This window comes from Zalophus californianus, chromosome 9, assembly GCF_009762305.2.
Source record: "Zalophus californianus isolate mZalCal1 chromosome 9, mZalCal1.pri.v2, whole genome shotgun sequence".
Lineage (NCBI taxonomy): Eukaryota > Metazoa > Chordata > Mammalia > Carnivora > Otariidae > Zalophus > Zalophus californianus.
Window position 1 is genome coordinate 15,692,007 of NC_045603.1, and position 119,710 is coordinate 15,811,716.

General features: G+C 40.0%; 1 protein-coding gene across 10 annotated transcripts; it reads right to left on the reverse strand.

Moving 5' to 3' along the window:
• Positions 1-14,096: 14,096 nt before the first annotated feature.
• On the reverse strand, positions 14,097-119,497 carry RIC8B (RIC8 guanine nucleotide exchange factor B). 10 transcript variants are annotated; one of them, XR_003519680.2, is made up of 13 exons: positions 118,959-119,497; positions 109,783-109,830; positions 83,628-84,236; positions 65,831-65,925; positions 55,762-55,990; positions 54,917-55,012; positions 49,530-49,674; positions 39,288-39,432; positions 31,771-31,890; positions 28,519-28,602; positions 24,154-24,292; positions 23,333-23,509; positions 17,235-17,486 (listed from the first exon to the last, which is right to left on the reverse strand). XR_003519680.2 is itself a non-coding variant. In XM_027592062.2 (11 exons), the coding sequence occupies exons 1-10, from the start codon at positions 119,040-119,042 to the stop codon at positions 28,563-28,565; spliced, it is 1,611 nt and encodes a 536-aa protein (XP_027447863.1). In that variant the 5' UTR covers positions 119,043-119,497; the 3' UTR covers positions 17,369-17,486; positions 28,519-28,562. The 10 variants fall into 10 exon arrangements, 5 of the variants coding, with proteins under 5 accessions (XP_027447861.1, XP_027447865.1, XP_027447863.1 ...); XR_003519681.2 differs by having other exon boundaries at positions 17,353-17,486; positions 23,333-23,472; XR_003519682.2 differs by lacking the exon at positions 24,154-24,292 and having other exon boundaries at positions 17,353-17,486.
• Between the last annotated feature and the right edge of the window lie 213 nt (positions 119,498-119,710).

The following is a 119,710-nucleotide window of genomic DNA, read 5'->3' on the forward strand; positions in this document are numbered from 1 at the left end:
TATTAAGCACTAGCACCCAGACTGTATGAACATAGACTAGGGCATAGTACAGGTATGGGATAGTTTTTATTCAGTGTCAATTAAGTGAATGAATGACCCGAATGATACCACGTATACACACGGGGTGATAAAATAGCCATGGAGTCAAAGGACTGATATGCTTTGATGAGACACATTGTCAGAGCCTCAAGTGTAACTAGTCATGTAGAAATGTGATGCCCTAAGTGGTCCCTTAGAAAATATAGGGTTACTTACTGGAAAGCAGTTTGGCTGGATGTAACCAAAGCCCTAAGAATGCTTATTCCTTGTTTCTAGTAACTCCACCTCTAGGAGTCTACACTAAGCAAGTAATAAGAGATACAAAGATTTTCTTGCAGAGCCATTCACTGATGCCATTACAATAAGGCCCAAATAATAAAAACTTAAATAGTAAGTAAATGGGGGGGTGGGGGTGCTTAAGGGCAGTCCAGCCGTGTGAAGCAATACTATGCAAGTGACTAAAAAACCAAGTGTTTCAGAATATGCTATCACAGAGAAGAGGGTCATGTTATTAATAATAAGTGAAAAAAGTAGATAAAATTCTATGTAATATGATCACAATTATAAAATACGTTTAAAAAAAAACGAGGAAGTCACACTACACTCTTAGCTGTGATTATCTTTGGTGAGTGGGTCAGTGGCACTCGGGTCAGCCCACCAATGTTCCCATCCCTGGGCTTGGCTCCTTGGTGCCATTCAGCCGGCCACAAGGGTACCCTGAGTGTCAGCTCTCGGACGCACTCTTGAGACTGGAAGGGACTTCTGCCAAACCACAGTGTGATTCTTCCAGAAGAAGACTCATGCTGAGGATGGCAGCCTGGGGGAGAGGGCACAGCACTTGGGAGTTAGAGAATCTAAATTTAATCCCTGGCTTGTCCACAAAATAGCAGTGGGATTTGGGCAACTTCCTGTAGCTCTCTGCACCTCGGTTTCATCATCTGTAAAATAAGGAGAGTGGACTGAGGTGGTCTCCAAGGTACCTTTAGGCTTCAAACCTCTGCTTTCCTTTCATTTGACAAGGATTTGTTGAACCCTTTCTCTGTGCCAAACACTGTTCCAGAGACTGGGAATAAATAGGGAACAAGGCAAAGGTCTGTTCTCTTTCTAGTAAACTCTGTAAATCATAATAAAGTTTGAGCAGTATTTTTTGACTCGTCACTTCCTAAAATGAGTTTTTAAGTACTCCTGCCTTCCCTTCAGCTCTTTTCGCCTCACTTCCACTTTTCAAACTTTTATCCTCATATCGTCAAGACTGATACATCTAAATTCTGTTGGGTAATGATATTTACATTATAAGTAAAGTAAACTTTACTTTGTCTATGTGTTGATTCTAAAAATTTTGTATCAAAAACTATTCTTCATCAGGGTCAAGTCCTTGCCTGTGATTACATTTCCCTTTGTGAATAGCTTTTCATTTCCTGGAGTTTCTGATTGCCTTTTTTTCCTTATAAATTTGCCTGTCTCATATATTCAATTTCAAAGAAAACAAAACAAAACAAAAAAAAGAAAACACTTTCTCATGGCAGGTATGGCAGTTAGGGTTGGATGAGGGAGCAGAAGCTCTGTGCGGGTCATGTGAGACAGGATTTATTATAGAAGCTGCACCACATTCTATCTCTAGATCTGTCCCTACCACATGTGGGAAAACCAGCTCCCACGCGCACACAAACCCCAAATGTCTCTCAAATTCCTCCAACTTCTGCATTCTCCAAGACCTAGAGCCTTGCTACTCTAAGTGTGGTCTGCGGACCAGCATTGTCGGCTTCACCTGGAACTTTGTTAGAAATGCAGAATATCAGCTCACTCAGTCTCACTGAATCAGAATCTGCATTTTAGCCAGGTTCCCAGGGCATTTGTATGTCCGGGGAAGTTTGAGAAGTACTGGTCTGGGTTACTTCGTGGAGCCTGCCATTTTCGTCCTGCTTGCTCCAGTTCATTGCAGTAAAGTCTCCGGCCACCAATGTCCCTACCACTGTTAACTGTGCTGCTGAGGCCCTTCAGAGTCAATACTGTGCCTGAGAAGGCCCTTTGTTGTTATCAATGATGATAATAATACTAATAGATACTATCTATTGATGACTTACTATGTGCCTGGTATTGTGCTGTGCATTTTATTTTTTAAAGTAGGCTCCATGCTGGGCCCCAACACAGGGCTTGAACTCACAACCCTGAGATCAAGACCTGAGCTGAGATCAAGGGTCAGACGCCCAACCAACTGAGCCACCCAGACACCCCCGTGCTGTGCATTTTATATGCATTGTCTCATTTCAGGCTCACAAGCCTCTATGGCGTGAGAAGTATAATTATCCCACATACTAGATGAAAAAAGGTTCAAGAAGTGAAGTTACTTGCCCAAAGTCACACTGCAAGTAACTGATGCATCAAGGATTCTGTTCCAAGCTTGTATGACTCTAGAGTCTGTACCTTTAAACCAGGAGGACACACGTACACATACGCATGCACACACACACACACACGTACTTACATACACACAGGCATGCGCATAAATGTACAACTGCTCCTCCAGCCCTTTGCATGCTCCTTTCCAGGCACCAGCCTTGCAAGGGTAATTTCTACCCTGACTGACACATGTCTCCACAGGTAGATTAGTTGTCTGGTTTTGCACTTTATATATATGGAATATAACATAGGACATTCTCTTTTGTCGTAATAGAACTGCTGAATCAAGCCCCTTGGACTTCCAATTTTTGTGAGACGCTACACTCCCTGGCTTCTTTTGTTCTGCATTATGTGTGTGAGATTCACACACATTGTTGCATGTGGTATGGATTGTCTGTTCTCATTGCTGTGTGAATACACCACAATTACTTACCTGATCTACTGCTGATGGGCATTTGGGCGCCTTCCCAGTTTCAGGTGCTTATGAATACATGAACAGTCTAGCGCATGTCTTACAGTGAACACATGGGTACATTCCTAGGAATAGAATTGGTGGGTAATAGAGCGCACGTATATTCAGCTTTAGTAAATGCTGGAGTGGATGTACCACTTACCCTCGCATCAGTGGCTTATGAGAGATCTGGTGCTTCCCTCCTTTCCCAACTTACCTGGTCTTTTGGCACTTTTCATCTTTTTTCATTTTAGCCATTCTGGTGGCTGTAGAGTCAAGGCCCATGGATTTCTTAGACCTCTTTGGTGGATGCATTTGTTTAGTGGTCACTCCTGGTTGCCTACCCAGAATTCATTTTCATCCCCCTCTTTCCAACAGAATCCTATTTTTTTTCTCCTGTCTCACCTCCTAATCCTGTTTACATGTCTAGGCTTTATTTAACTAAGGGTAATTCCTCTCCCCTTAATAATGTCAGTTCAGGGATGGGCAGGTGATCTGATTCCATCCAAAGAATCTTCAGGAGTTTTATTGGGAGGATTTGGGAAGTCCCCTTACCCTTAAGAAGGAGGCACGGGGCTAGATGATCTTACATACTGTCGTGTCTGGGTGTGACGTCTGGGACTTCTGCCATCTGACAACTAACTTTGAGGTGAAGCAATGTTCTTTGTAACATCATGGGGCTGCTGAATCACACACTTTGGACCTCAGTTTGGGTGCCATAATACATTCTCTTTGTGAAAATAAAGGAAACCTCATTTAAAATGGAGTTGGAACCCTGAAGGGGGCGCTCTCAGGCAGGTACTCCCCCATAGCCTGTGTCACCAGCTGGAAGAAGAAAGATAAGAATTATTTTGACAAGGGAGGACATTTTTCACATAGGGATTTCATCTTCTGCCTTTTTTTTTAAAAGATTTTATTTATTTATTTGAGAGAGAGAGAGATTGCACAGGCAGGGGGAGGGGCAGAGGGAGAAGCCGACTCCCTGCTGACAGGGAGCCCAATTCAGGGGCTCAGTCCCAGGACCCTGAGATCATGACCTGAGCTGAAGTCAGATGCTTAACTCACTGAGTCACCCAGGCGCCCCTCATCTTCTGCTTTTAAGAAAAAGAAGGAAGATCCCTCCCTGCCCAGCAACAACGCATTACCCACCACTGGCAGCCAGCGAGAAATCACCACAACCTCCAACTCTTTTCCCACGAACTTTTATTCAACGCCGCCCCCCCCAACCAAGTTTCCTCCAACAACCTAATAAAAGCTGACCTTCTCTCTGTCTCTTCAGAATAGCCTGTGGTTCACCCTAGCTTGCTTGTCCCAAGTGCAATTCCTCTGCTATTCTCAAACAAACTTGTTTTGCTAGTAAAATCACTGGTTAATTTATTTTTAACCAGTTACTTAAGCCAAAGTGAGGAGAAGTTTCTGTACCTTGAATCCTAATGGATACAACTTGTTTTAAAGTTAGTGCCCACCAACATCTGTGCAGAGCTCGGTGCCCAGAAAACTCAGCTCCTTCCAGGAGGCTTCCCTGGAGGGAAATGTGTCTCCAGCCACTGAGGCAAACTGCCTGCCCAGGCTCACAGGAACGCAGAGAACGAGCATCTACTGTTGATGGGCATTTTGGCGCCTTCCCAGTTTCAAGTGCTTCAGAGGCCAAGGCTCCTGGCTGGAGGTGAATCCTAACCCCCTCTAGCTGTTCGAGTGTGTCCCTCTGCGTGCTTCACCTCTGTGAACCTTAGGGGTTTTTTGTCTGTAAACTGGGGGCTGGGAATCCGCGCGGGCCTCCCAGTGTGTGGGTTGCAATGAGAACCTAGAACGGAAAGTTGTCCTAAGCAGTCAGGGGCCGCACAGGCCTGGCCGCTCCCCGCAGACCTGCTCCGCACTTAAGCCAGCCGGGGCCTGAGCTGGGACGCCACCCGGCCTCCTGACACCCCCAGGGCAATGTTTTCTTTACCCTACCGTGACTCAGCCTCTCCTCGGAGGGGTCATCTCATGCTTTTCTGCCTCTTCCCTAAAGGCAAGGCCTCAGTGGGTCCTGGAGTAGGACCGGGTCATACTCCTGGGGCATTTCTCTCCACTAGCCCCCCCACCCCCGCGGGGCTCCCGCCAACCCAGCTCAGCGGCGCCTGGCCTCGCGCCCGCGGTGGCCGGTGGCCGCCTGGGGCCTTTGTTGGCCGCACAGCCTCCTCCCTCGCCTCGGGCCACTTTCGCTCCTCTCTCTGGGAGCTGCCTAGCTGCAGAGAAAGGCCTTCGGAGCCCTTCTCTTTTCAGCCAGCCTTTATTGAATTTCAGCTCCATTTTGTTTCCTTTGCAAACAGGAACATCATTTATCTTGGACTTCACGTTGCAGAGGTCTCCAAGCGCTCTCTCTTGCCCGGCGACGATTGTTGACGCACAATCTGTTCCCTGCCTCCCCTCCCCTCCCCCCAGGCCGGCCATGAAGTGTCCGCAGCTGTGCCCTTGATTACCCCGCCTTTTCTGTGCCCGCGCCCGGGACGAGCTGCCGTACAGCGCAGCCATTACCGCCGACGAAAAGGGACAATTTTCAAACGTTTTTGCTTTTCATCAGGGAAGCCGGCGGCACAAAGAAAGTGCATCATTTTATTCTAAATGCTTTTTAAATATGGGTCACTTGGCCATAATCAGCCCCAAAAGCTGGAGAAGTTCAAAGCCTGAAAGCAATCACACAGATCGGCAGGTTCTTTTTCTCCCTTTTAAGTTATGTGACTTGACACCAGGAAAAAGGGGGCGGGGGCGTGTGTCTCCAACCAACCCACGTCCCCCCCTCCTCCCGCCCCCCGCACCTCCCTGCTCTCGCCACAGTGAGTGGGGAGCGGGGAGATGTTCGCCCGGCCAGGAATGGCGGCCTGCGGGCCAGGAGCGCCTTGGCACTTTTTGCTCCTGTTTCGGGAAGTTGTGAGATCAGGGGGCTAGCGGTCCGGTCCTTCGGGGCCGGTGGCTTTCCCAGCCCGCGCGGAGAGGAAGCCCCCGCGGTGTTCGCGGAGGCCGCGCGGGGGAGTGTGCCCGCAGGGCTGCGTCCCGCCTGGGCGGGGGTGCGTGGAATGGGGGCTCCTTGGCCGGCCGCGCCCCTCTCAGCCATCTTAGATGCGCGGCCCCGCGGGGACGGGGTTGGGGCGGCGCCGGCCAAGGAGGAGACCCGTATCCGGAGGCCTGCGCTCGGGTCCCCGGGGGCGGTGGGTGTAGGGGTGGGGGGGAGCGCGCAGCCGTGACTAGGCCGGTCTCCGCGGCCCGGGGGAGCGGTTGCTGGAACTGACGCCGAGCCCGGAGGTGGCCCCAGGAGGGTACCTGGGCTACACGAGGGCTGGACAGTTTCCCAAGACACTCAGGCTCGAAACTAGAGATGGTACAGAGGGGTGCGTAGCCTCCCTAGATGAGATGCGTAAAGAAGAGGCGGCTCCCCTGGAGGGCATGGCTTAGGGTCTGCCCCTGCCTTTGAGCCCGGTTCCACAGCCAGCTAGCTAAGGAACCTAAACTTTGGACCCCCATTTCCTGTCTGTCAACTAGGAGTCATAATAGTGGCTTCGCCTTAAGGTTGTCTTGGGGACGGCAGTGAGAATGAAGGCAGGTCCATCTTTGTCAGTTCAGGTGAAAGAATGAGCGCTCGAGGTCATATCTCGGCCCCCAGGCACGCCGGACCAACTGAGGCCCCTGTAGGAATGCAACCCCACTAGCTTGCAAGTAAAGACATTTTTCAGATTCCAAGTCTCTTGAGTTGGAATAGACCTCTGGGGGACCAGACCAAGTGGCACCAGAGCACCTGGCCTTTAGTCAATGGTGAACACCTTGGGGACCCCTGCCCCGAATTTTGCCCTTAAAAGCCCTCACCTGCAAGCCATTGGGGAGTGGGGACTTTGGAGCATTAGCTCCCAGTTCTCCTGGGTGGTGCCAAACCAATAAATAGCCTATCTTTCTTCACTGCAAAAGCTAGGTATCCGTTCTTACTGGCTTGCGGCATAGCTGGGTGGGCAAACTCCCACTGGGTTCATTCTAGGTGATCATAACAAAGCCCTTGGTGTCCTAGAGTGAGTATTTACTACACTGAGTCTAATTATTCCTGAGCATTTAGAGGTGACAAATGGAGACTGGTAAATGATGGCTTCCCTTCCCTCTCTTCTTTCCTTCCTTCTTGCCCCCCAGACACAGGGAAGAGAGCCATTATTCAGCGCAGGTTTAGGGAGCAACTATAAATCAGTTGTGGTGTAGTTATGTATGTAAAACTCTATTTGGTGGTCATACACATAGACACGAAGTCCTTGCTCTGCCAATCGCAGCTTTGTAACATTGGACACGCTACTTTTATCCTTCTGAGTCTCGGTTTTCTCATCAGTTAAAAAAGGTATGCGAATCCTGACCTGCTTGTGTAGTGAGTGAGGTAACGCATGTAATGTTTACTTCTACCTTCTTTCCCAGGGGTCTTCCTATCTTGCATTTCATACTGGAGAAAGTGACGGTGTGCAGTATATCGGGATTCCGACATGGGGGCGGGGTAACAAAAGGGCAGGCTGGACTGGACTATAATACATCTGAGGACCTCTGTGGTTTAACTGCGGGAGAATTTCCGGGGGAGGGAGTTACTACTAAAGAACTTGTAAGGCTGTCCCGATATTTTTTAATTTGTATTTTTCTATTTTTTTAAAGATTTTATTTATTTATTTGACAGCGAGAGATAGCGAGGGCAGGAACACAAGCAGGGCGAGTGGGAGAGGGAGAAGCAGGCTTTCCCACGGAGCAGGGAGCCGGATGCGGGGCTCGATACCAGGACCCGGGGATCATGACCTGAGCTGAAGGCAGATGCTTAACGACTGAGCCACCCAGGTGCCCCAAGGCTGTCCCGATTTTGACCTTCACGGAGCTTCTCACAATCCGGTTCCTGCTGTTAATCACTTTGCTTGATGATGAGGATGGTGATAGCAAGCTGTGATATGATTCATAATAAATATTTGGTCTTTCTCCTGGTTCCTGACTCACAGCTCCTAAAACCCTTGGAATTTCCGAAGGGAGCTAGGGGTGTCTCTTGTTATGTTAATGAGGGGACCGATGGGCCAGCACCTACAGGCGGGGGCTGGCTGCGGGGAATCCACCGGGTGATTAGAGGGTCGGAACTTTCAGACCCACCTTCCTGACCGCCGGGGAGGGGACTCAGGTTGAATCACTCACCAATGGCCACTGATTTAATCAATCGTGCCTGTGTCATGAAGCCTCCAGAAAACCCACAAGGACAGGTCCGGAGAGCTTCCGGGTGGGTAAACACATGGAGGTTGGGGGGAAGTGGCGAGCTCCCTCGGAGAGCATGGGAGCTCCGCACCCCACACCTTGACCCGCGTCGCCTCCACTTGGCTGCTGGTGACGCGTGTCTTCTAGCAGGCGGGTGACCGAGTAAATAAAATGGTTCTCTCAGTTCTGTGAGCTGCCCTAGGAACTTCCCGGCACCCCAGGAACGGGCGTCGTCGGACCCTCCCGTCCACAGCGGCTCGGTGGGCTCGGGAGGTCGCTGGGGTGACAACTCAGAGCTGTGACGCAGTGGGGGCGGGGCAGCCTGCGGGCGGCAGGGGGCCGGAGCCCGGGTTGGGTTGGCGCGCCGCCGCTCGCGCAGCCTTGCGGGCGGTGGGGAGGCGGCCGCACGCGCGGGCGTCGGGAGCATGCGCGTGTGGCAGTGCGGTGGGTGCAGGGGACACGCAGCGGGGAGGCCTGGGGTTTCCTGCTCACCCGCATTTTGGCACAAGCTTAGGAACCGCCCCCCTTCCTGAGTTCCCCTAAGTACAGTGAAGACTGGTGAGAACTTAAAAAACCCACCTCTTGAAGAGCCCGGGAAAACCACGTGGCCGCGGACGCAGGACGTGGGAGAAGCTTCGGTGTCCCGACCCTCTGCCGCTGGCTTGCCCCCAGCTCTAGTTCCCGCCAGATTTGTAGTGTTTATACCCTGGGTCCGGCCCCCTTATGTCCTCGGTTTTTGAGTAACCCGAGTATACTGAAAAACAGAGCGTCTGGCTACCACGCTTACTGCTCATCAGCTGATTTTACCTTATTATAGTCTTCTGTTCTGGATCTATTTATTTTTGGTTATTGCTTAATCTCTATTCTGATAATGGAGCTGAAGTCTGTAATGATAATCATAGTTTTGAAGGAGTTTTGTTTGGCTCCCCGCTTTTCTGTTTTGGTCTGTTTTTCATGTGAGGGTTTCCTCAAATCTCTATTGACCCTTGACTGTCCCTTCATGTGGCAGAGCGAGGCCGTCACCGCCCAGCTGCAGGCTCTGCGCGAGCTTTCTGTGCATCCTGGAAGGCTCCGAGCTCTGGCCTCGCGGTCTCTCCGACTCTCCCCTTTCTCCCTCCTGCCCCGCTGGGCTCCCATCAGTTCCCCAGGCACATCGGCTTTGTTGTTGCTTTGCGGCTTCGGAATTGCTGTTCCCGCTGCCTGGAGGGACGATCCCCTGGGGATTCCCTTGGCTTATTCACCTCTTTCAGGTCTCTGCTCACATAACCCTCTACCACAGAGGCCTTCCCCGACGCCCTGTATGAAACTTCTACCTGGGCTTTCGTCAGCTTTCCTTTCCGTGGGCCGTAGGGTCCCCTGACATGGCAGCACGTAGGGTACGCTGGGTCGGGTTTACCCTGAGGCTGTATTTGTGTGAGGCCCGGTCCATGCAGTCAGGGTTCTTTATTTTGTTCACTGTGTGTCTGCTGCACCTGAAGCAGTGCTGGGCACACATTAGTATGTATTTAATGCGGGTTTGATGCAGGAAGGAAGGAAGAAGTGGTGGCTTCACTGAGCGTGGAAGGGCCAGGACCTGGCCATTCACTGAAGATCCCTAACCTTCAGTCTCTCTAGATCCTTCTTTTGGGTCAGTTTCTTCAGCCACGGGAGTCCTAGTTGCCAGTGTCCTTGGAGTTGACTGGGAGGTCTTTTATCTGATCCTCCCGTTTATGGCAAAGTACCCCTGTCTTCTGAGCCCTTTGAATTAACCTATGCTGGGAGCCAAAATAGCAACCCCCTAGTTGTGTATGTAGGGGCGGGTGGGGGAGAGGAGCCGGACTGACTGCCACGTCTTAAGCCCTACCCACACCCTTAATCTCAGAAGTACCCTGCATCTCTGATTCCTAAACCCTCTGGGGTTCTGCAGGGTTTATCACAAGTATGTGCTGGTAACTGTTTCATTGGCCCGCCGGGGAGGAAAGCCCTAGTGAGCAGTGTTGGCTCCTTGCCGTGGTGTAAGTCCTCCCACCATAACTGGACTTAAGCTAGCGTCATGACATCACTGAACACGGACTTGGGAAGAAATGCACAATCGGACACCAGTGTTCCACCTTCTAGACACATTAGATGTGAATGACTTCAAGAGCGTAGATAATAAGACCTAGTAACATAAGAGGGAGGTGAAGACTTTTGAACAGCTGTTAACTTTGTTTTATTAAATATAATTTGAGGTTTACAGAATTTTTTTTTTTAAGATTTTATTTATTTGACAGACAGTGAGAGAGGGAACCCAAGCAGGGGGAGCGAGTGGGAGAGGGAGAAGCAGACTTCCCGCCGAGCAGGGAGCCCAATGCGGGGCTCGATCCCAGGACCCCGGGACCATGGACCGAGCCGAAGGCAGACGCTTAATGACTGGGCCACCCAGGCGCCCCAGAGGTTTACATAATTTTTAATGATGGTTCTTTTTAACCAGCTTGTAAATTTCCTAAAAATTTGACAGTCTGCTCTGGTGAGCTGCTGTAAGCTGGTTCTAGCATGTACCCTCTTGCTTTTGGATTCCCTTACTCTTGCAGGCTTTAATTTTTTGATATGTGGTATCTTCTTTCTACGTCCGTTATCCCTGGTTCATCTAATTTCCAGTTTCTAAAGTTTTGTAATGGCTCTTTTCCACTTGTCCTCTTCTTGATTGACTTCCTTCTCACTGTCCTATTGGGCTTAAGCCTTCCTGAAAAACATCCTTTTACTTCCATTTTCATGGGTTTCCAAAGGCAGTCAAGGTAAATGCAGGTGTTCGAAGTGCTTTGTTTAACCAGAAGTGTCTGCAATTAGAATAACTTTGAACTTATTGCACATGCTTTCTGACTATGTTCTTTGGCTTATATGGATTCTTTTTTTGACTGTTGAATGGTTGGTAACCTTCTATGGCTCACATAAACTTTTAGTATGAAATTTACTTCATTAATTTCCACTGCTTACTGTGCTTTTGGTATGAGAATGGGTTCATTATAACACCACAGGAGTAACTCTTTTAACCACCTAGAAATCAGACATTAAACAGTCAAGTTTTTATTTTCAAGGGTCTTTGTTTTGAGTAAAATGAGGCAGTGGTTTTTAAAATCTATCAATATGTATTTTTCTTTCCTGAGTTTGACTTTATTCCCAGCGAGCTTATCTATCTTGAGGTAGAGGGTAGAGAAGGAGGGAATTAGAAATGTTACAGCAGGAAAGAAGAAAATTCGTGTTGAGGTTTTTTTCACTTTGAAGACAAAATAATAGGCTTAAAAGTCACTTACTGTGAAAAAAGGATTTTATAAATTCCTTTATCTCCTCCTGCACTATAACAAGACTCGGATGTTGGTTGTAACTGAAACCTCACTTCGTCTCCATTCTCTCCACAGCTTGGTTGTTCATGCCTCCTTCCTTTAACAGAAAAATACCCTAGTGTTCTTCCACTACTAAGCTAGTTTGAGTTTCTGTGACTTGTTGCTAAGGGTTCTAAGTCTTCTCAGTTACGAGAATTTTTTTAAAAGCCTGAACTTTGTGGGTCTCCGCTCCACACGATAACTGTTTTATTAGCAGTATTTTGACTGAGAAAATCTAGCCAACACAGATCGACGGGCAGAAGGATACAATGAATTCAGTAATGCTTATGAATGAATTTTATTCATCACATCAAGATGTATATATACAATATTTGTAAAATGGGAGTGCCTGCAAGTCTAAGACGTTGTTTATTCAGTGTATAAATGATGCTTGGGGACCACAGGGATTTGTAGATTCCTTGAAATAACTTGTCGCTCTACCTGCCTATTCCCAGACCCAGAGATGCTTCCTTCACAGGTTGGCAGCCACTGCTTTAGATTACCTTCTCCCCAAAGTCCTTCTCATCTGATTTGAAATGAGCGCTTTCCTGCCTTTCTCCAAGACCCCATTGGATTTACTCCAGCTCGTAAGTACCTCTTGACCCCATCCCACGCTTCTACACCTGCTGCCATCCGGGCCCCGCTCGCCCTCACGGGCACTGATGCAACAGTCAGTCTACCTGGTCTCTCTTCAGGTCTGTTCCTCTCCAGTCCGCACTCTGTACTGCAGGTGTTTCTCATTGTATCCTTGCTGGAAACACTGCTGCTCCTGTGTCCCAGCAGGACAGCCGGGATACCTTTGTTTCCGTCCCACTTAACTGCTCGTGTTCTGCAAACGTGTCTTGTGCCTTTTGCTTATGAGCTTTTGTTTGAACCAGTTCTTCCGGCTAGAACAGTCTTTCTCCTACACATGGCAAGTTCATGCTCAGATGTCACCTATGAGAGTCTGTCAATCAACCCCCACAAGCCTCCTGGTCCGTGGTAGCCATACCTTTTCCCGGCATCCCGTAAGCACCTTGGTGCAGGCTTTGGTGAGGGACTTCTCGCCACGTGGGCACTGTGGGGAAAGGAACAGTTAGTCACATTTCTATCTCCGAGCACTGCAGACAGTGCCTGGTGCATAGCAGATGCCCGATAAGTGTTTACTGAACAAACTGATGTGGATTGGTACGCTTATGAGTACTGGTCTCTTGGAGACTAGCTCCTGAATAAGAGTCAATGTTATTTTATTATAAAGCCATGGAGATGGAACAAGAAAAACCTGTTAAAATTTTCCCAATTGTTTTTTCCCCATTTCAGTCTCTTTTGACATTTTTTCCTCCCCAGTAAGACTTCATTTCGTCCGATTGCAAAAGCAACACATAGTTTAGTATTTACAAGGACATCAGGCTCGCGTTCAACTTTTGCTACTTCAGTGGCTGTGTGCTTGTACACAGTACTTATCTCTTTATGCCTTCATTTTCTCATCTGAATAATGGAGGTTGTTGTAATAGTTCTTCCTAAGACAGTCATGAAGATGAAATTAGTGTACGGAAAAGCCCAGCACAGTAACCCGGCACGTGATTGCTCCATAAATATGCACAGCTGACATTATGGTCAATGCAGAAGAAGTAGTCTGTGAGAGCGGGGATACAGCTGGAGTCTTTGGCCCAGGATCTTCACTGCACTGCATTAAAAGAAAACATAAATCTGACTCCAGAAGCCTTGGATAAGAATCTTTAGGACAGCCTTTCTCAACCACGGTTCATGTGAACCACAAAGCTCAAAATGACCAAGTGACTCTTTTCTCCCCTGAGGATGCTACATACGAGCACCATTCTAGATGCACACGAGAGCTGGCTGACGGTATGCAAAGCTTGATTGAGGACACTGGGGTGTAGGCCTCCTCCCCAACCCCCCCCCCCCCCCGCCCCCCGGCCTTCAGAAAAGCCGCTCTGCTGCTTCTTAAAGACCTGGGGCAGAGGTCAGCACAGTGCTGCTTGTCTTCCGTGGAAACCTCATTTTCTCCAGCCTTCTCAGGATAGCTGATAAAAATCTCTCCCTCCGCACCTCCCTCACCCATGTGATAGGTTCCCAAAACCCCATTCATTTGTTCTTAGTCCACATGGTGCTCACCACATAGCCAGTAGTTCTGACAGGTGTCCCCTTCTCTTGAAAGAACCTGTGTCTCCCGACCCTTGTGTGCCCTCCTTCCTCGGAAATCGCTGTGAAGAGTGTCGCCAAGAAATGCATGTCCATAACTGGACTCTACAGCAGGAAACACTGACATTTTCCCCTACACTTACAGACTTCTCAAAGTCCTCTGGATACCTTGCCACTGCCAAATTCCTCTTCTTGACAAAAACTATAGAATTCTCTGGGCACTTAATCTAAGCGCGTCGTGATTTGTGCTGCTGAGGCTTCCAAAGATGGGTGCTGTATGGCAGAGCAAATCTGCCCTTTTGGAGCCATTCCTACGTCCCGTTGCTCTTCAGTGCCGACAAAGCTCATGCTGCCTCCCAGGAAGGTCCCAGGCAGCTTTCTTGCTGGGGAGGGCCACGAACAGTGGATGGAGGAATAATCCTGGGTAGGCAACTAGCACTGTCTACAATCCATATAATGGAATTATCATATAGCCATTACCTTTTGAAGAATATTTATTGACATGGGAAAATGCTCACAATATATTAAAGCAGGATACAAATCTGTAAATACAGTATGATCCCAGTCTTGTAATAAAATAAATTATATATGCATAGAAAAAATACAGGACAGAAATACACTAAAACATTAACAGTGATTATCTCGGTGCTGGGATTTGGGTGACTTAACTTTAACTTTCTGCATTTTCCAAACTTTTCCTAATGAACATATATCCATAGGTTACTTTCATAATGGCGGGGGTGGGGGAGAAGTCCATACAGGTGACACCGGACACCTAGTATTGGGAGGCAGTGAGACTGATGTGGTGTTGAGGAACTACTCAGTACTTGCACCGCCATAGGCGGTGTCCCCCTTTATAAAGGAGGGAAGATAACACCTCCCAGGACCACGGGGGTGGGAAAGGGGCCCCGCACGTCTGTCAGCTGTACTCAAGTGCCTTGTAGTACTTGCATGCCCTGTGTCGGGGCAGGAGGGCTACGGACACGCGGGCCATCTGTATGCTCATCCCGGCTGTCGGCCGTCGCGGCAGGCATCCATCTGGGCAAGCCTGCAGCCCTGGTCTCCGACCTCAAGGATTCCAGGTCCTTGTTTGAAATCCAATCCTGCACAGGTCTTCCACTCACAGATCCACTGCAGGTCACCTCCCTGCTTATACTGTTCCTTAAGCTGGTTCTGCTGGAATGGTTATTGCTTAAAATGGCCTGAGAATGCCCGCCTGCAGCACTCCAGAGTCCTCGGAGGCCCCAGGTAGGGTGGTGAGGGGAGGGAGGGAGGTGTTGGGAGTCAGGCCAGCCAGACTTGGACTCCTTTTTGCAGTGACACTGGGAAACTGAGGCCTGCGGGGATGGTCTCTATCAGGAGATGCGACGAGGTTACTTGCGGTAAGAGACCTGAAAAGCCCAGCACATAGTAAGGACTGAGCAGACGTTAGTTTTCTTTCCAGGGGCAAAATGAGGTCCTTCCTCTCCCCCTGCAAATGCTCTCTTCAAAAACAAAGCCTAGCTAACTAAGTACTAATACTTAGTGCCCGGTGCAGGGAAACGCTGAGTGAAACACACTCCTTGAAAGCAGGAGGGCGCAGCTACTTAAGCAGGACTAAGGCTTCCTGTGCCGCCAAGATGCTCTTTCGGTTAACATGTCTTCACGTAGGCTCATGCCAACGCTATTTGCTTGTAGAAATTATAAAAATACTTTAGAAACGCATTTGTAGGATGATGTAACAAAAATATTTTTTCTAAACTTTTTTCACCCAATCTAAATTTATGAATTGCCGAGTTTCATTTTATTTACTGTTAAAACATGGGTCACCCACCACTTCTCCAACTATCTGGATGAAAATTCTGAAGTATATTGTATTCTTCCTAGCCTTTCACTCCGGAGTATTCTGGACTTACTCAGTTTGGTAAAGTACAGTCCGAGTCCTCTCTCTGAGAATTCGTGTACGGGCCATGCTATTGGTACAGTGCTTTCTGGGTCCACCAGGGTCCTTTGGGAAACAGACTGGCCCAGACCTGTGAGGCCGGTGTGGATTTCCTCCTCCTCCCTGCCTCCCTATCTGGTTTTCAGCGGGCCTTCAGCGGCTTTCGGTAGACCTGCCTTCTATTGAGCAGCCACCTCCTCTGCTGCTTTTTTTTTTTTTTTTGAGTTATCTGGCTTTCAAGCCCACTAAAAAATCTGTTAGAAATGTATGCAAATTTTAGTAAAGAGGTAAAAGAAGAGATTCTTGAGGATCTCTCCTATGAGTAAATTGCAAGAAACTCTAGTGACTTCTTTGGCAGCTCAAAGGCCTTTAAAAACTACATCCTTTTACTGTTGTTTTGTCAGAGAAGGGATCTCTGGGTAAATGACATTTTCCACCAACACTCCATGTTACTTTACCTATCCTTAGAAGGGGTATTATGGTAAGTGAGATAAAGGATGTGAAAACACTTTAAAAAAGCATAAACTCTGAACTATTGTTTGCCCCATGTATCTGTAAAGAAACACACACAGATGGCTAAATTGAATCAACCCCAATGTTTTATTTAATTTAAAGTTTTAAAAGGCAGTGGTTAAGCACATTATCTATGTGTATATATGTACGCATGTATGTACATGTACATACATATATACAAGGGAACCAACCCCTTTCAGCTTTAGCCACTGATTAACTAGGCCCACTGTCTATTGCAGGATCCATATTCTACTTCTTCATATGACCAATTCTAAAAGTAAAAATAAACAGCCTTAATCAGTTTAACAGTAACTATTTGTGTTTCTTTTTTTTTTAAATAAATAAAGTTACCATTAAACTGATCACATATGGTAGAAAGGTCAAACACACACACAAGCGCACACACAGTCCCAATGTACAACCTGTGACCTATGAATGACCTGTATGTACAAATGGGTGCTGCTAACCCCCTCCGCCCCCAGCAGAGGCCACGAGAGAACTCCCAGCACTCCGGGAGTCCCCATCCTCTCTGCTGGGTCGGAGGACGTGTGTTGCTGGCACCCCGCGTCAGACCTCAGAATGCATGCTCCCATGCAATGATACAGATGGGGGTTCAGTTCTATGGTACTAGTGTTAAGGTACGTAAGAGAATAAATAGGCATCTGTAGCTGCCTCAGAACTAAACCATCATTTATAACCCTTTAGAGGGAGAAATGTATTCTGAAGTTCTCGATAAGGGACCTACAAACTTTTTAGAATGTAATCAGTTTGCAAGTCTGGGGCTGTGTGTGTGCGTGTTTGTGCATTTCCACATATTTGTACAAAATTGAAGAGTGGGACTAGGTTTATGGAGCAGCTGCTTGGCTTCCATGTAGTCAGTCCTGATCTAACAAGTCACTTGCCTCAGCCCTTATTTAGCGGCTCATTCTGCTTCTCATGTGGCTCCGTCTGCTGGAGAGGTTCAGAAGGGGCAGCTTTCACAGGCGAGAGAGGAAGGCCACGACTACATCTTCTAAGAATCTTGGCAAACAGAACGGCCAGATTCAACCAGGGCTGCTTTATAGGATGAAGTCCTTCAGTTCCATCCCGATGAAATGGAATTCCTCTTCTTCTGTGGTTAGCCCCTGCCACTCCATCTAACTGCAGCTCTGTACGAACGCCTCGGTATCGTGAAAACACAGGATCACCTCTTAAATATGCTGGATTCTCAACGAGTAAACCAGTTAATGTGTTTCTAGCCAAAGCAAGGGCATAAATGTTTTAGAGAAAAGACTCCCCTGGAGCTACAGAGAAAAGATGCTGATAAAAGCAATATTGAGAGTTGGGCAGGTGACGCTTTTAGTCTGTGTCAGAGCTGGTCTCTTCGATGACAGAGTACTGGTTGAGTGCTTCCTCCAAAGGCGTTATTGTCCCATCAGGTTTTAGTCCCATTGGTTTAAGCAACTCCTCTCTGGAAAAAGAGATAAAAGAGAGAAAAAAAAAAGTATTCACCAGCATCACACACACACCCCTCCCCCCGCCCAAATCCACATCCTTTTAAAAAGAAAAGTCTTTAAAAACCAAAGTATTTTTCCTCAAGCTCTCTGTGTGTTTGTAACAGGAAAGATGAAAGGGGCATGGAAAGAAAAAGAGGGAGATAAAAGACTTCATTCACACAGGCCAAACCTACTAAGCCAATTAAAAGTATGAAAAGTCAAGGTCTAAATGGGCTCAGGACAAGGAGCAGGTCTCTTCTGTTTTTAATAATTAACTTTTTTTCCTTTTGTGGATTCGTTGTTTTAGTGAAGTTGAAGCTGCCAAAATTTCACGGGTCCCAGTGGGCCAGGCATACAATCAAGTGCCTGATTTGATACGTATGGATTTCGTTCAGTGGAATAAATGTCAGATTTGATTTTGCCTCTCCAACCTCTAGCGATACATAAGTACTTCTCGATTCAATCCAAGTCAACTGGACTTCCCCAACTTTCTCCCTCCCTTTTATTTCCTTCTCTCTCTCTTTCCTTTTTTTTTTTTTCTTTTTTAAACACCATTGCTTTTGTTTGTGGCAGTTTAATTATGGGATTGACAGCCATTTTAATCTCTTCAAAGCTCCCCAACTGCCTCTTTTCAGCTAATCCAATTATATCTACTCCACAAGTTACAGCCTCATCTAAAGATGATTAATTATTGATTAAGTCAATCAAAAAGCATTAGGAAAGATTTATTTAATCTTTTCATAGGCTCTTATTTATTACATGGAGATTATGGCAAATGTACCTGTTGAGTTGCTAACTCTAGTCCTCTTCCCACCCCCAGAATGTCAGCAGTGTACTTTAAGAGTAGCCTCAAAGAGGCACATGAGCTGCTTAAAATTTATTTCTCAAGGAAATGGGCATCACCCACTGAGAACATGTCTATAACCAGGAAGCCCCACGGCAGCAGCTGTAATGCTGGTGGGATCTGGAGCGGAGGGGACACTACAACGGCTCTCCCTCTGCCTCCTTGCTGTTGTCCCGGAGGGCAGCACAGAGAAGGGCTCCCTCCTGGGCGGGGCCGGCCACACAGCAGTGTGATGTGTGAGAGGCGCAGTGAAACTCCTGGGGAGGGGTTAGAACAGCTCAGTGGTCCCTGGCTCAGCCAGCAGGAGCCGAATCGAGCAGCTCTGGCTAGCACCAGAGGACTATTTGAGTAATGGGATGGCTGCCTGGCTATGTTGAGGCTCCTGAGTTATAAAGGAGGAGATGTGGTTCCTGGTCCAAGAAATGGGGTCAGAATCATAGAACTTGAAGGGGCCTCAGAGATCATATAGTCCAACCCCCTTGTTTACTAAATGAGACTGAGTGACTTACCCAAGGTCACACACCTAGTGGCAAGCTGGACCTGGGACACAGGTCTCCTGCATCCCATGCTAGCACTCTTGGTGGTGTACCACCTCTGGATTAACTGCTCTAACTGCACTGCAGGAGCACACTGCATTCAGCTGTTCAATGTCTGTTCAACTCCTCCATGCCAGAAGCTAGGCCATACACTAGGCAGGGAAAGGAAGAGTGGGCACAACAGTCCTCAAGGAGCAGGTGAAACATATATGAAAAATAACTCCAAACATAATGGGGTAAATGCTGTCCCAGAATCACGAACAAAGAACTGGCGGCTCCAGACATGAAGCACAGACCGAACTGCCTGGGGAAGGTAGGGTGACATCACAAATAAGGTATCCAAGGCCGAGCAAAGAAGGCACAGAGCATCTGAGGCAAAGGAGACCAACGGGCTCTGTATGGTCCCATCTACTTGTGTGTTTTGTATCCCTTTTTGGACTGTGTCCATTTCTTTCTCTGTGCTCCCAGGAAGCTGTGAAAGGGCCCAGTGTTTGCCGAGGGGTGGGTTCAATGAAGGAATGGCAGGAGGTAAGGCTCAAGGGTAGTTTGGGGTCTAGCGGGTAAGTCTGGGTTTTGCTCTGTAAGCGATGTCACATCTGTTTTATAAGGCAGTGCTCTGGCAGCAATGGGGAAGGCGCACTGGACCAGGGAGAACATGGTGGCAGACAGAACAGTCATTAGAATGTCATGGTACAGTGTGTGTGACAGGAGACAGGATACTGGACTTGGGCTGTGACCCGCTGGAAGGGGAGAGGGCTGCTGAAGGAGAGACTGGGGGAGGGGCAGAATGTCCCTGTGGCCTCCGGCTCAGATGACCAAGAGGATGGTGATACAATTCACTGGAGCAAGAACACAGCAGATGAAGTAGATTTTGGTGGGGAGATGCTGACATCTCTCAGGACATGAAGAGCTTGAGGCCCTTGCATGACAGCCAGGTAGAAATGTTTAGGTGAAAGCTAGAAACAACCTGTTTCCATGAAAACTTCCCTCTAGCACTGATATATACCCCATACCTACATTTTTACAACACAGTTGCCTTGTTCCAACTGCTTGTGCTAAAGGATTTTGTGATACTGGACACTACTTACTAATGACGTAAAAGGACAAGGGGCTAACCTGCTAGGAATAAAACACTGAGGGACAAGAAAGTTGAAAGGTCTAAAGGGGCCTGTGGAAGAGGGTACAGTAAGATGGGGTAGGCAGCGAAGGGTCGGGGTAGATAGAAGCGGAACCCTGGATGGGACCAGAGGAATTCTATGGAAATGGCGATGAGACGCTGCGTGGACAGGCCCCTGCCCTGCCCCACTACCAACATGACTCCACTTCTGTGACAACAGGATGATGCTGGGCTAGCTACCAGCTGTACAAAGTAGCTACCACCTTCTCCAAATCTAGGGGGAATATTTTCAAATCAAGTCCATTGGTTTCATCCCTACTCCAATTTCATGATGGAAATAATTAAGAACATTACAGAAGTCTCATGGCCAAATTACAGGAACTTGTCTATGGGATAAAGGGGCCCATATTTTAATTCTCACCTGTGAACTATTCTTCTCAAGCATTTATTTTTTGGGTCCTTTGTATCACCCTCTTAGGGCTCCACAGGATGCCTAGACTTACGGGCACCTCTGTAGGAGAGGTGTCAGTGCTAACTGGCCACATAATTATGAATTTGTGCAAATGAATTAAGATAGCAATGTGATACAGTGTACAAAAACATCTGGAGTTAGGAAGTCTGTTTGGAGCCTTGGCTATTCACTTACCAGTTGTGTGATCTTGGGCAAGTCTGAGTCTCAGTTTCCCTGTCTGTGAATAGGGGATAATGCTAATATAGTTCTACCTAATTCCTAGTGATGATGTGAGGAGTAACCAGAAGAGAACCAGTGGTGGTGGCAATAACAACGATGTAGATCATGGAGTTCTATGAACTGCAAACAAGTCCTAAATATTAGTTATTATTGTGGTACAGTGAAAAGCACACACAGGTTTTGGAGTCGGACAGACCTAGGTTCTAATCCTGGGTCCACCAGTCACTAACAGTAAAACCTGGAACTCTTTGAACTTCAATTTCCTTATCTATAGAATTGGGATAGAAATACCCACCTCACTGAGTTGTCATTAAGGCAAAAGGTCACTATACATATAAACTGTAGTGTAATGGTTGGAATGTAGGTGGAACCGCAAGTTGCATTTCCTGTCTTTATGTGCTTATGGGAGGCTTCCCCAAGCTGGGTAGGGCACTCTGGGAGTAAGTGGGTGGGGGGGGGGATGAATATGCAGAAGCAAAAGACATGGTCCCTGTCCTCAAGAAGCTTTTAGTCAGTTCAGAAGATAAAACACACACACATTAAACAATATTAAAAGAATTACAGAACAGCAGATCAACAAGCTTGAGATGATTAACAGGCAAAGCCCTGCTTTCCCTAGCTTGACAGTTCATCAATATACTCTTACTGTAATTAAAACATATTTAAAGGAACTTCTTGTCCTGTTTGGGAGTGGAAGGAGAGAGGATCTCTCACAGCTATGTGACTGTTTTTTCTGCTGGACTCCAGCCTTACTCGTCACATTCCCATCCCAACGTTTTAAATCTTCCTCTCTATCATGCAACTAACAGCCCACAAATACCCAAATGAAATCTTTGATATAAAGACTCACTCCTAAAAGGTCTGATGAATGACCTGGTTATACTACACTGTTTTATTTAATAAGATGTTATATCTAGATATCTAGATCAGAAAGATGTGGACGGAGAATGGGAAGCATTAACGAATACCACAGAAAGGTTATTCCACCATCATCTGGGTTAGGTACATGTGGGAGGGACACAGGAGGAGGTGGGGATGCTGATCACAGGCTCCTTGCAGGAGACGGACTCAGGGCCAGACTGTGATGGCAGGGACGGACATGGATTCATGGGGAGAAAGGCATCCTAGGAGCAGAAGAATTAGTCAAGCAAAGGCGCAGAAGCAAGAGTTAGTTGTGTGCAGAGATTGGCAAGCAGGCTGGTTTGGCTGAGGTAAAGGAAAAAGAAAGCTCAAAACAGATCTGGGGTACAAAAGAGGATCTGAATGGAGACTTTGAAATCCTAGGCTGGCAAGTCTGGACTATAGTTACAGAGGTATTTTTGTCTTCTATTTCATCTAAGTAATTATTAAAAATAACTCTCATTACAAAGTTTGAAAGCTATGAAACAGTATTGTCCTGACATGAAAAAGAAAATGTTCTATGCTATAAGTATTCAATTTTCATACCCCTATGTGTCTAGCACAGCGCCTTGCCAACAGCAGATCCTGTGTAAGTGTTTATGGACTAAACTGAGTTGCAGTTGATGTTATCTTGTACTTTCACAGAAAGGGAAAGTATAGTGTTTTATGGGACTCCTAATAAATAAACCATGATCAAGAGAAAAGCTAGATCTTTGGGTAGAAAATTCATTTTCATCATCAAGATCTACAAAGTTAGGAAAGATATTAGCCTTCTACAGGAAATTCTGCATAATACTTTCCAAGGATTTCTTGTTCTCTGCTAGACTGTGAGTAACTTGAGGACAGAGTCCATGTCTTATCTAACTGTGATCTGCAGTATCTAGTATAGGCTGGGGACACACAGTAAGTGCTCAATAAATGCTTATTAAGAGGCTATAATACATGGGTCATGGCATAAATGGAGAATGGTAGAGAACCATTTGTCAAGAATCCTTATATTATTTTAGTTATTATTTCCCTGATGAGTCAATGTCATTAGACATTCTGACAGTGCAGCAGAAGTCAGGCCCCCTTTGTACCACACAGCCTGGAATTCCCAACCACTAACTGGTGTAGACTCAGCTTCTTACACATTGGGGCATCGGGAGGTCTAGATTCTAGTCTCAGATCTTCCTCTAACTTGCTGGGTGTCCTTGGGCAAGTCATTTCCTTCTCAGGGCTTGAGTCTACCCATCTATAAAATGAAGGGGTTGGACAAGATGATCCCCAAGATTCTATTCTAAGAGTCTAAATATTAGGCTACTAAGTAATTTTGTTCTATTTAAAAAGCTGCTAGGTTTTTAAGACACTAAAACTCAATACTGCTAAGCCTTTGTTTCTAATCAAGATATATATTCTAAGCCTAAGAGTCAAACATAGCATCCTACCTGTAACTGACCGACACCAAGACTGGAAATCCTTTCTGCAAAACTACTGGCAGATGATTAGAATGATTACAAAAGTAAATCAAAGCAATGGCAAGTGTTACAAAGGAAGGATCTAAATTCAATCATGGCCCTCACTAAGCAGGCCATTTCATGAAGAGTTACTGGCCCTAAATATATGAAGGTCACATCTAAAAAGGATGGCTAGGTGTCAGATAATATGTACATCATGGTTAAACGGAGATACTGTATATTGAAATGTGCATCAGGATTAAGATATTCACATAGCAACAACTCCTTCATACTTACCTTTAATGCTATACACAGGCCTTAACACAAGTTAAGACTGCCCTCGTTATCATCAAAAAGTACAGTGATGTCTACTGGATAAAGAGCCCATTCTAGGCACTGTGACAGTATCATGGCGGGCTTCTCATCTGATCAGGCATCTGGCCAGGGAAGAGATAAGCCTCCAAGAATGTTCAACTGGAACGAAACATCATTTAGAAATTTGATCTTACTAAACGATAAGGAACCATAATCTATAAGGGCTTGGCCAGGCATGAGGACATAGATAAAGCACGTCCAAGAAAGGAAACCCTATTTTGCCCCAGCCTAACCCTTGGGACTGCTAATGGAAACCAAAAAATACTTTCTTAAAGATTTGGGGGGGGGTGGGAGATTATGGGATTTATACCATATTTAAAATTTTTTTTTCTTCCCCCAGATATATTTTAACATTTTCCTGAGCCACCATTTCCCTGTAAGGGTGGTCCTCTGGGATGCCTGGGCTTACACAATTTCTCAGAACCTTAGAGAAGGTTCCATTTCTTAGGGCTTCTGGTTCCTATGTAAGTCTTTCCCCCAGAAATGACAGTGCAATATTGGGGCTCAGATACTAACATACCCAATCGCACATTATAGAATAGGCCAGATGTATATGTGTATAAAACACCTTACTTGACCTGGAAGCAAGAGAATACTCTTGCCCACAGCACATGTTTTTGTGCAATACAAACAAAGCATTCAATTCAAGTGTACTTTTTGAAAAACAGGACATAATTAAGCAGTTGGTAAAATGCATTCTTGTTTCCCACTTGCAGATCTCCCAAGAGTCCCTTCGAATTTACCTATACGAGTTTCAGCTTCCCGCTTGCCACTTAGCTTGATAACGACTCAAAAATCATTCCCTTGTTTTCAAGGGCTCTTCTTTCTTGTCTGCTCTGTGTACTACAGGGCAGTATTGACACATGGAATTAATGACAGGGTCTGTAATGAAACAACAGTCATGCAAACACCAGTCTGCTCTTTTGATAAAACAGCATGTTAGAGACCTATTCACCTCCCTCTAATTGAGTACTGCATAATAGTTCCGATCCTTTTATGTAATATATTTTGTTCTATGATTAGAAAAGAAGAAAGGGGGAAACCTGTGAGGCATTGCTTCCTTCAATCGCCCCTGATTAATTCTCTGTTTCTAATGAGGGCGGCTGCTATTTAGGCAGGTTCTGTTACATAGTTGTTTTGTTGACTTCTGTACAATGTATAACAAAACCCAAGACGGGATAATTGGGAACCATTTCTGTGGCACAGGGATTCCTGCTCTTAATGTAAGGTTGGCTTGGAAAAAAAGAACCCTCACATTTTAAATTAGCCATTTCATATTTAACTCCTCTTCACATTTGAAAGATAGGATGAGAAACTGGTAAATAAATAAAACATTTTTAATAAACACAGAGCTTTTCCAAAAACGCCTGCTAGAATGGAGCCTGTGCTAGCCCGGAGAAAGCAGCTCTGTAATCTGCTCTAATTCCAAGTCTTAGAGTGCATCTTATTTCAAGATTTCAGCATCACTGGAATAGTCCATAATCCACCGAAGTACAGTGGACTACCTAATAATTTGTTGATATCTTACAAGTGTTTATAACCCCTTTTTCTCATAGAAAAATATTATAACTTTGGCCATGGCTTAACATGTTCGGTTACATGCTAGGCAAGAATGTCCTTTGGGCTTGGACCCTGATCCTTCATCTTTCGTGATTTCCCATCTAATGGCTTCCTAGTGCTGACTGGGTACACTGATTTCACTAAGCCACTAACCCAGTACACTTGGAGGGGTACGGTGGCTTTTCCATAGGAAATTTGAGGTCTTCAGGCTGCCTCTTTCAAAACAATTCTGAGATCTTCCCTCAGACCTCACCATTGTGCTTTGGGACTGGGTACAATTAGGAAGCTAAATATGTAGCATAAAAATATTTCCATGACAAATGGATATGGCATATTGTCCACTACTTTGGACTACTTTCTACTTTATAAAGGTAATTGGCAGTTGCCTAAATAGTCCCACTGGGAAGTCTTTTTAAAGTTAGATTTTCTTAATATGATTGCATTAAATATAAGAATTTGTTAGAAGACCTGTAATCATTCTCTTTTTAAAATAATTAAAATAACTCATATTAACACAGAGTCATAGCAATTTTACTGGGTCTGTAATGAAACAAGTGTGTGTGTGTGTGTGTGTGTTTGATATAAACTATTTATTTTAGCACCTCACCTGATCTTTGAGAAGACCTCAACTATGAAATGAAAAAGCAGGAGTGCATGTCTTCCAGATCTTAATTCTCTTTTCAGGTAAATATGCTTACTGTCTGTCTTTGTGCTTTGCATTTTCTTAAAATTTAGAACATCTTTTTTAAAATCAGACTGACACATTTTTGAGAGCTGTTGGTCATTTTTCAAAATAACGTAAGATCTGGAGTCTTACAACTGAGAACTGAGTCCTGACTATGTCATTAACCAGGTGCCTGATCTTGGGTCAGTCACTTAATGATTGGTCCCATTTATTCTTCAGTGAAACACTCCTTGCCCTATCTAATTCAGAGGGCTGCTTCACTGATCATTAGAGATCATATATATATATGGAAGCGCTTTTTAAACTTGAAAGCACTATATAAATATTAGTCCTTTATCCTTGTTTCTGTTAGAAGATCACATGCAAAGCTTCTAAAAATTTGTTACCTACCTCACATTAAACAGCATGGTTAAAAAAATATGTAGAAAGAGGTTAGGGACAGTGCTAAAGAATCAAATTTAGTTTTATCCTAAAACTAAAGTGAAAGTATTCTTATTTCTTGGTAAATTTTCTACAGAATTTTTCTATCCTGTTGTCCAAATTAGCAAAATAAATATTAATAAGAGATCAGCATGCCAATTGACACTGTTGAATAAAGCAGGAGAAATAGAAGTTCTTACATGCTTTCCCCAATTAGAAAGACTTAAAAGTTGAAGGAGGGTAACTAAGAGCACAAACAGGGGACATTTTTCTTACTTGATGTTTCTCTAACAGAAGCCATTTCAGCTAGTGCTTAAACTAAGAGCTCAAAGTAGTCATTCCTACTACTGAGGTTAAAGAACAGTGACTACCAACAGGCAATACAAAGGTCACATGACATCCTACTTAGAGGTGTCTAGCCAGTGGAAGGGCCCTCTATAACCTAAAGATACACAATATCAAGTTTCTCAAATTAATCCTCCCTTGCTATTTAAGGGTATATTAGTTTAACCAGATCCAAGTTCCCTTAATTGAACTTCCGGGCAACCTTACAGTGTATTTTAACGATGTAGAATAGTGCTGCCACATGTAAATATAATGTAAGCTACAAATGCAAGCCATAGGTGTAATATTAACTGTTCTAGTAGCCACATTGAAAAAGATAGGTAAAATTGATTTTCATATATTTTGCTAACCCAGTATATTAAAAATATTATTTCAATATAAAATCCATATTAAATAATTGAGATATTTTATATTTCTCTTTTTATACTGAGTTTCTGAAAGCCTGAGTATTTAACCCTTATAGGACATCCCAATTCAGACTAACCGCATTTCAAGTGCTCAGTAGTCCTATATGGCTTGTGGTTACTGTATTGGACAGCACAGATCTAAAAGATTTTCTGATATAAACAATTAAGATCTTTACACTTTTGTACCTACAATAGATCTCACAATGCTTTAAAAATTGGATGCTTTTGAAACATATCTGAAAAACATGTTCTCGACTAACTTATCATAAAGGTGGGTGTGATCACAGCTGTTGATATTTTTGTAAGCAGAGTAACTTATTCATAGGGAAAAAAATTACATATTCTCAGTCAGCCCATCCCAGCTTTAGTAAGTCTAAAAATAATCTCTGGGTTAAAGGGAACTATTCCCATATTTGGAACTTGCATTTATTAAGAAAGCCATGTCCCAAATACTGCACAATGGCTGGCAAATATATATATATATAATAGATAAGGAAGAAATGGGAAAATAATTAAATGTAAATTTTAGATTCTGATAGAATGTATAAGCAAAATGGCAATGTACCTTGTTAAATGTGACTGGGGTGGGGTGGTGGGGCAGGGAGGGATGGCAGTAGAAGATTAATCAGTGCCTGGTTCCAATTAAGGAAATAAAGGGGATTAGAAAAGTCAAAACAAAATGAAACTTGAAATATTATTTCCTTTGGTTAGTTTAAGCTTAAGCCAATCAATCCTCTCTCCCTCCTTCTGGAGGAGGCTGCGTTATTATACGTGAGCTGTGTGCGGTAGCTAAGGCGAACGCAATTGTATTAGCCGCACTGGAGCTGCTCAACCACACAGCCCCCATTCTAATCTCCCACTTAAGTTGTGGGGGCTTATTTTTTTCCAATTCAAAGAAGGAAAGAGGAGGTGGAGAGGGAGGCAAATTTCATCCCCTCTTTCACCTCTGCTCTCACATAGAAAGCTTCATTGAACATTTTTAATCTCATGCCTCAGGCCTTAATGCTTATGCTATATATTACAATGATCACTTTAAAGAAATTATGTGCCCCAATATTTAAATGAGTCAGTCATGGGCCAAAGTACCTTTATGGAATTCCTTTCCAGCCCTGAATTTTATCATATCTGGCCAAGAAATGGAACTGACAAAGTATAAAGTCTTAAACCATGTAGGCTATTTTACAGAGCAAAAAACTGGCCTACAGATGTGGGGATCAGCTGTGTGCTCATTTCATCATCACACACTAGGGGAACCACAGGGTACAAGGCACTGTACTAGCTAGACATGATGGGATTTATAGGGTTCAGATTATTTTCAAACTCTTACGACCTCCAGGTCCACTGCCAATCCCCTTACCTACATCTGTCACAAATACAATCCTGATACACACACACACACACACACATACACACACACACACACACACTCACTCACTCACTAGGAATACTACTAAGTCAGTTGGTATTCAATGGGAAGAAAATGTTTGAGCATGAATCTCTCCGGTGTCCTTGGAAATATAGCTACGATAAAGCTGCCAAGGTAGTGAGCTCCTTGCAGCGGTCGCCATGCCCAGCATGGAGGCAAAGTGGAAATGTAACTTTAATTTTTGTATTGGTGGTTTTATAGTTTTGGTAGTGGATGACATCTATACCCTACACCAGGCTCAGTAACAGTACTTGGCATGACCAACCTTAGTCATCACTTTGGTAAGTGCTTTGGCACGGGCCACTGTTGCTAACCACCATCCTGGTGCACGTCCTTCACATCTGCTCTCCTATGGATGGAAAAAAGGAAGTGTCTAGTGTCCATTCATTGGCCACGTCACCTCCAATCTAGCCTTTACTCACATGCCTTTCAATTCAGGCCCAGGAGAAAATGATTTCATTTTTGAGAAGAAAAGTTAATCAGACAAAGCTACAGTACACTCTTAGCACAATAAAGACTTGGTGGGATGAAGAACATCCTCAGAGTGACAGTTGAGGGAACTAACCAGTAGCACAATGCTGAAGAGGATGATTAGGAAGTGTTCTGGCAAACACTGACTCTAACAGACAGACACAGTAGCACAGTGGACAGAGCAAAGGTCTTGAGTTCTGGAAAATGAAGTTCCTAGTCTCACTTTGGTATGAAGCTAGAAAGAGAATGTATGTGGAAGTGTTCTGTAAACTGTTGAAATGGAGTATCACGTCATTAGCTTGGAAATGTTTAGGGCAATTCTTTGGGATTCCCCCAATTAGAAATCTGATAACAGATTATATTAATCAAATAATGATAAAACAACCTGAGCTTTTTGGAAGAAAGATGCAGTATATGAATACCAAAGGTTTATCTTATTGACAGTAGATTTCCCTCTACTTGGAATGAATGGTCATTTCTCCACTTATCTATTAAATACCTTTTAAACTTCAAGAAATCAGCACAAATGCTATCTTCCCTGTGAAATCATCCCTGATTCATCCAGACAGAATGAACTGCTCCTTTTCCTGGGTGTTTACAGTTTAACATAGACCTTATTTTGTCATTATTTCCATCTACCTTGTATTTTAGAACAGATTATAGCCATTTCCTTCACTAGAATGTGAGTTTTCCAAAGGCAGAGCCTGTCACATTCTCTGAATCTCCCTCATCTTCCTAGCACAGTGCCTTGCACAGAGTAGCTGCTTAATAAATGTTCCCTGAACTGTACTGAACTTAGTCTACTCTGGCTCTATGCCATCTCTTCTTCCTCAAAAAAACCAAAAACCAAAAATCAACAGTGAAGAGAGAGAAGAAACTTAAGACAAACATGTAAGACGCATAAAGAATGGCTTCATTCTTTGCATTCCTGCTTTGGAATGCCCACTACTGATCTCCATACAGTTTTGTCATTGATTATTAGTGAGAGCAAATGTTAGAAAGCACACACACAAAGGCAGACAATGTAAAAAACCCACCACACGTCATGCAAAAAATCTGTGATTTAGGACTATTTTTAAAGTTGCCTTTAGCTTCAATTTTAATGGCAAAATCGGTACCATCAAAGCCAACAGAAGACGTATTTGCTCTGTTTTATACATGCAAAAATCAGTATCACCTTCAGATTGAGTTGGGCATCTGCTGGGTGTTTCTGGGTGAGTACACATTTTCTTTGAGGCATAGTTTAAATCAAGTGGAAGCTTGGATATTTCAAACTTGACATTTGTGTATTTATTTGTTGGCAGCTTCTAGAATATGTGGATTCCCCTGGGATTAAAAGAAGGACCTAGCACTGTTTTCTGTCCCTTGTATAGGGATGCCTTATGAAATGATCTTATCTCTTTCAGTAAGTCAAGTATCTGGGTTATACTGTTAGTATTTTAGGCAGTCTTTCCCCCATCTCCCACTTCCCTAGTTTGGAGTTTACTCATTCAGGGATATAGGCAGTTGAACAGCATCTGTGTTCTCTTTTAAGGGCTCATATTATTGGAGTGAAATTTATGAAACTTGTTTACTGTCCTAACACACTGATATGCTCCACATAGGTCGTTATTAACACTTCCCTCTCCAGCTTCTACTAGATGGACTCTGTTGGTTCTCATCCTAACTTTTATACTTACACCACTGTTTCATTAGCTACATCAGATCCTTTCAGAAGTAGCCAAGCACAAATCTTAGGTTTATATATTCATTCAGAGCTTGTAATTCTGCTTCCTGTAGGTTTGCCTACAGTATTTTCTCTTTGACTATAATTCCTTTGGTAAAGGAACATGTCAGTTCTCTATGAAGGTATGGAGAATGTCATTTGCAAACAAAGGTCATTTGAAGATTGTGAGCATAGTTAGCTGTAGATTCTAACCTCTTTGTGAAAGGATGGAAATTCAAAAGGACTAGCTGGAAGTCACTAAATTCTAGTCATACTAGCTTTGTGGATGTGATCTAGATGATGAAGCTGTTTATTTCTATATAACTACTACCACATTACCAGCATCATTTGAAAAAAGCTCAGACTCTGCCGTGTCTCCCTGTACTTGTTATACTCCTCATGTCAGTCAGCCTCCTGCTGTGCCCTAACCTCTACTTGTTTCTTTGTACCACCTTTCCCTATAATGGTTGGCTTTCTGGCTTTCCCTGGATTCTCCTGACTGAGGTATACTGGCCTTTACATAGTTGCTGTGAAAAAGGAGATGCTCAGAAGAAATACACCTTTAAGTGGCAGCTGCCCCAACACACAGAAGCACTCACTCAAGATGGCTTAAAGGAGACAGGGACTCAATGTATGACTAGAAAATAGAGCAATTCAGGCAAGTGTGAAAGGAATTAATATTTTCTAGTAACCCCTCCAAGATGACTAGTTGCTGATTAGTATATATTTGACTTAAGTATTTTCAAGACTGGCTATTTCCGGAAGGGAAGGCGGTGTGAAGCAAGAAGGGAAGGGGAGACTGTCTTTAGAACCCCTAATTAATACAAGCACTTGCTTTCAGAAAACCCTTAATTTGAGCTATTCCTTTTCACTTTTTCCTGTTGGGTGCATGACATTTTAGAATTCTTGGTAACAGCAGCAACCCAAAAAGACAGAATTGCCAACTTGCACATCAAAAACGAGGGGGAAAAAAAAGCATAATGATTTGGAACAAAAACCAAAACAGACTAAAACAAAAAATACAAGAAGCAGCAAAATCATTGAACCTAACTCATAGCATCTTTTTGAAGACAGGGAGGTTAGTTGGTTAAATATCACAGTGATCTAGTAGTTACTGTCCTAGCTTTGAGAGTTTAAATGTTTAAGAATGCACATCCAGAAGCGGCACATGTAGAAAAAACCATGGTAGCCAAGAGAGATCTGACCTACTGCTGCCCGGGCCACCCTGTTCCAATTAACATGGATTTCCAGAGTTGCTGTTCCATGATAACTCTCAGTAAGAGAGACAGAGAAATAGAACATTTTTAGAAACCAAGCAGAAAATGGATGGGAATACAATACCTGGAAAGTTTATCAAGCATGTTGACAAGTTTCATGGCTTCATATTCTTTTTGTTCTTCTGTCATTTCATCTATGGGATTTGGCATTGGTTCCTCTAAATGACCAGTGATAAGATTAATGCTACAAAAAGAAAAAAAAGTTATGCTGTATGTTTTAAAATTATGCTCTTTCTATACTTTCTGGTCCAAGTTATAAGTTGTAATAAGAAAGAGTATAATAGCCAAAAATTGGCAGTAATAGCAATTTTGTAGTATAGAACTACTATAGGAATTTTAAAAAATTTGCTTCTTGTACTAATTTGCTTTGGGAAATGGGTGATAGTTTTACTTAAAAAAAAAAACAATAGCTGACTTGCCAACTTTTTTCTAAAGGCATGGCTGCTTTTTAAAAATATGAAATTTGGTGCCGTTAGGATAAATATCCTTGGATGCATAGTTTATTAATTTAAGGGGACAAATGATTTCAGATAGGAGAAATCCATTTTGTGATACAGCATAAAACACATGTGTCAAAAAAACTGGAAAAATGATGGCAGAGAGGCTGAAATCTGAAAATGAAAGCATGCCAATTTATCATCTCAGGAAATTAGTCCATTAGTGAGACCACAGAAGGCAGTGAGTGTTCAAATAATAAAAGATAAAGCAGAAGAACAATTTTAATCAGATTTGATCTGACCTAGATTAAAAAAAAGAATGAAATCTAGCCTACGAAGAGACAGGTATACCATCTGACTTTCTGGAAATAATAAAGTACTTAAAATGTGTATGTCCCATAAACTTGTATGAAGTTCTAATACCAAACAAGCTATCCTCTTAGATGAAAGCCATACTTTTTTTTTTTTTTTAAGGAGATGAAAGAAAATTCTTCAATGGCTGCTAAATATCTATAACTTAAACATCTTTCTGGAAAAGTAGACAAGAGGTTACGGCATTTTGTTTCAGCCAAGTATGGACAGTTTGCAGGGATATTTCATTTGATCATTAAAAACAAACAGCAAACTGCTAATAAATTGCTTTCTAGGGTCTACAAACACAAATGCTTTCAGCGGCCAGGCCTGCAGGATAAGCGAATGAGTGAACTGGTCAACTATAAACAGTGTGGAGTTTTGGGGACTGGAGTAAACTTGAGGACAGTGCCAGTCTAAAGTGGCAGGAGGTAGAATCCTGTGGGCCAAAACAAAGACCTTGTGATCAATTAGGTCCTCTGGAGGCTAGCGTGCAAGCCCTGCTTTAGACTTTGACTTGGGCAGGTTAACTTTCTTTACTGACCAGGGATTTTTCATTTGAGTAGTAAAAGGGCTAGGTCACTAGGTACTATTACCTATTACTAAAAGATTTCCTTTTCTTTTTCTACATTCCTCAGGGGGTACATGATATTCAGATTTTTGTGGTAGGACTCAGTGCTCAGCATCCTCAAAAGCCAGATCTAAAACATCCGTTTTAACAGTCTTAAGACCTACATCTACAGCCATGATTAAAAAACTTTTTTTTCCTTCAAAGCAGTGGATTGACCCACCCACCTCCCCCTGCCTTTTTTTAAACAAATGAAATCTACACAGAAAGCCCATATATAAAATAGACAAAGTGGAACGGCTCAAGGAGAAGAGGGGATGGGGTGGCCAAGCAGAGTGGAGGCCTAAAGCCCCTTATGTTTGTCTGTACTTACTCGCTTCCTCTTAAGTTTGCCCCTGAGGTACTTTTAGGAACTCTGGGAAATGGTCTGAAAACTCACAGACTTGTCAGTCATTCTTAGCTTAGGCTGCACATTAGAATCACTTGGTAAACTTTAAAGAAAAGGCTTAGGCCTCACCTGAGACCACCTAAATCTATGTATTTTTTTTCCTGGTGATTCTGATACACAATGAGGTTAAGAACCACACAGGGCTAGAGTGCCAACTTCAGACCCTCATTGTGTGCTAGTATTCCCTCTTTTTGTTGTTTTGTTTTTTAGGTGCTCATAAAAGAAGAGAAAAAGGCCTCTAGTTAGTGGTCATTAATAAATACACTGAAATGGGGTCATCATAGTTCCCAAAGTCAAGAACAAAGGGGACCTAGACAAGGCTTCAGAGAACTACAGCGTTTTTAAGATGTATCCAGATGCCACACTGAAAATGTAATTCCACCACCTATCTATTATTTGCTTAGGCTTATAACAACAGAACATTTTCATTGGTTTATTTTCTGCCACCTGCTAAATTAGAAAAACGAGTCTTATAAATAAATTAGTAAAGGTATTTATTATAGGCACATACTACTTCCCAAGCAGACAAAGGAAATCAGGCCTTAGAATAAAGGACAAGGGAAGGTAGATGTATTAACTATGTAAAACATGTTCGATTTGTCTCTTGAGAGAAGGCGCCTCTTCTCAAGTTCAGTGGAGGGGTGATTTAAGAAATCAGATCCACAGACTGTTTTAGAATATAATGACATTAGCACAAGCCATCATTTGCCTTGTGGGGGAAAATGTGTCAGGAGGATACACTGGTAAGCTCTGTGGTATCCCCAAGGTAAAGTCAGGACATGAATTTCTGAATCAGGGCACATTTGATTCTTTTTTTGGTTCTTTAAAGGGCTTAATAGAAATGATGTCCATTTTCCACAAGCTGACCTCAAGTCCTCTGCTGCCAAAATGATTTAATGACTTGCTCCGAAATTAGCTACTAAAAGTCACAAAATCCTTTGCTCACTGAGCATAAAAGCAGTAGGCAGAAATTCATTCTTACAGAGTAAGAATTTACCATCCTTTACTCATCCAATACCCCCCACCCCCAGTATGCAGAAGAATGTACACAGTATCACAGAAAACACAAGTTGGGGCTCTGAACTGTGCCACTCATAAGAAAAATGCCAATGTGCTTGGGGTCAGGAGGCAGACTTGGAAATTGTCTCCCCTCCTGCTCCCCACTTCAAACCAGACTCCTGTGGTTTCCCTACCCAGAGAGGAAAACAAATAAGTCACTGTAACAATGATGTGAGGTTTCATAAAGTAGATTATTTTCAGTTGAACAATCACTTGCCACCTTTATAGAACCTCAAATAGTACAGTCTAAGATTTAACTTTCTGGGTTTCAGGATCTTAACACTGAAATTCTGGGGTTAGTTTAAGACAAATTCTGGGGTTAAGTTTAAGTAAGTCAAAACTTACCCTGGGGTAAGTTTTTAAGACTCTGAGTCTTAAGATGCTTTAGGTACACTAACTGTGGCGGATACTATACTGGGTAATTTTATGGTATGATTTTGTCTCACCCTGTCTGTTCCCCTACCCCATCTTTCCAGCACTCCAATTCTATGATTATATATGTCTTTCAGTTAGGTGACAAGAATTATTTAAACTCATTTGTTAGTGTATCATTGAGCATTTTGTATTATATAAGGTCATTATATGAACTGACCACAGTTATGGGCCTGGTGATGAAGGGATCAAGACATAAAAAGGTATGGGCATATGAATATATATGTAAAAGCTGAAATATATTTCAAGACTTCTGCTTTTCAAACTGTTGCTATATTTGGCCAACATCAACAGTACCAGGTCACTTAACAAGAAAGCTATTAAAATTTCCCTGAGCTATATTAAAGTTAACTTCAATCTCTAAAAAGTGGGGATTAAATTTTACTCAAAGCATTCTGGTTAAAGAAGGGTTAGCAATAAGGGCAAATCTCTACAGAGGCTAAGCAGGTAGGATGAATGAAAAGGATCCGCTGTTAAACCAGAAGAGCTTATGCCTGGTATGACGGGGACCGCCGCCACTCAACTCCATCAGCCAGCTGCCTGCCATGTGAAAATGCAGGCTTAGTGTTATTAGAACTTCTTCAAAAGAAGTTAGACATCCAAATTTCCATCTGAAATATCTGAATTCTAAATGTTGGCAAGTAATTCAGAAGTACTATGTAAAACAGAAAATAAAAACACAAAACTAAATAACCAATGAATGCAACATCAAGTAAGTCAAACAGAACCTAACTGTGAGCTACGCCAAGCCTATGGGTGGACAATTTGCAACCTCTAGGAAAGGATCAGTGTTTTCAGGAAAAGCTATTTGTGAACCCAGAGCCAGGACAGGGGGAGGTGGGGTGGGAAAGGAGAGGTTCTATGCAAATAAGGCTAGAAATGTCTTTCCAGGAAAAACTCCCCAGAATACTTGCCCCCTAACAAAACAATAAAAAGAACAGAGTGGAAATTTACTATATCCTTGTTCATTTACTTCAAGAAATATTAAAAATACAGATTTTTTGGCATAGCTTCAATAAGGGTGACGATTACAATGGGACTTAAAGCAACAGAACAAAATCTTGACAAAGAAAGTCTCTTTGTCTCATGCTGGAGAAATTATACAGCTGCTGCCACAGCTACTCCTGAGAGAACGACAGCCAAGAAGGAAACACCCCTGAGTGGCTTAGTACAACGATTTTAAGCTTCTCTATGTGATTATGAACTAGTGTAGGGTATTGAGAGTATAAGGAGGTATCCTAGAGTTCTGCCCACCTTGGCCATCCCCTCCTTCTGCCCTCCGTTTAGCAGACCTTTAAAGATACCTTTTGGACCCCTAGGCTCCTATATACCCAGCCTGAAAGCCACTGGTCTAAAACGAGCCAAATGTCATTAGGTACACATCTTTCAATTGATGTTTGGAACGATGTACAAAACCATATTAGTTATACTATACCACCTGTATAGGCAAGGGGCCTCCATGCTCAGAGGCACAAAAAAAACTGGTATAAAAGTTAGAATTTAGACATTTTTCTTTCTGATACAGGACCAAAGTTTATCTGAAAACTTAACAAACATGGCTAGACTTACACCAAAAACCTGTGTGGCATGTAACTTGATTCTATGAGTATATTTCTGCTAATTGCAGAAAGCCATTTCCAGTCCATTAAATACACTTACTTTGACACAAAAAAGATTGTTGTGAAATTAACAGTCTCCCATAGCCTGAATGTAAGCTCCACACAATTGTTGGTTTCAGATTCCACTAAAGGATTATAGGTTACCTTGGTGCATCAATCACAATCCACTTACATTTTTGACAACGGGACTAGGGCCAACTGGATAAAGGGTAATTTCTCTGCTTCTGCCAATACTAGCAACTGTTGTGAATAAATGCATCATAAGAAAAGCATACTGTGATCTTGAGAACACTGATTGGTGAAGAGTAATCAGAGGGTAGGGAAGAAAGCAATCCTTTCAGAGGCTGAGTTTATAAGCTGGACTAGATTGGTAAAAAGTTTTCATAATTTTTAGGGAAAAAGTTCTTTGAGAGCTACAGATCACTCCCCAAAGCACAAAGGGTTCTCTTGCTTGCAAAGTACTTTGTTTACCACCACTTCCACAAGGACCATTTGAATAAGCATTTCATTTTTTTTTTTTTTTTTTAAGTAGGCTCCACACCTAACGTGGGGCTTCAACTCACAACCCTGAGATCAAGAGTCGAATGCTCCACCAACTGAGCCAGCCAGGCATTCCATGAATAAGTATTTTAAATTAACAAACATCCCACTACAGTGTTTCACCTGAAAGAGGGAAGATGTAAGAAAAAAACAGACGCAAATCTATCTGAAGGGGAAAGATGTAATGCTATGTGAGAAACACAAATTTATACTTATCATGAGCAACGTTTAAGAAACACAACAAGGTTTCACAATGGTGACTATTCTGACCACACTAACACTCCATTCCTATGAACAGTATAGGCCAGGTCCAAAGGCTGAAGAAGATTCCAACTAGGGATGTAATAAGGTCTAAGTACAGAATCTTCCTAGCCAAGACAATAACAATACCAAACATCATGGTCCTTGATTTAAACAAAAGGTGCTCTCCTGAAATCTAACCTCACTTTCATAATCTAACACATTTCTGTTTTCCATTCTACTAGGAGAGACCCAGCATTCTTATATTTTCTCTGAGCAATTTCTTGTTATAGTAGCATTCTGGTGCCTAAGATATGTGATCATTACCACTGGTAGAAGTCATCTACCAAACGAAATCAACAATACACACTGAGATATAACGACATCAAGTATCCAATAAGTATTTAAGAGTTTTTTTTAAATCTTAGTTGACTTGTCCACGTAACTTGGGACACAATATATGCCTAATATAATTTCTACTTTCATTTAAAAATATGAAAGTATACCTCAAGTGGTATACTTTAATTTCTCAAATGGAGAGAGATAAAATATTAAACTGATATGAAAATATAGTTTATGGAATAGAAAAATCAAAGCTAGCAAGACTAATTTAGAATGATGACTTCTATAATTAGGGAAAGATTAAAGTATGATTCCTCTATCTAAGCTTCAATTACATGATAGAGATGCCCAATTTATAACATCTAAATGGTGGCAGTCTTAAGAATGTACTGCTTAGAGTCACTGCTAGCTTTTTTCCCCAAAAGTCTTTTTTTTCTAAGACAGACTCTCCAAGATCCTGCTGAGGCTGAACTGGAGATACTAAAAGTAATGCTACCTACCCAGGCCTGATTTGCCAAGGAATACAGGCCATATAAGTCTTGTCTAATTAGGGAATGATCTTTGCTTTTACCTTCTGATAACCTAGTACTTTCATGTTAACAGGGCACAATCTACCCTTTTAAAAAAAAAAGCCTAATTTTGCAGATGATTTTCTATCCTTTATCAACTACCACATGTTCCTCATTACATTCTAGAAACTGTCAGTAGAAAACCTAGCATGTCAACATCATTGATAATGCCAAAAGGAAAGGGCATACCCTTTTAACATTCAGTAACGGAAACCAGAAAATTGAGCTCAAATAACTTCTATGAAGTGGAACTAGGAAATTGACCCGGGATGGGGGTTTAAGAAGGGGAAAAAAAGGATGGGGAGGAAACAGAAGAAAGTAGAGGTGGTCTGTTTTGGGATAAGAGAAGACTTAGTGTCTTTGATTTCTAAGCACTGATTCAGGGAAGACTCGATAGAGTCTCTGGTTAGCCTACTCAGTGCAATAATGTATCTGTTAAAAGATTATTACCCAAGCGTTTGATTAGAATTTACTATGGAGCTACACTTCTTTCCTTTTGCTAGTAATGTACCATTTTACTGACTCATATGGCTTTTATGGAAGAGGGAAGATCAGAATTCATGGAACCTATGTTTAGATTTCTGAGAAAGACTGAAGCATCAAATAACCAACTTAAATACTTGATCTCGGTTATACCTTATAAAATCTCAACCTTATGGAAAAGAAAGCAAAAAGTGGGCAATAATCCTTTTTAAGTATATGATGGTATACATCTAAAAATACCATCTCTCCAAATACTTAGGATAATGAGCATGCAGCAGAATATTTCTCACAATATTATCTTTCCTCAATCACTTGAGGTCACTTTTTAAGCCACCAGCTATGAAACTGCCTCTAAAAACACTATTAAATGGAAAGCTTCCAAATCCACAAAAGAAAAGAAACACTTGAAAAATGAGAGACGAAAGAAGTGAAAGTCAAATAACCAAATCAAAGGCACAGACATAGTTAGGTGAAAAGAAACTTGATACTATACTTTGGTTTTGCATTTTTGTACTCCTCAGTGTCTGTGTCCTCGTCCTCTGAGTACCAATTATCTCCTCTTCCTCCGGCCAAGAGGCCCCTGGCCGCCAACAGTCCTGCAGCATTCCCATAGCCAGTGTATTTCAGCAGGCTATCCACTGCAAAAACAGAAGAGGTTTTTAGACAGGAATCCTTGGGTGCTCACTGTCATTACCAACTATTCACCAGTACAGGGAAGTGTGGGGATATATACCACAGCAATAAACCTTAAAATTGAGAGGTTTTCAAAGTGTGGTAGAGGTTATACTGAACTACCTACCAATTCTCCTACATGCTCTGAGGACCAGAAGCCTTTTTTCAGGTGTCAGAAATTCAAGCAGAGCTGTGTGGAATATACTTTGTGGCAGGAATGGAGCCTCTGTGACCACAGGGTCATCGCTAAGGGTGGTGTTTTAGGTTTCTGGTCACAAAGCTTTTCATTCAGTTTTAGAGAAAGGATGACTAGACTAGAATTAATGAAACCCAGACTGGAATTTTACCAACACAGTCATTATCTAAAATCTTTCTTGTACCCTTTATAGGAATGACAGGGAAAGAGTACCAGAAATCACAAAACTTAAGGATGTTTGCAAAAAGGATAGCTAAGTTACTTTTCTAAAAAAGTAAGCAACAGTACATAAGTGCATGATACCCACTGAGAAGGTAGGTCCAGGAGTTAGACTGGCTAGATTTGATTAATGGCTCTACCACTTACTAGCTGGTTGACTTGGGGAAGTTATCTTATAGCGCTGTACCCCACTTTTTCTAGTCTGGAGAATTGAAATAATAATCTACTTCACAGGTTTATACATCCAAAGCACTTAGAAAACTATCTGGCACAGAATAAATACTCTTTCTTTTTCCCCTGGTGATAATTAGGTAAATTGAGTGTGTTAGGCTTCTCTTAGTCAACAACAACAGCAACAGCCCAATGAACCATTTGGTGCGGGTCAGTATTACCTTGTCATCAGTGCAAGGTGATAACTCTAAGATAAGTGGACACATAAAACTTTTGCAGGGAACCCTGAACTGTAGGAATTCTTTGTGTGTGTGATTTATAAGAACCTTTAAGGAAGGTACTAAACAATCGTTAGCTTTATTTAAGAGCACTTTCTTTTCCTCAGGTACAGTTTCAAGGTAAACACTAAAATATTCAATCTAAAGATAAAAATTTTAAGGCTTTCAATAAAACGTAATCCTAAAGACAACTATAGGAAAGAAACCTAACACTGTTTTATTCACCTACACCTATTCACTTTAGTAAAACCTACATCTGAAATACTACTGTAATTCAGACCACTTACCTCAAAAAAGACAAAATAAAGCTGGAGAAGATTCAGAGAAGGGCAATTAAAATGACTTTGGGGTCTGAAAGGGGCAGCAGATAGGGAAATAGGAGGGTAAGGAAAGGGGATATATATGATCAGAGTATGAAATCATCAAAGGCATGGATAGGATGAATAGTCCAGGAGAGAACTGTTCATTAAATTTTCAAGTACTTGAACTAGAGGGTACCTTCCTTGACATTGAAAATAGGTACTTTAGGGACAAATAAAAGGAAGTCCTACTTTCAAAGGATATAGCAGACTGGTGACATCTGTGCAAAAGGAAACATGGATTAATAATATAAGTAGGTTAAAGTTTATTCTCTTTCAACTATTTTCTACCTTAAAACCTATTGGTAATTGTTGTCTCTTTGGTAATAATTCTCAGTAGATGCTAGATAGAATCATATTAGAATTTAATGAGGGATCATGGTGGTATAATTTGAAAGCCCTTGGAATAAATGTGAATATGCACCCTCTTGCTCTCAGTGCCTCTGCAAGACTGGAATGGTTTAGATAAATTAATGAATTCTTAAAGGATAATTAGGGAAGTGAATATCCAGTCCATACAGATATTCTTAATATTCATGGAGGTCAGACATGACTTTAATGACATGGTCAGACACAAAGTCAGTGAGGCAAAGGATCATAAATCTGAACCCACATGGCACTGATACTCTCATTGTAAGCATTTCTGATAAGGCTTATTTTTTTTTAACAAAGAGGTTTAGTAGTTCCAGTAAAAAAAATTCACTAAAATTGTAAAAGTGTAAGTTGAGATATGAATATACTTAAAAAATAACAATAAAAAAGACAAAATACAAAGAACCACGTACAATGGCTTAACATTAAAATAGTTTAAGAATGCAGAGTTTATGAAAGGCCAAAATAGGTTAAAAAGAAGTAAGCAGAACATAAAATAATGGGCTTTCTTAAGGAGACAATCCTCCTGGAAGCTAGTTAATAGTAAAAAACACGTGGCACTTTTATGAAAATAATGCAGTTAAGTCCATTCATGGGAACAAATGTGTCAACTCTGACAGTTTGGGTTACAAAGGCTATTTAAGACACATCTTGCCTTCAGAACAGATAAGGCTATAGCCAAAAGTTTTAAAATCAAATGAACTTCTGTTAATGGGATAAAATACTTAAAAAATGGGGGTGGGGGTAGGGAGACAAATGGACTACGAAATCTTCACAGTGAGAAACATTTTCTTTGTGAAGTTCTGATTGAGATTATTTGGCAGAGTGTTTTGAGCTACTTTTTAATCTATTTTCAAATACACTGTACAATATTCTGTCAGTACTGGGAAGGTAATAAAAGGAAAATGGACTGAATTTGGATGTTAAAGTGAGTTGCTAAGGCAAGGAAAGGTTTCCCGGGTGGCCCTTAAAAACAAAAAGAAACAATATAAAAATATTTATTTTTCTGTCCCAGTAATCAACCATGCAGTTACGTAAAACTGCTACAGAAATGAGACAAATCAGCAGTCAGAAAGTTGCAAAAAATCTTTCACCATTATTTTATCAAGATGCTGGAGGGCACCATGAACAGAGGGAAACAACCACAGAAGCACACTGCAGTTAGATGTGCACTGCTGGTAAAAATACCACTGCTTACACAAACGTGGGTTTTATCCTACTCTATCATGAAAACAAAAAGGGGTTCTGCTCTTTACCAAGGAGGAAGAATGGCAGAGCCAGATTCTACCCAGAGACCATTCCCCTTTCTCTGTTATGTAGAGAAGGCTTTAATCCTTTTCCTTCCAAATAGTGCAACTTTTAGAAACTTTACACTAGCAGCTTCCTCTAACTAGTACTCTCCCTATTTCCCGCCTCACATCCTTCTATTCCTTGTTTCATACAACTGCCTCATAGATCTTTGTAAAGCAAAAATATGGTGTTATCACATTCCCGGATAAAACCTTTAAGATCTGCCATGAAGGCTAAGGATGCTTCATTTTCTGGTCTCTGCTGCCTTTTCCAAGCTCACCTCCTATTATTCCTGCACATCATAGATTCTTCACATCTTGAACTAGTCTCTTTCTTATAAATACCAGGGCTGTTTCCCATTTTTCTGCGAAGACTTTCTCTGACTGTGTCCACACTACCCAATCATTCCCTCCTTCAGGCTACCACAACACCCGGCACATTCCTCTCTTACAGTGTACTGATCATTCCTTTATATGGAGAGATCCACAAGACCATATATTGACTACACTGCATTCAGACAGCAGAAATTTTTTATAACCATTTGTAAGGTACTTTGTTAAAACTAGGTATCCAAAGATGAAGAAGACATGATCTGACGTAATGAAACTCAATTTGTTGAACTTGCATTCTAGACATTAACTGAGGGTGAGAACATAGCAAATGGCAAAAGCACTAAAAACAGATGTTAAGTAAAAATGGTACAAGGAAGAGAGAATGATTAACTCTGCCTCCATGATCAGACAAGTCTTCACAGAGAAGATACTTAAGCTGATCTTCAAGGATAAATAAAGCTCACCACGCTAACAAAGATATTCCATGCAAAGGGAACAGCATCTGTCAAGTTGTGGAGATAATGCCAAGAAATGGTACAGTATAATCCGGCAAGAATAAAAAAAATTAGCATGACTAAGCAGAAAGTATATAATAGTAAATTGAATTTAGAATATAGAGGCAGGCCATGAAGGTATCTAATAAAATTTGGATTTTACCAGGTGTCAGGGAGTCACTGAAAGCCTTACAAGATGGTAATGACAAGACTGTATTTTAGAAGACTCCCTCTGTTAGCCATGTGAAAGACAGACTGAAGAAAACCTGACCAGAAACAGAGGGCTATGATTATTTTAAGATTTTATTAAGAGAAACACAGATTTTGGAATCTCCAGCAAATAGGCTGAAGCAGAAGCCAAGGGAGAGGATGAGATCACTCAGGAAGCAATGTAAAGTGAGAACAAGGGTCAGATGAGAACTCTAGGGAACATTGGCAGTTAAGTGTGGGCAAGGACAGTTGTCAAGTAAGACTGAAAAGAAAGGTCCGAGGAAATCCAGCAGTGTACGGTAGCACAGAGACAGAGAGTGGTCAATAGTAAGATAAAGGCCAAAAAATATCCATTGCTTTTGAACATCAGTTACCTTGTGAGCTTATGGAGAGCACTTCCAGTGGGATCTGGGAGGTAGGGAATGGCAGTGGAAAGCCTAACTTGGAGCAAGTTGAAGCCTGAGTGGGTAGTAAGGATACTAAGAGGAAAACCAGATGAATCTTTCAAGATGCTAAGATATGAAGGACAGTGACATGGAGATGTATATAGGTTGCGGAAAACACAAAGGGACAGTTAAAAACCAAAAGAATAGAGGGTAACTACTTTCTGAGAAGATGAAGAGAAAAGAGCAGCAGGGAAGGAGACTTTAGCTTCAAGCTAAACAGACACTTCTTCCTCGGAGACTGAAATAAAGGAGATGAAAGCAAGCTCGCAGTTGTGGGGCTGCGTGCTGAGTGTGTTCCAGCCTTATTTCTGTGTGATTCAGCCTCAACCACAGTGCCTAGCATATGCTAGGAATGAATGAATGTGTTAACAGGGGGAGAGTTGTATTATAAGTTATTTTCTTTTATTAGACGATGTAAGGCCTCTGTTTTAGGCCCCTGGAGAAAGTATACAATTTTCAGAACAGGTAATACAAGTTTAGATTTGGCTCAACAGAAGTTGGTAGGCACCAGCACAAGGTAACCTGTGGGCCACTGTCCATTGGGGATACAGTTTTAGCCTGGCACAGACGGGTATTTAAGGCACTTAGATGACTTTTTCTGTGCCAAATCTGCCATGAAATTTTGCCCTTTGTATCTCGTACCATCTCCATATTCATTCTTAATTTGGTCTCTGTGTTCCTAACCCAATTTGATTGCTGCTTGCTGTGTCCACTTAGTGGTGTGACTTTTGAGCCTTGATCATGGTACCTCCACCTTCAAGCTTAGCTTTGAATGTCCTTAAGAAGAAAGTTCAACACTGATGAATTATTGGAAATTTATCTCATTTTAATATAGTTTCCCTCCAAACCTAACCCTAACTCCAAAATCTGATGATTTACAAGTTGAATGTAGACTACAAACTTTTTTTTTGGCCAGATGGTTTTAAATTAGAATTAGTTGACAGCATTTAAAAACTGGGAGATTTTATGTAAAAATTCAGAGTCCTGGTTTCTCTTGAAAAATCTGCAAGATTTGGTAACATTGGCCATATGTTCCTTCATGGCAACCATCAGTTGGAGCTAAGTAGCAGCAATGTCCTCTCTCTAATCCTGCATCATCCCCCCTGTTCCCCTAATCCCAACCCACCGCCTTCCCAGCAATGAGTTAAGTGTCAGTTTTCATTTATCATCTTATGTCCAGTCCATTTTTATTACCAGCCTGGCACCTGTAGGCATGTAAGTTTGTAACCCTTGATAAGAAAGTAAGTAAGAGGAGAGCAGAGACCTTGTTTATCTTTATACCTCTGTATTCTCTGGCTCTAGCTCAAAAGTTTTTTATTGAATGGGTAAATTTTTATTTCAGAAGAATATATCTACTAAACTTAAAATCAAATTGGAAGGAAAAGTGGATGAGTATATATAGAATTGTTAAAGATAAAATGAAAATGATACACTTTTGCTAATATGGGTAGGCTTTGGGCTCAAAGGACTATAAAACTTCAAATAGACTAAGAGAGAACAAAGCTAATCCTTTCAAATGGAAAACAATGAGCAAATTCATTTATAAATGCATATACCATATTTGCTATCACTAACACATTAAATGTAAGGTGATTATATTTAGACATGTAATTTATGTATTTAGATATGTAATTATAGAAGAAATACTTTAGTTTTCCTCTTTAAAAAAAATTTAAAAGTAAACAAGAAATGCATGCTCATTGTAGAAAAATTATAAAATACACAGAACTAAAAAAAAGTTACCAGTCATTCTACTACTCAGAGGTAACAATGGATAAGATGTTAGTGTATATTTTGATAAACCCCTTTTGACTGATAGATACAGATGTGTGATTCAGATTTATGTATACATACATAATTATACTTTACTTTAAAAAACAGCTTATTTTGGGCAGAAGACATGAACAGACATTTTTCCAAAGACATCCAAATGGCCAACAGACACATGAAAAAGTGTTCAACATCGCTCGGCATCAGGGAAATCCAAATCAAAACCTCAATGAGATACCACCTCACACCCGTCAGAATGGCTAAAATTAACAAGTCAGGAAACGACAGATGTTGGCGGGGATGCGGAGAAAGGGGAACCCTCCTACACTGTTGGTGGGAATGCAAGCTGGTGCAGCCACTCTGGAAAACAGTATGGAGGTTCCTCAAACAGTTGAAAACAGAGCTACCATATGACCCAGCAATTGCACTACTGGGTATTTATCCCAAAGATACAAATGTAGGGATCTGAAGGGGTACATGCACCCCAATGTTTATAGCAGCAATGTCCACAATAGCCAAACTATGGAAAGAGCCTAGATGTCCATCAACAGAGGAATGGATAAAGAAGATGTGGTGTGTATGTGTGTACACACACACACACACACACACACACACACACACACACACACACTGGAATATTATGCAGCCACCAAAAAAGCCACAAAATCTTGCCATTTGCAACGATGTGGATGGAACTAGAGGGTATTTGCTAAGCAAAATAAGTCAATCAGAGAAAGACAAATATCATATCTCACTGATATGAGGAATTCTTAATCTCGGGAAACAAACTGAGGGTTGCTGGAGTGTTGGGGGGGTGGGAGGGATGGGGTGGCTGGGTGATAGACATTGGGGAGGGTATGTGCTATGGTGAGCGCTGTGAATTGTGTAAGACTGATGAATCACAGACCTGTACCTCTGAAACAAATAATACATTATATGTTTTTTTTTAAAAAAAGAAGATAGCAGGAAGGGAAAAATGAAGGGGGGGAATCGGAGGGGGAGATGAACCATGAGAGACTATGGACTCTGAGAAACAAACTGAGGGATTTACAGGGGAGGAGGGTAGGGGGATGGGTTAGCCGGGTGATGGGTATTAAGGAGGGCATGTACTGAACGGAGTACTGGGTGTTATATGCAAACAATGAATCATGGAACACTATATAAAAAACTAATGATGTAATGTATGGTGACTAACATAACATAATAAAATCAAATTAAAAAAAACCCCAGCTCATTTCTGATCTTGGAGAAACTGATTCAATTCAGCCAGTATTTACAGATTGCCATGTGCAAAGTACTATACCAGTCACTTAATTCCAAAATACTACATCAATCTTTTTTCAAAATCATGAAAGAATTGAATTGTTTAAAAGAGCAGATGTGAGAACAGTTGAAGAAAATTACTGTAAGAGGAAATGTGGCAGAATGGAAAGAGGACTCAAATTTGGGCTTTAGTCCTCAAGCAACTGTATGACCTTGAATAAATTACTGAAAGTGCCAGGTTAACTCATTTATGACCTTGGAAGGTCCTTACAAGAATTAAATGAGATTATGGCATAGAATGTTTGGAACATGATACCCACATACATAATAGTTGTGTTTATTATCATCATTATATTGATCAAATTATGTTGTTAATATACCATCTTAATAAGAGGAACTAAAGCAGAAATAAAGTTTAAGAATTCAATGGATACAACTCAATAGCAAAGACCCCAAATAATTCTATTAAAAAATGGACAAAAAGCCTGAAAGACATTTCTCCAAAAAAACATACAAATGGCCAAAAGGTATTTTTGTGAAAAGGTGCTCAACATCACTAATCATTAGGAAAATGCAAATCAAAACTACAATGAGAGGGGCGCCTGGGTGGCTCAGTCGTTAAGCATCTGCCTTCGGCTCGGGTCATGATCCCAGGGTCCTGGGATCGAGCCCCACATCAGGCTCCCTGCTCCGTGGGAAGCCTGTTTCTCCCTCTCCCACTCCCCCTGCTTGTGTTCCCTTTCTCGCTGTGTCTCTCTCTGTCAAATAAATAAATAAAATCTTAAAAAAAAAACAAAACTACAATGAGAGATCACCTCACACCTGTTAGGATGGCTTTTACCAAAAAGATAAGAGATGGTAAGTGTTGGCAAGGAAGTGGCAAAAAGGGAACCCTTACATACCACTGGTGGGAATGCAAATTGGTGCAGCTACTATGGAAAACAGTATGGTAGCTACTCAAAAAATTAGAAAAAACTACCATATGATCCAGCAATCACACTTCTGGGTATATATCTGAAGCAAACGAAATCATTATCCCCAAGAGATATCTACACTCCCATGCTCACTGCAGCATTATTCACAATAGCCAGATACGGAAAAAAGCAAAGTGTCCACTGACAAATGAATGGATAAAGGAGATGTATATATGTATGTATGTATGTATGTATGTATGTATGTATGTATGTGTGTGTGTGTGTGTATTTATTTATTTCAGCCATGACAGAATGAAATCCTGCTATTTGTGACAACAAGGATGAACCTAGAGAACATTATGCTAAGTGAATAAGCCAGAGAAAGACAAATACTGTATGATCTCACTTATATGTGGAATCTTAAATAAAAAAAAAAATTAAGCTCCTACAAGCAGAGAGTAGAATGGTGGTTGGGGATAGGGGAAATGAGGAGATGCTGATCAAATGCTATAAGCCTTCAGTTATAATAAGTTCTGAAGATCAAATGTACATCATGGTGACTACAGTTGATAGTATTGTACACCTGAAATTTCTAAGAGTACGTCTTAAGCATTCTCACCACACACACACAAAAACAAAAAGTAACTATGTGAGGTGGTAGATGTCTTAATTAACCTGTGTTAATCACTTCTTCAAATATATACAACTTCACTTGTCAATTAGGTCTCAATAAAGCTGGGTAAAAAAAAGAATTAAACTAACTTAAGATTTTGAGGGAAGTGAGTTTTCTACCTCCAAATTATGTCTCACAAAACTGAGGTACTTTAAAAAAGTGGAATACAAAATCTGCTTAGATGGGATTTTTATACCAATACATTTACAAAACTAGGAACTAAAGAAAGAAATAGTAAAAATATCCAGATATCTTGAAGTTCCTTGTTTGAAGAACTTGCTTTTGCAAGAGCTTTGCCCATATAATTTTAAGAAATATTTGAAATGGTTAGATGTTATCTTGGAAGACAATCACTTTATATATACTTACAGAATGGTGTTTATTACATTGTAGTATAATTATTTTAAAATTTCTCTCTACCTCTATCTTATCCTTATCTCAAGGGTAAGGGGTTGTTTATCTTAGGCATTTTTTGCACTTTCCATCCTCCTTTTCTCACTTCCATAGTATGTTACGTAGCTCACACTGAATAATTATTTATTGATAAAATAACTTTGTGAAGAAACCAAGACTCCTATAGCTTTAATTCCAAGAGGAATTAAAAAGGGGAACTAACCCAGGCCTGTGTCTGGTTATCAAAATAGTAGCACCTTGGGGGACCCGGCTGGCTCAGTTGGTACAGCGTGTGACTCTTCATCTCAGGGTTATGAGTTCGAGCCCCACACTGAGTGAAATTACTTATAAAAAATAAAATCTTAAAAAAAAAAAAAGTAGCACCTGAATTACTTAAGTGGATTTTTCATAGTGACTCCAGGTCCTAACTCATCAAGATTAAGAAGTGTGGGCTAAGGATACAGAAGGCAAAGTTTAATATGAGTGTGTTTGCACATCTCAATGAATTCAGAAGCATATAGAAAATGTTTTTAAATTATTAATTTTTAATATCTCCTCAGGCCCTCTAATAGAAGACAGGAGCAAGCTCTGAAAAGAGTGGAATGATATGGCCACTATTAACCGAAAGATCTTTCAAATTCCCTCTGAAAAATAAAAAAGAGAGCAAAGAGAGTTTAACCTACCTCTCTCTTTGCAAAGGACAAAAAGGAATTCAGCAGCAATTTGCTTGACTCCAAGGTCAACATGTGTCATGAGGCGCACCAGCTTATTTCTCACAGTTGAGCCAACTTCAGGTCGATTTGTCACATCCCTCAATGGTGGTAAAACCTAATGGCAGAAATGCAAAAACCATCATCAGTCGTGGGGTACTAGAGTAAGTGAGGATGGTATCATGCAACTGGTCAGTCTTATAATGTCTATGAGCTCAGTTTTGTAAGAGTGGAAAAAGCTTTTAAAAACTAAATAGGTTTGCTTCCAAATAAAACAAAACAAAACAAAACCCTCAAATGATTTCATGCTTGTAATGAAATTTCATTTGAAGAGAAACATCTCTTCACTGTACCACCATGAAATACTCTAATTTGAGTTTTTAATCACCAAAGCATCTGGAATGCCTTTGCCTGCCTCTATCAAAATCCATTTTAAAGTCAGGGTCAAGTTTCTCCTTCCACAGGGCCCTCCTTAATACTTATACTCCTATTGATTTTCCCCTTCTTGTAATTCCTGCAGCATTTTCAGTATTTACTAAAAAAATCTGTACTTAGGTTTTCTTGTTTTATTTTATAATAAAAAATGGCTATTAATTATTGAATACTTTCTAGGTGCTAGTTGCTATAATAGAGGATATACATACATTCTCTATAATCAATCTCCACAGTAACCTTGCAAAGGAGGTAGTAACATCACTATCATCCCTATTTTATCGACTGATCCACAGAGGGCTTAGGACACTTCTTGGTTTGTCTGTTTTTTTGCTCACTCACTCACCTAGTCATCCACCCAGACCCCTCCCTCTTCAGGGTCTCCTCCTATTTCAATTGGTTGCTTCATCTCAGCATCTTCTGCCAATTCTCTTTCTCCTCTTGTTTTCTAAGTATTGGAATATTCAAGGGTTGAGCTCTTGGGCAACATTCTTCACTATTTTCACTTAATCTACTGGTGATCTTATCCAGTTTTATGGCATTATATGGTCTCTATATACTAAGAACTCCCTGAGTTATATTTCTATTTTGATTTCTTTACTGACTTCCAGACTTTTATAGGCCTCTCAAATTTAGCATGTCCTAAACAGAACTCTTGATGCTCCCACCAAAGCTGTTCCTTCTTAGTTTTCCATCTCACTAAATGGTAAGTCTATTTTTCCAACTGTTTAGTACACACACCTTGGAAATAGCCTTTTCTCTTTCACACCCCATAACTAACCACAAGCAAATGATATTGTTTCTACCTCTGAAATATATCCATAATTCAGCCACTTCTCACTACCCCCTCTAATATTATTAAATCCAAGTTACCGATATGTCTCACCTGAACTGGTTATTACCACAACCTCTCAGTGTTCTCTGCTTTCATTCTGGTCCTTCTAATGATTTCTTCTCTACAAAGCAGCTAGGGATCCTCTGAAAGTCAGATCATGTCATTCCTGTTCTCCAAGTCCTCCAGTTCCTAGGGCTTCTCATCTTACAGTGAAAAACAATGTTCTTACAACTCCCTTAGGTTTCACATAATCCAGCTTCCTGCTATTTTTCTAACTTCATTTCTACTATACTCCTGGCCTACACTGCTACAGCCGCACAGACCTACCTGGAACTCCTTACGCACACCCCTCACTTTCCTGTCTCATGGTCTGTGCATTTGCTGCTCCCTCTGCCCAGAAACTCTTTGTCTAGAAACTTGCATGGCTCATTCCTTACTTCAGGTCTGTGTTCAAATGTCACTTTATAGGAAGACATTTCCTGACCACCCTACATGACCTCTCTTTTTCTGTGCACCACCCTCCTCCAACCATTTTAATCTTCCTCACAGCATTCCTCACCACCTGATACAGTATATATTTCTTTACTGTTGGCCTTCTTCTGTAAGAGTCAGTGCCATGGGGGCAGGGATTTCTTTGTTTTCTTTACTGCTCTCAGTACACGGCATATTACATGTGTTTAATAAATATTTGTTGACTGAAGGAAGAATGGATTAATTCAAATATTTTTTCAAAGATTTTATTTTAAGTAGTCTCTACACACAATGGGGGGCTCGAACTGACAACCCCGAAATCAAGAGTTGTATGCTCTACTGACTGAGCCAGCCAGGCGCCCCTCAAATATCTTTCTAAAAGTGCCTTCTATAAGCTAGGCACTATGAGGATAAAAACAAAGTCAAATAATTTACTGTACCAGGCCCTTCATGTGTATATCATTTTATTTAGTCCGTTCAAATGACTTCTTTCCTCTCTCTCTTTCTATACTGAGTGCCTACCATGTATCAGGAGGTATTGGAGGTGCTGTGAACACAAATGGCAACTAAATCTCAGAAAATTGAATCATCTACCCAAAGTATTTACACAGAAGCCGTATTTCAATATTTCTGATAGGGTAGAGCACCAGAATTTCTATGCTCTAAAGGCACAAAGTCATTGCATAGTAAATCCTTATTATTTGATTCAGCCAACCATACTGAGTTTTATATGGTCTCTATATACTGAATGTATTGAAGAATGAGATATCTAAAAAGTGATTTCATGTAGCATGTGCCTATTGTTCCAGACTGAAGAATCTATTAACAAAAGTTATCACCCCAAAATTTTGTTAGCTATGTTTTGGATTTCTTAAAAACAAGTTTTTTAAAATAGAAGTTTGTTGCTTTTATTCTTATATATCACTCCCAAACAAACTGCATTTGTATGGACTCATTCTATTTCCTCCCAAATATTACCCTCCAACAATCTTCTTTCTTTTGACAAATCTTGTTCATTTCCTCTTTCAAATCCACAGATTCTCGTCTCTTTTGTAAGCCTTTCCAGACTAACCTAACCTGGGTCAGTAATTTCTACCATCTGTTCTATTTCTACCCACCTAAATACTTAAGACCAATTTCCTTTGGGTATGTATGAGTTGGATTTAATCAGGTATTAACTACAGGGCATAATAATTAATTAGCCATCATTCCATTTATACTATTACCAAAATTAATCATCTGTTACTTTACATTCTGCCTTTCTTAATCATCATAGTTTAGACTGCATCTTTCTCAGAAGGAAAGTTGATTTTTTTGTGTGTCTTTTATCTTAGTCATCTTTACTTGTCATGTTTTATCTCTATACTGTAGTGCTTCTTTGAGGACAGAAAGTGGGTCTCATAATCTTTGTGTCCACATAATATGTGGCCCAAGGCCTTCATATAAAGCTGTTTAACAAACAGGTTTTTCTTTTACTATCTTGGTCAGAGATAGCAAAATCTAAACAGTTCAGTTGAACATGGATCTCCTATGAAAAAAAGCTAAAATATAGAAAACTTAAAATATTTTTCGTTTATTATTCTTTACCAAGTACTCCTAGTCACAGTAGAATGTCTTAAAATAATCAAATTGGAAATGACCTTAATTCATTAACTATTTTATTTGATTTAAATGATTATTCATGCTTTCATGGTACTACTCTCTTCTTCCAATGGACTGTAAATTCCTCAAAGAAAGAGTCTCTACTTTCTAATATCTCCTTAGCATCAGTATCTACTAATGTGCTTCACGTGTAATAAAGGTGCTTACTAAATCTTGACCATAAACATAAAGGGAGAAATGAAGCGGGTTCATTTAACAAGGGAAATTCTACATGGCAAAAAAAAAGCAGTGGGGTGAATGGTGGTACCATGTACGGGGAAATGTGGAAAGAAGGAAAGAAACAGGGTGAAGGGATGGGAAATCAAGAACTTGGTTTGGGATATGTTAAACTTAAGACCTCTACTATACATCCAAGGGGAGGAGATGAGGAGGCAGCTTGTTATGTCAGTCTGGAGCTGAGGGGACAGGTCAGGGCTAGAGAGATAAATTTGGGAGTCATCAGCATATAGATGATTTTCAAAACCATGACTGCTGAATGAGATCACCAGGGTAGTGGGAGTGGAGACAAAGACAATATTGTCTCGGGGCACTCAGACAGTGCAAAGAGGTTCCCTATTGTGTCCTAGAAACCAAGTGGAGAAAGTATTTCAAGAAGGACAGAATACTCAGTTACATCAAAATGCACTGGGGGAATGCATTTTAAAAAACAGATTTGAGAACTATTGGATATGGCAATATTGGGTTGGTGACTTTTGAGGAGTACCTTTGCAGTGGGGTGGAAAGTATGAAAGCCTAATTTTGGTGGGTTCAGGAGAAAAAGATGAGTAAAAAGAATAGAGAGGGTGAGTATGGAAAACTCTTCTGGGGAACACTGCACTAAGAAGAGCAGAGTGATAGGGAGGCAGCTTGAGAAGTGAAATTGAGGGAAGGTTTTGTTTTGTTTTGTTTTGTTTTTAAGATGGAAGATGTGTTTGCGTGAAGACAGAAATGACCCAGTACATTAAAAAAAAAAAAAGAAAGATTAACGTAAGAAGAGAGGAAATAAATGCAGGAGCGAAGTTCCTGAGAAGGTGAGCAGGAGAGGAATCCAGGGCACAAGTGCAGAGGCTGGCCTCAGAAGAAAGCGGGGACAATTCACCCATTATGATAGAAGGGGAGACAAACGACATATGATATGGGCAGATGGACAGAGGACCAGTGGTGGAAAGAACTCTTACCATGAGCTCTGCTACCCATCCTTCTCTAAACCTTCACCATCAGCTCTCTTTTCAACTGGCCTCCTTGCATTTACTCCCATTCTCCTAGTCTATCCTACATATAGTAGCCAGAGTATTTTAAAATATAAATGACATCCCCTTCATTTAATTCCCCTTTCTCAAAATGGTCCAGTGCTTTCCCATCTCACTTAGAAGAGAATCACAAGTCCTATACAACCTTAGGCCATCTGGTTCTTGCTTACTTTTTTTACTCCTTGCCAACTTGGTCTAGCCTCCTTGCTTTTCCATAAGCATGCCAAAGCATCCTCTCATCTCAGGGACTTTGAACTTGTTCTCTTTACATTCCTCTTCCAGATTTTCTGAGAGCCTTTTCTTACTTACCCAAATTTCTGCTCAAATGTCACTTTCTCAGAGAGGCCCTCCCCATTCCCCTAAGTCTCCCCTTCTGCTGCTGTCTTTCTTTAGAACATATCATTACATGACATTATAACATAAATGTATTCATTTCCTTTTTGTTGCCCCACTGTAAGGTAAACTCCACAAGGCAAAGACATCATCTGTCTTTCAGTGCTTAGGAGACAACACAAAGTAGATCTCAACTATTTGTTGAATAAATGAATGAATGACTCAGAAAAAATACTATTTTCTGGATTAGGAAGATTTCAAAGATTAAAACTAACTTTTCTGAGTTTCTGATTTTATGAAAGAAAACCATTATGAAAGAATGCAACTCATTAATTCTATTTTTAAAAACCACATATAAGAAGATTAACTATGAGGAGTAATTTGCATTAAGCAGTTACCTGATCTTTGAGAAATTTTCTGATGTTTCGATGGGCTCGGGAACATTCTGTTAACAAGCTGAGAACTGGAGTGAGACCCTCTCTATAGCTGCTTCCCTATAAAGAAAACCAGACATACTGTATTAGTTTCTAACAGTATTACTTTCCTCTGTATAACTGAGCACGTTAATATTCCTTTTTTGAGGGAGAGACATTTTATGTTACCAAAGCTTTACGAACTATTTAAGAAATTATTTTTCTAACAATGTTTCCATTCCATCAGTTATCTTCATGTTTATTAATGTCCATTTTTATCCTCCTTGGATTTTCCTACATTTTGTGGGGTCCTCACTGGCTCAGCCAATGGGCTTAAATGAGGCAAAGGTTTTGATGACCCACCCACACTACCTTGCTGCCTTTTAATATAGTTAAGCTGACAAAGTAAGTGACAGACAAGAGAAAATAAGCAGCTCACAACAAATGAAAAGTTGATGATTTTTTTTTAAAGATAGCTTTTAGTTATTATGTAAGTATTTATCATCAAGTTTTTTGGGGGGGATAATTTTTACTTCTAGGTCTTACAAAATACTTACATGGAAAGTAATTTTTCCTTTGCTTTCAGGCCCTAGTCACAATTTTGGTCTTGCATCAACAAAATTTTTGGCTTTAAACAAATAAATTCACTTGTTTTTTTGCCATTAATCATATACCGTAATAAAATGATTTCCAGAGTACAATCACACAAAATGTCAGCTATTAAAAAAAAAGTTTAAATTTAAAAAATCATGCCCTGTGATGTCTGCATATATGGCACATTTACATTCTTTAGAAATATTTTCCCAAGGCCTCCATTTTATCAGCCTTACCTTGTCTATTCTCTTCTCCATAAAATTGAGTAAAACATGAATGGCTTCCATATTCATACCATTGTATACCATGGTATTGTTTTTCAAAACAGTTTCTTTCTCAGCTGTTTTATCACTGGGCAGTTCATCCAGTGTCGTTGCCTCTTGGGCCGTTTCTTCATGGGTTAATGGACAAATGAGAACATCCAAACAAGAGACCGGAACATTGCTTAAAAGGTTGACTGCATTGCTGAAAAGCAATTTAAAAATACAATATTTTGATTTCATTGAATAGTCCTTTAAAATGCAAACATAATAAGAAGTTCAGAAATGACTTCTAGGAGTCAATTAAAATTTTTCTTTTTCAAAACAAGCCTTTAATATTACTTGGCATTTACTAAGAGACAGAAAATAAAGGGAAATGTTTTAAATACACATATGACAAATTAGAAAGAACAGATGTTAAATGGACACACACAATCACATGATGTCATGTCACTTTCTGAAATGCTAAAATAGGAATTAGTGTGCTTTAACACCAGCTCTTTAATTTTATTATGATACAACGCTAGGCTTATATTTTTTCCTTGGGGTTTTAAATCCTTTTGTGGAGCTACTGGTGTTTTATTATTCCTTAGATTACAACATAAAGCATCTGAGAAGCTGTATATAAGCAGCTTATCACAGAGGCAACAACATTAAAACCCAAATATTATAGGATTAAGTTTTGTTCTTTCTACGTATAAAAAATACAATTTTTAGATCATCCCATTTTAAAAAAGACATTAGCAGAAAATGGGTAATGGTGCTTTTTCTCCTTTTCTCATCACCAGGTCTCTTCAAAAGAGGCCAACAGAGCCATTTCAAATCTTTATCCCCTAGGCCTTTCTGCTACCTTATTAATGAACACATGCACCTGGGATGCACACCAGTAGGGGGAACCCAAACCTTGTGTATTTGGTATTCCCTAAAAATCTTGTTCTGTTGCTCAGTGTGTAAGAGATTAAAGTGACGCTAATAATTTAAAAATTAGACATGTTCTCAATTAACAGATTTTCCTTCAGGCATTATTTCACATTCTTTCATCTAAAAGAAGGTGGTATTCTCTGCTAACTGGATCTTCTAAGCCTGTGCCTCAGAACTTCCTGATAAACAACAATGGAAAGACAGGCATTACATTTCCTACTGACAGAGAAGCAGATCTAAAAATAACCACATCCTGACTAAAAATAAACTTGCAAATGCAATCAAAAAGTCTAACCACTTGGAAACCAAACTCAGGGCTTAATCTATCTGATTGTGTCTTAATTTAGACCACAATAGTTCCTTTTAATTTAGATTATAGTGACACCCTCAAAAATAAAAGTAAACAACAAAAATAAAATACACATTTTTTTTCTTTCAATCTGAAGTTCTCCAAGAATGAGTATTTCCTTCCTTTCTTTTTATATTATGGAAAAAAATATTCATAAGAGATCAAAGTTTAAAAATTAGACAATGCAGAACAATGAGTAGTAATGTAAAGGGTATCAAAAAAATCTGAGCCACGAACAAAAATAACAAATCCTATGAATGAATGATTCCTGGTAAAATACACGTTATTTGGTGGTCCCCACGAAAAATCTGTTGCTGCTGCTGTGATTACTACCTGCTACTGTTAAACAATGGCCCTAATTTTGGTTATTTGTAAAAAATCACAATTGGTTGAAATACAATACTTTTCCCACAAACTTTCTTTTAAAATTTTTTGCAAACATCTGTAGTTCTTTATCTAGACTTAAAAATGTTTCGCTTCTGACTTAAGCATTTGGAAACTGTTGTTAAATATCACAGATTCACTGGGGGTGAAAACAAACAAAAGAACTCTACCATAGAATTACTTTCTAAAACTGTATAAACCATTTTGAAATGTTAGGATTTTTTTTTCAACACACAGGGCAATAGGCACTGGAGTCCACTGATAGTATGATTCTCTAAATCTACCATAGAGACCACACTGAAAAGTTTAAGACAATGTATTTCATTACAAAGGAATGTTTCCCTTTAAATTCATTTAAAATAAGCAGTTTCCAGGAATCCGGTAAATTTAAGAAACCAAATGTAGAGTTTGATTCAACAAATATTTGGAGGTTTTAGGCTTTTCAAGGAAAGTTCCCATTTTCTCGTTTCTTATTAAACAACTGGGTTTCCAAACAACTACAAAATTAATTTTCTGGCTCACTGTGTTTGAGCTATTCTTTTTAAGTAAGGAAGGCCCGCTTTTTGAGCTCTGTCACTTCTCTGACAGTTTTATTTGTGGTAGAAGAGTGTATGAAATTCTCCAGCTACCAGGAAGTCAGTGACTATGCACAGATCCGCACAATGGTGTTTGCATTCCTACTCCAGGGGGTAGAAATACTGTGTATATTACTCTCCCCTTTTCAGCTTCCTAGAGATCATTAATCACTGGGACATGACATCCTCCCACTCCTGCTCCCAGCCCCCTCCTGATATGCAGATTCAAAAGCAATGCCTATTTAGAACTCCTTAACGCCGTGATTAAAGCCTTGTTAGTTGTGGGAGAGGGGAGGCAATCTAAAGACCAGTCCTGTATCAGTCCTGGACTAAACATAATTTAATACCAAATGACAATGAGGAGCATGATAATGGTACATGTAGACCTATAGCCATTAATAAATCTTCCTGATTCAAATATATCTTCTTTATATTTGGGACTCACATATCTTTTCTTTATGGCTAGAGAATTTACTTAAATGAACCTTAAGATCTCCAAAAGACTTTCTCCAAAAGATGTAAATTCCTAACTTTAGCTCAATTCAGTAATTATTTATTACTTGTGTCAGGCATTGTTTTATGAAGAAAAGAGACAAATCTCTGCCTTTATGGAGCTTATTTTCCAGCATGGAGAGGACAGTCAATGAAAAGTATACAAAACAAGTAAGATGACCGAATAACATGAGAGAAGGTGATAAGCGGCCTGGCGGAGAAACCCAGGAAGGTAAGATAGAACAGGTGGGTTATAATTTTGAATAGGGTAGTCCTCACTAAAATGGTGCCATTTAAGCAAAGACTGAAATGAAGTGAGGGAATGAGCCATGTGGACTATGTGGGCAAAGAGGATTTCAGAAAGAAAAGCAAGAACAAAGGCTCCAAGGTAGAAAAAGTGGCATAACTGAGGAGCTGTGAAGTTGGTGTTGCTGAACCACCATATACAGGAAAAGGAGTAGGAGAGGAGATCAGATAGGTATAGGGGCCAGACTGGCACTGGAGGCGGAGATCAGACAGGTATAGGGGCCAGACTGGCACTGGAGGCGGAGATCAGACAGGTATAGGGGCCAGACTGGCACTGGAGGCGGAGATCAGACAGGTATAGGGGCCAGACTGGCACTGGAGGCGGAGATCAGACAGGTATAGGGGCCAGACTGGCACTGGAGGCGGAGATCAGACAGGTATAGGGGCCAGACTGGCACTGGAGGCGGAGATCAGACAGGTATGGGGGCCAGACTGGCACTGGAGGCGGAGATCAGACAGGTATGGGGGCCAGACTGGCACTGGAGGCGGAGATCAGACAGGTATGGGGGCCAGACTGGCACTGGAGGCGGAGATCAGACAGGTATAGGGGCCAGACTGGCACTGGAGGCGGTTGTAATTTAATTTTATTCTCAGTGAAGTGGGAGCCACTGTAGGGTCTTGCATGGTGATGTACTCTTATTTACCTTAAAAGGGTCACTCTGACTACTGCATTGAGAACAGATGGTAGGACATCAAAGGTGAGAAGAATCAGGATGTCACTATAATAATTCAGGAGATTGAACATGATGATAACAGTGAAGTGGTTACATCTGGATATATTTTGAAAGACATTTCTTGACAGGCTTGTTGTGAAGCGTGAGAATCCAAGTTCTAGCCTTATCAAGTGGAAAGCTGGAGTTGCCATAAACTGAAATGTGAAACACTGGCAGAGAAGCAGTTTTTAGGGGAAGATTGAGAGTTTAATTTTGGATATGTTAAGTTGGGGATATCTATTAGACTTCCAAGGGGAGATGTTAATAGGAAGTTAGCTGCAAGAGTCTGAAGTTCAGGGGGGGAGATCTGGATTAAAGATAGAAACTGAAGAGTTATTAGCATGCGGATGGTGTCTGAAGATAAAGGGTTGGATTAGATCAGTGAGGGAATGAGTGTGGACTGAAAAACTAAGAGGGCTGAACCTGGGGCACTCTATTGTTTAGAGGCTGAGGAATTGAGGAAGAAATTAAAACTAGTGAGGTGGGAGGAAAACCAAGATACAATGGTATCTTGGAAGAAAGTATATACGCAAAAATGGAGTGATTACGTTGTCAAATGATGTGGACAGATCAAGTAAGATGACAAGTGAAAAATGTCCACTGGGTTTAGCAATATGGAAGTCACTAGTGACCTCAATAATAGCCATTCTGGTGGAGCAGTGGATCCAAAGCCCAAGTAGATCAAATTCAAGAGAGAACAGCAGAAGAACCAGATAGTCAAGAGAAGACTGAAGCAGCTGCAGGTGAGAAGTGTCAAGAAAACTTTGGATAAGATATGGATGGAAAGACCCCTGAATGCTGCTCTCAGCAAAGCATAGCTTTTTAACCCACAGCAGCCTGGTCATTGGTCATTGTTCTCTAAATGTGCCATAGACACAAACTCTTTTCTGTATTTGGCCATGTGTTCTCCTGCCTAGCATGTTCTCATTCTTTAAGACTAGCTTAAACCTCACTTCATTCACAACAAATATTTACTATGCCTTGTGCTAGGTGCTAAGTATACAGTGTAAAGCAGAGGACAAGGCCTCTAAAGGAGGGGCCTTAGTAGGCAATGAGAGCAGAAAAGTACATGTATGTCTGTGTGGAGTGGGGTAGGGATATTATAAAGGGGACTGCCATAAGATGTAGGTTATAGCCAGATGGGTTACTGATGACCTTAAACCAGAGTTATTCTGGCAAAAAAGAAGGTGTAGAAGCCAGGGAAACATAGATTTCCCCGATAAGGCTGCCGATTATTAATAAATGCAAAACGACAATACAAGCTTGCTCTTTAACATAAAGACAGAGGGGAGCCATAGAGGATTCTAAGCAGACATCTGCTTTTTGAGAAACAACTCTGCATGCAGGGGAGAGGATGGACCAAACTGTTGGGTTAGGTAAAACTCTCCCACAGGACTGAGCCGCCTGCAGCAGTGGAGAAAGAAGGTGGCCTGACAGATCTGGGGTTGGGTGCTTCAAGACTGGCAGGACATGGACAACGAGGGCATACAGATTAGGTTGAAATGATGAACCAATGCCTTAGAATAGGGAGGGAAGAAAGTAAACCCACAGGGGGCTCATAAGTAGGAGAAACAGCTATCACCAGGAGACCAGAGGTCTGGATGAGGATGGAGAACAAGTACAGTATGAGTAAGGAAGACTTTCCTCCTCATGTTAGACCACAGTGAGCTAGTCCTTTAAATTCTATTAGCAGTTATTATTTGGACAATTAATTCACTGGGAAGCTACTCAAAAACTATCTTGTGACAGCTCTTCGATTATGGCCTTGAATTATTTTTTAACTTTTCATATTTATGTCTTATCTCCTCATTTAGACTTTATGTTCCTCCAGAGTATGCACTGTGGAGCCCTTCAAGCACCTAGCATGGTGCTCAGTGATAGTTCAAAAAATCTCTCTTCACCTAGATAACTGTTATTCACAGTAAGAAGCAGGTTAAAGGGCTAGGAGCTTCAATGATAACAAAAAAATAAAATAAGACCCCCCTTCTCTGATCTCTCCAAAGTAAACTCTCTTGTCTTCTATATACCTACATAAGCTTGTCTGTGTCTTACACAACCCTCATCAACATAACTGCACTTATTTACTTACATGTCTGTTTTATCCCCTAGCTGGTGAGCCCTGGAGAACACAGATTACACTGTATTCATCTTTGCTGTTCTTGAGCTCCACATAGTGTCTAACATAGAGTAAGTGCTCAGTTAATAAGTAGAAGCCAAAATGAAATCATCCAATTTTCAAACTTCTACAAAAAAAATTTTTTTAAATTGAAGTATAGTTGACATACAATGTTATATTAATTTCAGGTGTACAACATAGTGATTTGACAATTCTATACATTACTCAAACTCAATGTTCACCACCTTAAGTGTAGTTACCACCTGTCACTAAATAACATTATTACAATATTATTGACTTTATTCCCTATGTTATACTTTTCATCCCTGTGACTTACTTATTTTATAACTGCAAGTTTGTACCTCTGAATCCCCTTCACCTGTTTTACCCATTCCCCCAATCTCCTCTCCCCTCAATTTTCAAACATTAATTAAAAGTTGGCCATGTCTAAGACATTGTGCTGTGGTGGTAATCATTTTGCAATATGTAAATCTATCAAATTGTACACCTTAAACTGAAACAATGTTATATGTCCACTGTATCTCAATAAAGCTGGAAAAAAAGACATTGCCTAGGATTGTAATGAGGTATCATTAGGTACTAAATTGTCTCCTTCAGTATATGAGATAAAATACATTAGTCTAAGCAAAGAAACAACAAAAAAGGCAAGGAAGTAAGTACTTTTTAAAGAAACACGGGCTCTCTGAGTGCGGGAAAAAAAAAGAAAGCGTTTTGTAGATGTCAAGGTGCAAAGTGAAAGAAAGTAGATTGAGAGGCTAAAATAAATTAAATCAGATCTGGTCCTTCCCTCTCCTCTCCTCACCTTTCTAGCGTTTAGGCCATTTCCATTTCCCCCCTTCTCTCTAAAATAAAACAAAACCACAACCACATCTACATGCAACTGTTTTTGGCTGTTTATGCATAAACTTACTGATTATGGACAAGAGGGCTAAAAATACTTTCAGGAAGATAGCAGAGATGAACAGAATTAGGATGTCCTTTAATGTATCAAAAAAGATGGCTCAAACCAACAATTTACTTGTTACTTTAAGTATAGACAAAAGGAAATGAAATAAGTAGATTTTAAAAACTATCTAAGATGCTGATTAGAGGAGATAAAGGTTAAGGTCAGCAGTCTATGCGAGCGAACTCATTTTATCTCTATGTCGTGTCCTCTTGATTGCTCTGGGGGTGGGGAAAAAAAGGACACTGTTGTACAGAGACAGCACATCAGAAAAAGCTGCTGCCAAGCCATGTTTCTACTCACTCACAGGAGCCTAGTCGACTCCTGCCATGCATGTATCATAGAACACATGTGGCTTGAGAAAAACTTAAGATGAATGGAAAATAGATTTCTCTACATGATCACAGGATATACTTAGAAATGAGTTCCTAACAAAATATCAAAATCAAAAACAACTTTTAAAAAGAGATCTGGAACTCCGTATTGGATCTAAAAGCCAGTGTGCTTATTGTAATAATAGTAACAGAAGTGGCGGTGGCAGCAGCGTGATGGCAGAGGCGATAGCAGCTCACGCACTTGGCGAGTGCTTCCTCAGTGCCAGGGACAGAGTGCTTTGTTAATTTCTCATTTACTCATTGCTACAACTCTTTGAGTTTAATGACAAGGCATAATCATATACTATCCAGGTATGCTTATTTCATTACATTTTTCCTTAAAGTGTCAAAAAGAAAAAAACAAACTTAGAAAATAACTTTAAAAAAAATGGAACAAAATGGTACTTTGAAAACATTCTGATTTTTTTAACTTAGCCTTAAACACACACCTGATTTTCAGGGTCACTATAAATATGCAGAATTTAGTGGATATTACAATCCTAGTAAGTTTCCTAATATAGCCCTTTGAGGTTAATGCAGTTTTCTCCGTATTTAAATGGCTTAGCCTAGAGTCACTACTCAAACGATACTAATCACTTTAATTCTGATTAAAGGGACATGCAGGGCCATTCCAGATAAACTGTCAAGTCAGCAGCAACCTCAATCTCCTAGGTAAGCCTTGAGATATACTTCTATATCCTGTTTGTGGCTCTAGGGATATCCCTTCTTATTTACAGTGTAGCTAATAGATATTTTATCAGAGCAACTTTTAAGATAAAAGCAAATTTAAAGAAAAATATCTTTAAAATTTATTTAAGAATATTTTAAAGCAAATATTATCAGAAGGAAAATAAAGAAATCTGATTACTTTTTTAAAAATCTGTTTTTTAAAACCTCTCTTCTTACTCTTTTTTGATAAATACTGGGTGCTGTGTTAAAATATTAAATTTATCAGAGAAATCCTTAGCAATGTTTTTTGTAACTAGTGTTAAAAATTCCCAAAACACTTTCTCCTCACATTCTTGTATGAATGCCATTTAACTTATGATACCTGATTTCCAAAAAAAAAAAAAAGCCATCAATTTACTGCTGGGCTTATTATAAATCCATTTTTAAAAAGTTTTAGCATCTGTATTTCTAGTGTCTTTTGATTATTAAAATTATAGTGAGTCAAAATGTTTAAGTTTTTTTAGAGGCTATGATTTATTGAACTTTATTGAATTTTTTAAAGGCACAGTCTCAAGAAAATTAAAGGAAATTTTGATCGAAAGATGAAAAAAAAATCACACTTTTTCATTGTGAAGAAAATAATCTTTTTAATGTTTGCAGGACAGAGTACATAAAGATAACCTATCAACAAACTCTGTGTAATATCAAATAATAAATTGCTGATCATAACTAAAATAATAAGGATTTCATTGAAAAATAACAATTAAGGTTATCTTTCATTTTTACACTCTGGTTGTGTTTCTATGAAATTTTATTTAAGCCATATTTTGAAAAACAGAATATTGTAAATTCTCAAAAGGTGCTTTCTACTATTAAGAAGAATCCAATTTTGGGCGCCTGGGTGGCTCAGTTGGTTAAGCGACTGCCTTCGGCTCGGGTCATGATCCTGGAGTCCCGGGATCGAGTCCCACATCGGGCTCCCTGCTCAGCGGGGAGTCTGCTTCTCCCTCTGACCCTCTTCCCTCTCGTGCTCTCTATCTCTCAGTCTCTCTCAAATAAATAAATAAAATCTTTAAAAAAAAAAAAAAAAGAAGAATCCAATTTTATTTGTAAAGCAGAGTTAATGCCAAAGTTAATTGTTTGCAGATTTGAATTTATTTGAATTGTTTAAAATGCCATTTGTATTTGGGGTGCCTGGGTGGCTCACTCAGTTAAGCATCTCCTGTTGGCTCATGGGTCATGATCCTGGGACCCTGGGATTGAGCCCGGTGAGTCAGGCTCCCTGCTCAGTGGGGAGTCTGCTTCTCCCTCTCCCATTGCCCCTCCCCCTGCTCATGCTCGCTGTCTCTCTCAAATAAATAAAATCTTTAAAAGAAAATACCACTTGTATTTTAAAAGAGTAAAGCACCATAAGCAGTCTTATGTTAAAGTCAGAAGTGTTGTAATTGCAAGCCTGATCTAGAATAGACAGAGAACTAGAAAAATGCATCAACTCAGTTCTCACAGAATGACACATTTTAGCAGTAGTCCACCAAAAGTTCCAAAAGGCAAGTCACAACACTTGAACTATTTTTTAAATATTAATACTTGAGACTGTGAACCAATTTTTGTAAGTTTTAAAAATTTAATTAATACATATTGCTTACAGTATACTTTTTGGTAAATACTGTTATAGTGAAATCAGTGAGACTATTAGTTTGAGCGTAGTAATGAAAAGCAGGGTTCAAATCCAAGCCCTGTCACTTACTAGGATGTATGATCTCAAAGAAATTGCTTCATTTTTCTATGCCCCACTTTCATCACCTATCAAAAGGGAAAAATAGCAGTACCTACACCTCATAAGGTGAGTGTGCTGATTAAAATAAGTTAATCTTTACAAAGCATTTAGCATCATGTCACACATAGTACTCAGTAACTGCTGAATTGTGCTATTATTATTGTTACTCTGGGTTTTATTGATGAATACAACAAATGTCAAATTCCCTTCTTTTGTTGGGACTCAATTTAACAAAGTCAAAGGGGATAGAATGAAAATTTCTCATCAGTAATTATTTCTCACCAGTTACCTGATTCACTGTAATAGTTTCACTTTATTGTGCTTTTAACAACTAAAATTAGGTGCATAAAAACAACAAGAATCGATGATGTCCTTCGTTAAGCTACCAACACGGAGGTTACCTACCTGTGCAGCTCTTCTGTTTTGTCTTCAGTTGGACCTACGATTAGTAAACAATGGCGAAGGACAGCTGCCATGACACGGAACTGATGAGAATCACTCTACAGCAAATAAAAAAGACAAGAGGAAAAATTGGGGATTGAATGCCTTAATGAAGGAGTTTGGTGTATCACTACATCCTGGGAGTCATCTTATGGCCCATCTGTCCCCCCTAAACAGTCATTTTTATACCATACGTGATAGAAGTCAGAATACTGTAGAAAAAGTTCTCAATACTAAGTGAATGGTTACTGTCTCCTATGAAGAGCTACAACCACCTCCAGAAATGGCTGAAACCAGAAGGTGCTGATCTAGCCACTCCCTCAGGGCATGTCAGGCAAAGAGATGCATGATCAACATCCACGCATTTCCCACTCTGTTTTACCTTAAGATTCAATTCACCTAATGCTTTGCCATTTCCAGAAAGCCTAGATTCTTTTGATAGTATACTGTTCCAGTCTACTAATTGCTATAAAAGTTCAAATAGATGTAATGCTATCAGATATTTTAAGAGTGGGTTGTACATCCTTAATGCCTCATTTCTTAATTTTTAAAAACAATAAATTAAAATCTATAATCTATCAACTTCATTTTAATGAGTCTTCTTAATCTCCTAGCTCCCCCAAATCTTGCTAATTCCCCCAGAATTACTGGCAAGTGATGAAAAACAAGTGATCTGAGTTTAATCTCCTATTTTCCCCAATGTTTACTCACTCATTGGTATTAAAGACACAGAGAGAGTCAGAGGGAAAAAGGCAAGCAATAGGAAAATAAGCTAAGTTATGAATAATCACTTAGTTTACCTCCTCTAAGTTTTTTAGTGAGCTCTTGGGCCACTATAATTTCTTTAATCACCTGCACCAAGGTCATCTCTCTCTTCTTCCAGATTTTTAGTAATTAAGAAGACAGATAAAATGAGTGATAATTATAAGAGATCCTGCGCATGCTACACTTCAGGAAGTCACCAATTACTTCAAAAACTATTTCTTTATAAAAAAATCAAAAAACTTGGGGCGCCTGGGTGGCTCAGTTGGTTAAGCATCTGCCTTCGGCTCAGGTCATGATCCCAGGGTCCTGGGATCGAGCCCCGCATCGGGCTCCCTGCTCAGCGGGGAGCCTGCTTCTCTCTCTCCCACTCCCCCTGCTGTGTTCCTGCTCTCGCTGTGTCTCTGTCAAATAAATAAATAAAATCTTTAAAAAAAATTAAAAAACTTTAGTATATATTTATCTCGTCTGTGTATAGTGAAGTATACTCACATATTATACATACATTCATATATGTTCTCATATTCATATGTATAAGATGTGAGATGATGTGTCATAACATCTAACAAACAATAGAGCACAATTTCATTACTCACAATGCAGAGGACAGTATTTTAAGCATAAAATTATCATATGTTTATTTGGAAGGGACGAAGGCCTCAGTGGCATAATGGAAAAAGCACTGCACCTGGAGTCTGGAGTCTAAGTTGTGACCCTAGACAAGTCATATAGCTTCTCTGAGCCAAAGTTTCCCCACACGCATCTCCACACACATGTGACTGTTAGGGTTATAAAAAAGAATTAAAGAGGATGATACACAAGGAAGTGCTCAGCACTTGCGGTGGAACATTTGAAGGTGAGGGGGAATGATGAGGGAGAAAGGAAACAAGATAGAGCTGAAATGAGTGATAATGAAACGATCGTGTGTTGGGGAAGGAAGAGAGAAAAGGGAAAGAGAATCAGTGGAATGCCAGAGATGCGAAGACTGGTAGGGTTGATACGGACACGGTCCCATTCGCCATCCATTTTCAAATGCCTGAAACAAAATTCTCTAATATATAAATACACTTTTACTTACCCCAAACTACATGAAGCACACTGAAACGCATGTGAAATTCTTCCATTTAACTCCTTTTATTTTTATTTTTTAAAGGTTTACCCATTTATTTTAGAAAGAGAGTGAGCAAGTATAAGCAGTGGGGAGGGGCAGAAGGAGAGGGAGAGAGGGACCCAGACTCCGCACCCAGCCAGAACCCGAAGTAGGGCCCAATCCCATGACCCCACGATCACAACCCTAGTCGAAACCAAGAGTCCAACGCCCAACTGCCTGTGCCACCCAGGTACTCCTTCCATTTCTTAACTCTTAATAAGATCAGATTTTGCTTGGGTCTGAAAATTAAGTGGGAATGCACTTCCTTTTAAAAAGATTTTCCTGAGGTGCTGGGTGGCTCAGTTAAGTGTATGACTCTTGATTTTGGCTCAAGTCATGATCTCAGGGTCGTGAGACCGAGCCCTGCATCGGGTTCTGTGCTGAGTGAGGAGTCTGGGATTCTCTCTCTCCCCCTCTCTCTACCCCTTCCCACCACACACACTTGCTCATGCTCGCTCTCTCTCAAAACAAAAACAAAAACTAGATTTTCCTTTATTCTAGATACAATTATTCTCTTCTCATGCTGATGTAGACAAGCTTCTTGCAAAACTATCCAATTTGGTCTTTTTACTTGCAACTGTAAACCAAAATCCTACTTCTTTCCCGCCCATTTCTTCCTGTCCCACATTTTATAACACCAATTCCCAAGTCATACCTATGTCTGCAATGCCCTCTTTTACCATAAATCCATTAAATTATCTTTATTCCTCTACCCAAAACAACTGCTGAAATCTGTGGATTGTTTCCTCCACTCTTGGCATCACCAATCCTTTTTCATTTCCCAGGTCTCAGCTAAAATATTTCATCAGAGAAGCCCCTTCCTTGTCCACCTAATCTAAGTAGGTTTCTTCCTTATTTTCTATCACTATAACTTGTTATGATTCCTTTCATAAAATCATAATTTGTAATGCCACATTTGTTTATATACTTGCATTTCCATTGCTTTCTCCACTAATCTAGTACCTTCAGAAGTTTAGAGTGCATGTGTTTAATAGGTGTTCAATAATTATTTATTTAATTTAGAGAGGGAGAGAGAGAACCCCAAGTAGGTTCCACACCCAGTGTGGAGCCCATGTGGGGCTCAGTCCCACAGTCCTGAGTCATGACCAGACCGAAACCAAGAGTCCGACGCTCAACTGACTGAGCCACCCAGGTGCCCTGGTGTTCAATAATGTTTAATGTAAATTATAAGTAAAACAAAAAAGAGACCCTGTCATCAGTGGGGAGCTAGATAAATTTTCACAAATGAGCACATTCATATAACCAGCACAAAAATGATCCAATGTCAAGATCAAGAACTCCAGAATTCCCCTCATGGCCTCTTCGAATGACAATCTCCTGCTCCTCAAGGGTAATTCTAGTTTCTAACATCACAGGTTAGTGATTTTTGTTGTCACTGAACTTTGCTTGAATGAAATCATAAAATATAGGCTCTTTTGTGTCTGGTTGTGAGATTCATCCAGGTTGTTATGTGTAGCTAGTCTACACATTTTCATCACTTGAGATGTTCATTTTCATCACTTGAGAGCAGCGCTATTCAAGGTGCAGTATGTGGACCAGTGTTGGTCCATACCATTTGCCACTGATCTACAGCACCACCTGTGCAAAAAGTGTGCGTGAGCATTTAGAGAGATTTTTCCAGTTTGAGATTGTGTGTAATATTGTATTAAAAAGAGTTTTATTCTGATAGTTAGGGCAAAAAAATCTGGTCCTTCACCACAGTTAGGTTAAGAAAGCACTGCTGAATACAGTGACTATATTACAATTTACTTATCTATCCTACTCTTGATGGACACTTGGATTGTTTCCAGTTTGGGGCTATATTGAAGAGTACTGCTGGGAATATACTTTCTTACATCTCATCTGCTGTGTCAAGCTTTAGAATATACTGCCAAATAGTGTTTCAAAGTGTTTATACCAATTTACACTCCCACTAGTTGCTCTACAGTTGTGCAAACATTTAGTATTGTCAGAGTTTTAAAATTTAGTCATTCTTGTGGGTGTGCAGTGGTCTCATGGTTTTATTATGCATTTTCCTGATGACTAATGAAGTTTTATATGACTACTGGTCATCTGGATACCTCTTTTGTGAAGTGCCTGTTCAAGCCTTTTGCTGATTTTTTTTATTGGGTTGACTGACTTTATTTGTACAGATTTGTAGGACTTTTTAATCTATTCTGGATAGAGTCCTTTATTTATAGATGTGTTGCAAATATCTTCTCCAATTTGGTGGCCTGCTTTTTCACTTTCTTCTCTTGATGAGTTCATTTTAATGAAGACCAATTTGTCAGCTTTTTAAGATTTGATTTTTATTTTGTCCTGTTTTAGAAATCTTTGCCTACTTAAGAAATGTTTGATAGATAAGGTCATGAAGATAATCTGTTTCCTTCTAAAAGCTTTATTATTTTACCTTTCATATTTAGGTCCTTATCCATCTCAAATTAATTTTTTGTGTATGGCATAAGGTAGGGATTCAAATTCATTTTTCTTCCACACAGCCATACAATTGATTTAAAAGTCCACTTTTTCCCCACTGCACTTCAACATTACCTGTGTCATGAATCAGCTGACTATGTATGTGTAGGTTTATTTCTAGACTCTTTATTCTATTCCATTAGTCTGTCTCAGTCAAAATTTTTGAACGAGTGCTACCATTTAAGAAGTCTTATTTAACAAAGGTTAGACCGGATACTATTTTCTAGTATTGGCTATTCTGCTGTATGACTTTCCATGAGTAATTTAAACTCTCTGATCTTTCATGTCCTCATTTCTCAAAAGGGGTTAATGCTTCTATGTCACAAGATGCTGGAAAAATTAAATACAATTGTTCTTTATAAAATATTATACAAATACAGTTTATATAACTATACTTGTTTCATCTTAGTTTTGATAACGTTAAGATATCTATATTCTCTCCTCTTAAGTCATATCTTTAAGATATCAATATTCTCTCCTCTGAAATCATTATCTCCACAGGTTAAGAAAAAAAGTCACCAGGGATGAAAGGAAGAGGAAGAGAGAGAAGGCAAACAGGCTTGCTGTGATAGGTGGAAATCAAAATAAGGTAACACTCGATTAAAAGGGAGATAAAAACTCAGGAAACTCTTTGGGATCTCTTTATATATCCCTTACTTCTTTTTTTTTTTTTTTTTTTTAAAGATTTTATTTATTTATTTGAGAGAAAGAATGAGAGAAAGAAAGCACATGAGTGGGGGGAGGGTCAGAGGGAGAAGCAGACTCCCTGCTGAGCAGGGAGCCCGATGCGGGACTCGATCCCGGGACTCCAGGATCATGACCTGAGCCGAAGGCAGTGGCTTAACCAACTGAGCCACCCAGGCGCCCTATATATCCCTTACTTCTTAATTACAAATTCTACTACTGTCCTGCTGCTTTTTTTCTCCCATGCAAACTGTGGAATATTTCACTTTTGTTTAGTAAAGGTATCAATTTCCTCACATCTTTTCAAAGTGTCAGCTGATCTAATCAATGCCTGACAAAGTCTGAAGGGAGAATACTGCACACCAATGAGTCCTAATCTGTTCTTGTTATCCCAGGGTAGTTCTAATTTCTTCAAGAAGGTTTAGGAAACTTGTCCTATGAAAATTTGATTTCAATTCTATAAAAAGTGAAAGATACTCAGACACAGACACACAAACACACAAGTATACGCACGCTTACCTAGAAATACAGCTATATCTCAGGTAGCATTTGACCCTGTTTCACCCTATTCCTTTTGCTTTCCCCTACCATGGTTATTTGTCCTACCAAACTCTCTATGTTCAAAAATCTCCCTGTCTCCTTACAGGCAAAGATAATGTATTTTACCTATGCATCTTTTTCATCGAACATCGTGCTGGGCACAGAGTAATAAATGTTTTTTTTTAAATTAATTTACAAGGGAAGATATAAATGTTATAAAATAGAGTGCTGTAACTCTAAAAAGGCTAGAAATCTGCCGTAAACAATGTTATTGAATGTTTTAGGCTTCTAGAGAACTTTTTAATAGCTTTGACTTTTTTTAAAAGATTTTATCTGAGGCAAAATATGAGTGGGGGTAGGAGCAGAGGGAGAGGGAGAAGCAGACTCCACGCTGAGTGGGGAGCCTGATGTGGGGCTCGATCCCAGGACCCTGAGATTATGACCTAAGCCAAAGGCAGAGGCTTAACTAACTTAGCCACCCAGGTGCCCCAACAGCTTTGCATTTTAAAAGGTATCATAGGAGATAGGGGGCGGAGCAAGATGGCGGAGGAGTAGGAGACCTGGATTTCGTCTGGTCTCAGGAATTCAGCTGGATAGGGATCAAACCATTCTGAACACCTACGAACTCAACAGGAGATTGAAGAGAGTAGCAACAACTCTCTGAACAGAGAAGCGACCACTTACTGGAAGGTAGGACGTGTGGAGAAGTGAATCCGAGGCGATATTCGGGAGGATAGACGGCGGGGGAGGGGGCCTCCGTCAGCCGCTTCTGGCAAGTGCTAGAGCCGCGGAGCACAAAATTGGAACTTTTAGAAGTTGGTTCCGCTGAGGGGGGTCACTCCAGTGGCTAAGCGGGAGGTGGAAACCTCGTGGGAGAGTGTGGACTCAGGACCCTCGGGGTCACAGAAGGACTGGGGGTGCCTGAGTGCAGCAGAGCTCCCAGGTATCGGAGTGGGGAAGCCGGCTGCAGAGAAGGAGCCGAGGTGCGGGCTCTCAGCTCGGGGTGGCCATAAACTATGATCCGCGGCCCAGTTGGGCCGCTGCGCCTCCAGCAGGGACCCAACAAGCAGCAGAGCCGGGGAGACGCCCCTTTCTCCCCCAGGAGGACCGGCGCGGGAGTGCACGGCAGGGATCTGCTGGGTTTGGAGACTCCACACGGGGTCAGGTGCCAGAGATAGAAATGCTCGGTCACAGGCCGGGTGAGCACGCAGTGTGGCCGGAGACGGGGGAGACGGGAGTGATTGACTGTTTTTCTCTGGGGGCGCACTGAGGAGCGGGGCCCCGAGTTCTCAGCTCCTCTAGGCAGAGAGTGGGAGGCCACCATTTTCACCCTGGTCCTCCAAAGCTGTACCGAGAGCTTGCAGGGAACAAAAGCTCCTGAGAGCAAACCCGAGCAGCTTGCTTAGCCCAGACCGACAAGGGCGGGGCAATTCAGCCTCTGGCAAAGACATTTGGGAACCACGGCAACAGGCCCCTCCCCCAGAAGATCAGCACGAACAGCCAGCAAGCCAAGACCAAGTTTACCCATCAAGGAGAACCGGAGAACTCCAGCGCTAGGGGAATACTGCATAGAATTCATAGCTTTTTTACCATGATTCATTAGTTTTTCAAAGTTAAATTTTTTTAACTGTTTTTTGTTTTGAATTTTTCTTTTTCCCTTTTTCAACCAACATCTTATCAATCCCTTTTTTAAAAAAAACCATTTTTTATTTTTCATTTTTAGAGTCATATTTTATCTTCATAGTAGTTATCCTTATTTTTGGCATATGTAAATATATATATAAGTTCTTCTCTCTTTAAAATTTTGATATACAGTTTCTTCTAACAGATCAAAATATACCCTAAATCACTACTGTATGGCTTTGTTCTAGTCTCCTGCCTGATCACAGTCTCTCCCATTTTTTTTTCTTTCTTTTTTAAATCTTCTTTCTTCTTTCAGACAACTTTTTATCTTATAAATTCCGTTTATAAGACCTTTTTATAATTTTCATCTTTACAGTCATCTTCCATTCCTTCATTGTATCAACCCTTATTTGTACATATATAACTCTTTCTTCCTTTAAAACTTTAGGAGGCACTTTCTTCTAACAGACCAAAATACACCCAAAATCTAGTGTGTGGCACTTATCTATGCACTAGCCTGATCATATTTGATCATATTCTGTTTGTGTTTTTTTTTGGTTTGTTCTGTTTTTGTTTGTTTTTATCTTTTTCTTTTTTTTCCTCTTTCTTTTTTCTTTCTTTCCCTTTCTTTTCCCCTTGTTTCAGGTCTTTTCTGATTTGTATAGAGTATATTTGCTGGGGATGTTGTTAACCTGTTAGCATTTTGTTCTCTCATTCATCTATTCTCCTCTGGACAAAATGACAAGACGAAAAAAATCACCGCAGCAAAAAGCACAAGAGGTAGTACCGTCTGCCAGGGACCTACTCAATACGGACATTAGTACAATGTCGGACCTAGAGTTCAGAATCATGACTTTGAAGATACTAGCTGGGCTTGCAAAAAGCGTGGAAGTTATTAGAGAAACCCTTTCTGGAGAAATAAAAGAACTAAAATCTAACCAAGTCGAAATCAAAAAGGCTATTAATGAGGTGCAATCAAAAATGGGGGCACTAACTGCTAGGATAAATGAGGCAGAAGAGAGAATCAGTGATATAGAAGACCAAATGATGGAAAATAAAGAGGCTGAGAAAAAGAGAAACAACTCGGGCGCCTGGGTGGCTCAGATGGTTGGGCGTCTGCCTTCGGCTCAGGTCATGATCCCAGGGTCCTGGGATCGAGTCCCGCATCGGGCCTCCTGCTCCTTGGGAGCCTGCTTCTCTCTCTCTCTCTCTCCCTCTCTCTCTCATGAATAAATAAAGAAAATCTTTAAAAAAAAAAAAAAGAGAAACAACTCCTGGATCACGAGGGCAGAATTCGAGAGATAGGCAATACGATAAGACGAAACAACATTAGAAGAAAGAGAGAGAGGGGCAGAAGGTATATTGGAGCAAATAATAGCAGAGAACTCCCTAACGTAGGGAAGGAAACAGGCATCAAAATCCAGGAGGCACAGAGAACCCCTCTCAAAATCAATAAAAATAGGTCCACACCCCGACATCTAATAGTAAAACTTACGAGTCTCAGAGACAAAGAGAAAATCCTGAAAGCAGCTCGGGAGAAGAGATATGTAACCTACAATGGTAGAAACATTAGATTGGCAACAGACCTATCCACAGAGACCTGGCAGGCCAGAAAGGACTGGCATGATATCTTCAGAACACTAAACGAGAAAAATATGCAGCCAAGAATACTATATCCAGCTAGGCTCTCATTGAAAATTGAAGGAGAGGTAAAAAGCTTCCAGGACAAACAAAAACTAAAGGAATTTGCAAAGACGAAACCAGCACTACAAGAAATATTGAGAGGGGTCCTCTAAGCAAAGAGAGCCTAAAAGCAGCATAGATCAGAAAGGAACACAGACAATATACAGTCACAGTCACCTTACAGGCAATACAATGGCAATAAATTCATACCTTTCAATAGTTACCCTGAATGTAAATGGGCTAAATGACCCAATCAAAAGACAGGCTATCAGATTGGATTAAAAAACAAGACCCATCAATATGCTGTCTACAAGAGACTCATTTTAGACCCAAAGACACCCCCAGATTGAAAGTGAGGGGGTGGAAAACCATTTACCATGCTAATGGACATGAAAAGAAAGCTGGGGTGGCAATTCTTGTATCAGACAAATTAGATTTTAAAACAAAGACTGTAATAAGAGATGAAGAAGGACACTATATCTTACTTAAAGGGTCTATCCAACAAGAAGATCTAACAATTGTAAATATCTATGCCCCTAACATGGGAGCAGCCAATTATATAAGGCAATTAATAACAAAAGCAAAGAAACACATTGACAACAATACAATAATAGTGGGGGACTTTAACAACCCCCTCACTGAAATGGACAGATCATTTAGCAAAAGATCAACAAGGAAATAAAGACTTTAAATGACACACTGGACCAAATGGACTTCACAGACATATTCAGAACATTCCATCCCAAAGCAACGGAATACACATTCTTCTCTAGTGCCCATGGAACATTCTCCAGAATTGATCACATCCTAGGTCACAAATCAGGTCTCAACCAGTACCAAAAGACTGGGATTATTCCCTGCCTATTTTCAGACCACAATGCTTTGAAACTAGAACTCAATCACAAGAGGAGAGTCGGAAAGAACTCAAATACATGGAGGCTAAAGAGCATCCTACTAAAGAATGAATGGGTCAACCAGGAAATTAAAGAAGAATTAAAAAAATTCATGGAAACCAATGAAAATGAAAACACAACTGTTCAAAATCTTTGGGATACAGCAAAGGCAGTCCTAAGAAGAAAGTATATAGCAATACAAGCCTTTCTCAAGACACAAGAAAGGTCTCAAATACACAACCTAACCCTACACCTAAAGGAGCTGGAGAGAGAACAGCAAATAAAGCCTAAACCCAGCAGGAGAAGAGAAATAATAAAAGATCAGAGCAGAAATCAATGAACTAGAAACCAAAAGAACAGTAGAACAGATCAACGAAACTAGGAGCTGGTTCTTTGAAAGAATTAACAAGATTGATAAAGCCCTGGCCAGACTTATCAAAAAGAATAGAGAAATGACCCAAATCAACAAAATCATGAATGAAAGAGGAGAGATCACAACCAACACCAAAGAAAGACAAACAATTATAAGAACATATTATGAGCAACTCTATGCCAGCAAAGTAGATAACCTGGAAGAAATGGGTGCATTCCTACAGACGTATCAACTACCAAAATTGAACCAGGAAGAAATAGAAATCCTGAACAGACCTATAACCACTAAGGAAATTGAAGCAGTCATCAAAAAACTCCCAACAATCAAAAGCCCAGGGCCAGATGGCTTCCCAGGGGAATTCTATCAAATGTTTAAAGAAGAATTAATACCTATTCTCCTGAAACTGTTCCAAAAAATAGAAATGTAAGGAAAACTTCCAAACTCATTTTATGAGGCCACCATTACCTTGATCCACAAACCAGACAAAGACCCCATCAAAAAGGAGAATTACAGACCAATATCCTTGATGAACATGGATGCAAAAATGCTCACCAAAATACTAGCCAATAGGATCCAACAGTACATTAAAAGGATTATTCACCATGACCAAGTGGGATTTATCCCTGGGCTGTAAGGTTGGTTCAACATCCGCAAATCAATCAACGTGATACAATACATTAACAAAAGAAAGAACAAGAATGATATGATCCTCTCAATAGATGCAGAAAAAGCATTTGACAAAGTACAGCATCCTTTCTTGATCAAAACTCTGAAGAGTTTTGATCAGAGGTCAGGAACGCGGCAGGGATGTCCACTATCACCACTGCTATTCAACATTGTATTAGAAGTCCTAGCCACAGCAATCAGACAACAAAAAGAAATCAAAGGCATCCAAATCAGCAAAGAAGAAGTCAAACTCTCACTCTTTGCAGATGACATGATACTGTATGTGGAAAACCCAAAAGACTCCACCCCAAAACTGCCAGAACTCATACAGGAATTCAGTAAAGTAGCAGGAGATAAAATCAATGCACAGAAATCAGTGGCATTCCTATACACCAACAACAAGACAGAAGAGAGACAAATCAAGGAGTCGATCCCATTTACAATTGCACCCAAAACCGTAAGATACCTAGGAATAAATTTAACCAAAGAGGCAAAGGATCTGTACTCAGAAAACTATAAAATACTCATGAAAGAAATTGAAGAAGACACAAAGAAATGGAAAAACGTTCCATGCTCATGGATTGGAAGAACAAACATTGTGAAGATGTCAATGCTACCTAGAGCAATCTACAGATTCAATGCAATCCCCATCAAAATACCATCTGCTTTTTTCAAAGAAATGGAACAAATAATCCTAAAATTGATATGGAACCAGAAGAGAGCCCGAACAGCCAGAGGAATCTTGAAAAAGAAAAGCAAAGCTGGCGGCATCACAATTCCGGACTTCCAGCTGTATTACAAAGCTGTCATCATCAACACAGTATGGTACTGGCACAAAAACAGACACATCGATCAATGGAACAGAATCGAGAGCCCAGAAATGGACCCTCAACTCTATGGTCAACTAATCTTCGACAAAGCAGGAAAGAATGTCCAATGGAAAAAAGGCAGTCTCTTCAACAAATGGTGTTGGGAAAATTGGACAGCCACATGCAGAAGAACAACACTGGACCATTTCCTTACACCACACACAAAAATAGACTCCAAATGGTTGAAAGACCTAAACGTGAGACAGGAGTCCATCAAAATCCTAAAGGAGAACACAGGCAGCAACCTCTTCGACCTCAGCCGCAGCAACTTCTTCCTAGAAACATCGCCAAAGGCAAGGGTAGCAAGGGCAAAAACGAACTATTGGGATTTCATCAAGATAAAAAGCTTTTGCACAGCAAAAGAAACAGATCACAAAACCAAAAGACAACAGACAGAATGGGAGAAAATATTTGCAAATGACATATCAGATAAAGGGCTAGTATCCGAAATCTATAAAGAACTTATCAAACTCAACACCCAAAGAACAAATGATCCAATCAAGAAATGGGCAGAAGACATGAACAGACATTTTTCCAAAGAAGACATCCAAACGGCCAACAGACACATGAAAAAGTGCTCCACATCGCTCGGCATCAGGGAAATCAAATCAAAACCTCAATGAGATACCACCTCACACCAGTCAGAATGGCTAAAATGAACAAGTCAGGAAACGACAGATGTTGGCGGCGATGCGGAGAAAATGGAACCCTCCTACGCTGTTGGTGGGAATGCAAGCTGGTGCAACCCCTCTGGAAAACAGTATGGAGGTTCCTCAGACAGTTGAAAATAGAGCTACCATACAATCCCGCAATTGCACTACTGGGTATTTACCACAAAGATACAAATGTAGGGATCCGAAGGGGTACGTGCACCCCAATGTTTATAGCAGCAATGTCCACAATAGCCAAACTGTGGAAAGAGCCAAGATGTCCATCGACAGATGAATGGATAAAGAAGAGGTGGTATATATACACAATGGAATATTATGCAGCCATCAAAAGGAATGAGATTTTGCCATTTGCAACAACGTGGATAGAACTGGAGGGTGTTATGCTGAGTGAAATAAGTCAATCAGAGAAAGACATGTATCATATGACCTCACTGATATGAGGAATTCTTAATCTCAGGAAACAAACTGAGGGTTGCTGGAGTGGTGGAGGGTGGGAGGGATGGGGCGGCTGGGTGATAGACAGTGGGTAGGGTATGTGCTATGGTGAGCGCTGTGAATTGTGCAAGACTGGTGAATCACAGATCTGTACCTCTGAAACAAATAATGCAACATATGTTAAGATAAAAGAAAAAGAAGAAGATAGCAGGAGGGAAAGAATGAAGGGGAGTAAGTCAGAGGGGGAGACAAACCATGAGAGACGATGGACTCTGAAAAACAAACTGAGGGTTCTAGAGGGGAGGAGGGTGGGGGGATGGGTTAGCCTGGTGATAGGTATTAAAGAGGGCACATTCTGCGTGGAGCACTGGGTGTTATGCACCAACAATGAATCATGGAACACTACATCAAAAACTAATGATATAATGTATGGTGATTAACAATAAAAAATTAAAAAAAAAAGGTATCATAAACTTTTCCTTCTTCCCTGCTAACTTTGGACTTTTTCTCCTATATATTTCTGTATATCACACTGTATTTTTCATTAAACAAATATTTATTGAATGTTTACTCCATCCTGGGTTATGCTGCTTAGCAAAAAGAATATGCCAGTAAGATCAGACATACCCCAAAGATCTAGAACATATGATATTTGAAGCACCTATGCATTACTGAGGTGACTCTTTCTTATTTTTAAACATGTAGAAAATATAGAGAAGAACAGCAATGTAAGAAACAGTTTTGTATCCATCTGTGTTCATATGTCTGATCTTCCTATCAGACTGTTAGTTCTTTGTGGGCAGTGATGCTTTCATCATCTTGTACCTTGTATGCCTAATGTAGAACTTGGCACATACTGGGCACTCAATGTTTACTGAAAAGACGATTCAGCAAAAAAACATGGCACAGCTTGAAGTTTTATTTTTATTTAATTAGTATCATGTCCTTTTCCCACGTTTCCTTTAAAGTCTCTAAAATAATCATGGCACTAACCTCTTCTGTTACAATGTGACATTCCCAATTAACTCCTATGGACATTCACTGTTTTATCTGACTCAAATGCACCTTTGACTACTCAGATACTTGGATTTACTTCTCTGTTTGCACTTGGTTGTCTGGCTCTACCATGTCTGTTGGTCCTTGTGTCTTCTCGTTACATTGCACTGATAACCTGGGAAGCACTGCAGAAGGGAATGTGTGCTAAGTAAGGGATCTCTACAATAACATGCTTTCCTCCATCAACAAAGAGATTTAGCTAGGTAAAGCAGGAGGAAGACAAGGCCATTCCAGTTAATTTTTCTAGAACTGACTTCAGGTCCTGCTAAAGGATCCTCTGTCTTAAACATTAAACTACCTTTATAGGAAAGGGAGAGAATGAGACAGGGAAGGGAAGGAGGAAGTGAGGGAGACAGAAGGATACCATGTGGAAATAAAGCCAGCTACATTTCCTACTGAATGGAAAGGAATCTCCAAATTAATCTGCTGATGGTATCAGCAGGCAGGCAGGCAGGAATTTAACACTGAGGCATGAACCTAAAATGGACAAACGGCACTAATCTGCTAAGCCTCAGGAAAAACCTAGTCATTAATTTTGTTTCTGATGAACTGTTAATGAACAATGATAAAAATACCTACTAGAACAGTTAAAACCAAAACCAAACATCTGTATTTTCTGTAACAGTTGAGCTGTGTAATAGATAAAGATCTTTAAAGGTGAAATGCGCAGGGTCTGGAAAGGTATAAACTAGCACTCTTCTTCTGAAGGGCAATTTGGCAATACATATCAAAAACCTTTAGAGTTTTAAAAAACCCTTTGGCCCAACAATTTCAGGAATTTATCTACAAAATTCTACAAAAAGAAAATTCACTGTATTACCATGTAAAATAGCAAACAACTGCAAACAATCTAAACGCCTACACATAAGGAATTTGTTAAAGGTTGATAGATCCTTATGAGGGACTATTCAAGTATAAAAATACTTATTAAGTATAAAATGACTTATGAAGAGTATTTCTTCATAAGGATTTATCAACCTTTGACAAAGAGGAGAATAAATTGGCTGTTAAATTATTTTTTGGTTGCAGAATTCTTTTTATCCCCAATTGATATCTAGTTACAACCTAATATAAAGAGAAAAAAACAACAGCAACTGCAACAATCAAAGATGCTCTTTCGAAAGTGAGGATGGGGAACCTGGAACTCATCCTACTCCTAAGAACTTTATGGCTTCAAGGAACATTTTGAAAACCACTACTTTCAAGAACATTTACTGTGGAAAAAAAGATCAAGATTATAAAATGACTGCATTTTTGTAAAAAGAAATTATACATATGTTTATATTCATATATTATACAATGAAGAATGGTTAGAAAGATATACATCAAATGCAAACAGTGCTTATCTTTGAGTGGTGGGTTTATAGGTGATGTGCACTTTTTTATTGCTTCTTTGCTTTCTTCCCTTAGATCTATGATGAGCATATAATTTCATTATAAGGAAAAAAAAATGTTATTTTTAAAGTTAAATTTTAAAGTTGGATTCTTCTGTACAATAAGTTTTCAATATCCCTTTATTTCAGTTGGTATTTTAAAGTATTAACAATTCTTCAGGTGCTTGCTTAATTGGAGAAAGATGCCATTCATCTGACAATGGAGGCATTATTAAAATCCAAGTAAATGGGCTCTTACTGGCAAGTTTCTCTGCATCCTTATTACAGATTTTCCTTATGCCAAATTGTGGGTACCTCCCTATGCTCTGATTTCTGGGCCTTTTCACATGCTGTTCAGTTTCTGAGAAATGTTCATCTCCCCAACTGTCAAAGAGTTCCATCATTTTCAGTCATCCTATCTTGGAGACACCTTCCCTGACTATGCTAAGTATTCTCAATCATTGCACTGTTTCTCTCCTAGCACTTAACACAATTTGAATTATATATTTGTTTACTTATTTATTACCTGTCTCACCAACGAAACTGAAGGCAGAGACTATGCCCATTATTTGCCAACATATTACACAATGCCGGCATAATACCTAGCAATTGGCTATAAATATTTATTGACTGACTGAATGAGCGACCAAATGTTTGCTAATTTGAATCTGGAGACTCATGGAGACTCACGGAGACTCAATTGGTTTAAAAAAAAAAACCAAAACAACAACAACAAAAAAAACAACAAAACCTTTCCCACACTCTTGCCTAAATGGGTTGGCAAGATCCTGTTTTCAATACTGTTTAAATTTCTGATAACTTCAGTAATAGCCCAGAGTCACAGTCACTGGGCACATTTTATAATGGCTTTATCTACTGATCCACAACTTACAAGAAGCCCTAGGTCTGGAGAGATGCCTGCTTCAGGACTAACTGATCCTTCCTCATGTATCTTTTGGAGAATAAACTTTCTATAATCCAGAATGAGTAATTGCTGCTTCAACATCTTCTAAGGCTTCTTCCAGCCCTACTATTACACTAACGAAGGCTAGTCTCAATTTACTGATATATATTACATGTCATTCCATATATATACTGATGTGCAGCCATTGAATTATAATAAACCTTTTTGGTCAGGAATCTGAACAGTGTGAACCACTATTTTGGGCACAATTTAAATAACGGGCTCCAACAATGGCAAACCAACAGTCTCAGAAGAGCTCTTGCAACTAAATGGAGAACTTAAAAACACCAAAACAAACAGTGTAAGAAAAATAACCATAGAAGGTACCAAATAAGCATAGAGACATAATATTTTAAATACTTCCAAATATTTGGTTTCAAAGCATAAATGGAGCATGTGGGCTTTCCACATCTTTTCCTGCCAAGTCTCAGGAAAAACTGACCATACTACAGTCATCTAAAACAGCTGTTAGGACTGATCTTCAAATATTTGGTTTCAAAATATAGACCTATTTGCACTTTAAAACTCAGATACCTGCATACTCCCACTATAGCACTGCACTGAGATAATCCTCTCAAAGTAGGCTGCTGGCAAAAACAGATCTGTGTTCATGGTGAGCACTGCTTCAAATGGACACAGCAAAATGTTAGCCTAAGTCCTCAAGTCAGCTGTCAGAAAAGATAATTTACCCTGGCACCAAAATACTTTGTTTCTTTCTTTGTTTCTCTTTTTAAAGGCAGGGGCTCAATTTCACTCATCCTTTAAGGTTAAAGAAAGCACAAATGTGAAATGTTAAGATTCTAGAAAGGAGGAAAAAAGTTTATGTCCACTTTGCTTACAACTGTTGCCTTACTTAAACTAAGTTTCTTGTTTAGCATATTGTTCTTGTGGGTACTTAGATATAAACTATCAAATATGCCTCACTTTGGGCTGCTGTAAGGTCTAAGCCACAGAAAAGGATCTTAGTCCAGAAAAAAACCTTTCCCACACTGTGGTATAATTGTATTTATTTTCTAGGACTATATACAAGCATGGATATCCAGTTGCAGTCCTATATTTCTGATAGTTATCTAATACTATAACACTCTAGGGATGATAGGGGATACACACAGCATCTTTTGCTCTTCTGAGCAGACATCAATTCTGATCAATTTTAACTGGCCTGATTTATCTTATCTTTTCTTTAATATGGCAGTCATTGTAAATGCCTATAACTTTATGACCAATATTGTTTTATTTCCCTTCAAATCTTATCATTTAAACCTTGTTCCTGAAAGCAGCACTTAAAAAAAAAGGCAGGTGATAGTACAACTGGGAAAAGGAGCTATATTTGGCACCTTACAAAATAATAATCCATAGTTAACTAATTGGAATTAAAAATTTTAAAATCTATAGAAAACAAAAATAATGAAACAGTCCAACTTCATCCTATTTTTCTGGTGTTACACAAATGGAAAGCAAGCATTCCTCCCTTGCAGGCAGCTCTAGGGATGCCCCAGACCAATTAAATTATAGGTAGATAAGAATATCCTTCTCAACCTTACCTCTTTATGCACCTTCCAACTGTCTACTGTCACATTGAAGAGAGCTTTGAGGGCCTCAATGGCACAGTCTGTCTCCTGAGGTGAGAGAGGAGGTCCATTATGGTCTATGGCCGATTCATATTCATCGGTCCACTTGATGCTAAAGGCACTTTCCAAGATCTGGGTTAGCAGCGGTAGTCCCTGGAGCTCATAGCGCAATTGTGACCTGATGTCAGTGTGCAAAAGTGACAGGAGGAAGAGCAAGCGCAAGTCAAAGCACTTAATGTCACTGATAAACTTTCGGTCCTTGCACTTTCTCAGGAGGTTACAGAGCTTTGCAGCAAGGTTAAGTTCCAGGCTGAGCTGCTGCGCCATCTGACTGTTGAACACTATGTTACACAGACATTTTAATGACTCCACAATAACTGGGAACTCTGACACCTTCTCCAAAGAATCATCCGACTCATTTAGCTTGGCTAATCGCAGCAGTATCTGCATATTTTCCTTGGTTGTTACAGGAACTAAAACCTTTTTGTCTCTGGAGAGAATGCGGAGAACTTCCAGGCAGGACACTTGACATGTTGTTGGGATGTCCTTTACAAGAACTTTAAATATGCCTTCACAGAGTTTCTGAAAAACAAGAACGAGTATGCAAAAATCATTACTTGGCCTAAATGATTTAAAACAATACTTTTCTACCAATGTATGTAACAGCAGTCAGATTCTGGCTAGAAAAGATTTTTACTTTTTTTTTTCTTTTTTTAAGCCACAGAATATTAGAACTGAAAGAGACCTTATATTTGCTGCACTTCTTTCACTTACAGATATAGAAATTAAAGACCAGAGAGGCTGTACTGGGCCAGAGTGAATCAGTCAGGTCTTACATAGCTTTGTTCTAAACAGATTTTTAATATCAGACTACATATAATATCAGGATAAAGGCAATTAGTCTGAATCACAGCTGATGGACCCAAAGTGTACATACCTGTCTTGCATTTTTTGAAATATTATTCCTATCATTGCTAAATTTAAGAACCACTGATCATTCTTTCAGTATTCAATGTCCAGCTTTCTTGTCCATAAACTGCAGGTCTGGATCTCTCAAGCTCCTACCTTGTATGTGAAGCAAGCTGGTATAAACTATTCTATTGCTGACCATTTCTGTACCTGTTACATTTTATAAAAGCAACAGCAACAACTAGGACTAACATCAGATTTTACAAAGTTTGAATTTACCTATCATCAGACCTTAACTCTTAAAAGAAGCTATCTGTGGGTCAAGCATTATGATCTTGGCAAGAATCCCAGGCTGTATGTACCTTCTCAGTACATCCTAGTTGTACAGCTATGAAGTGCCAACTTTAAATGTACAGTTGACCCTTGAACAACAGGGGTTTGAACGGCACGGGTTCACTTACACATGGATTTTTTTTTGATAAATACAGTATAGTACTGTGAATGTATTTTGTCTTCCTTGTGATGTTTTTAATAACACTTTTCTCTAGCTTACTTTATTGTAAAACTATGACTACAATAATACAGAACATATAAAATACGTGTTAACTATGTTATTGGTAAGGCTTCTGGTCAACAGTAGGCTATGAGTAGTTAAGTTTTGGGGGAGTCAAAAACTACACGCAGATTCTTTGTGCTGGGGACTAGCACCCCTAACTTCCACATTGTTTAAGGGTCAGCTATACTATGTTCTCTAGATGAAGGGGGGAAGGAAATTACCTTGACAAGCTGAAAAAATGTTATAACAATGTCAACTCTATCCCTACCATCTCTGATAACTAGAAGGGACTTTCATTCAATGTCTTATTATCATTGTTAAAGCATTTTTAGAAAAATGAACACAAGTTTGGGGGGTGGGGTGAGTATAATGTGCCCATTATAGAAATATAAAAAAACGGGGAAATTTTTCTCCAATGTCTGATCTTTCACATCCAAGAAAAACAAAAACAAAACCACATTCTATATACTACTTCCCATGTAGCATATTCCTGGGGGTGGAGTCAGATAACCTTTGCTCCCACATAACTTTACTCAGGAGAGAAATCATCTACATTGCTGTTTAAGAAACAAAGAAACATTAAGAAATAAATAAGGTATTATAAAATATCATATATGTGAATTTGGAGTGCTACATATTGAATTAAAAAGACACCTTTACCCCCTTCGTTTTTAAACCAAAGAGAACAGCAACAATAAAACAAAAATAATAAAATAAAATACAGACACTATGGGTCCTTTCTTGCTCCACCTTCAGACTCAAGAAAGAAAAAGAGCAAAGCATGAATACAAATAGGAATAGGCAAGGCTATAAATCAAATGGATTGAAACTCTCGGACATAAGAAGGCTACATGAAAGAGATCAGAGAGCCCATACAATTTATAGTTAAAAACTACCTCATCTATACTTCCAACCAAAGACAAGAGTTCTAGTTTTAAAGCACAGTTTTTAATCATAATTGTTCTTAAACATGCCATTTCTTTTTATAGATCTGCCTCACATAATGATCGTTAGGTAGCTTTTTGCTATAATTTTAACATATATTTAAAATTAAACCACTTTTTGGATAATGACTCTTTCCTCCCTTTTTTTCAATTACAACTCAAAAAAAAAAAATCAAAGACATACCTAAAATACAAAAGTGATACTTAATAGACACACTCATTGCCTTACTCAAAATAATTTTAAATCAGAGAATAGTATAAAGAGCAAATTAATAAATCATGTACATTTGGATGAATTAGAAAAGTTTTGTTTTGCGTATGTACACCAGGCGAGAACACTGAAGGAGCATTCTTTACACTTTCTCCATCTGCTGAGTGCATGCTCTACTTCTGTGTTTCAAAGGTACTCTTGTATTTCACCTTTATTTTTGCTCTAACAGTGTTTTTCTGGGCTGTAACTATTTTTTTTTTTCAATTGATTTTACTCTTCCTAAAACATGCTTGCCTCTCTTCAAACACTTTCCACAGTTCCTCCGTGCCTGCAGTACGCAGCCAAAATGAGCCCACTGCTCCCTCTTCTACTGCTATCTCTGTCACACACGGCTCTCCTTTTTTAAGTGCTTCAAACGGACTCCCAGGCCTCTGACCATATGTCCTGAGCCTCTCCCCTGCTGCTCCTTTCATGGCATGTCCTGCTACCATGTCCACCTGTCAGGAGCCCTCTTTTTCTCAGGTTTAGTTTGAAGATAAGGGGTCTATATGCTTCCCCAGTCACTCCCTCTTTTGCTATTTGTGCTTCCAACAAGAACTAAGTTTTTGCTTTTGTGTAGAGTAAGTTGTTGGGGCATCTTACTCCTTTTCCAGGCTCCCTGAGAACAGAGGCTGTTTCATCTGTATCCCTGTAGCTGGCTCAGGTGTGCTAGAACTATTTTTAAGTGCAAGATAACCACAAATTCCCAACCTTAAAACCTACCACCTGACTCTCCAGCATCTTCCAAAGAATGACTCCTTTGTGTTCTTCTTCCACTAGGCACCACTTACTATCAAGTCTTCTCTTCCTCTTTTTGCAGGTACAACAAACTGTCATTACATTATATGTTAGGTACAGACTGTTTTTATTTACTTTCAAAATATTTATACAAACTTGTTTTCATTGTTCAACTGACATATATATATATATATATATATATATATTTTTAAAGATTTTATTTATTTATTTGAGAGAGAGAGAGACAGAAATAGTGACAGAGAGCATGAGTGGGGAGGAGAGGGAGAGGCAGGCTCCCTACCTAGCAGGGAGCCTGACGTGGGGCTCGATCCCAGGACCCTGGGATCATGACCTGAGCCGAAGGCAGACGCTAACCAACCAAGCCACCCAGGCACCCCAACTGATATATATTTTAATCTGAAAATTATTCTGGTACCTAAAGTTATCATGGAACCCAATTTTTTCCATCAAAATTAATGGAAATATTTTCTGATTTAATAACTTTCACTTAGTGGTCTGGTTCTCTGTAATGAACTAAAGTCATAAAGCGAAGTCTAGGTATGCTTACAAAGTATAATTACTAAGAATCAAAGAGTCTGAGGAAAAGCCCTTTTAAAATGCTCACTAGCTTAGCAAGCCATGGCTATTTCTATAAAGTTAGACTGCAAATCCAACAGCATAAATTCAAGAGTAAGATCCCAAATGGTTCCCCAATGTTAATACTACTAGTGCCAAAAAAGGTTAGTTTGCTCCTGAACTGAAACCCATGAGTCTACAATAGCAGTGGTTCTCAAACTTCATCATGCATCATAATCCGCTAAAGGGATTGTTAAAACACATTGTTGCACTTCACCCCCAGAATTTCTGATTCAGTAGGTCTCGAGTGAGGCTCCAGAACTGGGACATTTAACAAGTTCCTAATTGCTGCTGATGATTCAGGAGCAACAGTCGAGAACCACTGAACTATGGTTAACAAGGGACTGACATAACTTGGATGTTAGAGGGTAGGGGTTAACCGAGAGCAATGGACCAGATAAGCATAGAAAAGTAGGCAGAGTTGAAAGCCATTAGCACAAATACCTTAACTTCTCCTTGACTGTCCTGAAGATGTATAAGGGTGGCAGGGATAGGAATGGGGTGTCACTGTCTGGTCACATTACTTTTCTTATCTTAAATATTAAAAACTACTCCAGGGGTGAGGTATATTACTTGTTTAAGGTCAGTGGTCCTGGGCTTGAAGCTTGTTCAACTCACCATGGACTCTAGAACCAGAGCAGTGTTGTGATTAAGGGCATAGGTTCTGGATTTAAATTTTTTGTATTCAAACCTTGGCTCTTCTACCATCTTCTGACAGTGAGACTGTGGCAAACTTGGCCTCCCTGGGCCTCATTTACTCTAAGAGTTAAATGACGTCCACATGTATAGCCCTTAGAATAGTGCCTGGCATGTGGCAAGTGTTCAGTACAGGTTTTTCATATTATTATAAGATAACATCTCAAAGTCCACAGTTGAGCATTTAAGATCTTCCAACCTGCTTTTTCAGATTTCTCTTTCATACCATGCCCCTATCAAACCCTCCTCTGTAGCTATATCCCTTTCCAAATTATCTCACACTGAGCTCTTTTGCTTTCTTACTGCCTCCCCTCTACCTGCATCAGCTCCTCTTCCTCTTTGACTATTCAAGTTTTAACCATTCTCCAAAGCTAACCTTAAAATTCACTTTTGATATAAATTTTTTATAACAGCTTCAGCCCCCAACATTATTCCTCTCCAAGGAATACCCAAACCACAATTTGTAGCAATCATTTGGTGCTCAGCACATTCTTCCTGTTACTACTAAAAGCTCTCTAATGACAGAAAGTTCTTTTTTTTTTAAGACACAACAAAATATATACTGTAGTGGCTTTTGAGTCAGAAAGAGCTAGGTTTAACACCAGGTTTTGTTACTGTGTAATTCAGACATGCTATTTAACTTCTTTGAGCCTCACTTTCCCATTTGTAAACGGAATAATATCACCTATATCGCATAAGGCTATTGTGAAATAGACTCTGGGATGTAATAAGTACTCTATAAATGGTGATTATTATGTTTTACTTCTTCATAATCCTTTTAGCCCTCAGCAGAGCAACTAGCACAGAAGTTAGCACCTAAAATATAAATGAACTAGATTAAGTTCTTCAAATCTAAAGGATCAGTAAAGATCTATTGATGTTGTCCTGACAATTCTAAGAAGGAAATAGTAGTAAATGCTATTTTGTGATTGGACTAGTAAGATGGTTTTCCCCATTGGATAAAATAGTCTTTCTATATGAGCAGCAGAACTTACATTGGTCTTCATATAAAGTTGTTTTTTTCTGAAGAGTTTCAATTACTTATACACACACACACACACATATACACACACAAATACGTACATATATAGGTGTGTGTGTTTTTTAAAGATTTATTTATTTTAGAGAGAGAGTGCACATGTACACCCACGTGTGTGAGGAGGGAGAGGCAGAGGGAGAGAATCTCAAGCAGACTCCCTGCTGAGTGCAGAGCCCACTCAGGGCTTGATCCCATGACCCTGAGGTCATGACCTGAGCTGAAACCAAGAGTCAGATGCTCAACTGACTGAGCCACCCAGGTGCCCCTATATATATGTTCTTTAAAATGTAAAATGCACCAAATATTAAAGAAAGGAGAAAAACACTCATAATTACACTAGCTAGTATATTTTATATGCAGTAGACAGAAGGATTTATTTTTAGTCAATCTACTGATCATCAGTAACATATGCATATTGCTTTAACACAGTTACAATCATCATGTGTATGTCATTGTTTTGACTTTTTAATTTTTAATTTAATTATCAGCATTTTTCCACATTGCTAGAATACTTATAAAAATAATTTTAGGGTGCCTGGGTGGCTCAGTCCATTAAGCATCTACCTTTGGCTACGATCCCAGGGTCCTGGGACTGAACCCCATGTCAGACTCCCTGCTCAGTGGGGAGTCTGCTTCTCCCTCTCCCTCTGTGCTCTCTCTCAAATAAATGAAATCTTAAAAAAAAAATTTTAAATTGATGCACTATTAAATGACTTCTGTTCTCATAAGTCTCTAAAATTATATACAGCAGAATTCAGAAAGAGGAGTAGACTTATTAGCATCAGAAGGGGTGGTTTCATAATTTTAATAATTATAGTGATATTGTTTGCTTATGTGGTGTACAGTTTACAAAAAAACTTCTCATATCTATCCTTCTATCTAAGAAATGCTCACTAAATACTTACTAAATTATTGCCTGAGGACACTTAACTAAGAAGTGGAAAGCCAGGCCTTAATCTAGATCATCTGACTCCAGTGTGATCTTGGTCCTTCACCACAAGTAATTTAAGAAGCACTATTCTAGAGAATGCATTCTATACTGTATAAGTTTTCTTCAACTCTATAACCAAAATAGTAAAACTAAATCAGATCCCAGAGTAATGAGGGAATAATATGTCTCAAATATGCTTCTCTAAGATTTAGTTTAATTGCTGGGCATTGTGTTGACAGCTGATGGTTGTCCACCAAAATCCATTCTTCCCTTCTTATATAGTAAGAGAACTGTGGCAAGGCCCATGACTACCTAGCTATACCACATTCCTCAGCTGCTCTTCATGGCCATATGACTGAGCTCTTGCCAATGGAATGTATGTGGATATGTTGCATGCCATTTTCGGGTTTGGGACTCTAAGACAGTGGGCATACCTTCTCCATTTTCTTGTTCCATTCTGTAGCCCAGAACCTGGAAGTGGTAGCCCAGTTCACGCTAGGACAATGCCCAGATGGTGAAGCATAACTTGACAACTTAGAAGGAAATAGGGCAACTGAATAAATTTATGGAGCACCGTCACCACCTACCTAACCAGAACTGATCAATCACCTCAGAACTATTACTTGGAAAGGTAATAAAACACCAGTATTCCTTAAATCACTTCTATCTTGGGGTCCCTTTGTTGCAACAGCTTAGTTTTAAACTTAAATAAAACACACATCTGAAATATGTCTCATCAATACCTCATACAGAACCTCTTGTACCATCATTCCATAAGTAATGGAAGTTATATTTCACCTCAATGACTAAGCAACTACCCTGTATATCTAATACCAAGAGTTAGACCAAGTTGGCCTAGTTGTGCCTTAAGCAGCCACCAGGGCTATGTCTTCTCTATGAGTAAAGGTGTTTGGAGCTATAGGAATAGATTGCCTAGAATAAAATATATGGAAAATAGAGGGACTAAGAGTCCTGAAAAATGCCAACACTTAGAGGCTGGAAGGAGGAGAACCTGATGAAAGAGATTAGGAGTTGTAGCTAGAAGCAAGAGGAAATTTAGGAGTGTGGTGTTCTGGAAGACAAGACAGGGAAGTATTTTATAGAGGGAGTAGTCAACTGCTTCAAATGCTGATGAAAGATCAAGTAGCATAAGAATGTGGCAATGCTAGGTCACCAATGACCTTGATAAAAGCAGTTTCTAAGTAGTATTTGGGAGATGAGAAAGTGCACAGAGAAGTACATACCTTTCAATACATATGACTATAAGGAAACAGATAAATAGGATGGTAATAAGAGGGACTATAAGCTCAGGAGAGGTCACTTTTTTCTTTCTTTCTTTAAAGATTTTATTTATTTACTTGACAGAGAGATAGAGAGCACAAGTGGGCAGAGCAGCAGGCAAGGGAGAGGGAGAAGCAGGCTGTCTGCCGAGCAGGGAGCCTGATATGGGGCTCGATCCCAGGACCCTGGGATCATGACCTGAGCCGAAGGTAGCCACTTAACCGAATAAGCCACCCAGGTGCCCCTTTCTTTCTTTCTTTCTTTTTTTTAAAGAGAAGATATACTAATCCATGTCTGTATGATGAAGAGAATGAAGAGTTGGAATTAATCCAGAGGGAAATGGGGGAACTTATTGCAAGATATTAAGCAAGGGGATGACATTAGATTTGTGCTTTGGAATTATTCTGATGGTAATATGGAGAATGCACAAGAAAGGGAAGAGAACCAGAAATGGTTAATAAGATGAAAAATGATGGTAGTGTGAACTAAGGCAGAGAAATAGAAAGCTAAGAGATTTTTAAGGGGTGCCTGGCTGGCTCAATTTGTAGAGCATGTGACTCTTGGTCTTCGGGTCCTGAGTTCAAGCTGCACACTGGGCGTAGAGCTTAAAAAAAAATGAAATCAAAGAGATTTTAAGGAAGTAGAACTGACTAAATGATTGGAGGAATGACTGGATGTCAAGGGTGAAGAAAGAGACAAGGAGCCTCTCAGATTTCTAACCTGGACAACTTGGTTGATGGAGGTATCAGTCATTCAGGAGATAGGGGACTCACTTCCTAAAGCTGGCAGCAAAGAGAAAATGATATTTCTTGATAGACATTTCTCTGTAATTGTCCCACAGTGGACACCTCAAAGAAAATACACCTAAACTCATTAGCTAGAAGGGGGTCAAATCATAAGTCCCCCATTAAGTCCACCTTTCTAAAACTCATACTCAACTACTTATTGTCACAATATCCTTGATCTGGGCTAAGAAACCTACTCTCTACTACCTATGTGAACGTATGTGCCTTTTCTCATGTTATTTCCTGTACTTAGAATGTCTTCTTAAACCCTGACCTTCCCAATACTTTGCCTTGTATCTTCAAGGCAAATGTCGTCTTTGTAATCTTTAGGAAGTAACCTCTTCTACCTCTACCAGTTTTATAGCACTTAACACACACCTGACCTTGAATTGTATTTCTGGAAATTTCTTATCTCTTTCATCAGCTTTGGAGGGGCAGGATTTGTCTATTTTTTCTTTTGTTCCACAGGTACAAAGATGCTGTCAAATATGCTGAATATATACACACGCATATATACTAAGTGCTACATCTTCAAAGCACTATGTGTTAAATATAGAGTATTATGTCCAGATAGGTCATTAAAGCTCTGGCCTTAATTCCTAGGTGCCACTTATTTATGTGTATGATTTAGAATAAATTGGTCAACTTTTTAAATTTCCTTATCTGTAAAACAGGTATGACAGTACCTACTTCATAGGGTTGTTGGGGGAATTAAATGAGACAGGTGTGTATGTGCTGCCCTGGAATAAAATAAATACTCAATAAACATTATTTAACATTATAACTATAATGCATATGCCATATATAGTATTACTATAATTTATTAAGAGGCTACATGCTGTAATAAAGAATATGACTTCTAGGGGCGCCTGGGTGGCTCAGTTGGTTAAGTGTCTGACTCTTGATTTTGGCTCAGGTCAAGATCCCAGGGTCGTGAGATCCAGCCCAACGCTGGGCTCCATCCTGGGTGTGGAGCCTGCTTAAGATTCTCTCTCTCCCTCTGCACCACACCCCTCCCATCCCGGGCGGCCGGCTCATAGGAGCACTCTCTCTCTTAAAAAAAAAAAAAAAAAAAAAAGAGTATGACTTATGACTTCCAGAGTCAGTCTTCACTTTGTCATTGTTTTTACCTGTGAGATCTGGGCAAGTTATCTGGTTTTTCTGAGCTTCATTTCCATTTGTGTAAAACGGGGATAATATACACTACAGTGTTGTTTTAGTAAATGAGATGATGGTACATAGTAAGAGCTAAAATTGTACACTTCCAAGAACAAGACCTATAATTAAAGATCTCAGCCAACAGCAGCATCTTGAAGAAGGCTTGTTTTTCTGATTGAAATAATAAGCCTATATGTAGATTTGACATGTAATTTTCTCTCTAACATCAGTACTTATCGAAAGGATTTAATGAGCTGAGATTTAAAAAAAATCTTTAGTATTACTTGGGAAATACAGGTAAAGATTTGTAGATTAATTTAGAATAAAAATGGGCCAATGATTGAATCACTAAATCAAAATGAAACAACAGTGAACAGAGAAAGTGAACATTGCTAAAGACATGGACTAATGTCTGTTTTATTTATAAGAAACAGGAAAATGTAGTAACTTTCCAGTTCAAGCTGGAAAGAGGGGCAGGGGACACACACAGCACAGGCACTGAGTTCAACTTGGCAGTAACCCTACAATAACTACAGGCCAGAAAACAGCTGAAGAGCTAAACAAAATGAGTGTAATTGACAAATCAGAATATTAAGAGTTAGAAGGGGCTATAGTGACTATTTAATATCAGCAAACATTAGCAGTGCAAAAGGTTCTATAAAAAAGTGGATATTAGGGAGAATAAGTCTGAGAAACTTATAAAGCTTACTAAAGTATTAAAGATTCTCAGATGTACTATGGAAAAGAAACCTGTTTAATTTAAAAAAAACTGATACTTCCTTTATTTGTTTGACCACAGAATCCTTTTAAAAAATAATACCTCATAATATACTCAGGACTAGGGAATATTTCTTTTATTTTACCAATACGAAAACTCTGAGGGAAGCTAAATTGTTTGCTTAATGTAGCATAGAAAACTACAATGGGAAATGGGACTCAGATTCTTACCTCTCAGTCCTACTCTCTACTCATTCTACTGGTATAAGAAAATAAAGCAAAAGTGGGTGTTCCAACATTCAAAGCAATTCTGGGTTAAACTAGGCCTGCGAAAGGAATTATTGAGGACTGATTTTTTTCCTCCTTCAATAAACAAATTAAGTCCTTAAACATTGTTCTATTTATTATCACTTTTTTATTATTAATGTTTCTGCTCGTCTATTTTCATGGTAGCGAATACCTATTCTTAGAGTCTACTACTTTCTCTTTAGTAAGAATGGACTCCCGCCCACCCACTTTTTGTCCATTATGTCCACAACATTAACCACATGCTTGATTTATGCTCTCGCTCCAACCAGTGCTCCTATAGTGATGGGATAGGACCCTGCTCTTAAAATAGACTATGCACATTCATCTGGGAGATGTGGCACAGTGCCAAGGATACTTAAAGTCACAGGACAATCCTAGTACATCCTCTTTAACCACTGGTTTACTAAAAGATTTAGTGGGGGCAGGGTGGGGAAGAATTTCTACATGAAAATAAACACATTAAAACTCACAGTACAAAAAGTCACATGAATTTTTAAGATTAAAAAATAAGATATGAAAGGAATATTGTAGCGAACGCAGGATCCATTGGATGACACCTCCCTGGACTCTCAAGGTTGCGCCTACTGTCTCCTCTGATGGATGTCACTGGATACATATTCCACAGGGATCTAATTTTAGTTCGTAACTGGAGCTGAAGGTCAGCCACCTAAATCTGATAGTTCTAAACTTTTGCCCCCTGTGTACAGCACACGTGAGTGTGTGAGTGTATGTGTGTGCACACAAGACAGAGAAAGAGAGAGAGGTATTAAATTCTAAAATAAGCTTACTAATAATTAACAGTTGGAACAGTGTTGTCAGTTCTACAAGACAGACCTATTAAAAATTTGTATTTTATAAAAATATTAAACAATCACTGACTCACTGCCAGAATTCTAAACTGTGCTTTTAATAAAAGTTGGAGAAAGGATTCTGAAGGTGAAATTGGGAATTTCTTTATAAAAAGCTAAAGATGAAATTTTCTAAATGAATACTCATATAGCTGGGTCCATTTGATATTTAGCTTAATATTTTATCTGTGCACTCTTGTATGTTTCTTTTCCTGCTTGTAGTATGGGAGGTGATGGTAATTCTCACTTTTTATGTAATGGATACTGTCCTTGTGAGTAAGGTTTTATCTCACTTCCTAAATTTCACCTCTAGTTCCCTTACTGCACATGTACACTTTTCAGTAAGACAGCGCTTCTGGCTATGTTCTATACCATGTTAATCCTGCCAAAAAGACTGAAAAGAGCGCAGAGGAACAACAATTACATAAGTTTGGCTCAAGTTTTTTTTGCTAATTAGCAATCCTGAGAAAGACATGTTGCATCATCAAGAGTTCATTAAGGGATAGGAAAGACCACTTAGGTGTAAATGGAAACACAAAATCAATCAGCTGCCCATCCTTTCTTGACTGAGGGCAGAAATGGGCATGTCAAACTTTTTATTTCTCTTCAAATGCAATACCAGCCAACTCTGCTTCTCTTACTACTGAAGAGTCTTTTTATTTTTCAGAAAGCCCTTTTCTTCACTACCTATGTAAAACATATTTTAGTATTTTAATATACTGGCAAATACAAAAGTATCATCATTTGTTGCTTATTATAATTTACCAAATAAGGGTCGTTATCTCATTTAATCTTCAGCAAATTCTTAGCACAAGCTGTAGTCTGATTATGCAGTGTACTAACAGGGCTGGAAGATGGACACTGTCACAACATATATCTCATAGCTTAGTGGCTAATAGACATCATGGTCCCATGGATCTCTACAGCTCCTTTGCCTTTTTGCCTTTTTCAGTTTATCAAAGTCTTTTCCTATATAGTCTCTTTAGGATTTCTTTGCTTTGTGTCCAATGCCATCTACCCCACAACACTGAACTATTCACTCCGTACTACTCTATCTCTGAATCCCTGGTTCTCAGCTGTAACGGCCCAGGTATGTACAGAAGATAGTCAGGGGGCACTCTGGTGGTAAGCTGATGTTACGGACTGAATGTTTGTGTCCCCCATTAAATTCTATATTGAAGCCCTAACCCCCAATGTGTTGGTATTTAGAGATGGGGTTTTGGGGAACTAATTAAGGGTGAGGTGAGGTCATTAGGGAGGGGCCCTGGTCCAATGGAATTAGTGCCTTTATAAGAAGAAACACTAGAGAGCTAGCTCACTCACAGTCTCCCACCACCCTTCTCTGCACAAAGAGGTCACCTGAGCACACAGTGAGATGGCAGCCACCTACAAGAGAAGAGAAAAGGCCTCAGGGCGAAACCTATTGCTGGCACCCTAATCTTGGACTTCCCATAGCTTCCAAAACTGTGAGAAATAAATTTCTGTTGTTCAAGCAAGCCATCCAGTCAATGGTATTGTTAATGGCAGCCAGAGGAGGCTAAGATAGCTGAGAAGAGGGACAAGAGGCAAGTTAAGGTGTCCCACTGAGACAGTTGTGAGATTTAGAGATCCTTAAAGACACACGAAGGGATGCCTGGGTGGCTCAGTCACTAAGCGTCTGCCTTCGGCTCAGGTCATGATCCCAGGGTCCTGGGATTGAGTCCCGCATCGGGCTCTCTGCTCAGTGGGGAGCCTGCTTCTCCCTCTTCCTCTCCCCCTGCCTGTATTTCCTCTCTCTCTCTGACAAACAAATAAATAAAATCTTAAAAAAAAAAAAAAAAAGGCACACGAAGACACTAGTGATGTAGCAGAAAAAGCACAGAACAGAGTATTTGGTTTCTCTCTAGTCCCTAGTACTACTATTTTCTGAACCTGGATCTGGAGCAATTTTCTTTATCTAAAGCTAAATTTCCTCATGCGTAAGAAATGTATCTGTATCACAGAGTTACTGTCATTAGTTAATATTGATAGCATCTAAGAGAACATACTCTAAGATGTTATTCATCTTATATGCTCCTTCTTGGGCAACAGTACAATTGAAGTGAAGAAAGCATCTGGCTTCAAGTACTAGCTTTGCCCTTGTGGCTAGGTGATCTTGGGCAAATTTCTTGAAATCACTTGTGCCTCATTTCTTCATCTCTAAAAATAGGAATAACATCTAGGGCTTATAAATATTAAATGAGGTTATATATTTAAAAATCTTTAGCTTGAGGTAGAGTAGAGGCTAATGCACCTCACATCATAAAGACGGCCAGATGGACAAACATTAACAGGCATACTCTATACAGGCACAATATGGCTAGGAAATTTTTATCTGTATTTGTCTTTTAATGGCAAAGCCACTTGAAAAAGGAAAATGCCGATGTTATAAACGTAACATTGCAATTATGTATTAATTTTATAGATTCTATGGTGTTCACTTGGAATCTATAGTGTCCATTACTGAGCACTTGTGTACTCAGCCCCCATATAGGCACATAACTCAAAATGTTCCCAACTTAAAATTCAAGTACATGCAAATTATTCAAGAGAAATAAATTCTAAGTGACAAGAAGTCTATTTTGGGTTGGGGAGCTAAAAAGCACATGACTCAAGTTGTTTATATATTAGGAAGATTGAACATGTGTAAAATGAATGAATAAGGAATGTAAACGTATTTCAATGTATAGCAATTTAAGCTGTGTATTAAAAGACTGAAGGAATAAACTATACAGAATTCAGCCAGAGAAAGCTTCTTGATAAATGAGTGTTAGGCAATAAGTGGAGAAAAAATGATAGAGATGGTGTGGTAGAAAGGAGCTGGGGAGACAAACCGAACAGTGGACAAAGGTAGAGGCAGAGAGGGATATGGGTAAAGTAGGGGGATCAACCGATGCAGATTTAGAGTTCATATTAAGTAAAAGCTCTCTAACAATTAAAGCTATCTGACAGCAGAGGGGCTGCTGTGAGCTTCCTGTTACTGAAAGTATTCAGAGTGTGATGACCCTTGGTGCAAGATACCTTACAAGGAATCACAGTACTAGAAGATATTCTGGGTCCCTTACGACACTGTGAATTCCCTGAGGAGGAGCACTGAAGGCAGAAAAGGAGACAGAGGAGCTGGGTTGAGTCTTAGCTCTTCCATTCATTAATTGTGACCTTGGGCAAATCAACTTCTCAATTTTCCATCTATAAATGGGGAAGTTGAGAACACTGGAGATGTCTGTTCAGTCAGTAACTCTTTCAGGTCCCTAGGAATTTTTAATTAGTCAAAGACAGACATACATGTTCTCCCCTTTCCTTAGTACACAATCAAACTTTGTAAGGGAGAAAAGAGCTAACTGCTAAGAAAAAGAAGCCATACATTTTTGGCAAAAAAAAAAAAAAAAAAAAAAAATCTGCAGTAAGCCTAATTCCTTATGATCAAGTACTGCACGGCTTAAGGGGAGAGCTGACACTACATACTATCCTATCCAGTCACGCTGCAAAGCATGCTCTTCTGTTTCCTGTCAATGCTCATAATTAGCTCAGTGTCAAAGCTCTGTCTATGCTCTGCATCAAGTTTCAAATTTTAGAAGCCTAAAATCAGAAAATGAATAGAATCAATTCCTAAGCTATAGAACAGGTCAATTCAATTATTAATGAGTGGCAGTATGGTGTAGCACATGGGCTGTGGAGACAGACTGCCTGGGCTAGGATCATGGCCTTGCACATCACTAGTTTAGGCAAGCACTTTCCTGTGTGCCTTAGTTTCCTCATCTGCAAAGCAAAATAACAGTACCTACTTTATAGCCTGGTTGTGAGGATTAAACATGTTAATATTCATACACTGCTTAGAATAATGATGGACAGGTAGTGTATGTTACCTACTAGCATTTAATAACAAGCTTTACCAAGATATAATTCACATATCATAAAGTTCACCCTGTTAAAAGTGTACAATGCACTGGGCACCTGGGTGGCTCAGTTGGTTAAGCGACTGCCTTTGGCTCGGGTCATGGTCCCCGAGTCCTGGGACTGAGTCCCACATTGGGCTCCCGGCTCATCGAGGAGTCTGCTTCTCCCTCTGACCCTCTCCCCTCTCATGCTGTTTCTCTCTCTCTCAAATAAATAAATAAATAAAATCTTTAAAAAAAAAGTGTACAGCGCACTGGTTTTCAGTATACTCATGCATGTACAACCGTCATCATCACTGTCTCATTTTAGAACATTCTCCTTTACCAAAAAAAGAAATCCAATAGTCAGAAGTTAACTCCCCATTCCCCTCTCTCTCTATCCCTTATGCAACAACTAATCAACTTTGTTACTCCAGATCTGCCTACAGATCTTTAGACATTTCATATAAATGGAATCATACATTATGTAACCTGTCTGGCTTCTTTCACTTAGCATAATGTTTTCAAAGTTTATCCATGCTGTAGCACTTATCAATTACTTTATTATTTTTTTTGGCTGAATAAATGCTTCATTGCATGGTTAGCATGTTTTGTTTATCCATTCACAAATTGATAGACATTTGGGTTGTTTCTACCTTTTGGCTATTATGAATAATGCTGCTGTAAACATTCACATACAAGTTTTTGCGTGGACATATATCTTCTTTTGTGTAGATACCTAGGAGTACAATTGCTGAGTTCAACCTTTTGAGAAACTGACAAGACTGTTTTCTAAAATGGCTGCACAATTTTATATTCTCACCAGTAAGGTATGAGGTTTTTGATTTCTCCACATCCTTTACAACACTTGTTATTATCTGATTTTTTATTCTAGCCATACCAGCGAATGTGAACTGGAATCTCACTGTGGCTTTGATTTGCATTTCCTTGGTGATTAATGACGTCAAGTTATCATTTTGATCATGTGTTTATTGGCCAATTGTTTATCTTTGGGAAAATGGCTATTTGGATCCTTTGCCCATTTTCTACTTGGGTTGTCTTTTTATTGAGTTCTTTATGTAGTCTAGATACAAGTCTCTTACCAGATATATGATTTGAAAATACTGTCTCCCATCCTGTGGGTTGTCTTTTCATTTTCCTAACAGTGTCCCTAGAGGCACAAATTAACTTTGATGAAGTCCAATTTATCTATTTTTTGCTTTGTTGCTTGTGCTTTTGGGATCATATCTAAGAATCCATTGCCAAATTCTGGGTCATGAAGATTTCTCTCTGTTTTCTTCTAAGAGTTTTATGGTTTATCTCTTACATTTGGGTCTAATCCATTGAGTTAACTTTCATATATGGTATGAGGTAAAAGTTTAGTTTCATTCTTTAAATGGGACTATCTAGCTGTCACAGCACCATTTGTTAAATGACTGTTCTTTCCCCAATTGAACGGTCTTGGCATCCTTGTCAAAAATTAGTTGACCAGAGACACATGGGTTTATTTCTGGACTCTTGATAGTCTTTCATTGATCTACATGTATGTACATATGTTTATATTTAATCTATCCTCATGCCAGTACCACACTCTCTTGCATACTGTTGCTTGGTAGTACATTTTGAAATCAGGAATTGTGAGCCAAGTTTGTTCAAGATTGTTCTGGCTATTCTGAATCCCTTTCAATTCCATATGAATCTTAGAACTGTCTTGTCAATTTCTACAAAGAAGCAACCTGGAATTCTAAAAGGTAATTCATTAAATCTGTAGATCAATATTGGAAGTACTGCCATTTTAACAAAAGTCAGTCTTCCATGAAATGTTTTTCCCATTTATTAGATTTTATTTAATTTCTTTCAACATTTTGTGGTTTTCCTAAAAATTGAGTTATTTCCCGAGTCTAAGTTTTTTTGGTTCTTGCTCAAGGGCTTACTTAGCATGTACATCTTTTCAGAATCAGCTCCAGATTTATATTAATTCCAGTAAGATATAGAAACATTATTTCTACATGCTATTCCCTTCCCCTCTTTTTGTGCATTACTGTTGTTATATATATATATATCTATGAATGTTACAAACCCAACAATATATCATGATAACTATTACTTTATATATAAATTTTGTCTTTTAAAGACACTGAGGAGAAAGGAAAACAATCATATACTTATACATTTTGTTATGTTAGCCTTCTTATTTATCTTTTTGGATTCTCTTGATTTGTTCTTGAGGATCTGAATTACTATCTGGAGTCATTTCCTTAGTCTAATACAGCTTTGCTCTTACCCACCTTTGTGCTATTTGGCAAATATATTACATTTCTATATGTTACTGGCTCAACAATACATTATATACATGTTTTATATAAGTGCTTTTAAAATCAGTTAAGAAAGGAGAAATGTATGCATTTATACTGTCTTTTACAATTACATAATTACCTTTACCAGTGCTTTTTCTTTCTTCATGTAAATTCAAATTACGGTTTGGGGTCACTTGTTTTCAGTCTAAAGAACTTTTAGTATTCTTGTAAGGTGGGTCTGGAACAAATTCTTTCAGTTTTTTATTTATCTGGAAATGTCTTTATCTTCCTTCCACTTTTAAAAGATAGCTCTGCTGGTAATAGGATTTTGGTTGAGGTTTTTTTCTGAGCTAAATGAATATGTTATCCCACTGCCACTGGCCTACATTTTTGAGAAGTCAGCTGTATGTTTTGTAGAGCTTCCCTTGTAAATGATGAGTCATTATTCTCTTGCTACTTTCAAGATTTTCTCCTTGTCTTTGGCTTTTAGCATTTTTACTAATGATGTATTTGTTTGTGGATCTCTGACTTTATCCTACTCAGAATTATTAAGCTTCCTAGATGTGTAGATGGTTTTCCAATAAATTTGGGAAATTTTTAGCCATCACTTCTTTCAATATTTTTTCTTCATTCTCTCTCTCTTCTCCTTCTGGTACTCCCATTATCTATATCTGTTGGCATTAATGTAGTCCCATATTTCTGAGTCTTTCTTTACTTTTCTTTATTCTTTTTTCTCTGTTATTTACCTCGTATACTCTCTATTGATCTATTGTCAAGTTTGTTTATTCTTTCTTCTGCCAGTTTCAACCTAATGTTGAGCCCCTTTAGTGAATTTTTATTTCAGTTACTGTACTTTATTATACCTTTCAACTCCAAAATTTCCATTTGGTTCTTTTTCCTTCTAACAATTTCTCTCTTTGTACTGATAGTCTTCATTTGATGTGACATTGTCATCAACCCTTGCATTACTTTTAAAATCATGGCTTCCTTTAGTTCTCTGAATATAAGTATAATGGCTACCTTGAAGTCTTTGTCTGTTAAACCCAATATCTGGTCATTCTCACAAACAGTTTCTGTCACCTGCTTTTCCCCTAGTGTATAGGCCATCTTTCTGGTTTCTTCACATGTCTCTTATTTTTTTTAGAAACTGGACATTTTATATAATATATAGTAGCAACACTAGATACTGCATCCAAGACTTGCTATTGTTATTTGCTCAGTGACTGGATGAATTATTTTAGTTAAGTATATTCTAACCCTCTCCCTCTCTACAGATGTTGCTCCTCAGGGGGCTCACCCTCAGTTATGCCACAGTCATCCTAAAATGACAGTGGCTTTGGCTGGCTCCTCTTTGACCCTCTCTTTCCCTGATCACACCCAGCTGTTAAGTTGCACTAACTACCAGCTGATTGATGTATTGTCTTCAACAATGTCCTGGGCATAAATTGCTCCACAAACTGAACCAATCTATTAGGGCTCCTTTGAAGGGACAGTCCCTGAGGTCAGTATTTAGGATCTGTTCGAACCACAGGAGGGATCCTCCCAGCTGCCTCTTTCCTCTTTTCTCTCTAGCAAACTAGCCAGTCTTCTGGTTAGCCTGCATCTCCAATGACTACCAATCTCCCTCCAGTTCCTTTCACCACAGCCTGTACCCTCAGGCATGCACTTCACACTCTGTTGCAAATGATGTTGGTTCCTTTTGGGAGAGATTCAGAGATCTCTTTTATAAGGTCTGCTTATTCCTCTGGCCACAGTTTCTGAGCTCTGGTTCTGATGCTGGGGGCAAAGACAATGTCATGCTTCTCTCTGGGTGATACCTCCTTGAGAGCCTGATGAGGGGACAGAGGAAGAGTAGCCCCAGCTATCCTCAGCTTGCCTCTCCCAGAGTAGAATCTGCATCCCACAGGCCAGGGCAAGGGCAATTGGGGCGCCTCTCTTTTCCGTGGTGCCATATTCACAGTAGAGCCTCTGTCCCGTGGGGGGAGCGCTGGGTGAAAGGAGGGAGACCCCACCTCTCAACTGCACTCACCTAGAATTTAGTCTCAGCAACAGGTACCTGGGGCAGGATGAGAAATGCTGATCTTACATCCCTACTGGGAAGACAGCCTTCCACCTGAGAACTGAGGAAAGAGAGAGCTCTATGTTCTTGAATTTATCAGTTTGGAAAACAGTTTCCATCTCACTCAGCTAATAGCGGGGAGGGAGCAGGTCTCAGTTCAAATACCATAGGCTTTTACTTTTCTTCCTGAGTTTTAGTAGATTTTCTTGAACAAGTATTTCTTCATTGACTATGCTCTTAGGACTATTTCCAGAGACTTTAAATGATTGTTTTTTTATTTTCACCAGTTTCAGTGGGGAACAGGTCTACAGAATTCCTCATATTGTCATGACTGGAAGTGGAACTTCTTGATGAGTTGTTTTTTTGTTTTGTTTTGTATGAGAAAATGAATCTGAAACTCTAAAGTACAAATTGGAGATACTATTCTTATTATTCTGAGAAAGAAATCCTAAAAAGTAATCCAAAGACCACATCTATGGCCTGCTAAGTCAGAACAGCTGTCTTATTCTTTCTCCCTACACTTAGTCTTTCATTGCCTTTGCAAACATCCAAAATAAAAAACGAAGCCTGAAATGAAATTTAAATTATTTTGAACTACTATGAGGCATTCACCTTGGCCTATGATACAATTCAGCCCTTCTAAGTCAAGTTTTATGCCAGATCCCAGCTGGACAGGAACTTTAAAAAATAAAAGGTTTAGGATGCTTTTGTGTGTGTTTTAAAGAAATCAAGATGTTGAAAATTATCTTTAAAGTTATTGTCTTCTAAATAAGAGCTGTACTTGCATCATGTGTCAAAGTATTCTCTAAAGTGAGACATCAAATAAAATTTGAGTCAAATTTACAAGGCATATAAAGCTGATTCTGTTTTAGCAAACACTGGAGTTTAACAATCTCAAATAACTAAAATAAGTGTAAACGGCTTTCAGAGCAAGCATCATGACTTGAGTTATTCCTAAGCATGGATTCACAGTATAGAATCAATGGTTCTGTCTTGGCACATTTTCCTTAGGGGAATCTAATATGGAAATTTACACATTCATTTTCTAGAGTCTACAATGGCAATCTTTAGTAAGCATCTGTAGCTGAGAAAGTGCCAAACCACACACCACAGACAAATAGCCAACTTAGCAACCAAGGTCTAACACAGGACTTGGCACACAGGAATTACTGAAAAAATATTTTTGGACTACAGAGATCTTTACTAATATGCCAAGTACATTCAAGTCTGAGGGGAAAAAGTAAAAAGAGAAATTTCAAATGGTAGAATGAACTTTCATGTTCATATAAATTTATTTCACACCATAAACTGGCTCCACAAGTAATATTATTTCCAAACTAGTAACATTTTTTATGTTCCCCTCCAAAGGCATATATAAGATAATCAAGAAGGCTCAATTTTAGGGAAAATAAATGATTTTAAAAAAGTATTGGTCTTTGCTTATGCCTCTAATCACACTACTACAGAAAAATAGGATATATAATGTTATATAATCACCATATTCTTAAATCATAATCTACTGTAATTTTCTATTTAAATATAGAAAAGGGAAAGAAAAATATCATCTACAGTAATAATATTCAGACAGCCACCATTTAGTAAATTTCCTTACAGTCATTTTTCTTTGTATAGTTATTAATTTTACATGATTGTGATCATACTGTATGAATACTTTTGTATCCATTTTTTCCAGTAAACATTACATTGAGATTCTACTGTATAATTAAGAGAATATCAAATTCAAAGTCAAACAATATGTACAAGTCATAGGAATTCTGGCCTTCACTCAATCTCCAAGTTTCTTCCATTTATTTAATAGGTGTTTACTACAGATGCCTATTTTCTGCCACATGGGGGGCTGAAATATATAAAGAAAACTAAGCCAGAGCTCTTGTTCTTCAAGAGTTCTCAACTCAGCAATTACCTTCTGCCTTTATAAAAAATGGGCTTATCTATGTGAGTTTAAAGGTAAGGAGATAAATACTCAAAATTTGGCTATTTTTAACTTCACTCTTTTGAGGAAAATTGCTATGTACACAAAGATTTATCTCAGCAACAATTGAGGTTTTCCACATTTGATATGGCTATATTCTTATCTTACAGGTGAAAGAGCTGCAATTTTTTTACTCATTTTATGACAATGTATTTTCAACATTTATTGCAATTAGTACTCTTTATTGGTCTTGAGATCATTTGTGTTTTAGAAGCCAATATAAGAGATTTCATTTCCTCAAGATGTAAATTTTCAGATTATTCATCATACTTCCCCCCATCCTACGTATTTGCATGCTGTATTTGTTTATGAGCAGGTAAACAATCACAGCCTAGAGGTAGAAGATGTAAGGCAAATGCTTCAATAAGCACAGGTGCTTATATCTAACTATACAATGATCCACACGCACCTGGAACTATTTGCACTATATGCAAAATATAACAGTTGTATCTGACTTTACTTCTCTAGAAAAACTTAAGCCCTCCTTGTTGGTAATTTCCTTTGTTATTTTCCAGGTCAGTCTAGTTGCCTAAATGGTGTCTCAAGGAATGAAATAAGAAATAAAACAAGGTAGTGAGTCATAATTTCAAAACCTCTGAAATACACCTCAAGTGGTAATGAGTGGCAGCTGCACTTAACAGTCAGAAAATCCACCCTCTATTTGGGGATCCGCCACTTACTAGTCATGTGAGTGGTTAGCAAGTTGTCATTAACGTGAACCTGTTTTCTTATCCATAAAATAGGGTTGGCAATACTCTCACCATACTTAGAGCATTACTGCATTACTGTTGCAAAGCAAATCTTTGTAATTATATAAAACACTATCTAAGTGTTGGGAATTAAGTCTAAAGATCATTAATTTATAACCAATTCCTAAAAAGCTCAGTATAATCAAGTTTTATTTTTTGGAAGGCTCTGTCTGTTCCCTTACATTTACTTCTAAGTTGTCATAAAAGTTCTTAGAAGGAAGGTATTGTGTTTTTCAGAAAGATAGCACCTGTAGTTTGTTGAAAGGGGTGCTGCTGTTACCAAGGAGCTGTGGGCAGAAGGCTCCAGAGACATGTTTAGGAAAGAGAAAAAGAGAACTAGGGCAGCAAAACAAATTGGACAGTAACTTGAGTTCCTCTTATTTTCAGACTGGGTTTAATGTGGAGACATGCCTACTATTCTATGTCTTTACACAGAGAACCTAAAAAGCTGTTAGGATGTAGATCCTTCAGAGCATTCCAATAGTTTTAGGGCTTTAGGCAGGAAAGAGTCACTAATGATTTTAACCCTTGGAGACTAGAATGATTTTGTTTGCCTATGTTTTTCCATGAATAAGACAGCTAGCTAGGTCCCTAATTGCATATGTTTATAGCAGACCTCCCAGGAAGCAGGAATCTACCTACTATCACTGAAAATAACACCAGTACAGGAGCTACTGTCTCCAAAGATCTAGCAGGCAGTAAAAAACAATACATTGATATGTTACATTTTGCTACTATCCTACAGAAAATACACATGCTTTATTAACAACTGAGTGGAGAATTATTCTGCCTCAACTGAAACTTACCTGGAGTGGGGGGAATCTCTGTCTTAATGTACTTATTTTGACCAGTAAAAGCACTATCAGATTCTAGTATCAGAGTCCCAAGGCACCATGAATCAACAGATATAGTATAGATTCTCTCAAATAAAATAAAAATAGCAGCTGCCTCCCTAGCCTGAATACCTATCATGAGTCTGTCAAAAATTGTTCTTTTTAACACCTTGCTCCTTCTTTTTTTCACTTAACTCTCTGTCCCCTTAGCACATACCTTGTCTCTCTCCTTCTCCCCTTCCCCTTCTCTCTCTCTTTACTACATCATAGTAATCCATTACGTAGATGTACCCTAGTTTCTTCAAATACTCCCTAATTGCTGGACATTTGTTTGTTTCTAATCTTATGCTATTATGTACAATCTTCAATGAATACTATGTTTACCTGGGTTGAACCTATCCACAGAATAGATTTCTAAAAGTAACCTTGCTTGGTCAAAGGGCAAAATGCATCTGTAATTTTGGTAGATAGTGTCAGTTTCTGTTCCATAGGGGTTGCGCCATTTTGCACTCCCACCAATGTCTAAGTACTTATTTCCTGAAAACCATTTATAAAAACACATATGACTGGATTCCACCCCCCAAATTCTGACTCAGTAGATAAGGGGTCAGGCCTGAGCAGGCCTATCTTGAAAAGGCTCTTCAAACAGCATATCCCTAGTTGAGAATCCATTCTACAAAGTACTCTAGTCTTGTTTACACTGTTCAAATCCAAAAGAAAATCAGACTTAAATCTTTACCCTTCATGGTTTATACCCCATGTCACTCATTCAATAAATATTTTTTGAATACCTATTATGTGCTGTTCATTCTAGATGTCGAGGATATAAAGATAAGTAATAGTACTATCATTGGAGTTTGCAGGGTCTATCAATGAGAGACATCAATATATAATTGAGATAATGTACAAGCATAATGTTAGAGATTTACATAGAATTTTATGGGAATACTGGAGCAGGGTATTTCATCCTGAAAGAATGCCAGAGGAGGCTTCTTGAAGGAGGTGCTCCTAGAGCTGAGTAGGAATTAACCAGGTGAAAAGAGGAAGTGGTATACAAGAAGGAGAGGGCATTCTAGGTAGAAAACAACATATGCAAAGTTAGGAAGAAAGAGCAGAAGGGGTGTGGATGTGGATGTACCTGGTAATATTTCATATGGCTAAAGCATAAAATACAATAGAGTAGTACGCAATAGGCTGCAAAAGTGGACAGAGATCAGATCACTGGACATGTATTATATCATGTTAAGATGCTTGACCTTATTCTACAGGCAAAGAAAATCACTCATGGGTTTTGAAGTTGGGAGTGACATGATCATATTGTTGTTTTAGAATTATGGACAATGGACTGAAAGGGCACATAACTGGAAAAAGAAGGAACAGTCAGCAAACTGGTACAGTAACTCAGGGGAAGGCTTGAATTAGGGGAGGAATTAAGGAGAGAATGGACTGAAGGAGCCTTAAGAGGTAAAATGAACAAAATGTAGATATTACATAGGGGTGGAGGTAAATAAAGGGACGATTTCAACGTATTATCAAACCATTCCCAGCAAAACACTGGATTTAAGCTATTTTTTCAGCAGCAGTGGTAGGTTTACACTGGTTCAGTCATCTTCTCTCACTTGGTCTTGATATTTGTATGGCCAGGGATAGATGTATGGGGCCCAGCAAAATTCTCAGGGGGAACTGGTGAGCTCCTCCTTTAGCATCATGTTCTAATCAGCTAAGTAAAACAACCACATGCAACCCCAACAGGCAAACATAACATTACATGGTCTTATGTCTGATGCACCCTTTTTTTAAAATTTATTTTTATTGTTTTTCGAGAGAAGGAGAGGGGGAGAGAGACTCTTAAGCAGGCTCTATGCCTAGCACGGACATCGATGCAGGGCTTGATCTCATGACCTTGAGATCATGACCTGAGCCAAAATCAGGAGTCAGACACTTACCTGACTGAGCCTCCCAGGCACCCCTCTGATGCACCCTTTCTTACAATAACTCCTCTACTGGTGAGGCTCTTGACTCCATTTTTCTCTATGCCTGTGAAGTGAGTGACCAAGATAATTGCTGACAATATAAATAACTGCTAGTACAGAGAACAATGTGTGGTTGAGGGGCAGCAGCACGAACAGCTGCTTTCCCAAAACTTAATCCAAAGCCAAGCTTCACAATACTAGCAATGCATTTTGGGCAGCCTACAGTTCTGCCACCAAATAAGGTCAATCTCTGGAGTTGAGAAGATATGGGGAGAGTCCCCTCTGAACCCTTCCCATTCCTCTGATTTATGCAAGTATAACGGTCCTGTGAGAATGGACCAGGAGAAGGTTGGGTGTAATCCATACTAACCCTGGTACTTGTCTTCTTCTCAGAGTTCCTAAAAACAAACTGAAAGGAAACCAAAACCTAAAAATCATCAGATGAAAACAAGTTCACTGTTTAAAGAGTCCATGAATGAAACACACACACACAAACACACAAATACACACACAAAGAGTAACACCAAGGCTTACCTTTCTTTTATCTTCATCTGTTGATTCAAATTTGAAAGTAGCCCTATGCTGAGGGGGGAAAAAAGGGAAATAATGTCATTTTAAATACACAGATTTTAAATTTTGGTTATGTTTAAAAACATGTCTGTAAAAATGTTGCCTTCCCACGTTGTTTCAACACTCATATTAAAGGAAGATAGGCATGTAAGTAAATAATTATAAAGCAGTGTGAAAGACTACAGCAGTGGGGAGCCTGGGTGGCTCAGTCGTTAAGCGTCTGCCTTCGGCTCGGGTCATGATCCCAGGGTCCTGGGATCGAGCCCCGCATCGGGCTCCCTCTTCCGCGGGGAGCCTGCTTCTCCCTCTCCCACTTCCCCTGCTTGTGTTCCCTCTCTCACTGTGTCTCTCTCTGTCAAATAAATAAATAAAATCTTAAAAAAAAAAAAAGACTACAGCAGAAAAACAGACAAAAGAACAGAGTACCAAGCCACCAACTCTGCCTGAGGAAATCTGGAATACTTTGCACAAAGTATAGAGCATTTGAGCTGGATATTGGAGGATGAGTAGGAGTTTGCCAGGAGGCAAATGGAAAGCATTCTCAGGACAGAAACAAAGGCTCAGCTGTGTGAAATGGTATGATATATTTGTGAAATAAACAGGTCTGTCAGAGTGAAATAGAGGACACATGTGAGGGGATGAGGGAGTGGAGAAAGAGGAGAATGGAAAAGTAAATTGGACAGAAATTTGGAAGGGTCTTCCAGTATTGCAAAGACCCAATGTTGCTTTCTTTTTCACATTCAGTTAGAAATAATCACAGAATTGTAGACAGGAAAGAAATCTGATAGATTGGTATTTCCGAAAAGTAATTCTTTAAGAATTAAGGTTTAAATTATGGCTCCACCACTAACTGGCTGAGCAAGTAACAAAATCTCTATCACTGTATTTCTCTTGTGAAAAGAGGGGGTACCTAGTTCACAGAGCTGCTGTGAGGGTTAAAATAGCTAAGGCATATAACCTACCATCTCAGTGCCTGGCGCTGAGTAAACACTCAGTAAATATTAGGATTATAATGATGATAATGCCAATGATATTGACAAAAAAAATAATTAGAAGAGAACAGAGTGTCATGACTCTCCAAATGATTGGCAACACTGTATTTTCCACTCTGTAGCTAAAACAGAGGATAGAGTAAGTTATCTTGCCCACTGTCACAGAAACAGTGATAGTACCCAAAAACAGAGCATAAAACTTCTCATTCTCTTTCTCAAGTTTTATTCAGGAGAACCAAGTGCTCTTATGAATCCTAAGTTTTCCTTTAAAAAAATCTCCACTGAACATCTCTGCCCTTCTTTTGCATTTTTCTCATTGGCCACGCTGACATTTATTGGCAACTCATCAGGAGTTGCCAAAGCACTAAAGATATCATCATTACAGGTGGTTCTGTGTTGTCAGCTTTGTAGAAGAAGCAATTTTAGAAATTAAATGAGATGGAGAAATGTTGACAGGGAAGCAGTTCTTAATTTAAGAAATGGTCAGGGGGAAGACAGAGGTAAGAGAGAAGGGCTGTTTGAAGAAACTCAAGAGAGGCTGCCTCACATATGGTTTGCAAAACAATTAAAATGGATGATGTCAGGTGGTAAGAAGGGCTTGAATTTAAAAATTTATACCTGAACTGCCAGACAGGTGACAGGCAACTAAAGGAAGACTCTGAGGGAGGTGTGAACAGTAGAGCATTCTGGAAGAATATTTTGGGCAGCTGCTTACAGGCCAGATCAAAGGAGGGCAAGATTGAAGACATAAAGCCTTCTAAGAAATGGGCATCAATAATCCAGGTGTGATACTGCTGGCAGCAGTATAAACTGACATAAACTCTAAAAGTGAAAGTAATTTGGCAGCATATACTAGAAAACATAAAAATATTCACATCCTTCGACCCAGAACTTCTATACTCCTAGGATTTATCCTAAAGAAATCATTCAGAAGGAGAGAAAAATTATATACGTAAGCATATTCACTGCAGTGTTATCTAATATTATGGAAAAAAGAAAGAGACGATCTGAATATCCAACAACAGGAGACGGATGAAATAACTGCTGTGCATCCACCTGGTAAAATATTATATTGCAATTAAAACAAAAGATGGCTAAAAATCTCTGTAACAACATAGAAAATTACTTATAACGGCATCAGATGGAAAAATAGTAAAACACCAAGCTAGATGTCTCTTATACAGTACCTGCATAAGTATATGGATGCATTCGAACAAAGGCTTGAGTGTTAAAATGCAAAAATAAAAGCAACTGTACAGCGGTGGTAGGATTTCTGGTGAGGTCTGACAAAATTCATTGTTGGTATATAATTTTTATAATTAAAAAGGAAATTTAAAAAATAAAAGATAAATGAATGAACAAGGAAAGAGAGAAAAGAGAAAGGAAGAACAAGTAAATCTGAAGTCTATAATGCAGAAATTTATAGGTGAGGTTTAATAAAAACTAACTTTAGATAGAGAAGCAGCAGACATCAGGCTAAGGTTGTAAACTGAAGCTTAATAAAAGTCCAATACAAATGAAAATAAATTGCAGAGACCAAGAAAGTTGATTTTGTTGCCATTATATGTGAAATATTAAATCCATAAATTATCTGGAATAAATGAACCTAGTTGCCAATATAATGGTTCTCCTAAACTTTTTCTGGCATTTGTGGTAAAGGAACAGAGAAAGAAATCATCTTTTGGAAAGACCCTCATTAAGTTATAAAAATATCTTTTAAGACAGTTTCTACATAGAATTTCTCTTTTAAGGTGATAATTTAGAATAGTACCAAGGACTAAATTTTCTGTTGCTTTCAAATGCAAGGCTGATCCGGTCATAAAACCACAACATTAAAAAAGAAAGAAAGAAAGAAAAGCTTTCAAAAGCCCTAACACAAGGGCTTAATTTAATTAGAAAATATACTGGCATGTGAGGCCATACAAATTGAATTTTGAATGTGCCAATCTATTCAGGAGCTCAGCCCTCTAAGACTGTTTAGATCCAAAGATGTTGGCTTCTCTAAGGCTGGTTTCTTTTACACAACTTAGACTGTACCTAATCTATTCAGTACTTCTTGCTCTTATTCTATACCTTTTCTAAGGCTGAAAGGGAAGGGAAGGGGAGCCAGCATTTCTGACTGTAAATACCTTTATAGCACTGCTAGCCAACAGTCAACCACCTCACCTTCTTTATATGCTTAATTTCCAGATGAACAGGAGCAACAAGTCAAATATAAACTAAAGAGTAAAACCATTGTTCAGTTTAGAGACCAAGTAAACTAGGAACAGCTCAGTGACACACCAGACTTAAGAGGACTCCTCCACATAGGTTTTATATCCTATGAGTAGACTCTAAAAAGCTCAGGCTCAGGAGTCAGACAGCACTGGGTCTGAGTACAGTCCTGCTGTTTACTGAAAGTGCGACCTTGGTCAAGTTATTCAACTTTACTACCTGTCAGAGTTTCCTTATCTTTTATGTATGGCACCTTGCACATAGCAGGTGTTCAATAAGTGGCTACTATTGTTATTATAGCATGGCCTATGATGTGGCATCTAGCCAAATACTGACGTATTAGAGAACTAGGAGTTATTTCACATTTTAGAAGATACACTCAAACAGTACTCATACAAGGGAATTAGCCTACTGGGGTGGTGTGTGTATGTGTGTGTATGTGTGTGTGTTGTGCTGTGTTTCATGAATAGAGATTATTCCTAGAACTAAATGCCAGAGATTATATAATCCAGTCTGGAAACAAGAACAAGGTATAACAAAGGAACAGCTCACTAAACATGCTCCTCTGCAAAAATCTGTGGAATGAGCTCAAAGAGTCAGAACTCCACCTCAAAGTGGAAAGCAAAAAGTCCTCTGACATGGTCCAGCATATTTACATACCCTTTTCAAATGTGTAGCCTGTATTTCTAGAACTGTCTCAATATTAGGTCCCTATCAGTCAGGTCCTTCTAGCACATAAATGAAGACCTCACAGCGATCAGTATCATTTTCCTCTCTTATGAGGACTACTCTTGGGAGACCTACCTACTTGCCTGTATCTCAGATAACTTTTATCTTTACTTTGGTCATAAATTTGCCCTACTTCCAAAATGGAATCCTGCTGGAGATTGCTATGGGGTAATCATAAGCCCAGGCAGTCTCTACGGCCACTAAGCCATCTCTCTATCATCATAATTGATGACTCTAGGCCTCAGTTTCTTCACCTATTAACTGAAGGGGACAGATCTAATTACCTTTGAGATTCCTTCTAGTCTAAATATCGTCGGACTCAAGGAGCTAAGATACTACTGCACATCTTGGGGCCCTTGATCACTGTTTGTTCTGATAATCATAATGATGGCAACCAATCTCTCTACTATGTTTTTTTTTTTTAAGATTTTATTTATTTTGACAGAGAGAGAGCGAGTGCGTGAGCATGAGCTGGGGGTGGGGGAGATGGAGGGAAGGGGCAGAGGCAGAGGGAGAAGCAGACTCCCCGCTGAGCAAGGAGCCCAATGCAGGACCATGAGAAGGTGGCAGGGTTAGAGTTATGTAGCCACAAGCCAAAGGTGGAAGCTGCAAAGGAAGGATTCTCCCCTAGACCATTCAGAGGGAGCAGGACCCTGCTGACACCTTGATTTTGGATTTCTGGCCTCCAGAACACTGAAAGAGTAAATTTCAGTTGTTTCAGGCTACCAAGTTTGTGGTAATTTGTAATAGCAGACCTGGAAAACTAATACATTCTATTTACATTTATTGTGATAAATAGCACAGCTGGGTTTATTTAAACATCTCTTTTTGTGTTTTGTTTACCACCTTTTTTTAAAAAAAGATTTTATTTATTTGAGAGAGTGAATGAGAGAGAGAGAGCAGAAGCAGGGGAAGGGGCAGAGGAAGAAGGAGAAGCAGGTTTCCTGCTGAATAGGGAGCCCAGTGTGGGGCTTGATCCCAGGACCCTAGGATTATGACCTGAGCTGAAGGCAGAAGCTTAACCGACTGAGCCACCCAGGCACCCCTCTACTAAATCTGTTATCAGAACAGGCCTTGAAGGAGGAGAAGGAGCCTGGACAGCCTATACTAGAACAATCCATATGTCCCATAATTAATAGCTCATTCTATAACTGGAGTGGAGGTGATTAGGACCGAACAGTAACCAAAGGAATTAGTGTATTGGTCCTGAAAACCTTTTTCTCTTCTGTGCTCAAAAACTCAGGACAGGTTACAGGCAACATGACCTTGCAAAAAGAGCCTGGATATGGAATCTAAAGACTAGGTCTGCCACTTCTAGCTATGTGCCCTTGAGCCCACAGATAGTCACTTTGTCTTTCTGAACCTCAAATTTCCTATTCCCCACCAAAAGAGAATACTTGTATCTCCCTCATAAGTTTTAATGTAAGAGAATTATAAGTGATGACATGTGAAAATGCTTGGGATAGATAATATGTAGTACATAGCAAGCACTCAATAAAGGTTAACAGGTGAATTGAGACAAATGAAAAAGAACAACCATTCTTCCTATTTGTTTTTTAATACTTTCCTATGCTGGGTCAACGTGCATTATGTCCTTGAGAAACAGACATGTTTCATTTTTTCTGGGATAGATGGCTCTTCCCTCTCCCCAGAATAACAAGGGTCAGTGAATGAAGGAAGAAAGCTTGAAAATTAGTCTCAGGAATACAGGAGAAATTAGATGTTGTTACCTGGAGCCAGATAGCTAACTGTGCTCTAAACATGGTACAAGGTATTTTGCTACCCATTAGAAAATGTAAGGGTCAAGGAAAAAGAGAAAGGGTGGAGTACACTCCCTAATTTTTTTTATCAGGCTACTTCAACTCAGTGCTACAGGTTTAACTCCTGCCTTTTTTGTTCAAAACTAACAGTGACAGGCTCTTCACCACCAGGCACTGTTACAAATGCTGTAGACATATAACTCATTTAATCCTGACAACAAACCTATGATGTAGGTACTGTTATTGTCCCTGTTGGACAGGTGAGGAAACTGAGGCACAACAAAGTTATATAATTTGTCCTAGGCCACATGGATGGTAAGTTGAAGATCAGAGTCCAGGCGGTCTGGTTCCAGAGCCTGCCCTATGGCCACAGGACCTCCTGAATACCTTGATCATTAGAACTCACTTTACTCACTGAGTAAAAGCCTCCTAGGTGCACTGTGCTCAGTGCATTAAACTTCAGTTAATTTAAGCATTAAACTTCAGTTAATTTAAGCCGTGTGATAACTTAGGTAATGTTATCCCTATTTTACAGATAAGGAAGCCAAGACTCAGGCTTAAAATAACATCCATAGCCATGAAGCCAATAAAAGGCAGATCTGAACCAAGATTTATCTGACTCTAAATTCTACCTTCTTTCCAGTATCTGGAGGGAGCAGCCCATTAAACATGCTCCTCTGCACAAATCTGTGGAATGAACTCAAAGAGTCAGAACTCCACCCCAAAGTGGAAAGCAAAAGGAAAAAGTCCTCTTACGTGGTCCAGGATATTTACATACCCTACTCAAATGTGTGATGTGTTTCTAGAACTGTCCCAAGTTCTAGCTTTATTAGAGAAATAAAGTAGCATAAAGAACCTCTTCCCCCAAACAACGAACCAGTTGCTTTCTCTGTACATCATTCATTTCCATTCTTGGTTAGACTCCTCGATGCCCCATAATCACCCCTTATTCTAAGCATTTCCCAAATCGATTTTTCCAGATAGGAAAATGAAGCACACAGTATTCAGCTACTTTTTCAGGGTTTCAAACTCCATATCCCACAGAACTGGGCAATTTAATTCCACATCCCCATTTTTATTGCCAGACCACCACAATCATACTTCCCCTTCCTATTGATCTGCCTCCTAGGTCTCTCTTGCCTTGAGGGGTATAGCCCCACTGCCAACATGAACCTCAGCTATTTTCTTTGTGTGCTAGCCCTACTATTATCAGCGTTAAACATAGAGCTCTTTTCTAAAGGAGTTGACTGACAGGGTTCGAGTCAAGTCAGAGCATTATCAGGCGTGGCCCAAAAAGCACTTCAGGAATACCACCTTAAATAATATACACTGGGCATTACAACTTTAAAAACATTCTCAATGTGAAAGGGGAGCTGGAGATGTCCAGAACCTAAGCTCTGACAGCACCTGGCCAGGAGTGATAAGTGGAAACCAACCTGGAGGGAGATCAAGGAAAGGAAGAGATAAATTCAAGGAATCCAATCTGGAGTTCTAATCAGTTTAGCCATGAAGGAAAGGAGAAATATTGAAGAAACTGGTAAGATGCATTTGGAGGTTTTTCCTCCTCCCTTCCCTAGAGAAGAAAGTTCCTATTTATTGCTGGATATCTGGCATATAGTAATTGCAAAATAAATACTAGTTGATTCAACACTCTTTCTTTTGGGCGCCTGGGTGGCTCAGTTGATTAAGCGACTGCCTTCGGCTCAGGTCATGATCCTGGAGTCCCGGGATCGAGTCCCACATCGGGCTCCCTGCTCAGCGGGGAGTCTGCTTCTCCCTCTGACCCTCTTCCCTCTCGTGCTATCTCTCATTCTCTCTCTCTCAAATAAATAAATAAAATCTTAAAAAAAAACACTCTCTTTTGAAAATCAGTTGGTAGCTGCCTCAAATTCTTTTTGGAAAGGAGTTATAAATCACGTTAAATGAATATAATCTCTACAATATGTACACCTATGCCTTAAAAGAATTTCTCCTAAATTAGACAGATATGCAACAGTAAAGCATATTAGAGAGTGAAGGAGCTAAGATATAAACAGAATTTAATCCATCCATACATCCTCCCAAAGAAAGCAGCATGGTACTGTAGAAAGAGCTGTCAGACAACCTAGATTCAAATCTCAGCCCCATCTCTCAATGACCGTGTGGACTTGAGGCAACATTATCCTAAATGTCGTTTGTGAAATGGGGAATACCACCACTTTCCTCACAGGGTTGTTGAGAAGATTAAATGGAAATGAAGGTGTTTTATTTCTGGATCTTCTCCACCCAGGGCAGAAATGGCACACTGGCAGCTCAATCATACAAAGTATAATAAAGTGCAGTGGTGGGGACATAACAAACACAGAAAGGGAAACTATGAGTGGAAGCTAGTGAAAGGAAGAAAAATGCTATATCTGGGGTGAGATTGGTGTTGAGTGTTTTCACAGAAGTGAGTAGTCAGTCATTCCTATAAAGCAGTCTTCTAAATAGAAGAATAAAGGTGTGGTATGCTACCTTTTGAAGTGAGCATGTAAAATTCCTGGAAGGAAAAGTAATGGAGAGCTAACGGTTCCTGGAGAAAGATTCAGAGAAGTGGCTGGGATTTATAACAAGATACCTTTATACTGCAGAGTTGTAAAGTGGAAAGAACAATGAATGGTTTGAAGACCTTGGCTGGAATCCCAGCTCACAAGTATGACCTTGGGCCAGTTACTTAACCGATATAGAATCTCAATTACAAAAAACGAAGATAAAACCTCACAGGACTGCCGTTGAGATTAAATGAGATAATGGATGGGAAAGCTGTTAATGCGATACAAATAACAGGTATTATTCGGAGTCAGAATCTCTCTCCCCCCGCCCACTTAACAACATAGTACGTCCATGACCTTGGCATGATTTCAGTTCTTAGCGCCTCAGTCTTCTCATCTATAAAATGGGAAGGATGACACCATCTACCCTATACACACTCCGAGAATCAAATTAGATCATATAGGAGACATCAAGCCTTGGAAAGTGTACAGTGCTACAGGTACACAAAGAACTGCCATCGTGGCTGATATGTTTTATGCATATCGAGGGCCGTGTTTAAGCACGGAAACACGGATTTTTCAGGCTATACAGGTGAGGAAGCCTCGCGTGCATTTCTGCATCCCAGAGTGGGGCACAGGGCACAGACGCACATCTACGGATTCCGGGGGTGTGACTTGCACGCTTGGGAAGAGGACCGTAGGACAGGCTGCTGGGCCGGAATCGGAGGAGTGGGCGCCAGAGTGGGGGCAGGGGGATGCAGGATGCACGGACGGGAAAGGCTGGGGGCACAAACACGCATGCCCAAGCCGGAAACGTTTTCGGGGAAGAGCAACGCGCATCCCCGGAATGAAGGGGGTTGGGAGGGATGCGATGTGCAAGCCCCGAGGGCGGCCCGGGGGTGCTCCACCGCACGCCCGGGGCCGGGGCTCTTTACCTTATCGCTGTAATCCCTCAGGACCCGCTCGATAGCCCCCGCCTCGCCGGCCCGGACGATGTAGAGGGCGCGCTCCTCATCCATGGCCGCAGGTGCGGGGGAGCCGCGGCCGCTCTGCGCGCCCAAGCCGCTGCCTCCAGGTAAACGCCTCGCGCCCCCGCTCGCTCGCTCGTTCCCAGCTTCCTTCCTTCCCTCCTTCCCTCCCTCCCTCCTGCCTCCAACCCGCCAGCCTCCGCCCGGGCAGGGCCGACGTCACCGCCCCTCAACTTTCACCCCGCGACGTCACGGTCCCCCAGCAACCGGCGCCTCGCGGCCGCCCCCGTCAAGGCCCAGGACTCGATAGAGGTCTGACGAGCGGCCCGAGGCGGGGCCAGGCCCGAGGTCTCGCTTACTCTCCTGCCTCTCCCTCCCTCGGAGAAGAGTCCAGCCTTTTAAGTGGGCTCTTGCAGACAGAACTGTTCTTCTCTCCTGACCCTCCTCTATGAATCATTCTCCTCAGCTGACGAGAGCGACCCGGCTCTTCCCCGCCCCTCTAAGAGCCAGCAGTTAAGTGGACTACAATTCCCTGCGTTCGTTGGGGGCATTCCACTCTTCCATCTAATTTACTGGAGTGCCGAATGGCATGCCGGGATTAGTAGTCATCCAGCGGGAAAGACTTCCCGCCAAAGGCATGCTGGGAGCTGTGGTCCGGCCAGGGCCGGAAACGGGAGTCCCGGGGCCGCTCGAGGCCAGCGGCCAAGAGACCGTTAGGG

Bases quoted from the DNA above. Each gene is read 5' to 3' on its own strand.
- RIC8B (XM_027592060.2), bottom strand. From the start codon at position 119,042: ATGGATGAGGAGCGCGCCCTCTACATCGTCCGGGCCGGCGAGGCGGGG. The intron at 65,926-83,627 runs GTAAGGTTGAGA...TATTTGCTGTAG, and splicing joins GTTGGAAGGTGCATAAAGAG to AGTGATTCTCATCAGTTCCG. The intron at 31,891-39,287 runs GTATAGTATCAA...TTCTTTTTGTAG, and splicing joins TACAAAAATGCAAAACCAAA to CATTAATCTTATCACTGGTC.